The 144179-nt window shown below is 41.6% G+C and overlaps 1 protein-coding gene across 1 annotated transcript; it reads left to right on the plus strand.

Annotated features, from left to right (window-relative positions):
- Positions 1-7402: 7402 nt before the first annotated feature.
- On the plus strand, positions 7403-116646 carry LOC137344639 (copine-5-like). The gene is made up of 6 exons (XM_068007765.1): positions 7403-7662; positions 75413-75453; positions 87116-87162; positions 102072-102175; positions 112931-112970; positions 116566-116646. The coding sequence occupies exons 1-6, from the start codon at positions 7550-7552 to the stop codon at positions 116644-116646; spliced, it is 426 nt and encodes a 141-aa protein (XP_067863866.1). The 5' UTR covers positions 7403-7549.
- Positions 116647-144179: the final 27533 nt, after the last annotated feature.

Below are 144179 nucleotides of genomic sequence, written 5' to 3' on the forward strand. Positions count from 1 at the left end.
GGGTATCTCCTTAACCAATCAGATTGATGGCTTGTGAAATTAACAGCGCAAGGACTAAAAAGGATGTTTAAATTAGAGTGGGTGAATTCGATGTCAAATCAGGTACAAAAAGAGAGGGAAAGAAAGATTGGATTAAGAGAGAGAGAAAAAAAGAGACAAAGGAAAAGCAAAAAACGTTTTTAATTTTAAATGTTACATTTTTTACATCGCCAACAACAATTAAAAGCTGAAGGAATGAGACCCCACACTTGTAATAGTTAATTTTCAGTGCTAGAGAGGTTGAGTGGCAGTAGTTAACACTTATCACTTCACTAAAAGGGTATTTAGACTGAAATGGACAAACCTTAACTTTCGGTGACTAATTTAGTTCGTATCTACCGCACAAATACAGCAACTTCACGCCATTCAATGCACTTCAATGGTGAGGCAAACAGCCAGATGTTTTGTCCAGTCTCCCAAATATCTGAAAACTGGGCCATAATTGCTGTAGCAGGGCATCTAATGGCATCTGCCATTAGTTAGACTTGCCCTAATGGCTGAGTGGCACATCTTGGACAGCAACTTTTGGATATCCGCTTTTAACCGCACACCTGCCCCTCGCCTGAAGTTGCTGTACCATTAGCACATAAATAACAGCGAATTCCATTAGCCTCACCCTTACTTTGACAGCAAATTCTGGTCCATTCATTCAGTTGACATAACAGATCCAGGAACCTGAGATAAGATGGGTTCCCTCAGGTGACCAGCTCCCACGTTCTAAAAAAAATTTTTTAATCACATTTATCCATTACAATTGTCTCTACATAGTAAGTGTAAGATGGTATGTTGCCTTTGCATTAGCAGTAACTTATTGTAAGTGTTTAGAATTATAACTAACAAGAACATTTAAAAATGTCATTAATGACGTTCCCTTCAAATTCAAGAAAGTGATTTTTGAAACTCAAATTCAATGAAAACTAATATAATCCAGGTGTTCCCTGTTAGAAGTGCTGGGGATGAAATCGGATCATTGGAGTTTTCTGTCACAACTTGATATATGGGACCTCCAGAGCGCAAAGTTCTAAATGTAATTTCAACTCCAGAGTCCAAGGTTTATTTAAGGAACAAATCAGTTAACTTTCTTCTTTTTCAGTGATTTCTGCCATGTATTGACTGCTTCCTCTTTGTGAGTGACTGCGGCATTCCTTGGCAGAAGGTTGTAAGAGAAAATAGCAAAGATGAAATAAGCCACCATGCCGATATATCCCCCCAGCAGCAGGCAAAGAGGCTGGGCAACCACAAACAGACAGGCCACGTTCGCAGAGGCTCGGTTATCCAGTATTAGCTCGTTCTTTTTGCAGCTGGTGGCAACTTTGTAAAAGTAAATCAAAGCGATCATTGCATACAGCGTCTGTTCGAGCATCGTGCTCACTTGTTTCTTTGAGAAATATGTGACCAACCGTGATTTTCCTCCTTCCGCAGCACCGAGATCCCTTGTAATCGACCTCGACCGCTTTTATCCTGACAGGTAAATATTAACCCAACTGTGCCTTGTGTTTATTGATCTTGGACTTTGTTGGTTTACAATCTGTACTTTACTGATGGGAGGCACGTCAGATTCTTATACAATTCTTCTGTTTCTTTTCTCTTGTTATCATTTCCCCTCTTTTATTTCATTTTTTCTGCTTCTTTCAACTTTTCTCCCACGTTTCTCCCTTTCTCTTTTGTCCACCTCTTACCCCTTCGCTCCTTCTTTATTTTTTCTTAAATTTAACCTGTCTGTTTCCATTTGCCTCCTGTATTGCGTTGACCTTTGTTTTCTTCTCATTCTAGAATCAGCTTTTATCTTGATTCTATTTTTATCTCACCCCTTGTGTGTTCCTGTGCTTTGTCCTTTAATTTCTAGTTCTACAATATCATTCACTGAGGTGACTTTTAACCAATAATTCCATTTCTTATATTTGATAATTTCTTTAAGTTAAAAGCAAAATACTGCGGATGCTGGAAATCTGAAATAAAAACAGAAAATGCTGGAGAAGCTCAGCAGGTGAGGCAGCATCTGTGGAGAAAGAAACAGAGTTAACGTTTCAGGTCGATGGCCTTTCGTCAGAACTGGAAGATGTTAAAAGAGTTAAAGTTTTTGGGCAAGTCGAGTTTGAGAAGAAACCTGATTTTTAAAAAACTTTCAACATCTTCCAGTTCTGACGAAAGGTCTTCGACCTGAAACATTAACTCTTTCTTTCTCCACACATGCTACCTGGCTTGCTGAGCTTCTCCAACATTTCTGTTTTAATTTCTTTAAGTTTCCCATTTACTCTCTGATTTATAGCTTTAATAGCATATCTAGATATATTTTTGCAGAAACGCTTTGTAGATATATATCGTTGGGTGTCCTAAGTCCAGTTCGTGATCCTTTTGGAATGTAAACATGAACAGAAAAGCAATATCATTTAAATAATATTTATTATTAAATAATAATAATGAGGGAGGCGGATTAGATAGAATTCTCTTTAGCAACAATATTTGAATGAAGATTTGGGAAGTGAAGTTGTGATTTTTATTTGTGAAATTGAAGTGAGGCACAGATCCGTCAGAGTTGATTTGTGTAGAAAACCGCAACTTCTTCAATCTGCCTTAATGTCCGCGCACTCGCTCATCAACCTATCACAATCTACAATGTCTAGCTCCAAATATTCATTTTCGGCCAACTTAATCGGTGTTAATCTATAAATACACGCGTGCATACGGCTATTATGAACAGTTAGAAACTGTGCAGTCATTGCATTAGATAAACAATTGATATTGGTTAGAAGAATTGTACTTGTCAATATTAAAATAGAGATTATTGTATCCACATCTGCATATGTATCTACAGCTGTATGCAATATATTTACTAGTGAATGGGTGCAATATGTAGAAGTCCAAATGTTCAGAAATTAATGAATAAAACCATAGTGAACAGTCTGCAATTGCAAGAAAGTTCTATTTTGTGGAGTAAGATTTTCTCCAGGGTTATGATTTCAAAGTATCATCCGAGTGCTGATGGAAGCCCTGAGTAGTTGTAGCATCTCTTGGAGTGTAGACTTTCACTGGCAGCCAACCTGGTGGCATAGCACATGAACTATCAGAGCAAGTTTACTGGCTCTTTCCAGGGACCGAGCCTGACTGATAGTAGCCTGATAATACCCTTTAATGTTTCAGAAATATTGTGGCAACATCTGGTGGCGTTTTGTAATTCCAGCTCTATCGATGTTGCAAGAAAGAAAATTTCACATTGGGCAACTGAAATAAATAGAAAAGAGAGTTTTGATCAGATCAGTTTCTTTTCTGAACGAAAATGCTTATCTTACTGATCAAAGTGATGGAAATTGCATGGGATGTAAAACACAATATTATCAGGTGTAGGACTTGTTATCAGACTACCATTTCCTGTTAAGTGATAAACTTCTTTTCCCAAACTTGCCGTTTATTCGCCATAAATTTTGAGAGAAACATTGTATTAAGCAACTAATGTCACACAATTTCTCCCATTGGACAGGGGTACCTCCGGCTGATTTTTCGCACCTCCTAAGCCCAAATAACTGAAGCCAACAACAGTACTCTTACTGTTGACCCAGATAAGATCAACTTGTTTAGAGATCAAACCTAGGACCTACCTGTTGTGAACAGTATCACCACATAGTACATTTAATGACTGAGCCACATGACGGGCGATACAAAGCTTCATTTTGTCGTAATATTAGTGTTAAGATGTGGTTTGGTAAATTCCAGAAATATGAAATGCATCCGGTTATGCTGAATCCAACTATGTTATATGGGGGAGGGGACTCAGCTGAAATTTATAGCAAAATTCTGGTAACAAGTGAGTGTAGATTGAAATATTTTAATATTTAAATTTATGTTCACTTAACAGAAATGAATTTAATAGGTATTCTGGATCATATGGTCCATTTTCCCACTGTTGGGTTGCTTTTCGCAGTAGTAAGGTGTAAATCTTACTAAAGTTAGATATTGGGTGCTTTATTAAGGTAAGGTTATTGACTTGTTGCTGGAAGTGGTTATTTTGACATTGACCAATAGAGGGCACTCCAGCAGTGCGCTGGAGATCTTTACAGTATTAGTTGCAATATCACAAGTCCTGCAACAGGTAAAGAATACTTGCGTTCTTTAAAAACATATTCTACGAAATTATAAATCTAAGCAGCTTTTGGAAAATGAACGCTCGCTGTGGTTATTGTTGTGAAAAAACACAATGGCTCTGAGAATTCCATGTTTTGTTGAATCATATATTTCCCAGCAAGTTTTGCCAGAAATAAATAGAAAACAAGTATTAGTATATAAATTAAACTAGCTGGCCGATTCTTTATATAAATGTCATGTTGCTAATGGAATTTTGTACTTCCCCGATGTAATGATACTATGCCCACTAGCTGCTAATAATTCAGTTGAGATTATATACATGGATCCTACGAATGTGCTGCAATGGTGATTTTCTGACAGGGTTTTCATCAGGTTTACGAGCTTTCTCCCGCGACTGTTAAGAGAGCGAATAGAAAAAAAACAAACTTGTCCTCCAGCGCAATCGTAACTTTTCAAACTGATCTTTGATTATTCTGGTTAACGTCCAAATGGACCACTTATTGAATGAACGCTTGCTTAAAAACACTGTAAAACCTTTATATCTTATCCCATAAACCATTCACATCACGATTAAGGCTTAGAATCCAAATTGGATTTGTATTCATCATGACCGCGACCTGTGTATTCCATTGGAGCGGAGATTCCATCATACCTTATAATAACTTTAAAGATCTGCAGGGGAAAAAATCCCTTTTAGATCCATTTATTTGCAAAATATGGTTTTATTTTCGCAAGTATTAATTGTATTTTGTTCAGGATCTCTTGTTTTTTTTAAGATGTGACTTGGATATGCAAATAGATGCTTGTCACTTTTAAGGCAATTCATACCCAACATTCAGAAGAGGAATTATCTTATTACAGTCAGTTTTAAAAATATTTTGGTATTTGTTGAATGATTCCTGGCATTTTTGATAATTTCCCAAGCATAGTTTAACCAATGTATGTAAAAAGCTGGAGCGACTATATCCAGTATATTAATTAATTACTTACAAATTCACAGTTGTGTTCAGTAGAGGTTCAATTCTTGTCTGTGACTAGCATCAATCAACCGTGCCTATCATTGTTGGTGGGCTGTTCTGAAAGTGTTGCTTCTTTATTCATGCTTTATTATGTTAGCAAAGCTGCTTCTGTGTGGAAACCATTTAAGAATCAGAATGTTATCGTGTTATTTCAGCCTCTTTATAACTGAAGCCACAAACTCATCATCAATGTTCTTCCATGTGGATCTCTTCCATTGTAATACTTAATCTTAAAACAAGAGTTTATCACAAAAATCAGGTTTAAGCAATAGCAACAGATAACAGCCGAGAGAGTCAGATAGGACACTTGACAGCATTTTAGAGCAACATGTGCACTTAGAAGGAAACAACTCCTAAATTACAAATGATCAGTCATATTATCTTGGAGATAGAAAAGTTACTCGTTCCTGATGTGATCTGTATAAATAAAGTACTTATATTTATATAGCGCTTTTCGCGACCTCCGGGTGCCACAATGCGCTTCACAGCTAATGAAGTACAGTCACTGTTGTGATATAGGAAACCTGGCAGCCAATTTGGGCACAGCAAGGTCCCTCAATCGGCAATGAGATGGATGACCAATAATCTGTTTTAGTGATTTTGGTTGAGGGATAAATATTGGCCGGGACACTGTGAGAACTCCCCAGCTCTTCAAAATACTGCCATGGGATATTTTACTTCCATCTGAGAGGGCGGATGGGGGCTTGGTTTAACGTCTCTGGAAAGACTGCGCCTTTGATAGTGCAACACTGCCTTAGTACTGCAATGATGTGTTAGCCTAGATTTTGTGCTGGTGTCTCTGAAGTGAGACTTGAACCCACAACCTTTTGATTTAAAGGCGAGAGTGCTAACACTGAGCCACATATACGTTTTATTCATTGCAGTACGGCATGTAACACGGTTTAATGATGATGGGATGTTGCAGGAGACTAAGTCTAATTGAATAATACTCAGTTGTCTAATAAAAAAATCAGATTCATGTAAAAGCAAGATCCGAATTTTGATGTGGAAATGCCATTTCTAATGTAAACTTATTGATCTTGTTTTACTGTAATTTATAATTAAATTAAAATAGAACAAAGTTTGTTTACCAACTGCAGATATTGATGCTAATTCTTGGCGATTACTTTGCTTCAAAAGCCAACATCAAAAGCCCCGAACCCGGTAAAGCAGCTGTGAAATGGAAAAGTTGAACATGTTGCTTCATATTGCTAGCGGTGAGGTTAGCAGCAGTTTTATACATATTGCCGTAGTGACTGTGTTTAAACATATTACATCGCGTAGCTACAATCCTGATTTATTTCGCTGCAGTTGATCGTAATACATTCTGAATAAAGAGTGAAAAGATAAAATACCTTCTGATGTCTAATAGTTGTAGTGAGATTGCTTGATAAATACTTGCTTAGCGAAGTTTGCCCTTTAGGGGGCGCGGAAGAATTGTCAAATCTTGTATTTCTGTTTTTGGTGCTGCAATTATTATGTAATTTAAAAAGTTAATGCTGTCACAGTACAAAATAAATTAAAATGGCGAAATAGCTGATCAATAACAGTGCTATAGCGAGGGAGCAGCGGTTTCATTGTGAAAACAAAAGTACCTTTTTCACAAACACTTCACAGGACCTTGCTGCGAGAAAGTTAAAATAGGTAGTGTGCAATTTTAATTTTCACCAGCCTTTAATAGTTCGTGCAAGCTTGGTATCAGAGCTGGTTAAACTGCAAAATAGTCTGGTTATTTCGAGAACTTCTCAGTTTAATGTATTAAAATGGGGAACTGGAAGGGAATAATATTTTCCCCATGATCACAATGTATGTGCATTTATTAGTGATATATATCACACGGGGAAATACTGCTTGTGCTGTTAAAATTGTAGATCAGAATCACAAGGCTTTTTTGTATTGATGCACATGACTATTAAGGCGTTATTGCGATCTTAATTGGATGAAGGGATTTTCACTTTATTTACATATTATTCACTATTAATGAGCCACATACACTGCACATATTCATGATTGAGGCACTGTATTAATGTGTACCTGTATTATTGAGAGTGCACAATATTGAGAGGGCATAATGTTTGTGCCATCACATTAATAATGCCTCGGTAGTCGGTTTCTAGATATTTCCTGAAAGCTGACAGTGATAGGTAATGTAAGTTATCTTTAGAATGGAGGGCGGAGCATATCATTTCAGTCCGTGAACTGTATTTAGGGCTGTGCAATTAGACCAAGAAAAAGGTTGCGCTGAATAATTTGTGTGCAGCAGTGTTCAGTACCAAAGGCAAAGTCTAGTGCAAGCAGCCCTAACTCTGATTCTTGAATTTTCCAGTGGGGCAGGCTGCCTTTAATTGCCGATCCTTGGGCTTTGTTGTGGTGTGACGTTGGTGCTGGGAGAACCAGCCTGGAATTACTGGATGCCGATGGAAGACGCTATGGACAAATTCGATGATATGGCTTCTGTGAGCGAATTCGACCCTATCCAAGGAAGCATCCCGGCTACTAAAGTAGAGATTACCGTGTCCTGCAGGTATGTGCACTGCTGTGAAATACTGACAGAAAGACTGGCTGCTATTTCTCTTCAGTTTCTGTAAAGAATGCTGCAGGTGGTCTCAAGTTTTTTTTTAAAGAATAAAGATTAAAAATTACGATATTTGTCTACAAATACAATTGTGAAATGCAATTTAACGTACAAAAATAATAGGCATTATTACAGAATACATATGTTAGCATTGGGGTGGCAGTTATGACAATCATTGCTTGATGAATCTCTATTTGATTTTTAATAGTATATTGAGTCTTAACGGCGATTGGAAATTCATTAACTTGTTTTGCAACTGGTAGCGTTTACACGTTAAGTAAACCTGCGATATGATAGCGGGGTGTAAACAGCCATTCTATCACAGCATCACCTGCTGAAGGAAGCACCCGGGTATGTGAGTAACTTTAGCACATTTTGAATCTGATGCAAAACCTCACGTCCCTTGAACTTTAAACGTTCGCTCTCCTGATGAAATAACCCATTCGGATTGAAACCAACAGATTGCATAAATGAGTACAGAACAAATAGGAACAGCTATCACCAATCAACGAGACAACCTGGAGTCTGTTGGTCGTTTCGGGATGGTTTCGACACCAATAACAATCAAAAGATCTTATCATCGCTTTTCGGGGAAAGGCTGTGTTTCCGTCCAAACCCTTTTTTTTTAAAGCACGTTACATGTTCCCAGCTAATCTAACCAGATGACTCGTTGGTCAGCAATCGACATCGGTTAATGATTTTTTTTTGTCCTTATTTCCTGCCTATATAAAACAACCCTTCTTATTCCGTGTATTTAAGGAATAAAATGTTAATGTCGGTATTTTTAAAATGAACAGCAGTAAGTTGGTGTTATTTTCTATCTATTCTTGTTTGCGTTTAACTCCTTCCTTTACAATTATCGCGTTCCCAGACGATGCCTGCCGTATTGAAAGGGATGTGAAGATTGTGATCACTCGGTTCTCCTGATCCAATCCCCAGACAGTTTCGCGCTTCATCCAGTTACACCCACCCCTCCCCCACCCCCTTTATTGGACACCAAATGAGTCGAGGAGCACAGGAGAAAACTCGAGCTCGGGGGATCGCTTTTAATGCAACATCTTCTCTCTATTGTTGGAAGCGATCCTTTTCGATTAACGTTTGACCGAGCATTCGTGGAAGGAAATTGGGGGGAAAATTGGTGCTATTCTTTCTGATCTGTGTTTCTTTGATCTTGGCTCTCTATGGCAAACCACATTTAAGATTTGTGATTTTCTATGTTTGGGAGTTTGATTCTTGTTCCCTAAATACAGATTTCGAACAACAAAACGCAAGTGTTGATCAATTATGAATAAGACCCAGCCTGCGCTGTGAATGAGGCATTCGTGTTAATTTGCCCAACTGGTCTACGCTGGCGTTCATGCTCCACACCAGCCTCCTCCCACCCTTCATCTAATTGTATCAGCATTTTCTTCTATTCCTTTCTCCCTCATGTGCTTATCTAGCTTCCCCTTAAATGCACCTGTGCTATTTGCCTCAACAGGTAACGTGTTCCATATCCAGAAGTTTCTCCTGAATTCCCTATTGGATTTATTAGTAACTATCTTATATTTATGACCTCAAGTTTTGGAATCCCCCACAAAGGGTAGACATTGAGAAAATGTTTCCACATCAAGCCCTTTCATTATCTTATCAGGTTACCCCTCAGTCTGCCCTTTTCTAGAGGAAAGAGCCCAAACCTGTTCAGCCGTTCCTAATAAGAATATCCTCTCAGTCCTGGTATCATCCTTCTGAATCTTTTTTGCACCTTCTCCAATGTCTCTATATCCTTTTTATAATATGGAGACCAGAACTGTTCACAGTACTCCAAGTGTGGTCTAACCAAGGTTCTATACAAGTTTAACATAACTTCTCTTTTTTTCAATTCTATCCCTCTAGAACACAAGTGCTTGGTTTGCTTTTTTATGGCCTTATTAACCTGCATCACTACTTTTAGTGATTTGTGAGTGTGTATCCCCTCGATCCTTTTTGCTCCTCTACCCCATTTAGACTCTTATTATCCAAGGAATAAGTGGCCCCGATATTGTTGCTACCAAAATGCACCACCTCACACTTAGCTATATTGAAATTCATTTGCCAATTATATGCTCATTCTGCAAGTTTATTATGTCATCTTGTATTTTGTAGCATTCTTCCTTTATGTTAACTATAAATCTAAATTTGGAGTCATCCGCAAATTTTGAAATTGTACTTCTGATTCCCGAGTCCAAATGGTTAATGTAAATTGTGAACAGTGGTCCCAGCACCGATCCATGTGGAACATCACTTCCCACCTTTTGCCAGTCTGAGTAGCTACCCTTAACCCCTACTTTCTGTTTTCTGTTTTGTGTAGCCAGCTTGCTATCCATTCTGCTACCTGTCCCCTGACTCCACATGCTCTGATCTTAGTCAGGAGTCTACTATGTGGTACCTTATTGAAGGCCTTTAGAAAATCCAAATGTATTACATCTACTACATTACCCTTGTCTACTCTTTCTGTTACTTCTTCAAAGAATTCAATAAGGTTGGTCAAGCATGACCATCCCTTTTGAAATCCGTGCTGACTATTTATTATATTTTCTGTTTCTAGATATTTTCCTATTACATCTTTGAGTAAAGATTCCATTATCTTTCCTACCACCAATGCTAAGTTAGCTGGTCTATAGTTCCCTGGACTTGTTTTATCTCCCTTTTTAAATATAGGAATCACATTAAATGTCCACCAGTTCTCTGGCACAATTCCCTTTTCAAATCAATTTTTATAAATATGTAATAGTACCTCTGCTATCTCTTCCCTAAATTCTTTTAATATGCATGGATGCAATCCACCCAGACCAGGGGTTTTATCCTCCCTAAGTTTGATTAGTTTATCAATTATCTCCCCCCTTGCTATCTTAAATATCTTTATATCACTTTTGTTCTCGACTTCTAATGTCATGCCCACCTTGTTAGTTTTCCTGGTAAAAACTGAGGCAAAGGAACTATTTAACATTTCTGCCATTTCGCTATCATTACCTGTGAGTTTATCTTGTGCATCCCTTAGTCGCCCTATCCTGATTTTGTTTTGTTATTTATGTATCTGTAGAATAATCTACTATTTTTATTTCTTGATAATTTAATTTTGTAGTTCATCTTTGCTTTCCTAATTGTTTGACCTCTAGTTTTGGAATCCCCCACAAAGGGTAGACATTGAGAAAATGTTTCCACATCAAGCCCTTTCATTATCTTATCAGGTCACCCCTCAGTCTGCTCTTTTCCAGAGGAAAGAGCCCGAACCTGTTCAGCCGTTCCTGATAAGAATATCCTCTCAGTCCTGGTATCATCCTTCTGAATCTTTTTTGCACCTTAGAATCACAGAATCATAGAAGTTTACAACATGGAAACAGACCCTTCGGCCCAACATGTCCATGTCGCCCAGTTTATACCACTAAGCTAGTCCCAATTGCCTGCACTTGGCCCATATCCCTCTATACCCATCTTACCCATGTAACTGTCCAAATGCTTTTTAAAAGACAAAATTGTACCCGCCTCTACTACTGCCTCTGGCAGCTCGTTCCAGACACTCACCACCCTTTGAGTGAAAAAATTGCCCCTCTGGACCCTTTTGTATCTCTCCCCTCTCACCTTAAATCTATGCCCCCTCGTTATAGACTCCCCTACCTTTGGGAAAAGATTTTGTCTATCTACCTTATCTGTGCCCCTCATTATTTTATAGACTTCTATAAGATCACCCCTTAACCTCCTACTCTCCAGGGAAAAAAGTCTCAGTCTATCCAACCTCTCCCTATAAGTCAAACCATAAAGCCCCGGTAGCATCCTAGTAAATCTTTTCTGCACTCTTTCTAGTTTAATAATATCCTTTCTATAATAGGGTGACCAGAACTGTACACAGTATTCCAAGTGTGGCCTTACTAATGTCTTGTACAACTTCAACAAGACATCCCAACTCCTGTATTCAATGTTCTGACCAATGAAACCAAGCTTGCTGAATGCCTTCTTCACCACCCTATCCACCTGTGACTCCACTTTCAAGGAGCTATGAACCTGTACTCCTAGATCTCTTTGTTCTATAACTCTCCCCAACGCCTTACAATTAACGGAGTAGGTCCTGGCCCGATTCGATCTACCAAAATGCATCACCTCACATTTATCTAAATTAAACTCCATCTGCCATTCATCGGCCCACTGGCCCAATTTATCAAGATCCCGTTGCAATCCTAGATAACCTTCTTCACTGTCCACAATGCCACCAATCTTGGTGTCATCTGCAAACTTACTAACCATGCCTCCTAAATTCTCATCCAAATCATTAATATAAATAACAAATAACAGCGGACCCAGCACTGATCCCTGAGGCACACCGCTGGTCACAGGCCTCCAGTTTGAAAAACAACCCTCTACAACCACCCTCTGTCTTCTGTCGTCAATCCAATTTTGTATCCAATTGGCTACCTCACCTTGGATCCCGTGAGATTCTCCAATGTCTCTATATCCTTTTTACAATATGGAGACCAGAACTGTTCACAGTACTCCAAGTGTGGTCTGACTAAGGTTCTATACAAGTTTAACATAACTTCTTTTTTTCAATTCTATCCCTCTAGAACACAAGTGCTTGGTTTGCTTTTTTATGGCCTTATTAACCCGCATCACTACTTTTAGTGATTTGTGAGTGTGTATCCCCTCGATCCTTTTTGCTCCTCTACCCCATTTAGACTCTTATTATGCAAGGAATAAGTGGCCCCGATATTGTTGCTACCAAAATGCACCACCTCACACTTAGCTATATTGAAATTCATTTGCCAATCATTCTGCAAGTTTATTATGTCATCTTGTATTTTGTAGCACCGTTTTAAATATTTCCCACTGCTGTTCTATCTCTTTGTCAAAATTTTTTTCCAGTTTACCTTCCCTCATTCCATTCTCATCCCCTCAAAATTAGCTTTATTTCCAACCTACTACTTTGGTTTTTGTCTTACTTATGTGTCTTTCTCAATCTTTATTTTAAACCTTATTATGTTATGATCGCTATTACCTAGATGTTCCCCTACACTTATTTGCTCTGGTTCATTTCCCATTCAATCCCGGGGATGAGGGGGCGGACATATGAGGAGAGGTTGAGTAGATTGGGACTCTACTCATTGGAGTTCAGAAGAATGAGAGGCGATCTTATTGAAACATATAAGATTGTGAAGGGTCTTGATCGGGTGGATGCAGTAAGGATGTTCCCAAAGATGGGTGAAACTAGAACTAGGGGGCATAATCTTAGAATAAGGGGCTGCTCTTTCAAAACTGAGATGAGGAGAAACTTCTTCACTCAGAGGGTGGTAGGTCTGTGGAATTTGCTGCCCCAGGAAGCTGTGGAAGCTACATCATTAAATAAATTTAAAACAGAAATAGACAGTTTCCTAGAAGTAAAGGGAATTAGGGGTTATGGGGAGCGGGCAGGAAATTGGACATGAAGCTGAGTTCGGATCGGTCAATGCCCTGTGGGTGGCGGAGAGGGCCCAGGGGCTATGTGGCCGGGTCCTGCTCCGACTTCTTGTGTTCTTTAGATTTGTGGTTGGGATCAGATCAGCCATGATCTTATTGAATGGCGGAGCAGGCCCGAGGGGCCGATTGGCCTACTCCTGCTCCAATTTCTTATGTTCTTATGTTCTTATTACTAGATCCAGCAGTGATTCCTCTCTGGTTAGGTTTCTTATGTACTGAGTAAAAACACTGTTAAAAGCTCCATTCCCTTTCCCACCTCTTCTTGCCAGTTTATTTGGGGGTAGTTGAAATTTCCCATGATTATTATTCAATGCTTTTTATTCATTTCTTAGATTTGCAAGCATTTTTTTCCTCTACTTCCCTTCCACTATTAGATAATCTGTAGAATATCCATATTAACATGATCGATTGTTTGTTATCCTTTGTCTCTATCCTATGGATTCTGTTTCTATCTTAATTTTACTTATGTCCCTTTTTTCTACTGCCATTATGTTGTCTCTAATCAGTACAGCTACCTGCCCCCTTACTTCCCTATCCTTTCTAAATACTTTATATCCTGCAATATTTAACTGCCAGTCCTGTTCTTTATTAAGCCATGTTTCAGTTATCCCTACTACATCTGGCTCCTTGCTACAAATTATTGCCTCCAGTTCCCCTGTTTTGTTTTGGATGCTGTGCACATTGCTGTACAGGCAATTTAATTTGTTTTTATTAATTGTTCCCCTTACTTTATTTTTAACAGTCATTTTATACTTATGTTCTAAATTTGTATTCGTTTCCTGACCATTTCTTCACCCTTGTTCCTTTCTTTACTCTCATCTCCTATTTCTTTTATCTTCAGACTTGTGCTATTTTCCCCCGTCTTGCTAGTTTAAAGTACTATTACACATTGCAACCATGGTACATTGATGGTAGAGGGAGTGGATGTTTCAGCCAATGGAAGGGGTGCCGATCAAATGGACTGCTTTGTCTTGGATAGTATCGAGCTTCTTAAGTGTTGTTGGAGCTGCACCTATCCTGGCAAGTGGAGAGTAATCCATCATATTCCTGACTTGTGCCTCGTAGGTGATAGAGTGGCTTTGGGGAGTCAGGAGGTGAGCCACTCGCTACAGAATACCTTGCCTCTGACCGGCCCTAGTAGCCCAATTGTGCGTCAGTTAATAAACAAACATATTACATTTTTCAGAATTACCTCTTTTCCCCTTTTCCTTTTTGCTGTAGACATTGAATTATTTTAGGCAACATGGTATACTTTCACTGCCTATGATTAACTGATAATGTGAGTACGTTTTCATAGTTCAGCGCACAATGGTTAGTTGATGGTTACAGTTCTAGTGGAAATCTTTTCTTGTGTAGCATTTATTAATGGAATCAACATTTATTCCACATGGCTTATAATCTTGAGGAAAATGTAAGGACGAGTTTAGACTGCGGTTGCTGCTTGATAGCTATTCATATTGTTGCTATTGGAAATATGCGATTTTGTAAATTGGCTTTTCTAATATAGCACAATCACGGAAATGATTGAGTGACTACCTTGAAATACTCAGTTTTGGGCAAGCATGAAGGAATGAGAGTTTGGAATCAACTCTTCTGCTTACCCCAATACTTAAGAATGACCTATATGTTGAGAACTGCTCTGGAAACATAAGAACAGAACATATTAAAAGCATTGAAATTAGGGGATGCACTGGATTATAAATTTGGAACGTAGCATTGGAGTTGTTACCTGCAGAAGATGTAAAGTGTACCTATAGGAACTGACTGGTATTTCAGAACTAAACAGATTCTCGAGTGTTTCGGGCAAAAGACAATTTAATTGAATTTTCATTTTGGTTCTTCTGATTTCTCCAACAGTTTTTCTTTACTTATTGACATAGTTATTGCATTGGGTATTAGATAATTCTTTTCAGGGAGGTTTTTTTTCTCTTTCCCAAACATAACCTCGAGCACTTATATGCCATTTTCGTATTGAAGTGGAAGTGCTGGAATAACTTGGGAGTTAGAACCTGATCTAATTCCGAGGGTGCTGAAATCAAATGGATGTAAAATCACTTCCAAATGGTAATCTCATACCAAGTGCAGTATATCTCCAGCCTGGTACAAAGTCATGTTTTATAAGCAGTGTAATAGACCTTCAAAGGATTTTGTTAATTTACTTTTCAATATTTTTAATGTTCGGGAAAAGAGATTTCTCTCACCCACACTCGGCTATTAAAAATTAGCCATTGTGTAGCAGATTTTTGCACATGCTTCCAAATACGCCTGCCTCTTACTACTTTGTAACTGACCTCATTATCAATGCAATACATCGTTCACAGTATAAACACAGTCTGACAGCTGCATTTTGTATTTCATAGATTGAGACTGGTAACTGCAACATAACTGCAAGCTAAGTTCTAGATTTGGACTGTTAGTTACTAGAACAGTTCTTTCAAGTGATTGATCCTACCAAAGCTTCCCAGCTTAGCAGAACTTTTGAAAACAAAACATGTCCGTTTATTATGTTTTTAAACATCTTTGCACAATTTAAGTAGTAAAGAGAAGTATTTAATTTCATATATTGTAACGCCCCCACCCTTGCATTTTTGTATATTTATTGCTAATTTATGTTTGTTCCATTTCACCACATATTCTTGTGGTTTAAAACATACATATAACAAATGTGTAGATATTTACCTGTTAATTTATATGATCATTTAATTTTTGTACCTTTTTTGCTTTCTATTTTTTCTGTGCTATTGTTCTATTCCCATTTCTATACAGAATTGAAACTTCTATAGTCTTGTCTTGGTTGCGATCTTACTGTTTCTACAATGTTATGCTGTATGTAATGCTCTTTTACTCTTTGAGTCCCAGCTTCATTGACACCCTCAATAAGCAGATGACTTTACTTGTATGCATTCAAACTTTGCAATTATTTCTTCTCTTTTGCAAATGTTTTAAATGTTTGATCAGAACAATGAATTTGTGTGATGTAATGCAAATATTGAGTGAAGTAGCAGTTAGAGAGTCTATTGGTATTATTTTGAGGCATCACTGTATCCATAGAGTTTTAAATTGGAAAAGCTGTTAGGTACATGATAAATAATGTGCATGACAAATAACTTAAATATACTACTGATAGTCTGAGTAATAAAAACTAGTCCAAGGGACTTGTAGCATTATAGATTCTTGAAATATTTGAATACGCATTGTTACCCAAGTTAACCACCCCCTACTTATTGCCTAAATTGATGTTTTTAGTCATTCAGTGGTAGCCATTGACTGCAATCATAAATGTATACTAGGAAATGCAGGGTAGGATTAATATTCTACTGCTTAAACTGTAAGTAGATGGTAAAATTTCCAGCACCACAAATATTTCCCCCCTTGCTTTTTGCAGTCTATTCCAATATAGGCAGATAAGCAAAAAAACATGCAATCTCACGATAACTTTTTCAGTCAAAAAGGACCATCAACTAAAGGGTAATGTAGACAAAGTAAGATATTGAAAGTATGGATGAATTTGTAATGAAGATAGAATATCATAGCTATTATATTCATACACTGTCAGTTACTGGAACTCTGAATGCTTGTAGTTCTTTCTGTTATAACCACCAGGCACACAAATGTTGGCATACAGGTAGTACAGGATTCCATAAGAGCACTGTCCAAAACAAGAAAGAACTTGCACAATGGAAATTTCATGATTGTATCTCTCCAGATTAAATCTGCGTACGTTCCATTGATTTTGCAAATGCCTTCAGTGGAGCTGTATCAGATGATGTGTCAATGACTCAGCTATTCATTTTATAGAGTATGCCGAGAGATTTCAAAATTGATACCAATGCTCAGCATGTGATGTGCTGTCAGTTTTTCTTCCCCTTATGTGAGGTCTTCCTTGTTCGCAGATTATAGCTAATGGTATATCAGAGCAAGTCACAAAATTCTTCAAGTGTAGTAATAGCCCTGGAGCTTCATATTGCAATCCCTGAGATATGAGTGAGTGTTTCATTTTTCTGTAGAGGTTGGATGCAAAGCCATTTTACAACCTTTTCAATTCTACTGGAATTTATTTTTTCTGAAACATTTGGCTCCATTTCAATACGGCTTCACCTCAGCTTTTCAGATCATCATAGTGGCGATTAACCAGTTCAGAACTAAACATGTGAATGATCACATCACAAGGTACTCAGAAGATTGAGAAGTCTGGCTAGAATAACGTGAGATCTGAGCAACAGATAATAAGCTTTATGTAAATTTAAATTATCTTGTCACACAAAGCAACTTTGTGAGCAAAGATTGCCTCAATGCTATACTCAAGTATTTGTATAGTTTTAAGTCAACTTAAATGTTAATGCTATTAAGAATTTGGCTTAATGAAATAACAAATGGAGCTGCATCAAGCATGATATCTATCTTTACGATACACATAATCACATCTCATAGAAGAGATACATTGTCCAGTTTATAAAAGTTACTGAACAATACATGTCCACAAAAAAGCATTCTGACCACAGTTGATATCAATCCACTTTGAGTTTGCAGATTGCTTATTTTAACAGTGAGTTATCACATAAGGAATCAACAATGCAGCCAAAAAGTAGAAGATATACAGGATGATGTCTATTTCTCCATTTACCAAACCAAGACTTGTCAGTATAACACTACTGGGACTCTTAATTCATCAGGTTGCCAAGAACTCTGACAAACTTATCACACATATGACTGCACATTGAACCAGGACTCTATGGGATAGATGCATTTAAAACACAAAAGTTTGAATGATGCTAAGCAAAACCAGACATAGGCTGTGTTAAAGTAGTTGTCAGTGCTGCCTTGGTCATAAGTTAGCTAGTGGATCAGTGTGTAAGTGCACAAACCTCAAGTAAGGTTGGCATTTAAATAAAACTTTGCTGCACAAGTTGGTGAATGTATGTTACAGACTCCCAGAGAAGAGAGATTAATTTGGGATAAAGTAGTACCTTTAAAAAGGGGCTGAATTGATATCTGTTGAGAAGGGAGGTTTAGAATTGCAGAGATACTAGCACACTTTATTCTTTTTATCAGGGCAGATTGAGGAAAGAAATTAACATTCAAATCAGCAATCAACAAGTGATGTGGGAGAGAAGTTTATGATAGAATAGAATTTACTGGCCAATTTTTAAATATTTGTTCTTGGGATATGGGCGATACTAGCAAGGCTGCATTTATTGCCCATCCCTAGTTACTCTAAGGAGGTGGTGGTGAGCATTCTCCTTCATCCCCTGCAGCCCTTGTACTGATGATGCTTCTGCAATGGTGTTGGGTAGGGAATTACAGAATAATGTAATAATTACAGCAAAGATGAAGGAATGGTGGTATATGCCAAAGTCAGGATGGTGTGTAACTTGCAGGGGAACTTGAAGAGAATATTGTTGTGCTTGTCCTTCTCCATGGTAGAGGGGCTGGGAGGTGCTGTTAAAGTTACCTTGATGAGTAGCTGCAGTACATAGTGCAGACGCAGTGAGCTGGTGGTGGAAGGATTGAGTTCAGCAGCAGGCTTGCCAATCAAGTGGACTGCTCTGAATTGATGGCGTTGAGCTTCTTCAGTGCACTGCACCTATCCAGATGAGTATTACATCATACTCCTGACTTGAGCTTTCTAGGTGGTGGACAGGCTTTGTGGTTTTAGGAGGTGAGCCACTCATTGCAGACCCAGCTTCTGCCTTTCTTTTGTACCGATAATGTTGATATGGCTGGTCCAGTTAAGCTTCAGGACAGTGGCGTCCCCGGATGTTGATGTGGGAAATGCGATGGTGATGCTGTTAAAGGTCAGGATCAGGTGGTTGGGCAATTTCTTGTTGGAGATGGCTATTGCCAGACATTTGTATGGTACGAATGCTACCTACCACTTGTCAGTCCTAGATTGGATGTTGTTCAGTACTTGCAGTAGGCTGCCATGGCTTTCATTATTGAAGGGCATTATGAATGATGCTGGACACTGTAAAATTGTTATTGAACAGACACTTGACCTAATGGCCAAAGGAATGTTGTTGATGAAGCTGTGGAAGATAGTTGAGCCAAGGATGTTACCCTGGGAAACTATTGCAGCAATGTCCTGTAGCTAAGATGATTGGCCTCCAGTGGTCATGACCATCTTCTTGTGTGCCCAGTAGCATTCTAGGGTTTTCTCATTGCCCTCAGCCTAAATTGATCTAAATTTTGCCAGGGCTTGTTGGTCCCAAACTCTGTAAATTGCTGCCTTGATATTGAGGGCAGCTGCTCTCAACTCGCCTCTGGCATTTAGTTTATATGGCATGCCTCGATCAAGGCTCTGACAAATCAGGACCGAGTTATTGTGAGTAGATACTGTTTGATGGCACTACTGATCACTTCCTCCATCGCTTTGCTGATGAGTGGGAGAAGGCTGAACACATGGTAGTTGGCTATGTTAGATTTGTCCGGCTTTTTGTAGATAGGACATACTCGGGCTATTTTCCACATTGTTGGGTAGGTGCCTGTATCTTAGCTGCACTGGAAGAGCACGGCTAGGAGGCTGCCTATCTTTGGTACACAAGTCTTGACCACTACTGCCAGGATGTTATCAGGGCCCATAATCTTTGTATCCAATGTACTCAGCTGCTTCTTGATATCACATGGAGTGAACTGAATTGGCTGGACACTAGCATCTATGATGGTGGGGTCCACAGGAAGAGATCAAATAGTCTACTTGGCACTTTTGGCTGAGATACCTTTTCTCAGTCTAGACTTTCGTATGGATGTAAAAGGTGAAGAAGACGAAATTTAGGATCAAAGGGGTGCTTAATTTTACCAAGAAATTCCACTTGAGATAAAATGGAAAATTGTTTCTTTAACTTTTTTTTATACTCCCCTTTGGCCTTTAAATTACACTGGAAGATACTGGCTGATGAATGCTATGCTCATTCCTCTGTGACTTCAGCAGAGAAATGAACCCATCTGTTTTAAACAGGCTATTGCCTTCTCTATAGTAGTGGGGAGAGGAATTTCAGCTGAACACATGAATCATTAATATGTGAGTATTGCATGGTGTAATTTCAAGGTCCTTAACATTTTTGCTAATATTATAAACAAGAGGTTTTTTCATTTCCCCTCTGCTAGTTAGCTATGGAGCCAGGTTCCATTGGTGTAGAGCACCACTTGAAAAAAAACAATTGATATTTGACATTGTATAAAGATTTTAAGAGTGGCAATTTAAAATATATAGAAATTCAATACCCATCTGAAATATATTGTGGGTGACTTCATCAAGCCCACCATGGATTATATTATTGAAATTTCAAGTGTTTAACATCAATGCATAGTGGTTATGTTACTGGACAAGTAATCCAGAGGCCTGGACTAATAATGTGGAGTCATGAGTTCAAATCCTGCCAAGGCAGCTGGGGAAATTAAATTCAATTAATTAAATAAAATCTGGAATAAAAAAAAACTAGTATCAGTAATGGTGGCCATGAAACTACAGGATTGTCGTAAAAACCCTTCTGGTTCACTAATGTCCTTTAGAGAAGGAAACCTCCGTCCTGACCCGGTCTGGCCTATATGTGGCTCCAGACCCACAGCAATGTGGTTGATTCTTAATTGCTCTCTGAAATGGCTTAGCAAACCACTCAGTCATACAATCTTGCTACAAAAAGTCATAAGAATACAACTGGACGGACCATCCAGCATCGGACCACTAGGCACCGGACACGACAAAGGCAAACCAAGCCCAGTCGACCCTGCAAAGTCCTCCTCACTAACATCTGGGAACTTGTGCCAAAATTGGGATAGCTGTCCCACAGACTAGTCAAGCAACAGTCTGACATAGCGATGCTCACAGAATCATACCCTTCAGCCAACGTCCCAGACTCTTCCATTACCAACCCTGGGTATATCCTGTCCCACCAGCAGGACAGACCCACCAGAGGTGGCGGTACAGTGATACACAGTCAGGAGGGAGTGGCCCTGGGAGTCCTCAACATTGACACCGGACCCCATGAAATCTCATGCATCTGGTCAAACATGGGCAAGGAAACCTCCTACTGATTACCACCTACCGCCCTCCCCCAGCTGATGAATCAGTCCTCCTCCATGTTGAGCACCACTTGGAGGAAGCACTGAGGGTAGCATGGGCACAGAATGTACTCTGGGTGGGGGACTTCAATGTCCATCAACAAGAGTGGCTCGGTAGCACCACTACTGACCGAGCTGGCCGAGTCCTGAAGGATATAACTGCCAGACTGGGCCTGCAACAGGTGGTGAGTGAACCAACACGAGGGAAAAACCTACTTGACCTTGTCCTCACCAAATCTACCTGTTGCAGATGCAACTGTCCATGACAGTATTGGTAGGAGTGACCACCGCAGAGTCCTTGTGGAGACGAAGTCTCGTCTTCGCACTGAGGACACCACCCAACGTGTTGTGTGGCACTACCAGCGTGCTAAATGGGATAGATTCAGAACAGATCTAGCAGCTCAAAACTGGGCATCCATGAGGCACTGTGGGCCTTCAGCAGCAGCAGAATTGTATTCCAGCACAATCTGTAACCTCATAGCCCAGCATATTCCTCACTCTATCATTACCAACAAGCCAGGGGATCAACCCTGGATCAATGAGGAGTGTAGAAGAGCATGCCAGGAGCAGCACCAGGTGTACCTAAAAATGAGGTGCCATCCTGGTGAAGCTACAACACAGGACTACATGCATACTAAACAGCGGAAGCACCGTGCTATAGACAGAGCGAAGCGATTCCACAACCAATGGATCAGATCAAAGCTCTGCAGTCCTGCCACATCCAGTCGTGAATGGTGGTGGACAATTAAACAACTAACGGGAGGAGGAGGCTCTGTAAACATTCCCATCCTCATTGATGGCAGAGTCTGGCACGTGAGTGCAAAAGACAAGGCTGAATCATTTGTAACCATCTTCAGCCAGAAGTGCCGAGTGGATGATCCATCTCGGCCTCCTCCCAATATCCCCACCATCAAAGAAGCCAGTCTTCAGCCAATTTGATTCACTCCACGTGATATCAAGAAACAGCTGAATGCACTGGAAACAACAAAGGCTATCGGCCCCGACAACATCCCGGCTGTAGTGCTGAAGACTTGTGCTCCAGAACTAGCCGCGCCTCTACTCAAGCTGTTCCATTACAGCTACAACACTGGCATTTACCCGACAATGTGGAAAATTGCCCAGGTATGTCCTGTCCGCAAAAAGCAGGACAAATCCAATCCAGCCTATTACTGCCCCATCAGTCTACTCTCAATCATCAGCAAAGTGATGGAAGGTGTCGTCGACAGTGCTATCAAGCGGCACTTACGAATAACCTGCTCACCGATGCTCAGTTTGGGAACTGCCAGGACCACTCGGCCCCAGACCTCATTACAGCCTTGGTCCAAACATGGATAAAAGAGCTGAATTCCAGAGGTGAGGTGAGAATGACTGCCCTTGACATCAAGGCAGCATTTGACCGAATGTGGCATCTAGGGACCCTAGTAAAATTGAAATCAATGGGAATCAGAGGGAAAACTCTCCAGTGGCTGGAGTCATACCTAGCACAAAGGTAGTGGTTGTTGGAGACCAATCATCTCAGCCTCAGGACATTGATGCAGGATTTCCTCAGGGCCGTATCCTTGGCCCAACCATCTTCAGCTTTTTTTTATTCGTTCTTGGGATGTGGGCATCGCTGGCAAGGCCATCATTTATTGCCCATCCGTAAGTCCCCTTGAGATGGTGGTGATGAGCCGCCTTCTTGAACCGCTGCAGTCCGTGTGGTGAAGGTTCTCCCCCAGTGCTGTTAGGCAGGTAGTTTCAGGATTTTGGCCCAGCAACGATGAAAGAACGGCGATATATTTCCAAGTTGGGATGGTGTGTGACTTGGAGGGGAACGTGCAGGTGGTGTTGTTCCCATGCGCCTACTGCCCTTGTCCTTCTAGGTGGTAGAGGTTGCAGATTTGGGAGGCGCTGTCGAAGAAGCCTTGGCGAGTTGCTGCAGTGCATCTGTAGATGGTACACACTGCAGCCACGGTGTGCCGGTGGTGAAGAAAGTGAATGTTTCGGGTGGTGGATGGGGTGCCAATCAAGCGGGTTGCTTTGTCCTGGATTGTGTCGAGCTTCTTGAGTATTGTTGGAGCTGCACTCATCCAGGCAAATGGAGAGTATTCCATCACACTCCTGACTTGTGCCTTGTAGATGGTGGAAAGGCTTTGGTGAGTCACTCGCCACAGAAAACCCAGCCTCTGACCTGCTCTTGTAGTCACAGTATTTATGTGGCTGGTCCAGTTAAGTTTCTGGTCAATGGTGACCCCCAGGATGTTGATGGTGGGGGATTCGGCAATGGTAATGCCATTGATTGTCAAGGGGAGGTGGTTAGACTCTCTCTTGTTGGAGATGGTCATTGCCTGTCATTTGTCTGGCACGAATTTTGCTTGCCACTTATGAGCCCAAGCCTGGATGTTGTCCAGGTCTTGCTGCATGCGGGCATGGAATCCTTAATATCTGAGGGGTTGCAAATGGAACTGAACATTGTGCAATCATCAGCAAACATCCCCATTGCTGCTTCATCAATGACCTTCCCTCCATCATAAGGTCAGAAATGGGTCAAAATCCTGGAACTCCCTACCTGTGGGAGAACCTTCACTACACGGACTGCAGCAGTTCAAGAAGGCGGCTCACCACCACCTTCTCGAGGGCAATTAGGGATGACCAAAAAAAGATTGGCCTTGCCAGCAATGCCCACATCCCATGAACGAATAAAAAAAAAAGTGTGCCTTAGTGGAAAACGCCAGCTCATTCAAGAATATACACTCTCCTCTGTAAGTTAACCACTTTTGCGAAATATATTGTAAACATATTTGCCTGTTGATTAAAGAAATGGGCTGTTATGTTAACAAAGCTAATCATAGTTTATTAAAGTAACCTTCTATTTAAGTGGCCTATTTGAGGACCTTGATTGATTTTTTTTTGTAACTGTTGCTGTATGATGAATCACATAGTGCAGAAATGTATAACTTTTTTATTCTGGAATAGAGCTCCTCTACTTTCCCATTTGTGATGTGCCTCCTGTGACATAGAAAGGTTAAAGCACCCTGTTGCCAGGATCTTTAACTATTGCTTTTGTCTTATTTAATATCTTGTCTGGTGTGTCTGTCATACTTGAGACAAAAAATCAACAAAGCCTTGAGTTAACCTGGCTTCTTTTCAAAGAGAAATGTCAAGTCGCTGCTAATGTAGAAAACACCAAGCAGCCCAGGAGAAAAATCAAATGTACATTGAAAAAATTATGTGTTTTCCTTTATTTTCTTTGAACGCTTGTTTATCAGTTGGCAACCCTACCTGGGGTGTGCCTATTTAGATGACTTTGCCACAGGGCGTACCTTAATGGCTTTGTGAGGATAGGATTGTGTTAGCAACTAAACATTAAAACTGTGTTGCAGTCTACCTGCGAGCAATGCCATAGGAAGATCAGCTAGTTTTTAATATCTTAACAAAATCTTAACTTAAAATCTCATCAAAATTTACATGCAGCTACTCTGAGATACTCACTGAACTGGTTAGTCTTTATTGCACCATAACAGGGAATGTGTCCTATTGCAAAATCACTGAGAAGCCCTTTGTCTCTTGTGCTTGTCACAGATAACAATCACCTAAGATAATCTTTTTCAAATTCGGTTTGAGCAATTGGAACTATTATACTAATACCCCCTCACACTGGCGCAAACCCACAATTAAAAGTGCTTGTGCAATTCATCGATGCTCCTCGGTACTTCCTAACTGTATTTTGCACCATCTTTTAACTTTTCAAAGGAAAGTGGATACTCCAGCCCTATTCCAAAATTAGCCACCCAAGGAGTGGAGTTTTGCACAAAGCAGCTTTGTTTTTGACCTCCATGTGACTCTTTGCTGCATACCTGGCAGTATAACTCTGGTCTGTACTGAAGCATAACTGCAGCCTAAGTTTTTACAAGCTGTCAATATTTGTACATTACGCTGCCAGAATATAAGTTCATTTTAACAATCATCTTGAGTTTCTAGCTCACTGGTATAATTTATCATCCCCCCCCCCACCTCTCTGTACTTATATATCTTATTAGCTAAGTCATGATACAGATTGGTTTGTCTTTTATATTACAGAGGTTATACATAGAAAATTACATTTTAGAAAATGTACTGATTGTGAAGCTGACCTCTGGTAACAGAGTTCAAATCCAGCCAAGGAGTTGAATAATGAAGATTACTTCTTGCTAATAGCAATCAAGAGTTGCGTTCGATTTAGTTTTGGCAATCTTTTTAGTCTTTTTGGCAATCTTTCTTCCAATTAGATACTATCATTTCTTTGCAGACCTGATCAGTATTGCCGTCCATGCAAACGCCAGGTTTTTTTTTGTTTTAAAATAAGGTTACAGTTCCAAGGAAGTACATAGTTGGAATCAGTTGCTCTTTCAGGAATTCACTGGAAATGTCTCTTATATTTCTGTGTATTCTCATCAGATGCAAAATGAAAATATAATGTAGTGATATCAGGCTGCATTCAATGAGCACAGATAAATCTCAAGCAACAAATTTGAACATAATTCTGCAGTTTTAATTTTGGTAGCACAAGTTAAAATGATCAAGATGTAGCTAGTACAGTTTGCTAGTTAATGGAGATGACCTCTTCTGCAAATGACCAGACAATTGTTCTTTTTCTCTGAGTGCAGAGACCAAGTTATGAATGTTAACTCACACATTTACTCTGAACAGAATACTCTTATCCTCAGGTATTCATGCCAAGAAATGTACCTTTACCAACATCTAAGTTTCCTGTATATTACTAGTTGACCTCCTGTGGTATGGCTCACACGTAATAGTTTTTAAAATGTGTTACTCTCTTATCTCCAATTCGAGTTCTTCATCTCTTCTGACCTTTGTATTTCTATTTGTCTTCTCTTTCTGTCCAACTTTTTCTAACTCTGTCTCTATATAGATCTGAGACTTTTATGTGTCATCTCTCTCTGACTTCAACAGTCTTTATGAATGCCTATCGCGCACATTCTTTACTTCTCTGAATGTTTCCCTTTCTTTCTCCTCTTTCTCAGTCAATAGCTTTAAAAAAAAATCAAAAACCCTATTATGTAATTTATTGCATGCCATGTGTAGGTTGCTCAGTGTACTGACTAGCAGTGCAAGATAGATTTTAGAAAGACAAAAAGACCATAAAAAGGCAAATAAAACAATGCTGCTGATTTGTGGGATCAGATGGCTGAGTAACCGTGCCAACAAAATTTGAAAGACAATTTAAAAATAAAATAGCACATCGTGGTATTGCTCATGGATTTAAAAAAAGATAAATTACCTACAGAAATGAGTCATGTGCCCCTCGCCTACAACAGGTAAATATCGAATGAAATGTATGCCCATCAGAAATAAATTTGCATATGACACAAAACTTAACAGGAAAATGAATTATAATCGTAAATTTAGTTCACTGATCCTAATTTTTCCTGCCTGTGGAGGACGATACTGTGCAGCTGATTGGCTCGAGTAATTATACATGAAACTCAGCCATGTTTCCTACTGTCTGGTACCCCTATAAATTTTATCTTCCTGTAGCTCAGTTGATTTGATGAAAAGCCTGATCCCTGCTCAGATCGGTGGTCGTCAGCCATTGGTGAACATTTCAGCTACATCATCCAAGTAGGTCTTTCCCAGCTCGGGGACCCCACATAGGAAGGGAACATTTTATGTGACTTTTTTTCCAGTTCTTCTGGGGACACTATTTTAAATTAAAAGTACTCCTGCCCTGCGTAGTATTATTCCCCTTTAAAATAACTCTCAACCAAAAATGGAAGCTCCCAAGGATCAAGATTGCTATCTCTCTAGCTTTTGAGGAATGGGAAGCAAATAATTCAGACCCTGCAGAGTTTGTTTTTCAGAAAAGACGAGTAATGCTTGTGCCCCCAGTTTGACTGAAGGACATCAGAATAAACATGCTGCCCTGGATTAACACCTTGCAAGAATAAAGCAAAACGTATCATAAATGAGAGCTCGAGGAGAAGTTGGTGCAGTTGCATATCCATTAAGAACAGTAGGAACAACCTCCTGTGTATCTGATTCGAATTCTCAACACGAGAGCTCAAAGTATTAGACAAGAGTGTGAGAAGGCTTGATTAGTCGATCCCGTACTCTGTAACCATAGCAATGCACCAAGAACAATTTAGCTATTTGGACACGACGGCTACTGCTGGAGTCTCCAATTCCCAGCTGATTATAAAGTGGGCCAGAAGAAAAACACAAATTCAAACAAGACAGTGTTATATGAAGGATAACTCATGATATTGCCATATCACAAAGTGAGCCCTCCTGTGGGCATTCAGAGCAGAGATTTAAAAAAAAATTACATTTGCTGTGAAAGATCCTCTCAGGCCTGAAATTGAACACACTAAATCATTAACAGCCATCCCTATTAGAGGGCCAGGAAAATCAAATGTAATCCTTTTTTGAAAGAAAAGTATCGCCTTAGCAACTAAAACAAGGGCAAATGTATTTAACTCCACATCTTAAAAGGCATAAAACAGCTCAATGGGTCTTGCATGAGTGACACAAAAATTCATACCATAACATTTTCTGAGATGCATCTCAGCAATGCAAATAAATAAAGGTTTGAACAATCACTTTGACACAGAAATAGCAGGACAACATTTTTCTGTGTCACAGCAACACTGTGGAGTGCTAAGTATGCAGGACAAACAGCACAGAATATATATCCCTGTCAATCTCAACTATTGAAAGCAAAGAAATATATATTTTCCCTAACAATCCAAACACCACTGTTCTTTATTTCACAATTAGATAATAAATGTTTAGTAACATCCAACCTGCCCAAGTTGAGACATTGGGGGAAACTTTCCTCTGTATTTAAAATTAAAGATTTTTTTTTTACTCAACTATCATTGGTTTATAATGAAAGCATGGTAAAATACCTTCTTTCAGGGTGGTGATAAAATTGAAGCTGCTGTTTATATAGGCAGGTGGGTTACAATGTGCTGTATTGGGACTCATTGTCCAAGAGAATCAAAATGTTGCCAAAACTCCAATAACCGGGACCAAGTTCAATAAATTGAAGTGCGCCAATCCTGGCAAAGAGAGGCTGTATCCCTAGTATGAAGAATCACCTCCATACTCTGAGGGGAGTAAAATATGATTCTGGTGTTAAGAGTGCAGTGAGCTGATGCTGAATTCTTGTAAGTCTAGTAACGTTTCTACAAGGAAGTAATCACATTCACCTCTTGGCTCTCAGCCACACCATAAAATCTAATGTTGGCACTGCATTTGCTATCCAAGTTGCTGATTTTGGTTGAATCAATTTATTCCCCTCAACAAGGAAAACCAGCTTTTTATCAATCATGGTGAAATGTAGATCTATCTCAGAGGTGTCTTTGACTACTTTGAGAGTATCTTTCTGCGTAAGATCATATGATCCATATCACCAGAAGCCTGTTTAAAAACCTGAAACTCTGTTTGAATACTCAATAAAAATCAATGAATGCCATGCTAAGATTAATAACTCTATTGCTAAAAGTGATAGGTAAATATGAATGTAAAATTTTAAAGGACAGTCCTTTAAAAAATGATTAAGAAACCTTTCTCATTTACTTACAAATGTGCTACAATGATGTAAATTGGGGCAAAAACACTTCTCTAGTGCAAGATATCGTTATGATGAAAATGATAAATGGCTCACCTCCCTTGTCATTCAAAAAAATGGTTTAACAAAATCTCTCTTCTTCATAAAGACAGTGATATTATAACAGAAACGGTCCATAATGAGGAGGGGCTTTGCAATCAGTTATTTTGTTGCATTAAAAGTAAAGACAAATGCAGCGCAAGTTAAAACCAAACACATCACACCATGTCACATTACTACAAGATGTGCTGATGTATAATAGCAAAGAATGATTCTAGTGGATGTATTTCAAATGTTAATCAGTACCTGATCATCTTTCATGGGGCATGTTTAAATCTTATGTAAAATATATTTTATTTATACTGTGATTCTATAGCTTAGGTTATGAGAGCATCTATGAGCTAGAGTTCTTGAGGAACTACTCTCATTCCTCATGCAGATCCGAGGGTGTTCTGAAAATCTAAAGAGAAATCAGCAGTCCATTCACATACAATGGAGAATTGTGTGATAGACAAGAAATGCTTTGCTGGCAATCCTACTGCCACTAATGAATGCACTAAAAACTTAATGCAGACAATAAAAATTATCCTTGGAAGCATTACTACGTTAGCCATTTGCAATGCAGTAAAAACAACATAAATCATGCACAGCTTGTACATAGATGTAATGCAGTTGCCATTAAAACAGCCTGTCCTTATTTTGTATAATACATCTGATTTTATATGATTCAGAGATAAATAGAACAAAATGCATCACAATTTGGGAAGCAGAAACGCAGAGTTGGTTGCAGCATAGGAGTTTCTCTGCAGAACAGGCTGAGTGGTTGGGAGATGCTAAACCGAGGTACTACAGCACCATCACTGGTAGTGGAGAGGAGTATAATTACAGACAGTTTCCATTGTAGACATTGACATAGTAATTTATAATGATTAAAAATTGACTACAGGAAGTAATGTTTTAGACAGGAAGTGTGAACCTCCTGTCATATGATATACACACTGCTGAGCAATGTTCTGCTCAGAGCACAGTGAAAGCACTGACATTAAGAACTGATTACGCTGATCAGTGGGAAATCCACAGATTTAAGACAAAGTTTCTCTGGCAAGTTTGATTTCATTTTGAGGATTTCATTTCCACATCGTTCACCTGAGGAAGGAGGTAGCCTCCGAAAGCTTGTGAATTTAAAATAAAATTGCTGGACTATAACTTGGTGTTGTAAAATTGTTTACAAGTTTGATTTGAGCATAGCACAAGTGGCAATGGATAAAAAAAAATCTGTAGTTGGAACTTGATTATGATGGAATTGTTTTTTTTTGTGATTTAGTGAAATTATTCATTTTGAATACCTTCCATTTACCAGGTTACTGATTAGATCAAATTGTTGCCTGGATTGTAATGAAAATGATAGCATTAGTCTTGAATTATTTATTCTAGAAGAAAGAATGAGTTGTACCCCGTAGTTGAATTGAAAGCTCTGCATATTAGACATTTATGTCATAATGTCTGAGTCTGTATACTGATCGGTAATTACACTTTTAATAAAAGCATTCATTTCGGTCCAACAGCAGGAATCATTTATGATCGGTATATTTTTTGCAAAGCATGTAGTCCAATTCAAGTTGGGGTAATAAGTTGAAGGAAAGCTTAAATTGGATTAGAGTCAGTTAATCAGTGATGAAAATGCAACCTGTAATAGGTTTGATTTTTATTTGCTCTCTCTAATCAGGAAAGCTTGATTAACTGACTTCTGATATAATGGAAATAAAAGACAGGTTAAGTGAGTGGGCGAGGAGGTGGCAGATGGAGTGTAATGTGGGGAAAAGTGAAATTATCCACTTTGGTAGGAAGAATCGAAAAGCAGAATATTTTATAAAAGGTGAGAGACTAAGAAATGTTGGTAGTCAGAGGGATTTGGGTGTCCTTGTACACGAAACACAGAAAGTTAACATGCAGGTACAGCTAGAAATTGGGAAGGCAAATGGCATGTTTGCCTTTATTGCAAGGGGATTGGAGTATAGTTAGGACTAGGAGACCCTGTCACAGTTGTAAGAGGAGGGGGAGGGGTGAGAGCAGAAGCACGGGAAATGAGATGGACCTGGTGAAAGCCCCTATTGACCACTACTGGGGTGAATCCTCGGCTGAAGAAAAAGGAGGACATTTCAGAAGCAGCAGGTGGAGTCATCAGAGTAGATGCAACATAAACAGAGAACTTGGCTCGCCTAGTCTCCACCCTCCTCCAGCTGGTTGAATTTGTTCTCACCTTGACCAACTTCCTTTTCAACTTCACTCACTTCCTTCAGATTAAAGATGCCATGAGCCTACAGGGGTCCCAGCTATGCTTGTCTTTTTTTGGACATGATGGGGGAGAAAAATTGGAGAAGGCCTATTATTGGGCGCAGGTACCGTGATCCGCTATTTACCCGTGCCTGATGGCCCCTGCGCAGGCAGGACAAGACTTTCGTCCGGCCTGAGGACTTACATTCAAGCAGCGTTGGAAATCAGCGTTGACACGAGGATTCAATGCAATTCACACTTTCCACTAGCAGGGAGAGCCCCAACCTCTTAAAGGCAGGCTGTCTCTTAAAATCTCTTAAAGGTACCTGTTATTTGCTAAAGATAATAGTCTGCTGTCTGCACGGAGTCTGAACGGAAATCAGACATCGCACACGTAAATTGCACCCCAGATGCAGGTCACGTCCCTACGTTAACAAGCTGATGAGTTATGTTAAAACATTGAATAAAGGTTGCGCACTACTAAATCCCATATCCTCCAATCTGCATGCCAGACCTCACCTTTCTGCCGATCTGAGTTTGTACCAGGCCTGCGAGAGTGCCTGCACCAAGGTTCTCTTGATGCACTAGAGGCCTAGTTGCAAGAGGTGGACAGAAGGATAGACATTCTATATCCGCGGGGCACGGGCAAGAGGTCCTCCAGACATATGGCCAAAAGGCAGTGGGAGGCAGCGGAGGACCATGAACGTGAATGCAGTGCAGGAAGAAGTTCAATACTTTGACACGAGTGGCCAAGGTGACTGAGGTCAACTGTCATGTGGCGTTTCCTACCAACTACACCACTAGCCGCGTCCACTGCTCCACACACTACAACCCTCCATCACCCACATACCAACAAACTCTTTCCATCAGTACTCAACTCTGCCAATAAGATGCTTCCTCTCAATCTTACACATTACCACTGTTGCAAGCCGCCCACCCACAACTCATAGGACACACACACTGGCAGCTATTCAACTATGACAGGCACATCACCCAGACACATGTCCTGCTTTCTTGCAGGAGAAGGTGGCACTTGTCAGGAGGCAGCAAGTGGCAGTGGCATTTAGCCCCTCAAGCCTGTTCCACCCGTCAATGAGATCGTGGTGGACCTGTGACCTAACTCCATATACCCGCCTTAGCCCCATATCCCTTAATACCCTTGGTTCACAGAAATCTATCAATCTCAGATTTAGATTTCACAATTGAGCTAGCATCAGCTGCCGTTTGCAGAAGAGTGTTTCAAACTTCTCCCATCCTTTGCATGTAGCAGCATTTCCTAACTTCACTCCTGCACGTCCTGGCTCTAAATGTTAGGCTATGTCCCCGCTTCCTAGTATTCAAGTAATGGAGACCTCCGAAAGCAGTTACAAATGTATCGGCAGCCTGAAGCAATAATCCAGCTACTAACTTGTAAATCCTGTGTGGTCCCTTTTAAATAGTGCTGGTGGGGTCTTCCAGGCGCTCTAAGACATGTTCAGATGGTCATGGTTAAGACTATGGGCTCGATTTTAGGGTCGGGTTTCCGGCGGGTTTCCAGCGGGGGGGCCCCGAAAATCCCGATCTCCGATCACGTGACCGGATTCGGACGAAATCCCGGCCACTTCCGGGTACCGCGCTGACGTGCGGGGCTGCGCGCGCAAGCCCCGCTGGTGGGAATCCCGCAGGCAATTAAAGCCAGCGGGGTTCCACTTGAGAGCACTTAACTTGCTCGTTGTGGTCAGTTAATGAGCTGAAGCAGCTGTCAAAAGAGGAAGTGTGGGATTTTACGGTCAAAGCAGTCAGTTTCCCACACTGGGGGAAACAGGACCCTTCAAACCAGGCGTGTTGCAGCCAGCAGCCTGTGCCAGGTGCCAAGGTGCGCTCCACGGGGGAGCGCCCTCACCCACGCAGGAGGCCACCGCGTCACATAGGGCAACCCCTGCCCTCCACCAACCCCCGCCAAGCCAGAGGACAGACCGACACGAAACCGCAGCCCCAGTCCGAGGACCCACCCACCTACCCTGCACAACCCCTCACACCAACACCTGCCAGATGGGTGGTGCGTTGACATCGTCGGAGGACGAACAGGATGACCAGCCCCAGCAGCCTCACAGTCCACGCCGTCCGCCTCGGAGAGGTGGGGCCCCCCAACACGGTGCTGCGGCACACCCACCTGCACAGCAGGAGGGAGGGCAACCGCAGAGAGAGATGCGTCGCAGGAGGCACTACCCTCCGCACAGGGTGTACAGAGCGAGGCTCAGCTTCATGGACCTCTCCGAGGAGCAGTGCATACGGAGGCTCAGAGTCAATCGCCAGGTAGTCGCCGACATCTGCAGCCTCCTTAACGACGAGCTGCTCCCTGATGGACCAAGCAGCATCTTCTTACCTGTCGCCGTCAAAGTCACCACTGCCCTCAACTTCTTCGCATCTGGTTCCTTCCAGGGTGCCACCGGGGACATCACCGGGGTCTGTCAGTCCTCTGCACACAAGTGCATAAGGCAGGTCACCGATGGGTTGTTCCGCAGGGCCTCCCACTACATCAACTTCGCCATGGACGAGCGCAGCCAGATGGAGAGGGCGGTTGGATTCCATGCCATGGCCGGCTTCCCACGGGTGCAGGGTGTAATCGACTGCACCCACATCGCAATACGGGCACCTCCGCATGAGCCAGGGCTGTTCATCAACAGGAAGGGGTATCACTCCATGAACGCCCAGCTCATCTGTGACCACCGCCAGAGATTCCTACACGTGTGCGCCAGATACCCCGGCAGCTGCCACGATGCCTTCGTCCTCAGGGAGTCCGCCGTCCCGCCCATCCTGCAGGCACCCAACGCCGGCAACGGCTGGCTCCTCGGCGACAAGGGGTATCCCCTCCACACGTGGCTCATGACACCTCTGAGGAACCCCATCACCGAGCCGGAGCGTCGGTACAATGACAGCCACACTGCTACCAGGTCTACAATTGAGCAGACCATAGGGCTTCTCAAGATGCGCTTCAGGTGCCTTGATCGTTCTGGGGGAGCGCTCCAATACACACCATTCAGAGTGGGACGAATCATAGTTGTCTGCTGTGCCCTGCACAACATGGCCCAACAGAGAGGGGTGCCGCTGGAGGAGGCCCCATCCACACCCGCCACCCACATTGAGGAAGGCGAGGGCGAGGAGGAGGAGGAGGAGGAGGAGGAGGAGGCGGAGGAGGAGGACGCGCCCGAGGATGTTGGACGACCCATGCGCCGAGCCGCGACTCACCGGGATGGTCGCCGGGCCAGGGACGCACTCATACGTCAACGGTTCTCCTAGAGTCAGACACTGCGAGGCGCTCGCATCTCCTCACCTGCACATGCGAGCGGCCATACCAGCCCCCTCCACTGAAGAGTGCTGCCAGTAATCCTGCACCCACAGCAGTGTGCCCAATGGGTGGCAGCAGGTGTTCGCCGTCATGATGGCCTCCACGGAACGCAACTACTGCACAAGCCGCGGAAGAATGGACGAGAGGTGGCAGGAGTGGTGAGAATAGACTATTTAATATGTGGAATGTGACATCATTTAAGAAACAAAGTACAAAATAATAAACACCCTGGTGTATTCCCTTTGTGATTATAAGGCCTTTGGAATTCTTCTCCGGGAACCCCTACGTGGTGCTACCCCTGTGGCTCCAGCAGAGGTAGTGGCAGGTTGCTCGTCTTCTTGCCTTGACCGGGTAGATGCTTTTGGCGGACGGCCCCTGGGTTTCGGTGCCCGTGAGGGCACCTCCACAGACTGCTCCTCCTGCACCGGGGCAGGGGCAGACTCGGCCACCTGGAGAGGAGGCACCATTGCGGGTGCTGGTTGAGAGGTGGGCGACGGGTGGGACGTGGGGACGCCTTGAGAGGCGTCCCCGCTTCCATGTCCCCGGTCACCATCATCCCTCTCTTGGCCTCGGCCCACATCACCCCTTCCACCCTGCTGGACGGCAGTTTGGATGGCATGTGTGAGGCCTTGCAAGGCCACCCCTAGTGTATCCCTCAGCCTGTTGGTGGCGTCGGAATGTTGCTCACCCTGAATCCGTACAGACGTTGTGAGGGCCTGCAAGGACTCGAAGTGGAGCTGTGCGTGACGCTCGAGGGAGGCCAGCCTGTCCTCCACCGCAGACAGTCCCGCACCTACCCGCGACACTGTGTCGCCGGTACCCTCCTGTGCCTGCGCCACCAATGCCCACATGCAGGAGTTGGACTCCTCCATCGCCTGCGCTATTGTGGACAATGCGCGCGGCACCTCTGCCAGCACCTCAGCAATTAGCTGGTGGCCCTCGACGACTCTCCTTTTCTCTGGTGGCCCCCTGGGTTCAGCATCTGGGTCCGGCTGAGCAGAGCCTGGAGATGAGTGCTCCCTCCGTCGCGGACCCTCCGCGGCTGCCCCTGCCACCAGGGTCTGCTCATGCTCACTCGTGCGCAGTGACTCACCAAGTGCTACCCCAACTAGTTGGCGAGGGGGACCCACCGAGGTGCGTGTCTCTGCGCTGGTGGATGGTTGGCTCTGATGTGACGATGCACCCTCAGAGACCGCCACGTCCTCTGAGGAATCGCCCTCCATGCTCGCTTGATCCAAAGACGCACCTGCAAGAGAACAGAGGGCACTTTGAGGCATGTGGACCAACTTGACAGTGCGCCTGATGGCAGGTGATGATACGGTCACTCGCGATCATGGGTGTTGAGTGTCAGCTTTCCCTTACCGCCCATTTCGGCAGCGACACACTCGCCATCGGCCACCGACAGGCAATGTCGCGTGCGGGCGAGGTCGAGCGCCTCCACCTCTGCGTCGGTGAGCTCCACCACTTGCGGCGGCCCACCTCCGGTGCGTGCCCTTTCGCGGTTGTTCTTGCTCCTCTTCTCCTGTGAAGGCAAAACACAGATGTGTGAGTGGGTGCGTCTTGCATCGTGAGACGCATCGAGCATCGGTGTGGTTGGGTTGAGCGTGGCGCGGAACGGATGGGAGGAAGTGTGGGCCACGTGCCCATCCCATTGCATGGGGATTGGGGTGTGTGGTAGTGTTCGGGTGGGGTCAGGGACGGTGGGTACTTGCGTGCACGGCGAGGATGGTGAATGAGTGGCTGTGAGGATTGCTGATGGAGCGCAGTGGTGGCTGTGCAGGAGGGGGTTGTGATCTGCTTGGCGTGATGGTGGGGACGGGATGTGGGAGGGTGCGTTGGTGTACTCACCTTGCCAGACCTAGTCAGGTCATTGAAGCGCTTGCGGCACTGCTCCCAAGTCCTTGGGGTGTTGCCCCTGCTGCTCACCTCCGCCGCCACCTCTGCCCATGCCTTCCTGGTTGCGGCGGCAGGGAACTTGCGCCCATCCTCAGGGAAGAGTGTTTCCCTCCTCCTCCTCACGCCCTCCAGCATCAGCTGCAGTGCCAGATCTGAAAAACGGGGCGCAGCCTTTCCCCTTGGTTGAGCCATTCTCCCAGACCTCTTGCTTGCAGCAGGAGGGGCTTTGGGAGACTGCCCCTTTAACTGGAGCTCCTACATCGCGTCGACGGTACTGCGCATGCGCAGCCGGCCGGCACGCAGCTGGGGAGCGCAGAACCCGGAAGCAGGCCTTAATGGGTCCAATTATCCCGCGATCGCGTGGGGGACGCGAACAATTACCCGTCCGCGTTTTCGACGCTCCCGGAGGACCACCCGCTGGGAACCCGCAGGCCTGCTAAATTCGAGCCCTATGTGTTGAGTTGAGTGTTAGACACCATTTTGGAACTTATCACTTTAAATCAGCATTACACACTGATTGTATCCATTTTCTCCTTACTTTACATGCAGCCGGCGCTTGGTATTTGCGCATGCAATTTCTAGCCCGATGAATCTTCTTTGTTCCAGTCCTAGACTTCCCAGATCTCTTTTTCCATTACAATGACACTTCTTGCACTCAGTCTGATCTGGAGAACTTCATTAATTCTGCTTCCAATTTCCTCTGATCCCTCACCATTACTTGGTTTGTCTCTGACTCTGCCCTTCCTTTTGTGGATCTATCTATCTATCTATATATAAAAATAATAATGATGGCTTTCCACCCTCGCCTCCAGCCCACGCATTCACCAGATCATCATCCAGCATTGCTGCAACCTACATGATCCTACCACCAAACATATCTTCCCCTCCCCTTGCCTCTTGACTTTTCTGGAGAGACTAATTCATTCTTCCACCACCCCAGGTTCAAGCTGCCCTTCCTCCAACACTTTCCTATGCAAATGCAGGAGAAGCAATGCTTGTCCATTCACTTCCTCCCACACTGTTGTCCAGAGCCCCAAACATTTCTTCCACGCGATACCGCGATTTACATATACTTCCTCTAATTTAGTATATTGTATTTGCTGCTCATGGTTCAGTCTGTTCTACGTTGGGTAGACCAAATGCTGATTAGGTGACTGCTTTGCTGAACTCCTCTGATTTGTCTGCAAGTGTGACAGAGCTTCCTGTGGATTGCCACTGTAACTCCTCCTTCTATTCCCACTCTGAGTTCTCTGTCATTGGTATTGTAGACTGTTCCACTGATGTGTGACACATGCTTGAGAACAATATCTTTCTTTCTCCTGTAAACAATTTTACAACACCAAGTTATAGTCCAACAATTTTTATTTGAAATCTACAAGCTTTCGGAGGCTTCCTCCTTCGTCAGGTAAATGTTCTTTCTCCTGGGCACCTTGCAACCCTCTATTCTGGAACATTGACTTCAGTAACTTGAGACTTGAGCTATATCATCATTTTCAAGCCTGTTTAGATTTCATACCTGACCGTCCGATTTTCCCACCGCTCCCATTTTCTTGCATTTTATTTCCATAGCTATCTACATGCCCTTTTTAAAAAAAATCTTAAAATCTTCTATTTTGACTGAAATGATCTTTTACATCATTCAACTGATGCTGTCAGTGTTTTTTTTGTCTGTTTTAAATATATTCCCTGCCCCCTTTTTCTGATCATATTAATATGTCAGTCAATAATTTTTTCGTTTTGAAGAAGGGTCTGCACTTAGAATGCTGTCTGTCTCTCCTCTCCTTCGTGACATGCTGTGTATTTCCAGCCTGTTTTTGTTTTGTTCCTGATACAATGGAATGTGTTTAGGGTAAAAAGGATTTCAATGCATACTGATGTGAATAGAAGGGGCTAATCAGATGCTTTCTTTATTGGATGGTTTCTAGGTCGTCCCAGAGAATTACCTTGGGGCAAAAAATTTAAATTCCCCTTTAACATCAGTACTATGAAATCAATTTTAGAATGCCACTATTAGCTTTTAGCATTCGTTTGAATTGCCAGAAGGATTTTTTTTTAAAAGTTAAATCTTTTGATTTAAAGACAAAAAAAATAAAATTGCTTTCAGCAAAAGTCCTTTGTCAAAAGGCAACAAAATCACACAATGTTGGCTTTTTAAATTGTATTTTTCTTGCTCTGAAATTTAAATTGAAATTCTTAATCTCTTCCCTGAAAATATACTTAAATTAGGAGAAAATATATTCAATATAACTTCAAAAGCAAAATACTGTGGACGCTGGAAACCTGAAATAAAAACAGAAAATGCTGGAGAAGCTTAGCAAGTCAGGCAGCATCTGTGGAGAAAGAAACAGAGTTAACGTTTCAGGTCGAAGACCTTTCATCAGAACTGGAAGAAGTTGAGAATTAAACAGTTTTTAAGTAGGTACAGAGCCAGGGAATGGGGGGCGGGGGGGGGGGAAAGAAGGAGAGGGGAGGAAAGAACATAAAGGAAGGTCTCGGATAGGATGGTGGGCAGGAATGTTTAAATGACAAAAGGGATAATGGTGCAAGTCAAGGAGGGTGATAATGGGACAAGTAAAGAAACAAAAGGTGGGTCTAGAGGAGCTGTAAATAGCAACATCAGAACCATAACCAGCACCTGCTGTCTGAAAAAATGGGAGTAGTGGTTATGATCTGAAGTTATTGAAATCAATTTGAGTCCAGAAGGTTGTAAAGTGCCTAATCGAAAGATGAGATGTTGTTCCTCGAGCTTCCGTTGAACAGTTAGAACAGTGTAAGAGGCCGAAGTCAGAGCGGTCAGAATGGGGGTGTGATGGGGATTTAAAATGGCAAGCGACCGGTAGGTCAGGGTCACGGTTGTGGACTGAGCTGAGGTGTTCAGCAAAGCGATCATCCAATCTGCTTTTGGTCTCCCCAATGTAGAGGAGACCGCATTGTGAGTAGCGAATAAAGTATCGGTGCCGTTTCCAGCTCTCGCCCAGAACTGGAAAATTTCATCAATTTTGCTGCCAATTTCCACCCTTCCCTCGCCTTCACATGGTCCATCTCCCACTCTTCCCTTCCCTTCCTCGACTTCTCCATCTCCATTTCTGGGGATAGGCTGTCTATGGCTACTATAAGCCCACCGACTCCCACAGCTCCCTTGATTACACTTCCTCCCACCCCACTTTCTATAAGGACTCTATTCCCTTCTCCCAGTTTCTCCGTCTCCGTTGCATCTGTTCTGACGATGCCATCTTCCACACCAGTGCTTCCAATATGTCTTCTTTTTTCCTTAACCGAGGATTCCCCTCGACTGTTGTTGACAGGGCCCTCGACCGTGTCCATCCCATTTCCTGCACTTCTGCCCTCACCCCTTCCCCTCCCTCCCAGAACCATGATAGGGTCCTCCTTGTCCTCACCTTCCACCTCACCAGCCTCCACATTCAACGTATCATCTTCCGTCATTTCCTCCACCTCCAGTACGATGACACCACCAAACACATCCTCCCCTCCCCTTTCAACATTCTGAATGGACGGTTCCCTCCGCGACACCCTGGTTCACTCTTCCATCACTCCCGAAACCCGCTCTCCTTACGGCACCTTCCCGTGCGAGCACAGGAGATGCAACACCTGCCATTTCACCTCCTCCCTTCCCACCGCTCAGGGCACCAAACACTCCTTCCGGGTGAAACAGCAGGTTACTTGTACTTCTTTCAATTTAGTATACTGTATTCGCTGCTCAAAATGCGGTCTCCTCTACATCAGGGAGACCAAACGCTGATTGCTTTGCTGAACACCTTCGCTCAGTCTGCAAACGTGACCCTGACCTGCCGGTCGCTTGCCATCTTAATTCCCCATCCCATTCCCACTCTGACCTCTCTGTCCTCGGCCTCTTACACTGTTCCAATGAAGCTCAACAGATGCTCGAGGAACAGCATCTCATCTTTCGATTAAGCACCTTACAACCTTCTGGACTCAAATTGATTTCAATAACTTCAAATCATAACCACTGCTCCCATTTTTTCGGTCAGCAGATGCTGGTTATGGTTCTGATGCTGCCATTTACAGCTCCTCTTAGCCCATCTTTTGTTTCTTTACTTGTCCCATTACCACCCTCCTTGCCTTGCACCATCATCCCTTTTGTTCTTTCCTCTCCTCCCCTTCCTCTTCCCCTTTCCCTTGCTCTGTACTTGCTTAAAAACTGTTCAATCTTCAACTTCTTCCAGTTCTGATGAAAGATCATCGACCTGAAACGTTAACTCTGTTTCTTTCTCCATTGATACTGCCTGACTTGCTGAGTATTTCCAGCATTTTCTGTTTTTATTTCAATATAACTTCAGCATTAACACACACAATAATCCAGTAATATTATAACTAATTGTTTAATACACTGGACATTCAATATAAATATTCCAAATAATACCACATTGCGTAGATAAATCTACTGAGTGCTGAATTGCCTATGTATCTTTCAGAATAATGAAGCCTTCTGTCACATATTTGCCAACAGGATTCTCTGTAAAAATTTTAATACAAATATTGTAAAGTGGAATTATTCAAAGCATGACTTTGAATGTTTCACTGTTTACATTAGTTGCTGAATCTGTTTTAAAGATTGTCTCCTTGGTTTATATAAATTAATTTTTAGTGGTAAAGTCTTCCTGCTCTCCTCAAAGGTCCCAGGCAAATGTAATTTTCATAGTACAAAACCCATCAGAAGAATGAGAACATCCTCCATTAGGCCCATGTCTCAAATAATCATGCTTTCAAAGATGAGAACATTCAGTGTACAGTGACAGCTTTACTAGAGAAAATGAAATGACATACTGCTTAAAAAAATCTTTTTTTTTGTTGCAATTAATGTTATCAATGGAGTTGTCCCAAGCCTATTATATCTTGCTAGTATCCTGAGATTGCGCTTGACTGTTATCAGTCATGTTCTGCACTGTTCTAAGAGGGATTTTTTTTTTGTCAACACAATTGATTTTAATTAAATTTGAGCAAACAGCACTATATTCATATGACAATAGATCGTTGAAGCTGCAAGCTCTCCTTTGAGCCCAAATTAATTAAATGTGCTTGAGATGATACCAGCAGTGCTGCTTATTAGTTAAATTTGTTTTTCCATTTTGAAGTTCATATGGCAAAGACATTTTACTGAATAACGAATGTGAAGGAATTATGTTTTATTGTTTTGGTGAGATAATTGCAGCCAATGTTGAATCACTGAACTAACAGCAGAGAGAAGCAGTCAGATTCTGACTTTGGATTCAGATCATCCAGTCTTAAATAAAGTCTGAGGCCCTCAGATGACCAAGGGCACAAATGATGCAGACCAATATGTCAAGCAATCAGGAAAATGGATATCGATATATACACAGGTCTACCACCATGGGAGTTGGCACCAACAGAAAATGTAAAATTCAAACTCGGCAATAAATTTTTCAATCAGTTTACTTTTTGAATCTTGCAGGATGCAGCACACAGCAGCTAGGCATTCATTGGTACACTTGTAATGTTGCATTGCAAATGCCAATGGTCAGGCTGATGTGTTGCATGCACAGAACATAAATACTTCACATGATGCAGAATGTCCTGTTTAAAGAGAGGTAGTTCCCGCACTGCTTTGTATTATGGGATTGACTTAATGCCACTACACCCGATAGCCTAACTGTGCCTTCAACATGGGATTCCATAAAATTACCCCGAATGTACCAATGCTCATTCGAGCCAAATCAAATATCACATACCTGTCAATTGGTCACTTTTTGAGCTATTTGAACAAAGTCAATAGATACAAGGATGTTTAAGTGTTTTTATGATACTATCAAAGCATTATTTTATGCATGCGGAAGAGAACCAGACAAGGTGATCACCAATGCTTTAGCAGTCCCATTCTGTTAAAGTGACAACAGTGTCGATCTGAATTGTATCAATGTATCTGTCATCTTAATGCTTCCAGAATTCAGAAAATTGTTGAGAGTCTACTGTCAATTAGTATGCCAGTTTAATTTTTTAATTTCAATTTTCATCAACGTGGGTAGTACTCATTCCCACGTAAGACTTTCTAAGGGTGGATCAGGAGAACTTGAGTCACGGGACGATGTATAACTCCATGGCTACTATTGGTATTCACTCTTGATCAGCTGACAAGAGATTTGATTAAAGTACAGCTCGATTCTACCAGTTTTTCCATTCGCTGAGTTAACTGCTTTAATACCATGTTGGGCTTCATCAAGCAGCCTTAAAATCAAGGACAGTTTGAGACACAGACAATTCTAGAACTTGAATTTGTTTCTGGATAGAATTAACTTTTTTACTATTTATGTTGTGAGAACCCCTATTTGAATGGATCTTTTTTCAGTGTGTTGAGAGTTTGCAATATTGATCTGATGTTTACACAATTATATGCAACACAATGCTCACTTTAATAGTCTGATGTGCAGTTAGGTCAACTCTTATTATTGTATCCTTTAGCTCAACTGCAGAGAGAACACTCCCTTTGTCATCTTTTACACACAAATGTTCCTTGAATTACTGCAAGGATCAGTGAAGTAACATCCTCATGTACAGATCACATTGCATACATATGTTTACAAGCTCAGAAAATTAAGGCACTTTTTACTGACAGCAGTACATCTTTAATCCTCTCCTGCCCTTTACTTTGATGTTTTTTTTAATGGAACTCAGTCACTATTCATGGGGTAAGGGAGAGAAGACAGGTTACCGAAGTGCTTGCAGCTGTATACTATATTAAGCATCGAATGTAGTTTAAAATAGTCAAAGTTTTGACACCCAACTATGAAACCTCTTGAGATATTTTGCTACTTAAAAGGTGCTACATAAATCTAAGTTGTTGCAATGTTACATTGTTGTGTAACTGTTAAAGTGCATATTCGTTTGATGGCAGAACAATCAAAACTAAATGGTTTAATACCCTCTGAGTGCACGAGTTATACATTTGCATAAAATCCCGTTGTGCTATTTTATTGTAATTGTTAACCCATTTTACTTTAAAATGTCAAACTAAAGCACAAAGGAATTTTATGCAAATGTTTCAACTAGAGTACTACCAGAGGAAATTAAGCCCCAAGGGTAGGTTTAATGGGATATTTGATTTTCATTATCCAGGTATACTTGTGGTTCGACTGTATCATTAAAAATTATCTTTTGATTTTATTAGGCCATAAAATTCATTTACAGAACTTTCCAAAATAGTACTTTTAGTGGAAGAATGAAGTTCACTGGGTCATTCAGTGTTCATCAAGTTGTGGAGTAAGTTACCAGGAAAGATGATTGAAATGGATAGTATAAAGATTCAAAGGACTATGTGATGGATTTCTGGAGAGAGAAGAGATTGAGGGATTTGGTCAGAAAGTGGGTCGTTGGGGATGATCTATGTCTTGGTTGAAACACTGAATGTAACTGGATGAAGAGTCACTGCATATGAAGCAAATAGCTTTCCCTATCGTTTGTAAATTGACATCAGTGGACAATTGTCTTCAATGAGTAATGCAACAGGAGAGAGGGTTCTGCCTGTTGATATCACATGCTAAAATGATTGAGAATATTATTCAATTTAAAACTTTACTTTGCATGTATAATAGAACCAATATTACTGAAATTTTTTGTGTACATCTTATAATGGAATCTTATAACACTATTTGGATTTCCAGTGGTTTCAAATATGCAGTAATATCTGACGCTGAGTAACTCCCTCTTAATCAGTTATAGTCTATCAAAGTCTTTAAGTGAAATCAATATTTATATAATATAGAGGTTACACATTAGCATGCAATGGATTACAAAATAAACTGTGAAGCAGGGAAAACTGCACAAATTACAAACACCGCAAGCACAAGTACTCTGTTTACCATAATTCACTCTATTCTGATGTGCTTTCTGTACACACTAGATGATCAGATTTTATTATATTTGAATAAAACTGTCTTTTTATAATTCAACATCATGTTGCTGTGGTCCTTTTCATGCAAGTGTTGTTTTACAGCTTAGTCTGTTTGCAGTGTGGTCAGTTAGGGCTCTGTGGTAATCTTAAGATTCTCAACGTGTTGCTGTTTAGGGCATTTTTCCTACTGCCAAAGTCCAATTTAGGAGTGAAGTGAGAAGATGCAGATGGAAAGAACTGAAGATGGAAGGGTATAAGCTGAATGATGGCTAAAAAGAGAGTCACTAGCTGGGAAAAAGCAGGAAGAAAAATAGACATGGTAGAGATGCCAATCTCAGATAAGACAGACAGATTTAAGAAAGGGAGAACTATGAGACCCACATCAAAAGAAATTGAAGGGAACATGCTGGTGTCAACTGAAGAAATAAACATTCTGAAATAGATCCAGCAATTATGCTTCAGAATTATGTCTCATGTATATGAAATGAATGAGAGTCCAATCACATCTTCATATCCTCCAAAACCTTTCAGGACAGTTGTGTTTGTACAAGAGCTGGAAGTGAATAAAACGCGATTTAGTAGCTTATTTTTAAATTATCTTTTTACCGGTGGGATATGGGTTAAATTCAAATCTTTTTCATAGCTGTTTAAGAATTCTCCATGAAATGAACTTGGATAGTGTAATCCCAACCTTGTTTCCCACATCATGAAACTTCCCTCAAATTCAGCAGTAATTGCCACTAGTTTGCTCAAAGAATCAATTAAGAATAGAAAGAAGGGGAATTGAAATAATCTATCAGCTTCATTGGGTTATGTACACACAGTCCAAGACATCTGGATTACTTCACTATTAATTACCAGAAAGGTGAAATCCATGGATGACATTTAATACATTAGTGGAAGACAACAGATGCTATTTCAGGTTAAATTGCACTGAAAATCAACCTTTCATCCAATCTGCTAAGTGATGAACGTCAGTTTTCAAATAGTGGAGCTTGTTCCGACGCATTCATTGAACACACCGATTGTCTGACACTTGCTATTGGAAGTTAATCTAAATACTATGGCATTTAACTTTCTAACCCATCAGGAATTCTTTGTGCAGGTAGGAGGAAATCATCTAGTGAGGACGAGTGAACTGTATCTCCGAGAAAAGTACATATGCAGACTTTAGAAGTTAACATATTTAACTTACATATTTTTTAACAACAACAACTTGCATTTATGTAGCATCTTTAAGTAGTAAAACGTCCTAAGGTGACTCGGGAACATTATCAGACAAAATCTGACACAGAGCCACGTAAAGAGATATCAGGACAGGTGAAAAAAAGCTTGGTCAGAGGTAGGTTTTAAGGAGCAACTTAAAGGAGGAGAGAGGGGTAGGGAGGAGGAGAAGTTTAGAGAGGGAATTCCAGAGCTTACAGCCTAGATGGCTGAAGGCACAGCTGTCAATGGTGGAGCGAAGGAAATCGGGAATGTGCAAGAGGCCAGAATTGGAGGAGCGAAGAGATCCCAAAGGGTTCGAAGGCTGGAGGAGGTTACAGGGATCGGGAGGGGCGAGACCATGAAGGGTTTTTGAACACAAGGATGAGAATTTTTAAATTGAGGCTTTGCTGGACCGGGAGCCAATGTAGGTCAGTAAGCACAAGGGACTTAATGGGACTTAGTGTGATACGAGCAGCAGAGTTTGGATGAGCTCAAATTTAAAAAAAATCAATATTGGTAATACTGGCAGTAGTTGTCCCCTTTAAAGGCAATTAAATAAAATATCTATTAATGTTTGAAATGTAGCATTTTAATCAATTCAATCCATACTTCTAAACTTGATTTGTAGTCCAGGCATTTTCACAGGACACGACAGGGTTCTAACCAATCAATCTGTTTGGTGTTTTATTAGTGATAGTAGTGCACAGTGAACAACTGAGAAGCAGCAAACAATGGGAATACAGTTACTGCAGTTAAAATTGAAATGCTTTAACTTTTATCCTGAATGTGCACACAAAAATCAAAGTTCTAAGTACAACTCTTCGTGTATTCCATATTAAATATCGTATGTCAGTTCACCACCACCTTCTCAAGGGCAATTAGGGATGGGCAATAAATGCTGGCCTCGCCAGCGACGCCCACATCCCATGAACAAATAAAAAAAAACCTCTCGTTTACAATGCCTTCCTTCCTGCTGTAACATTTTTGTCACACTTCTATGCCAACTTTTTCCATTATAAGTTCCTGTGTCCATTCTTATAATGGAAACAGCCTTAGTAATCTTGTCATGTTATAAACTACACCCTCCTGCTGGTAGTGCTGTAGCGACTTAATTTTGCAACTTTCAGTTTCTCAGCCTGTACTGCAGGGAAACTCCTAAGCTTCAATCAACTCAAGTTTTCAGCTTCTCAAATTGCAGTAAGCTTTGCTGTTTAACCACAAATAATATAAAAGTATTATGAAAAATAAGGACAGAATGTATGACTTTAAAATGGGGACCTGCTGTTAAATGTTCATGTCCCTGTGCTCTGTGCCATCATTTACCTATCTGTAGCTACCATAGCTATCCCTTTCTCTGAACATAACTATTTGATCATTTGCTGTTCGGGGCTGTCCTGGATGTCTTTTCAAAAGAGCAATATTTAAATCGGAATGAATAGTGATTACGACTTTAGCTTTTCGTTCTTCTTTTTAAATGATTCAGAATTTATTTTGCAAAGTTGATAAGATTTTTAATTCTTTTATCATTTTCCTTCCCAGAGATTAGCAGCACCCCCCCACATCCCCGCAGCAAGAACACATTTACAGACAGGACCCGAGTCAAATAGATTGCCTTTCTTTGACCTGATCTTAGTCTTATCTACACTTGTGACCATTTTTAACCTGATTCAGATGAAGGTAATCAAAAGTCCTGAGTACTAAAGTATTGACATTTTACCTTCAGGCTTTAGTTTGACTTCAATCACAGAATTGTGCATAATTACTTTCAAAAGCCAAGCTTATTCAAATTCTATCTTCAGAGAGTGCTCTGGGATTCAGCACCGCTGAGTCCAATTGCTACCTTGTCTGATAATCGCGTCTTCATTTTCTGGTTGTTTTCACAATTGTCAGCACCGTCCTGTGCCAGCTTAGGTATCTCTTCACAATATTCATTAGGTAATCACACTTACGTTCATAGACATAATTTTAGGAGCCAGTGTGTTTTCTGGCTCATTGGTACTGATGTAGAATCACGTGAAAGTGCTTCCATTTATAGTTCTGATATAGAATGTAATATTTTTTTCATAAATTCTGTAGATTTCCCAAATTAAGATACTGATCTGTAGGCCGATTTGAGCATTACATTTGTGTTTCTATTGCTTGTCTTCGAGTTAAGGTTCTTTCTTCCATTCTTGCTGTAGTTAAAAGTGGAGAACTTGTTGGGAAATAATAGCACCCTTCTTCTTTTGACCTTCACAAAGGATGAGTAATGTAGAATGGTCATTTTTCACTTTCACAATTTTAATACACAATTAAAGAATCTCTCAGCTCAATATACAACAAACCACAATCGACCAGAGATATAAAGTAGAGGCTTACTAAAGAAGTCATCAACAAGCTTGACTAATGCCTGTTTTATAGTAACTAGTGGAAGCCAAGTCAATCCATGATTCAACTTTTCATTTCCACTTCATACAACGTGATTCCAAAAAAAAACTTTGAAAAGATTTGGTGGGTTTCCAAAAGCTGACAACATGAGAAGCAACTTTGACTTTGCTTTCCCACCATTACAAGCAGTGGTAACTGAGGCTTAAAAAAATCATCCTACTCCCTCCTGCTTGCCTCAAGCCTCCTCTGTCCTGCCCCTTTCAGAATCAAAGCAATTTGGAGGTAGGGGGCAGGGGGTGGTGGGGAGGAGCAATGCAGAGGCAGACATTCAGGTACTCTGGTTCCTCTGTACTTTAGTTTCAAAAACTGGATGAGTAAAATATGTTTTTTCTTAAGTTAAAAACAGTGGATGTATCTATGTATGATGGTTGATTGTATTAACCAGCTCAGTTTCTCGAAATAAATTCTTAAAAGTGCATACAGTTCAATTAGCTAAATCAGGTTCTGTTACTTGGAGATGCTTAACTTAACCAACTTATATCTTTATACACTGAAAAATGTTTTAAACCACTTTCTGAACAGTTATTTCTATAAGGACGGATAGATCTCCTGGTAACCTGGGACCTGAGTGCAATTTTCGATGTTTACTATGGTCCCATTGTAACTTAAATATAACATCAGTTCAATTGTCACTGTAATACAGAAAACTTACCAAAGTAATATATCACATCACTGGCACCAGATAAAAATACATATCCTATGAAACTGAAAGATCCAGGCTGCCCGTCTAAATAACGTTAAGCTTTACAAAACTTGCCTAAGGTGCAGTTAACTTTTGTTCCTTCTCTAAGTCCTCTTAATCCCAGTTATTTGCATTGTAAAATATTGGTTTTGGTGAATTTGAAATAGTTGCTTAAGATGCAAGTACTTAATTTGTTTCTTCTCTTCATTCTCCTCAAAACTCCCTTTTTTTCTCCAGTTATTTACATAATTGTAAATTATATTTTTGCTCCACTTAATTCCTACAGTGGCTTCGTAGTTTTTGCTGAAACTGTCATTGATTTAGCATTGTCAAGCGAGGTTCTCGCCATGCTGCTGAGTTTCTATTACCAGCACCTGAACAGGTGGCTATTCTCAAGGTTCAGGATAGATGGACTGACTGACTATGGCCACAATGTCCAAGGTCAGCATCAAAGTACCTCATTAAGCATTTTCCTCTGATCCCACCACAAACACCATTCCCCTCAGCAACACAAAAAAAAAGACGCTCATGCCAAATAACAGTTGTTTGCAATGTCTTTGCTTGGATCGCAGTATACTCTTGGTGATGGCCATCAAAAAGATGGAGTTAGCACTCACCGGTCCTTTTCTACCTTCTTGTTGGGGTATCTGTTGTCTTGGTGCAGTCTGTTGTAGATCTACAAGAGCAGGGTGAAAACCGCTCGCACGATGCATCTCTCACACTCACACACACACAAGATGTGTCAAGAACAGCTGGAAGTTCCAACATCCAGGCCAAGGTGAAATTTGTAACTCCAGTCCAGGCTCAGATAAAAAGACAGGTCTACCTGGAGGAAACATTTTGGAGACATTTCTAAGATGAAATAAATCAACTTTTTGGGTAAGTTTAGTGTTCTGTTTTTCAGATTTATGCAATTTTTATGTGTTCTTTATAAATGTTATTTCTAGCTTTGTACACTCTCCTGAGTGAAGAAGCAAATTGCTGCATGAAAATTGTGTGAAGAAGATCTTTGATTAATTTGGTACTTGCTAGCTAGTGACTGGTTGTTTTAATTAGAAATTAGGATTTTGATTGTTTTTTCTCTGCTGGTTACTTGTTCTTCTTTGGTCCTGTTGCCACTTTTAATTTGTTCAAAATGCATTGAATATTTGTAAATTTAACATAAATGGTTATTTTAGCCAATAACAATTTTGTGACACTTTGGAGGTCACTTTCTGACCTTCTGAAAGATATATCATAGTATCATAGTAGGTTCAGCACCGGAGGAGGCCATTTGGCCCATCAAGCCTGTGCCAGCTCTTTGAAAGAGCTATCCAATTAGTCCCATTCCCCTGCTCTTTCCCCATAGCCCTGTAAATTTTTCACTTCAAGTATTTATCTAATTCCCTTCTGAAAGTTACTATTGAATGCACCACCCTTTCAGGCAGTGCATTTCAAATCATTACAACTCGCCGCGTAAAAAAAATGTTTCCTCATGTCGCCTCTGGCTTTTTTGCCGATCACCTTAAATCTGTGTCCTCTGCTTACCGACCCTTCTGCCACTGGAAACAGTTTCTCCTTATTTACTCTTGTCAAAACCATTCATAATCTTGAACATGTCTATCAAATCTCCCCTTAACCTTCTCTGTTCGAAAGAGAACAACCCCAGCTTCTCCAGTCTCTCCACATAATTGAAGTCCCCCAAACCATTCTAGTAAATCTCATCTGCACATTCTCTAAGACCTTGATATTCTTCCTATATTGTGGTGCCCAGAATTGAACGCAATTCTCCAGCTGAGGCCTAACCAGTGTTTTATAAAGGTTTAGCATAACTTCCTTGCTTTTGTACTCCATGTCTCTATTTATTTATAAAGCCGAGGATCCCATATGCTTTTTTAATGGCCTTCTCAACTTGTCGTGCCACCTTCTTTAGTTTATATTGCCTCGCCTCATTCTTCCTACCAAAATGTATCACTTCGCACTTCTCTGTGTTAAATTTTATCTGCAATGTGTCTGCCCATTTCACCAGTCTATCTGTGTCCTCCTGAAGTCTATTACTATCCTCCACATGGTTTACTACATTTCTGTGTTTTGTGTCATCTGCAAACTTTGAAATTATTCCCTATATATCCAAGTCCAGGTCATTAATATATATCAAAAAGAGCAATGGTCCTAATACTGACCCCCGGAGAACACTACTGTATACTTCCCTCTCGTCTGAAATAACTGTTCATCACTACTGTTTGCTTTCTGTCCCCTAGCCAATTTTGTATCGACGCTGCCACTGTCCATTTAATCCTATGGGCTTTAATTTTCCTAACAAGTCTATTATGTGGTACTTTATCAAGTGCCTTTTGAAAGTCCATGTACACAACATCAACTGCACTACCCTCATCGACCCTCTCTGTTACTTCATTGAAGAACTCAACCAAGTTAGTAAACACTATTCTCCTTTAACAAATCTGAGCTGCCTTTCATTTATTAGCCCATACTTTTCCAAGTGCCAGTTAATTTTGTCCCAGATTATTGTCTCTAAAAGTTTCCCCACGTTAGGATGACTGGCCTGTAATTGCTGGATTTATCCCTCTCCCCTTTTTTGAATAGGGGTGTAACATTTGCAATCCTCCAGACCTCCAGCACCATCCTCATGTCTAAGAAGGATTGGAAGATTGTGGCCAGAGCCTCTGCAATTTCCACCCTTACTTCCCTCAGTAACCTAGGATGCATCCCATCTGGACCAGGTGGCTTTTCTACTTTGAATACTGCCAATCTTTTACGTACCTCCTCTTTATCTATTTTTATCCTATCCAATATTACTACTATCTCCTCCTTTACTGCTACAATGGTAGCATCCTCTTCTCTAGTGAAGACAGATGCAAAGTATTCATTTAGTACCTCTGCCTCCACAAGAAGATCTAATTTTTGTCCCAAATCGGTCCTTTCCTTCGATTACCCTTTTACTATTTATATTTATAAAAGACTTTTGGGTTCCCTTTTGTGTTCACCGCTAATCTATCCTCATACTCTCTTTGCCCCTCTTATTCCCTTTTTTAGATCTCCTCTGTACTTTCTGTATTCAGCCTGGTTCTCTACTGTATTGTGAACCTTACATTTGTCATAAGCCTCCCTTTTCTGTTTCATTTTAATCTCTATATCTTTAGTCATCCGGGGAGCTCTAGCTTTGGATGCCCTTCCTTTCCCCCTTGTAGGGATGTGTCCACTCTGTACCCAAACCAACTCCTCCTTGAAGCCCTCCCATTGTTCAGTTACTGTTTTGCCAAACAATTTTTGATTCCAATCCACCTGGGCAAGATCCCTTTTTACTGAAATTTGCCCTCCTCCAGTTAAGCAATTTCATATTTGATTGTTCCTTGTTTTTTTCTATAACTATTCTGAACCATATATTTATGATCACTCTTATCCAAATGCTCCCCCACTGAAACATGCTCCACCTGCCCCACTTCATTCCCCAGAACTAGATCCAGCACCGTTTCCTTCCTAATTTGGCTAGAAACACATCGTTTGAGAAAGTTCTCTTGTGTACACTGTGATGTGTACACATGTGACCTAATAGATGCATGCTTGATGGAAGACTTGTATCTATAATATATTTTAATTTAGTACTTGGGGCGTGCTTTCCTTTGAAAACCCTTATGTAAACTAGCTCTTGTGTGTCCAATTTTCTTTGCAATTAATTGTAACCCCTGTAGGTGGCACTGTGATAGGATTTTCAATATTACTGGTGTAATTCATTCCATGTCACTTCATACCCATTGTACCAGTGAGTGTCTTGTAGAGTACTTGTATCTATCTTTTCCTCACAAATCACTGAAATTTCTTTTGCTCAAAATAAAGGTTTAATCATTTAAAAAAAAAATACAATATCACTATTCAATTTATCAGATGAATTGTCTTGTGTCTTATATTGCCTTTGCTAAAGTTTTCCTTCAAAGCCTCAGCCTCTTCCAAAAATTTAGCCTTGGACATGGTATTTTTTCTAAGAGCTGTGATGTTGTTTGCTACACTCAGATTATACAGTCTGAACATATGCAGTGTATCCACTTTGCCAGGAATATTTTTCTTTAACTTCTAGCAGATTCTGTTCAGTTGTTTTACAAAATGATTTGAAAAGCTAGAAGAAATATTTCAAAAACTTGCATACCATTTTGTGGTGTATTCCAATATGTTAACCACCAGCCACATGGTCTCAAAAAATACAAGTGATCACCTGGCAGTTAATTGCATTTTCAGCTGCAACTGTACAATATACAATAACAAGCTGCAGACTTGCAGGTCCTAACAAAACTGCACAATTTACATTTCTTTGTAACAAAGACCATTTCTTTATTTAAAGGGACAAAGTTTATTTGTAGGGTGATAGGGGAGATAATGGGTTCTTAATTAGGCATTTGCTAAAAAAAGGTTGATGCATCTTTTAGCCAAGTTGAATAACTGCTGTTGACAAACATTGGTTCTCAACCTGTTCACTAATTGCAAGCTCTGTAAAAACAAACCTAATATACAAAACCAATGTATTTTTTCAATCTTCTGTACAATTTCTCTATCTGAGCCCTCACTGTATATTGCCATAGGTAATACAATATGTTTTAAAGGACAGAAACAAAAGTCGTGCTTCAGTCTTAAATGAATTAAACTACATTATTCATGAGGCCTGATAATGAGTGTCAGCAAATTGGTTGAAAACACAAGATAGTGGAATCTACCCATTTAAATACTTCAAGATAGTCCTTAAAACTGGTAGCTGGTGTTATACACACTTCTATTGTTGCGATTTGAGTGCTATTTAAAGATTTATTTTCACACTTGGTTTGGCTTTGGATCAGAGGATTGTAATTTGTTCCTGAGTTCTCAGATTCACATTGTGAGCTATACTAACTCACATTCTTGTTCAGCCCAAGACATTATCGCCCTTCTACTTTCGTGCTGTAAGACTGGTAAGGATTCTTTCATGGACACTACAAAATACCAGTATTATTTGTACTTATCTGCAAAGGCCCATTTAAGTGTACTGTATTCATTGAGTTTCTCTAGAAAACAAGAGCAAATATGCTCTTAGGCTGCATTATGCTGTGCTATCAATCTGTGGTAGGGGTTGCAATGTGCAATTTGCAACCAGCTGGACCCCTGTTAAAATATGTGCCATTGAGAGAGCCTGCTTACACACTCATGCAGAGCTCCACTTATGGGCAGTAAATTTGAAATGGGTAGGCAGGAGTGTTCACTTTCTCAAAATATTAAAAAGACTGCTTATGTTTCTAAAGTTTCTCGGAGGTTCAACAGACCATCTGAGCAATTTTTAAAGCTTGATTGACACCCCACTGGAGTTGTCACATCACTGCGTTCCAAAGTCTGATCAGGAATTGATTCCAGAGTTATACTGTCACTTCTACATTGCGACAAAGCAGCATTCACTTCTCAGTGACATAACAACGACATAATTACATCCTTACTTTTGTTGAAATTGGGATACATGTTGCTAGTCTTGTAGAATGTAAGGAATCTTACAACACCAGGTTATAGTCCAACAGTTTTATTTGAAAATCACAAGTTTTCGGAGGCTTTTTCCTTCGTCAGGTGAAGGCGAAGTAGCATTTGTTGCCTTAACAAAGCTGCTATGTGATATTAATGTTGACAGAGTCTTTTAAGTCTTCTTTCATCTGACGATAACTGTTCCAAACTTTTAAGTATACTATGGCACTTAACAGTATTCTATTCATACCATAGGAACCTGCCTTATTGGGAAAGCTGAAAATAGATGAATGGGTTACCAGTTGAGTCAAGATTTGTGTAGACCTCACTGCAATTAAATCTTAATAGCGTACTGAAAATTTATTTTGAAATGATCATGTATACATTTATCCAAATTTGCTATACATTTGTTAAAGATTGTTTGTGTGCATGTGCATGTGGGATGTACATTTATAAAGTGAAATACCAGTTACCCAATTTACTTCATAAATGAGAAAGAGCTAATAGCTCAAATGAATTCTTAGGTTTTCTTACGAGTTGTATAAACTGGATATTCTAATTCCCCCCTCTCTCCCCTCCACTCTGTGTATTCTGTCTATATAACAGGCACTGGGACAATTTTGATTGAAAATAGAATAATTTAACAGTAAATGAAAGTGTACAAGAGGAGAAGGTGTAATAATTAGATAGGATGATCATAGAAAAATGAGTATGGAAAAAGTCAGTGGAACTCAAGTGGAAAAGGCTTGCATCCTAGAGTGCTGAGGGAAGTCAAAGAGGCTCTGGCTATAATCTTTTCAAACATCTTTGAATGTGGAAGCTGTGCCAGAAGGTTGCAAATGTAACACCTCTGTTCAATAAGAAGAAAGGGATAAACCAGATAATGACAAACCAGTCGGCCTAGCATCGGCGATGGGTAAGCATCCAGAAGCCATAATACGGGATAATATTAATACTCACTTAAAAAGATAGGGGTTAGTTAGGAACAGCCAGCACAGATTTTTAAAAGACAAGTCATATTTGACAAATTTAATAGAGCTCTTCAGGGAAATAATGGAATATATTGATACCTCTAAAGTACATCTGGTTTATCAAAAGGCAGTTGACAGGGTATTGCATTGGAGGCTTGTTGATAAAATTAAGACACAAGGTATTAAAGGGAATGTGGCAGCATGGATAGGAAGTTGGCTAACAGATGGATAACAGAAAGTCATGGTTAATGGATGTTTTTAAGACTGGTGAAATGTAAATAGGGGTGTCCTCTGAGGCTCGGTGAAAATAGGGAGCTTTTGTGGGGTTTATGGATATGAGTCATAAACTATAGCAGCTGCTGAAATTTTATAACTATTAATTTTAAAGGGCGCAGCATTTGTGAAAAAACACTTGGGAAATATCTTGCTCTATTGATTTGCTCCTGATATAAAATTGTCCTTTACACCGCCCACCGATCTATGACCAATAAAACCAGGGAAAGGAGTACTGTATGCTTCTACCAATGTTGTTTTTGTAATGGCCACTGGGAAGACATAGCAAATCTCACTCATTAAGAATGACAGTCATTTAGTTTTAAAATGTTACCTATTTAGTTGCACATCATTCTTAAAAATAAACATGGTACACTTGTTTAAACCGGGTTGTAATTATCTCAGTCCTTGTTGCCAAACCTGCCATTACGAGCTGTATAATGGTAATGTGAATTGTCCTCCATTTTTTTCCCCCATTAATGTGAAGAATTGCCATTTCTGTTGGCACTTCTCTCTCTTGGCCTGACCAAGATTAGAAATTCTCAACATGGGGAATTGATTACCTGGATACTTTTTCTACCACCCTGTGGTGTGTGTAGGAGCGCATATTCTCCAGGACTCTGCTGCCATTATTGCAGTGTTAAATGAATTTTGTAAATGATAATGGGTCAGTTGCAGTGCTGCTTAAGCACCCTGCCTAGAAAGCAATAAACCTGAGTTTTAGGTGATCTGCAAACTAACATCTTTTCCATTGGAAAACTCCAAAGAAAATTCTCATTCATAATGGCATGTCGCACATTAAATGTGTCTGGTTATGTGAAATACAAATGCCAGTAATTAATCATATTGTGACATGTTGATACAGGATGATTTTTTTATGATTCAATAGCATTACTTGCATATTTAAGTCTAGTTTGCATCTCAATAAAAAACTATTTATATTAATGCAATGCAAATATTATCACAGTGAGTTGCAATGAGTTGTCTGAAAATAACCCCATCAAGCAAACAATATTTTTATGAACTTTTCACTCTCAGACTAGTTTGTAAGCATTTCCTGTTGCTAATATCAGATACTATCTATTATTCTGTCAGCTAGTTAATGTTTAATCTAGAGGCTGCTAACTTTGATTTAAGTATATATACATAGACATATGGAGGTGTCATTTCCAAATGTGTTTTTATTAAACCTTGTTCCACATTCATTCTTTTCATTGTGCCACTTATGATATATGTTTGATACGTCACTGCGTACAGGTCTCAATGGAAAGTACTCGTTCAGTTTTACCTCTTTTCAAAATTTTAACTTAAAAAAAATCCTTTGTTATCCATTTGCTATTTCTTGTAATCCCTGTAGGTAGCTAAAATGTTATTTCCTCTCAGAGAGAAAAAAATATTTGAAGATTCTGAATACATTCTAACTGTTTTGGAAAATAAAATCTCTTCCATATTGGCTGTGGATTTGTAAAAGCAAACCAGAATATGAGGATACTGTCTACAATAGTTATTTGTGTTTGGGAACCCAGCTGGGGAGGGAAAATATTGTTTCTTTAAGTTGGGAGTTCAGCAGTCACATTTGCAATCAATAATGTGTCCCCTGGCAATTTCCCCATTTAAACTGAAAATAACCCATAAAAGACACGAGTCGCCCTTTTTGTATAAGCATGTTTGAAATCCAAGTTTTTCCACTTAAGTACCCACACTTGAAACTATTTACCCCTATATACCCAAGTGAGGATTAAGTGACAATAGAGTAAAAGTAAATAATTACATGAACTATTTTACATGAATAAGCTGTTTATTCTAATCATCCTTCTTGTTTCCAAAAGCAACTGACTGTATAAACACAAATACTCAATGATATGAATAGTGGGCTAGTATTGTGCAGCTCTTCTATATAATAGTATTGGATCTACACTGGCAACACATTTCTCAGACAAAAAAATTCTGCTGTTCTGAACTGCAGGTTCCAGATCACATACTTTTTCCCACTCTTACAATAGTTATCCCCTACATGCTCAAAGTTTTTTTTGTTCCCTTTGGGTCCTCTATGCCCTATACCATTTTTGACGCAGCAGTCAAACAACATCTTAATCTCAAGTATGTGTCAATTCCATTCTGAGCTTGTCCTGTTTTTTTCCACTTCACTTAAGGAAATGACTTATCTCCCTGTAGCCCCTGCCAACTTTCTCAGTTGAGATGAGAAGCTCGCTCAATGAAGAATCAATATTTGCTGGTGCCAAAAAAATGGGTTTTTGGTAACTGATAATCTGCTCCAGAACAATATGTTCAGCATCCTTGCAAATGGTTATTCATTCTATTGTTCAGTAATCGACAACCGCTCTTTTAGGCTCTGTGGATATAAACCAGATTCCATTTTTGTTTGTAAGTGTTGCTAACCTTGAAGTTAAGTTTAAAATGTTGAAACCACATGACAGATTCATTTCCTGATAATTTAAAAATTATTATAGAAATGTGCAACATTTATGAAATGAGTTGTTAGTTGTCAGAAAATGTACTCCCCAAACTTTCTGATGTGTTAAGAACTGCTCAGCTAATGCTCACTGTTTTGTATAAAGGACTCTTGAGACTTTACTTTTGCACAACAGAGCACTCTTTCAAAATATGTTATAAAACTATATATAACCTGAGTATCGTTGACATTTGAACATGCGGAACCAAGTGGTTTGATGGATTATATAACTGCCTTTCACCTCCAAGACTTGGATTCAAACTCTGCTCACATTGTTGGAATGAAGGTCATCTCATTGTGCTGTGAGCATTCAAAGTAAAATTATTTTAGGCATCCGAGTTCAGTTTCTTGTGAGTCGTGAATCCACATCTCAAACCTGAGGAAGTCTGGTGTTTAATGGTCTACAGTTCTATGATGCTTGAAGCAAGGACACTGGACTCTATTAGGCTTGATATTCTGGAATGAGGAGATCAAAGGACCCGAAGGACTTCTTCAACCAAATTGATCTTGTCATCGTGGAATACTTGTGTCTTCACTGTCAACCAGCAGATCACCCCTTCCAGAAAGTTATAAGACAACTCACTGATATGTTGAACCATTATTTGATTTAAACTAGAAATTAGAGTTGATATCATGAAGTGTCTTGGCAAAGTAACTTTATTTCACAAATGGAGGATACTCAAGTATGTCGCCGCATCATCAATCACATCTGTTGATACTAATTTATTCTTTCTATCTTCATTATATTAAAAATGAATAAAAATGCATTGACAAATACAGAATTCTGTCAAAGTAGTTTTCTACTGGGCAGAAATCAGATGAGGAATTTACTGACCGTTGGGATAATTTCACAAGATCAGAATATACTAACAGATGAGGGAAGTCCATTAGGCTCATTTTAATTTATCGAAACAACGTGACCCTATCTTTTGCTGCATCTAATTGTTTCTTAAATGATTCCAGTGTCTCTACTGCTCTGTTTGGAAGTTCATTCCAAATGTTGGTCACCCAATGCATGAAATACCTCCTGATGTCCATCCTAAAATTACCTTTTCCTAGTTTGAACCTTTGCCCCCTTGTCCTACTTCAACAATTTACTTTACTTTAAGATAGTATACTGGATTTTTTAATACATTTTAATATATTGTATAACTCAAAGATGAACTCTCATATTTCATTTCCATACTGAAAATTCCACACCTCTCCAGCCTTTCACACAACTCAGATCCCTGACACCAAGGATCAGCCTTGTGGCTTCTCTCTGCATTGCCTCTGGCACTTGAATGTCTCCCTCATTTCTCTGTGGCCAGAACTGGACATAGAACTCAAAGTGTGGTCTAATAAGAGTGTTGTACAGCTTAATCATGACTTCCTCTAACTTGCATTCTACTGTTTTGTTATGTAGTTCAACATTCTGTTGGCTTTGTTGATAGATGGACATGTTGATGGCATTGTTTGGCTACATTGAGCATACAATGTAGATTCATCAGGGTGATGCCAGAGATGGAAAACTATAGTTATGAGGATATTTGAGGTACTATGTCCAGTTCCACTGGAATGGAAGAAGCAAAGAGGAGATTTAATGGATGCTATTTGAGTTTTTATAGAGTAAATAGGGAAAGACTATCTCCTCTCGCTGGACAGTCAGTGACAAGGAGTCATCAATTTAAAATTGTCATGTCACTGAGAGTGAGGAGACAGGTTATGGGAAATTTCTTTACACATAAGTTTGTTGGAGTTTTGCCGTAAGCGAATAAATTGAATAAATATTTGAAGCAGAGGAAGATACAAGGCAATTTTGAAATGTGGTTACAAGGTGACCAAGGTTGGGAACTAAATATTCCAGGACACTTGACTTTTTGAAAAGACAGACAAAATGGAAAAGGAGGGGGGTAGCCCTGATAATAAAGGATGAAATAAAGACAGTAGTGAGAAAGGATCTTGGCTCAAAAGTAGAATCAGTATGGGTGGAGATAAGAAATAACAAGGGGCAGAAAACACAGGTGAGAGTAGTTTTTAGGCCCCCTAACAGTAGTTATGCTGTTGGACAGAGTTTTAATCAAGAAATAAGAGGAGCATGTAACAAAGGTAATGCAGTAATCATGGGAGACTTTAACCTTCATATGGACTGGGCAAATCAAATTGACAAAGGTAGTTTGGAGGACAAGTTCATGGAATGGATTCGAGACAGTTTCCTAGAACAATACATTGTGGAACCAACCAGGGAACAGGCTATTTTAGATCTTGTCTCGTGTAATGAGACAGGGTTAATTAGTAATCTCATAGTAAGGGATCCTATAGGGAAGAGTGATCATAATATGATAGAATTTCACATTGAGTTTGAGAGTGACGTACTTAAGTCCAAAACTAGAGTCTTAAACTTAAACAAAGCCAATTAAATAGGTTGCTTGGGAAATTAGATTAAAAGATATGACGGTAGATAAGCAATGGCAAAAATTTAAAGAAATATTTCATAATTCTCAATGAATATACATTCTATTGAGAAATAAAAATTCTATGGGAAAAGTGATCCATCCATGATTAATGAAAGAAGTTAAGGATAGTATTAGGTTAAAAGAAGAGGCTTATAATGTTGCCAAGAAGAGTAGTAAACCTAAGGATTGGGGAGTTTTCGAAACCAGCAAAGGATGACCAAAAAATTTATAGAGGGAGAAAATAGAATATGAGAGTGAACTAGCAAAAAATATAAAAACAGATTTTAAGAGCTTTTACTAGTATGTAAAAAGGAAGAGATTAGTGATAGTAAACGTGGGTCCCTTAGAGGCTGAGACAGGAGAAATTATAATGGGGAAAAAGGAAATGGCAGAGACATTGAACAGATATTTTGTGTCTGTCTTCACAGTAGAAGACACAAAAAACATACCAGAAATAATGGGGAACCAAGGGCCTAATGAGAGTGTGGAACTTAAAGTAATTAAGATTAGTAAATAAAAAGTACTGGAGAAATTAAAGGGACTAAAAGGCAACAAATCCCCTGGACCTTTTGGCCTACAACCTAGGGTTCTAAAAGAGGTGACTGCAGAGATAGTGGATGCATTGATTGCGATCTTCCAAAATTCCCTAGATTCTAGAATGGTCCCAGTGGATTGGAAGGTAGCAAATGCAACACTGCTATTCAAGAAAGGAGGGAGCGAGAAAACAAGGAACTACAGGCCAGTTAACTGGACATCAGTCCTCAGGAAAATGCTAGAATCTATTATTAAGGACGTGGTAACATAACACTTAGAAAATCATAATATGATTAGCCAGAATCAATATGGTTTTATGAAAGGGAAATTGTGTATGACAAACCTATTAGAGATTTTGAGGATATAACTAGCAGGGTAGATAAAGGGGAACCAGTGGATATAGTATATTTGGATTTTCAAAAGGCATTTGTTAAGGTGCCATATGAAAGGTTGTTATACAACCGAAGGTCTTGTGGGGGTAATATATTAGCATGGATAGATGATTGGTTAACGGACAAAAAACAGAGAGTAGGAATAAACGGGTCATTTTCAGGTTGTCAGGCTGTAACTAGTGGGGTGCTGCAAGGATCGGTGCTTGGGCCTCAACTATTTACAATCTATATTAACAACTTAGATGCAAGGACTGAGTGTGATGTATCCAAGTTTGCTGCTGATACAAAGCTAGGTGGGAAAGTAAGCTGTGAGGAGGACACAAAGGGCTCGATTTTACCGGCGGGTTTCCTGTGCGTTTCCAGCGGGGGGGCCCCGAAAATCCCGATATCCAGGCACGTGACTGGATCGCGCCACGATCCCGCCCACTTCCGGGTTCCCCGATGACGTGCGGGGGTGCGTGCGTAGCCCCCGCTGGTGGGAATCCCGCAGGCAATTAAAGCCAGCGGGATGCCACTTGAGTGTATTTATTTCGCTTGTTCAGGTCATTAACTGACCTGATTAAGGGACTGTGTGTGATTTTGGAGAAACATGGGACTGTTTCACACACTGGGGGAAACAGTCCTAGTTGAACTGGACGTGTTGCAGCCGTCAGCCTGTGGCAGCTGCAAAGGTCCATTTGACAGGTGGGGGGGGGGGGGGAGACCCTCACCCATTGCAGGAGGCCGCTCTGTCACTTGGGACAAAGTGTGGCCTCCACCACCCCCCTCCTGACGGTCAAAGTCACCAACCTGCACACTCGCCCCGGGGTCCGGAGACATGTGCCTACCTTGCGGACCCCCTCAGATGTACATATTGCGGATGGGGGCCGTCGTAGCTGCAGTCATGACCCCCTCGGAGGGCGAACAGCATCACCAGCCTCGCCATCCACGCCGTCCACCTCTGACACGTGGAGCTCCACAACAGAGTGCTGTGACACATCCACCTGTACAGCAGGAGGGAGGGCTACCGCAGAGAGAGACGCGTCACAGAGGGCACTACCCTCGCCACAGGGTCCACAGACCGAGGCGCAGCTCCCCGGACCTCTCCGAGCAGCAGTGCACACTGAGGCGCAGATTCACTCGACATGTAGTTGTGGACATCTGCAGCCCCTTTCATGCCGAGCTGCTCCTGGCTGGCCCCAGCACCATCTGCTTACCTGTTGCTGCCAAAGTCACCACTGCCCTCCACAACTTCTCCTCCGCATCCTTCCAGGGTGCAGCCAGGTACACCGCCGATGTCTCTCAGTCGTCTGCGCGGAAGCGCCCTGCAAATACACCTGCACCTACTCTGCAGTGACACAATGGGTGGCATCAGTGGTGGGTCCTCATAGTGATACCCAGGAGCGGGCATTATTGCACAAAACAGACAGGATTCGCGGAGACATGGCAGTGGTGGTGCCAATATAATGTGTGATGTGAGTTGTTCTGAAATTCAATATAGGTAACACCCATGACAAACCCTCAAACACCCTTGTGCATCCCCTTCATGCTCATGACACGTTTGCCTTACGCTGCCTACTGCACATATGTGATGCATGCCCTGTGGCTGCAGCACAGGTGGTGGCAGGTTGAGTGAGGCTGGCCGTGAGGGAGATGCACGAGAGGGTGCGTATGGGATAGAGCCATGAGATTATATGAGGATTGGGTTGCGTGTTAGTGGCGGGGTGAGTACTGGCGAGGTGAGTAGGTGGAGGTAAGATGAGGATGGGGTTTGAGTGGGTATGAAGGGTGATGTGACAGAATAGTGTTGGCGGTGCCGAAGGAGATGTGGGGTGGGGGCAGTGTTGTGGCAGACGGAGTGTCTGGGAAAGACTACGTGTTCTCACTGTGGCTGACCTACTGCGGTCATTGGAGCGCCTCCTGCACTGTATGCAGGTGGGCGATATGTTGGTGGTGCAGGTGACCTCGTCTGCCACCTCGAGCCAGGCCTTCTTGGTGGCAGAGGCAGGCCGCTTCCTCCCACCCGCCGGGTGGAAGATCTCTGTCCTCCCCCTCCTCCTCACCCCATCTGGTGATACCTGGGGTGAGGCATCATTAAACTGGGAGCAGCCTTCCACCTGGGCTGCTCCATGCTGTAATGTGTTCTATTGGTTGCAGCATCTGTCAGTGGAGGACTGCCCCTTTAACTAGAGAGCCTCCAGCTGACAGATCGTACTGCGCATGCGCAGCCCGCCCGACGCGCAGACCAGCAGCGCGGAGCCCGGAGGAGCAGGTAATTGGATCCAATTAGTGGATTGCCTGCTACGATCGCGCGGGCAACCCAATAATTTCACCGAGCGTGTTGACCACGCTCCTGAAACCCAACCCGCCGGAAACCCGCAGGCCTGGTAAAATCGGGCCCAAAGTGTCTGCAAAGGGATATAGACAGGTTTAATGAGTGGGCAAGAGGGTGGCAGATGACGTATAATGTGGGGAAATGTGAGGTTATTCACTGGTGGGAAGAATAGAAAAACGGAATATTTTTTAAATGTTGAGAAACTATTAAATGTTGGTGTTCAGAGGGATTTGGGTGTCTTTGTACACAAAACACAGAAAGTTAACATGCAGGTACAGTAAGCAATTAGGAAGGCAAATAGTATGTTAGCCCTTATTGAAAGGGGGTTGGAGTATAAGAATAAGGAGGTCTTGCTGCAGTTATATGGGGCTCTGGTAAGACCACACCTGGAGTACTGTGTACAGTTTTGGTCTCCTTACCTAAGGATGGATACACTTGCCTTAGAGGCGGTACAACAAAGTTTCACTAGATTGATTCTTGGGTGAGAGGGTTGTCCTATGAGGAGAGATTGAGTAAAATGGGCCTATAATCTCTGGAATTTAGAAGAATGAGAGATGATCTCATTGAAACATATAAGATTCTTAGAGGGCTTGACAGGGTAGATGCTGAGAGGCTGTTTCCCCTGGCTGGAGAGTCTAGAACTAGGGGGCATAGTCTCAGAATAAGGGGTCAGCCATTTAGGACTGATATGAGGAGAAATTTCTTCACTCGGAGGATTGTGACTCTTTGGAATTCTCTGTACCAGAGTGCTGTGGAAGCTCAGTCATTGCGTATATTCAAGACTGAGATTGAATGACTTTTGGACTCTAAGTAAATCAAGGGTTATGGGGATCGGGCGGGAAAGTGGAGTTGAGGTGGCAGATCAGACATGATCTTATTGAATGGCGGAGCAGGCTTGAGGGGCAGTATAGCCTACTCCTGCTCCTATTTCTTATGCTCTTATGTTCTGTTAGAGAGCAGGGAAGAGGTATTATTTTGGATTGCTCTAGCAAAGTGCAATTACTGACATGGTGGGGTGAATTCCCTCCTCCTGTGCTGTAAACATCTACAGTTTTATAGCTCTAACTAGTCATATCTATAACAAATTGTTTTTCTTGCTATCGTGCCAATGGAAGTTCTCACTTCAGGATTTGATGTTTCTGCTGTTTGTTCGGATGCAACAGAAGCACTTGGAATGGATACTCAATTAAGAAATAACAATTGACCATCAAGTCTTCACGTTCAGATGCACCTGGTGAGGGGCAACTCATTGTCCAGTAAATCTTGATTCAACCCATTTTCCTTGAACTATCAAATTGTGAATGTCTCCAGTTCCAGTGGTTTGTGCCATTAGTTGTCTGTACTATATATGACCTTCGGAGTCCTGGGGCCCGATATTACCAGGGCGGCGGGTTCGCGGCAGGGAGTGGGAGGGCGATTGGGTGTGTGGGTAACGCGCCCGGTGAAATCAGTCTGCCCCGAACGCAATCGCAGGCTGATTAGATCCACGGACCTCTTGTTCCAGGTTCCCCGCTGATGCGCAGTAAGGTCTGTCAGCTGGAGGAGCTCTATTTAAAGGGGCAGTCCTCCACTGACAGATGCTGCAAGAAATAGGAACAATTTCAGCATGGAGTAGCCCAGGGGGAAGGCTGCTCCCAGGTTTAATGATGCCTCACTCCAGGTATCATTGGATGGGGTGAGGAGGAGGGGGAGGACAGAGATCTTCCCCCCCCCCCCGGCGGGGCGGGAAGAAGCGGCCTGCCTCTGCCACCAAGAAGGCCTGGTTCGAGGTGGCAGAGGAGGTCACCTGCACCACCAACATATCGCCCACCTGCATATAGTGCAGGAGGCGCTGCAATGACCTAAGTCGGTCTGCCAAAGTGAGTACACTTACTCATTCCCCTACACTCCGTCTGCCACATCACCGCCCCCACCCCACACCTCCTTCTGCACTGCCAACACGACTCTGTCACATCACCCCTCACACCCACTCAAATCTCATCCTCATCTTACCTGCACTTACTCACCTCGCCAGTACTCATCCCACCACTACCACTCAACCCAATCCTCATACTAACCCTCTCATGCATCTCTTTCACGGTCAGCCTCACTCAACCTGCCACTACCTGTGCTGCAGCCACAGGGCATGCATCACATATGTGCAGTAGGCAGCGTAAGGCAAACGTGTCGTAAGCATGAAAGGGATGCACAAGGGTGTTTGAGGGTTTGTCATGGTTTTTACTTATGTTTAATTTCTGACCAACTCACATCACATATTATATTGGCACCACTACTGCCACGTCTTTGCGAATCCTGTCTGGTTTGTGCAATAATGCCCTTTCCTGAGGATCACATTGAAGACCCACACCTGATGCCACCCATTGTGTCTCTGCAGACTGGGTGTAGGTGTATTTGCAGGGCTCTTTTGTGCAGATGACTGAGAGACGTCGGCGATGTCCCCGGTGGCACCCTGGAAGGATGCGGAGGAGAAGTTGTTGAGGGCAGTGGTGACTTTGACAGCGACAGGTAAGAAGATGGTGCTCGGGCCAGCCGGGAGCAGCTCTGCATGAAGGAGGCTGCAGATGTCCACGACTACATGTCGAGTGACTCTGAGCCTCTGTGTGCACTGCTGCTCAGAGAGGTCCAGGAAGCTGAGCCTCGGTCTGTGGACCCTGTGGCGAGGGTAGTGCCCTCTGCGACGCATCTCTCTCTGCGGTTGCCCTCCCTCCTGCTGTGCAGGTGGATGTGTCACAGCACTGTGTTGTGGAGCTCTATGTGTCAGAGGTGGACGGCGTGGCTGGCGAGGCTGGTGATGCTGTTCGCCCTCCGAGGAGGTCATGACTGCAGCTACGGCGGCCCCCATCCGGAAGATGTACATCTGAGGGGGTCCGCAAGGTAGGTAAATGTATCTGGACACCGGGGTAAGTGTGCAAGTTGGTGAATTTTGTTGTTAGGAGGAGGGTGGTGGAGGCCAAACTTTGACAGAGTGACCTCCTGCAATGAATGAGGGTCTCCCCCCCCCCCCCCCCCCACCTGTCAAATGGACCTTTGCAGCTGCCACAGGCTGATGGCTGCAACACGTCCATTTGAACTGGGAGTGCTTCCCCCAGTACGGGAAACAGTCCCAGTTGTTTGTAAAATCCCAACCCTCCTAAAATATCTTGTTAATCAGGTCTGTAAACGACCTGAAATACCAAAATAAATACCTTAAGTGGCACCCCACCGGCTTTAATTGCCGGCGGGAGTCCCACATGCGGGGGCTACGCGTGCATGTCAGCACGTCTGTGGGAAACCCGGAAGTGGGTGGGTTGGAACCGGGCTCCCGACCCGACCCGGGAATCCCCGATTTTCGGAGCCCCCCCCCACCAGGAACGCACCCGATCGCGGGTCCTAAAATCGACCCCCTGGTCTTTGACTTTCTTGCTCCCCAGTATTTCTCCCCATCCAGTTTGATCCTAACTTGATCACTGGGTTATAGCTCTTGAGCTTCTCCAATGAATATTGCAAATTAAAAAATGTTGGTGAGACTCATTAGCTTTCTTATCAGGTGCTTTACCAACTTATTGCTTGGCCATTTTGGTATCAGATTTTTGTCTAGTGTGGGAACAGTATTTGTGTTCTGTTTCCCTCTCATTTAACCATGCTGGGTTGTACCCATGGCCACAAATCGAGTTGCTGTGTAATATTAGGAAATAATCCTACTGTACGAGTTCATTTTGCAGTTTGTATGGCCCTCTCAGCCTCTCCATCAGCACAGTAGGTATAAAGTCATAATGATAGCATTGACCTTAAGCACAATCTTTGTAGGTTGACACTTCAACAGCCCAATGTCGCCAAACACATCTTTGCTAATCAACTCTGCTCTCTGTGCCAGGTAACTTTATGACCCTGATCACACATTTGAAACTGTGCTCTCCTCCCTTGTACGTAATGTGCACTATAAACTATCTCTTGCAATCCAGTTTTCCTCCTGGGTTTTGCAATATAACATTTGATGGCTCGAACTGGGGACATTGGTAGACTGGCATTTGTGCTGCGTCATAACCGCAATCTCTGCACTGGTCGGTCTTAAAATTTTAATCTTGCTGGCAGAAGAATACCCATTTCATTTAATTGTGTTGCATTTTTGGAACAAAATATTCATCAACTTTTTCATTGCTGTTTGAGTTATTATTCTGACTCAAATATGAAAGCTCTGTCAATGTTTTGCTTCTTGCCCCAAACTATAAACAAGAGCACTCACTTGTAGATTACTGTCCTCCTTGTGAAGCTTTGTCATGGTCGTGAACCATGAAAATCTTTCTTTACATGCTGACCACAATAATGGTTGTAAAAGGTTAAAACCTCTGGTAGGTTGAATTTAGGCATAATGAGGAATTCTGTTTTCTAGTTTTCTAGGCAATTGGGTGTTAGTTTGTGTGTGATGGGAGTGTGGAAATTAGTGGAGGAGAAGACATGGATTGCAGTGTTCTCAACAAGCTGTAGTTTATGGAGGCAGGGAGATCAGCAAATAAAGCATTTGAGAAGCTGAGCCTTTGAGGTAATAAATGTGTGGACTAAGGCCCTGGAAATGCTGAAGGATGGATGCGACAATTGTCAGATGTGGAAGAAAAGACTGGCTGTTCAGTTGGAAGGATTTTGACTGGCTGAAATTCAGTTCCAAAACCTATGGTTTTCTAACCAGGGTCATGCTGTACCTAACGTCAAAGTCTTTGATGCTGACAGTATGTGTAAAAAGTGGAAAAATGTTTCATTATCCTTCATCTGCTACATATAATAGGATAGAAAGAAAGAAGTCGTTTTGTACAGCGCCTTTCATCTCCTCAATACATCCCAAAGCACTTTACAGCCAATAAATTACATTTGAAGTGTAGTCACTGTTGTTTTTCAGACAAATGTGGCAGCCAATTTGCATACAACAAGATCTACAAATAGCAATGAGATAAATAACCAATTAAACTGTTTTGGTCGTGTTGTCTGAGGGATAAATGTCAGCTCAAACACAGGGAGAACTCCCCTGCTCTCGGGATCTTTTATGCCCATCTGATTCGGCAGATGGGGCTCAGTGTAACATCTCATCAAAAAGATGGAACTTTCGACAATGCCATGCTGCCTCGGTACCGCACTGAATTGTCAGCCCAGATTATATATTAAGTCTTCGAATGGAGCTTGAACCCATAACTTTCTGATTTGGAGGTGAGAGTGTTACCACTGAGCCAAAGATGACGATAAAAATGGCAAAAAATTACATTGCCCAAATTGTTACCACCATTACATTGTTCACTGCGTTCAAATAGAGATTTAGTTGCCTGGATGCTTTCAGGTTCTGGCATACTATACCAAGGTAAATGAATATTTGCATAAATCTGGACAGTTATTTGTTTCATATAATCATTTAAAATTTTAGGCAGGCCTGTTGCCAAACAATGTTGGGTTAGGTGGGTTATAGGTTGATAACTTCCAGACAAATCAGGGGTGAAACTGAACTTGGGCAGTAGCACAAAACAGGCGATAATGAAGTCAATGGCAATAAAAATCGGGCGAAGTGTAAAACAGGCGGCTGATTTACTATCATCCATATTGCTCTACTGCTCAAGACCGATTTCACCCCCATCAAGTTCATTCCAGTTGACGAGTCAATGCCAAAAGAGTCAATATGCAGGTAAATTCAGTGATGATCATATTCCCAGCAGTGGGCTGCATTTGAAGGAATTGTAGGTCAACAACATAACCCTCATTCTTTGATCCCATGAGGTCACTTAAGCATGGCTCAATGTTTGGGGCATGGGAGCATTCAATTTACCTCATGGGCTCCATTTGGAGAGGGCTAAATTGAATAAATCTTGGATAACCAAGAGCCCTCTATTTTCCTTTCAACATGAACTTTTTAAATAAATGAACTTTGTGAACTTTTTTGCTTTATTTTAAACTGGAAATTTAAAAAAAAATTCTGGCAGCCCTGACTCTTTTGGTTTCTTAACCCTGTAAAAATTCTGGCAGATAATTCAGGATATGAATAGCGAGTGTACAAATTATCGAGGTTCCACTGTATTTGGACTTCTCCTTTAAAGGGGATGCTCTCCGTATTATATTGGCCCTGAAGGAGGTACCAACGATGAATTGTAGTCTGTCCCCACTTTATGCCACATTGGCAAAAGTTTAATGTTTCTGAAGGGTAAATGATTATGGAATATTCTTTCTGCAACTCTGACATCCTTCAACTTGATGAGTGAAGAAAAAAGTTTATAAAAATACATTTCCTAGGTCTCTCGATAACTGTTCTGTCAAAGTCTAATTTTGAAGCAAGAATGAAATGTTCCCCAATCATTGCTTTCTTCATTGCTTAATGGTCCAAGATTGTTAGTACAGTACACATCACTCAGCCTTCACATGCTTAACAATTTAGAATTTTTGTGCATTAGTTATTTTTACCCCTTGACTACTGATTTTCAGCATATGCCAGTTAAAAGATAGCATCAAGTCTCCTATTGCATGGCTCATGTATGGCTCATGCATGTGGCCTGATGTTAACCAGGTAAACTTCAGCTGTCATAGAAGAAATTGTGACATAGGAGTCAGTATTCATTTTGTTAGCATCTCGCTTATGGATATCAACTATGTGAATGATAGTGTTACCACTGATATCCATACAATACATGTATTAATTTCCAAATTTACAACAGGGAATTTCCTTGGAGCTTCTTCCACTCTACCGCCTTAACTTTGCCGGAAGTACGGCGGTAGTGTAGCTGCCACGTTTCCGGTGAAGTTGTGGTGGCAGAGGGGAAGCAGCTCCAACAAAATTTCTGTGATTATTGTAATGTGAGTTGCAGTGGAATCAAGTTTGCTGGAAGTAGATGGTCCCTAACATTTAAGGTTAATTTAGATTCAGTTGTAACATGAGAGATGTAAATAGGCCAAAGTATGAACAGCACAAGTTGAACATAATTTAGAGTTACAGAAATCTTGCTTTATTCATTACATGTTTTGGTAAATAGTTATTTGTTTATCTCTACTGAACACACACTTAAATCCGGAAAATAATTTTTTTGTAAGTTGTGTTCAATTAAAATATTCTGTGGGATGAATGTAATTCACAGACTTTCAAATAACTAATTTTTATGCTGGATTAGAGACCAAGGTTTTAAATATTTTTCTCTAAAGTATGCTGACCAAGCAAAAGGAAATGGAAGTTGTCCTAATATAGCTTCTATAATAATTCAGGTGATATTCTATTGGAAGACATCTATTTATAGCTCAGCAATTCAAATGCACAGTTATAAATATGTGTGGTGTGGGTTAGTTTGAAGCATTACTACATGGTACAACTGTAGCAGAAGCTGACCTCATGGCAATTAAATTAATTTTCTGCAAATGTTTAATCTAAAATTTTGAAGTAAATTTAATGATTGGAGATTATAGCGTCTCAGTGGCATTGTGAACTGTATTATTGTTTTCATCAGCCTATATTAAATTTAATTTCAAAATTATGATTTATAGGATATGACAATATGGGATCATAATAACAGAGGGGTGAATAGAATGACTCCAATCTCTCTATTGTGCTAGTGCAATGATACATTCTGTGCCTCTATATGATGTTGCTTTAATTATGATGATTAATGTTTCTTTTTAGTATTTTAACACTGAATTTGGTTCATAATAGTGAGTGCATTTCGGAAGTAGTCTATTAATTGTGAAGCACTTTGGGATATTCTGAGGATGTGATAAGGTGTTATGCAAATGTAAATTCATTCTATAGATCCCATAATGTCAAAAGTTCTACATAGGCCTCAAGTACAGTAATACTACAGCAGAATATGATGGGATATCTACATTCCCCAGTAGACTGAATGTATATTATTACTTTGCATCTTCCCTGGTATTACAAGAAACATCTCCATTTTTTCTGAAATGAATAAACAAAATATAAGTATTGGAACATCTAAACTAGGTAAAAATTTGATATTCTCAACCAACATTATAATACACAAAAAATGGTTAAGATTGGTTCTAATGCTGTCTATAACATTGTCTTTATATAGGCAGTATTAATCCATGTTGCATAACCAAATACCAAGTAAAATTTTTATGTAAAAACACCTTTCATTTGATTGTTTCCTTGAGGGCTTTCCTTGCGTTTGGGTTTGTGTTCAACTTCTTTGTAAATTTGTGTGAGGAGATGTCTAGGTTGCTTGTATATATGAAGAACAAGTTCTTTATGTTGTAGCACATTTTGGTTACTATACTTGCAGAAATCGTAACTGTCTGCACAATTTCTGTGGTATCCAACATTATACTCTTAAAGCCAGGAAGATATTTTCTATAAGGGCAAGAATATTCACAAAGTACCATTTGAGTGGCTATTCTAACCTAACCAGTGCACTTCTGCTCTTTTAAATGAATTGAGACAATTGTGGGGAATGTTTATGTGTTTTTTTCTGTGTTAAAAGTTAATTGACTCTTTCAGATGTTCCTATTCTTAGCTTAGTTATTTTTCCACTGTTTTCAATGTCTTCAAGTTAATGTAAGAGCTTCTGTCATTTTTATTGGACAGTCATCACTGGAGGAAGCCTATAAAGATACCAATATACTAATGATGGGTAACACATAAAGAGTAGCTTTATGCACAGAACCTGTGCAGCTGGGTTGGGAGAAAGTTGTTAGAGGGCAGCAGACCAGGGTTGATTAATGGACATGCTGAATACAGATGAATTTTCTGGAGAACTGTTCTCGAGAGATTAAAACTATCCATAGAAAGTGCAGACCAGTTATTCATGAAGGTTTTCCCTTAAATCTTTCTCACCCAGAAAACAAGTTGTGAACCTTGCCCTACTTTTAAGGATCTACACAGAACATTCCAAGTATTGACATATGAAAACTGTAAACAAAGAGGGACTGGATGCTGCAACTGGTTAACACACTATTCCTTCACCTCAGGAACCCAGATATAATTCCAACCCAGAGTGATGACATAAAAATTTTCTTTCTATACCGATTGCAGGGTTCTATGCCCGAGTTTGAGCAGTCTAATACATGTTGTTCGTGGATGTGAGGCCACAACACAAAACTGTCCATGATTTAGCAAAAATTGGCAATCTCGTTTAGAGAAGCCATAGGCTGGTTTGTGTGGGAAGTGGAAAAATTCACACCACTACAGTAGAGGCGTTCTTCTGAGACTGATGACAAAGCGTTGATACCTGACAAATTTGAGCACAAAAATTTACCCCAAATATATAAACCCAGTCCAATTAGATGGGATGATCTCTTTCTGACATTTGAATATTCTTTTTTGCTAGCCAATTTTCTCTTGTGAATTTCTCCCCTTGCCTCCTCTCCTGAAGCTGTTAACGTCACAATGCAGTATAGTGCCTTAGGTGCCTCACCCATGTGCACTTTTAGCTCATACTGAGAATTGAACCTGGCACTGTTCTGATTGCATGGCTAATCAACACAATTCAAAATGTGTTGAGCCATCATGGAAGCTAATTGACCTAAATGATAGACATTTCGGCCATTTGTTTCCGGTGGATACGAATCCAGAACAAAGAACTGTCTATAAATTTATTGGCCCAACTTAGGGATTTGCCCTCTCAGAACCCATAAAGATAGGTTGTTTTGTAATGGAAATATCACCTTTATGCAATGGAAGGTGGGGGGGGGGGGGGCTGTCCTGAGCTTGGGGATGAAGGTTTTATTTGGGAGTGTCTGAATTCTAACGCATGTTGTACTTGACTTTAAAGTGCTCAATGCTATTACAGGATGAAAAATTATTTTACAAAAGTTTCTGCACAAATAGAAAAGATGGAAATGCAGTTCAATGAGGCCTTTAACACATTAATTGATGAAACTTAAAATGTAGCTTTAAAGCAGCTTAATTTTAATACTGTAGGAAGAACTTTTCAATGGACGCAAGTTTAGTTGTCAAAACATTTTGTCTTATGAAATGAACAAGGCACAAGTGTATAAGTAAAATCAAAGACACAGTTCAATAATCTAAGCCACTTAAGAGTTTCACAATAGCTGTGATGCTGTCTGTAACATTGGTGACATTTTGAAGTATTGATCTGTTAACCCTTTGGCAGTTGCACACTGATTTTAGAATCAGATCAATAAACCTTCACTCCTGTGGGAACTTAAGATCCGAGGTTAAATAAATAGTGTGTGCATATGGTGTTGTATCCTCAAGATATTAGTTGATACTGTATTAAGATTGATACTAACAAAGAGTAACATACCAATTTCATACCTGTTAGAAAAAATCTTTTTCAGTAATCCTGACACAGCCTATTTCACTTTTTAATTAGTTCAGGAGAACACACTAAAAGAAATGTAAGGAATCTTACAACACCAGGTTATAGTCCAACAGTTTTATTTGAAAATCACAAGCTTTCGGAGCTTTTCTCCTTCGTCAGGTGACGAAGGAGAAGAGCTCCGAAAACTTGTGATTTTCAAATAAAACTGTTGGACTATAACCTGGTGTTGTAAGATTCCTTACATTTGTCCACCCCAGTCCATCACCGGCATCTCCACATCATGGACACTAAAAGATGTAATAACATAATTATGTTCATATGTTTTACCAGTTTAAAAAATGATACATTTTAATTTAAAATTAAATAAAAGTGGGCTCAACGGGTTGAACTTTTCCAATTCCATATCTTTTGTTCTCAAATACAATAAAATAAAATTTCTTCATGTACTTTTCTTTGTACAAAAGGTAATTTTGCTGCTCAAATGTCTCAAAGAACAGAAATTACATTGGAAGTGTCCTAATTCTAATCCGTATTCAACTGTCTTAAATATCCCACTACAATTGAATGAGGTGAGTTACTTTTAAGCGGGTGCAAAGTACAGTGGAGCCTGAGGTCTACATTTATTCTGAGAAATATTGATATCAAAGCAGCTGTGCTTTTTTTTGTTGAGTCGGGTATTAATATATTTAAAACACTGTTGCTTAATTCATAGGTTTCACTGTCATATCACCTGTGGTGCAATTGTACTATAATTACATTGTGGTATGTGGTAAATTGGGTGATGTGATCAAAATAAAGAAATGCAGCTACCTATAATCTTAGTCACAAAATGTGTTATTGTGAACAGAGTATAAGAATTTAATTGATTAATAATACCATAAGCTTTGGAATGCTCAGTAGTACAGTGTATTATTAAATTAATATTTTCAGCTTTAGAAAGATAGGACATGTGTTCATAAAAACACCCACTTTGTATTTTACTTCCCAAGGCAAAGAAAGCAGACTAAGTGTGAAAAGATAGAAGAGAACTGATGCTGCCAATCTCTAACAAGATGCCAATTATTAATGATCGGATTAAAGTAGAAAACTAACCAGAGAAAGTACAGATAACTCATTCTTGAGGGTATTCTTCATAACTTCTGCTACCCAAGAATTCTCTTTGTAAACCAAATTATACAGTTAAGGGTGCAGCACGGTACAATAAAAGTACTGGAATAGGAAAGTTCTAGCCCCTCCCAGTAAAAGGAATCTTCATAAATGTTTACATTGAGGAATTTATCTTTTGGTGGGTAATACTATTCTCTTTTTTAAATTGTCTGCTATGTGCCAGTTCATGAACATGCAGCAATTGGTAAATGTGCATATAAAGTCTAAGGATAGGTCCATGATTCGTCCCACAGGGAGTTTCTGGTCTCTGCAGTGCCATCATTCGGGGGCTTCACAAGGATGGAAGGAAATTATGAGGATGAACTGACCTGGATCATACTTTTGCACCTCAGATCATAAATTGGTTACTTAATTAATTGGCAGAGGCGTGAGATCAAGTCAGCTGACCTCCTATTTGTTTAAGGTGTTGGGGGAGGAGAAAGCTAATGTATTGAGGGATTTTCTTTAAATTCTGAATTACCATGCATTTAAATAATTTGGTTTTATGTAAGTTGATGTACAGTAATTTCATATTCTATAACATTTAACAGTTTTGGAACTGGGAAGAGAGTTGGTCCGTGATCCAGCTTTCTAAACTTGACTCTTTTCCAGCAAATGTGATTCGATTTTTTTTTTCTCTACAGGAATCTATTGGATAAAGATACATTCTCAAAGTCTGACCCACGTGAGTACCTAACTTTTTATTGATCATAATTCTTAACAAGTCTGCGTTTGAACCAAAGTGGTAGACATTTAACTAGTCTTTTTTATGCCCTCAGCAGCAGTCAAAAAGTTTGCTTCAGCTAATAGAAGATAAATAATACTGGATAGATTTCCTCAATTAACATGTACACATTGTTGAACACATCATCAAACCAGAACAGGAGCGGGGGGGAAGGAACAATATGATGCACAACTCCAAGTTCAATCTCCATTTGAAACTGAAAAAGTACTCAATCCAAATCTTGTCAAACCCTCAAAAGCATTAAGTTTTGGGAGCTCAAACAAGTTAGTCAATCTGTCAGTCATTAAAAAAAAAATCTAATTAGGAATCATTTTAAAATCTGAAATGGGTGGAAACTGAATGTTAAGACACCTAAAACACAATGCAAGCTATAAACTACCATTGGAAGAACTTTGTATTATATATAGGAGCAAAATGGTCTGAACTGCAGATGGAGTTGGAAGTTCTATAGGGACAGAATGATGCTTTGCCCAGATAGAACATACAGGACAAATTAGATGAATATTTTAAAATGGACTTTCATCAAAACAAAAGAAACAATTACAAGGTAAAATGGAGAGTGGAATGATTTTATCTAATAATGAACAAAGATGAACCAAATATCCCATGACAAAGACAAGTCATTAACAAATGAGGACCTTTCCTATCAGGCAAGGGTTTATAGAATAGAATCTTACAGCACAACAGAGGCCATTTGGCCTGTCATGCCTGTACTGGCTCTTTGAAAAAGCTGTCCAATTTAGTCTCACTCCCCAGCTTTTTCCCCATAACCCTGCAAATTAGTCCTCTTTAAGTACATGTCCAATTGCCTTTTGAAAGTTCCTATGGAATCTGCTTCCAATACCCTGTCAGGTAGTGCGTTCCATATCTTAACAACCCTCTGTGAAACAATTTCTCCTCATTCCCCCTCTAGTTCTTTTGCCAATTATTTTAAATCCATGACCCCTGGTTACTGACCCACTTGCCAGTGGAGACAGTTTCTCCCTGTTTGCTCTATCAAAACTCCTCATTGTTTTGAATACCTCCATTAGGTCTCCCCTTAACCTTCTCTGTTCTAAGGAGAACAATCCCAGCTTCTCCAATCACTCCACATAATTGAAGTCCCTCATCCCTGGTATCATCCTGGTAAACCTCCTCTGTACCCTCTCCAAGGCCCTGACATCCTTCCTAAAATGTGATGCCCAGAATTGTTCACAATACTCCAGCTGAGGCCTAACCAGTGATTTGTAAAGGTTTAGCATGACATCCTTGTTTTTGTATTCAATGCCCCTATTTACAAAGCCAAGTATCCCATATGTTTTCTTAACCACCTTATCAACTTGTCCTGCTACCTTCAAAGATTTGTGAATATGTACCCCCAGGTCCCTTTGCTCATGCACCCCCCTCAAAATAGTACCATTTAGATTATACTGCTTCTCCATATTGTTCCTCCCAAAGTGCATCACTTCACACTTATCTGCATCAAATTGCATCTTCCCATTTCATCAGTCTGTCTTTGTCCTCCTGAAGTCCTATCCTCCTTGCTGTTTACTACGTTGCCAAGATTTGTATAATCCGCAAAGTACAAAATTGTACTTCCTATACCCAAGTCCAGGTCATTTATATAAAACAAGAAAAGCAATAGTCCTAATACTGACCCCTGGGGAAACCCACTGCATACTTCTCTCCAGTCTAAAAAAACATCTGGTCACCATTATGCTCTGCCTCCTATCCCTTAGCCAATTGCATACCCAAGTTACCACCGTCCCTTTAATCCCATGTGTTTCTATTTTCCGAATAAGTCTGTTAAGTGGTACTTTACTAAATGCCTTTTGAAGGTCCATACATACAGCATTTACTGCATTACCTTCATCAACCCTCACTGATACTTCATCAAAGAACTCAATCAGGTTAGTCAGACATGATTTGCCTTTAACAAATCGGTACTGGCTGCTCCTTATTAACCCATGCTTCTCCAAGTGAAAATTAATGTTGTCCTTGACAATGGTCTCTAGAAGTTTTCCCACCACTGACGTTAGACTGATTGACCTGTAGTTACCAGGTTTATCCCTCTCCCCTTTTTTGAACAGGGATGTAACATTTTCAATTCTCCAGTCCTCTGGCACTATTCCCATATCCAAGGAGGATTGAAAGATTGCGGTCAGAGCTTCTGCTATCTCGATTCTGCTATTGCTTCCCTCAGCAACCTACAATACTTCTCATCTGGAGTAGGTGACTTGTTAACCTTGAGTGATGCCAACCTATTTAGCACCTCCTTTCTACCTATTTTTAACCTATCCAATATCTCTACTCCCTCCTCCTCTACTGCAACATTAACTTCATCCTCTTCTTTTGTGAAGACAGATGCAAAGTATTCCTTCAGTACTTCAATCTTGCCCTTTGGCTCCACAAGAAGATTTATTTATTTGTCCCTAATCGGCCCCACCATTAACTATCATTTTATTTTTAATATATTTATAAAAGATTTTTGGGTTCCCTTTTATGTTACCTGCTTATCTTTTCTCATATTCTCTCTTTGTTCCTCATATCCTTTTTCAATTTCCCCCTTCACTCTCTATCTATGTTTTCTATTGTATTCTGTACCTGACATTTGTCATAAACCTCCTTTTTCTGTTTTATTTTAACCTCCATTTCCTTTGTCATTCAGGGAGCTCCAGCTTTGGATGCCCTATTGTTCCTCCTTATTGTTTGCACCTGAACTATACCTGCCTTGATGGCCTGCCACTGCTCATTTACTGTTTTCTTCACTCAACTTTGTTTCCAGACCACCTGTGCTAGATCCCTTCTCAAATCACTGAAATTGTCTCTTTTCCAGTTGGGTATTTTCACCGTTGATTTTTCTTTGTCCCTTTCCGTAACTACTTTAAACCTAATTATATTATGATCACTATTACCCAGATGTTCTCCCACTGAAACATACTCCACTTCCCCTTCTTCATTCCCTAGAACTAGATCCAGCACGACTTCCTTTCTTGTTGGGCTGGAAACATACTGATTAAGAAAGTTCTCCTGTACACATTTTAGGAATTCTTCACCTTCCTTGCCCTTTACATTTTTTTCCCCCAGTCTATATTAGGGTAATTGAAGTTCCCTACTACTACTGCTCTATTATTTTTACATTTCCCTGAAATTTGCCTACAGATTTGCTTCTCTACCTCCTTCTCACTATTTGGGTGTTTATAGTAAACACCCGGCAGTGTAAAGCTCCTTTTCTAATCCAAAGCTTTAACCAAGTGGATTCAGTATTTGAACCCTCTAGCATATCATCCCTCTGTAGAACTGTAATATTATCCTTGATCAATACTGTTACCCCCCTCTTTTTTTTCTTCCCTATCCCTTCTGAAAACATTGTAGCCAGAAATGTTTTGTTCCCATTCCTGCCCATGTTAAGCCAGGTCTCCGTTATAGCCACTATATCATAACCCCATGTGGTAATTTGTGCCTGCAGCTCATCAGTCTTATTTGTAACATAACTCACATTAACAGACATGCATTTCAACACCATGCCAGTCTGCTTTGCTTTTCTCCTTCATCTAATTCCTACTCTTTCTACATTATTCTTTATTCTAATGTTATTTGTCCCTGTTAGTTTTCTATGCACCTTGTCTCTCCTCTCTGCTGCTACGTCTTGGTTCCCCTCCCCCAGCCAAATTAGTTTAAACCCTCCCCCACAGCACTAGTTAACCTTACTGTGAGGACATTGGTCCCTGCCCTGTTCAAATGCAACCTTTGTGGCATATACAGGTCCGACCAGCTTGTTGAGGTCCCTTCTGCCCAGAACTAGTCCCAATACCCCAGGAACCTGAAGCCCTCCCTCCTGTACCACTTCTCCAGCAATGCATTCACCTGCACTATCTTCCTGTTTCTGGACTCACTAGCACATGGCACTGGGAGTAATCCAGAGATTACCACCTTTTGAGGTCCTGTTCTTTAATCTTCTTCCTAGCTCCTGAAACTCTGTTCAGCTATCAGATATCCAATCATGAAACGGGATGTGAACCTAAATTGGCATTTTCAGTTTTACTGAAGCTGATGGAATGCAAGGTTTTGGACCAAAACAGTGAAAGCAAGAGCATCTCAGAAATTCTGCAGAATTCTCAGTTCGCCAACAAACTCCTTTGTTCCCATAAATATTTAAATTACACCCAGTCTCCTCTCATTACAATTCTCTTACCATTTGGATGCAAATTAACACCATTGCTGAGGTAACTTCTAAAGCAGGCTTGTGAAAAGCATATAATTAAAAAAAATAAGCTGCAGCTTTCATATCCTTTCCTTGTGTACTAGTCCTATTAGAGCAGGCTTTGAATCTGCTCCTGGAGCCTGGAAAAAAAAATAGAAATTAGTTGGTAGATTGCAATCAGTGCAACCTACTCCTTGTCTAATGCAATAATATTTTACTCCCATAATGATTTCTAGAACGGTTTCTGCAAAAATAAAATATTGGGGATAAATGTCATCAACCATTCATCTTCTGATGCTGCTTTTTTTCCTGGTATGGAAGCTTTTAAAATCAAGCCAGAAATTCCCCATGCTATGTGACCAGTATTTCTGATCTGATTTTAAATGTTATATATGAAACCAATAATGAAACAGGATAAAGTATACTGGGGGAAAAGGCTACAAGATTCTTACTTCTTTAATCATGTTCTTTGTTTCTCATGTTTTCCTTCAGAAACCGCTTTTGGAGTTATTTTAAATGGCTTAGGATGATCATGTAATTAACAGTTTCCTTGCTGCTTTTATGTCCCGTTTCAAGCATATTCTCCTTGTGTATCAGTTATAAAATTGGAGCCAGCCTAAAAGAAAAGCACAAAAAAATGACTACATGCTTCTCACAGAAGAAAGTCACTGTTTCAAGGACATAAACAGAAAATCAATTCTGTTACAACATGTTATTTGGCCACCTGTGCATACCTTGCTCACCCCACTATTGCTAGCAGAAGCTATATTTGCCTGGGCTCTTCTCTCTTAAACTCCCTCCCTAAACTCTCTCCCTGCCTCGCTACTCCTTTACAAACCTTCTCAAAACCTATCTTTTCTCTCAAGCCTTTGGTCAACCCACCTAAAAGTTCTCTGGCTCGGTGTTCCATTCCTTTCACTCTCTTTATAAAGTATCTTGGGATGCTTTGTACATCAAATGCGCTATATAAATGCATATTGTTATTATCATTATCGTTGTTGTACCTCATGTAGTATATGATATAACAAAGAACTACATATAAACATGTTTCCCCCATTCGACCTCGCCACCAATATATCTTATCTCTGCTTTTGTTATTATCATGAACATAGTTCACTACATTTCAAATTATTGCCTTGAGATTTAATCAGGCCTGTTTACTGGATTTCAGTGTTGCTGCTTGATCCAGGTCCAGGCATCCATGCAAAGGCCAAAAATTGTAATATAGGCTCATCATTTAAATGGACGGGTGAAAGTTTTAGTGCAGAGGCTGTATCTAAACTGCTTGTTAGCTCCATAAACTTATACTTGCAATTATTATTATCTCTATTGTTGGCTGAAAGTTTTATTGGACAAAACCTTCTGTGAGACATTGCCTCATTGGATGGCCCACCAACATCAATCTCTCCCTGTCTGACATAATCGAACTCGGAGTTGAGAAATAATAGGAAATGAGTGGTTGGGGGAAGTTAGATCTTTAAAAGATCTTTAACTTCTTCAATGTTTAAATAATTGAAGATGAAGGGAAAATAGTAGAATTATTGAATGAGAATTTTCTAAAAGTGTTCACTGATGACATAAATACTGGATTTGACATCCAATTATTTGGTACAATAAATATCATAGAATTTTTGAAATGAGTGAAGATACTTGATAAGTTAAAAGAACTAAAAAGTAAAAATCCTGGGCTGGATGCCTTATATGCTTGATGAGGGAAGAAATTTGTACATCATTGGTTACAGTATTGAAAGATTCGTTGGTTAGTGAAGGTATTCCACAGATTTCAAATCAAGCAAATATAGTGCCCCTATTTAAAAAGAGGGACAGATTAGACTCAGGAGACTACAGGTCCATTAGCCTTACACCAATACCATAAAATAATGTCATCTAAACTAAGGAGTAGGTTACTGTATAGTCATAGCTTAATAAATAAATCTGCATGAGAAAGAAAAAGACCTGCCTGACAATTCTCCTTGACTTTTTGAGAATGTTACCTACAAGATAGATTCAATGATCTAGTTTATTTGGACTTCTAGGTGGCCTTTGACAAAGTACCAGATGAAAGATTACTAATGAAACAAAATATATGGGAATTTAGAGCAATTTCTGAGGCAGAATAAAAATAGGGAACTGCGTATACTCATGAGAGGCATAGCATCAGGCTGTTGCCTATTGGAGTACTGAAAGGCTCATTGCTTGAATCCTTGTTGTTTCTTATCTGTAAAAGTAACCTGGATGCAGAAGCCAATTGTAAGCTTGTTGAATGTGCAGATGTCACTAAAATAGGGAATGCAAGAGGGATAGAGGATGCAGTTAAGGGTTTCCAGAAAGATTTCTCTGCGATTGGGCAGACAAGTGGCAAATGGAATTTAATACTGACAAATGTAAAATATTGCATATAGGAAGAAAAAATGAGCAATATAACTAAATAGTGATGGGACTAGCATTAGCACATGGAAAATATGAAACAAAATCTGGGAGTGACAGTAAAGTTGTCACTTTCAATATTGAGCCAATGTGAAGAAGCAATTTAAAATGTAAATGGAATGTTGGGATTCATAGCTTAAGCAATGGAGTAAGAAATAAATGCAGTGAAAATAGTGCCATTTGTGTCCTCAGGATATTCCAAAATACTTCACAGCCAGTTAATTACTCTTGAAGTGTTGTTACTGTTGTTATGTAGGCAGCAAATATGTTCGCAGCAAGGTCCCACCGGCAGGATCTGAGATAAATTTGACCTAATCTGTTTTGTTGATGTTGGTTGAGGTTAAATGTTGGCCAGGACACCAGGACTACTCCGCTGTTCTTCTTTGAATAGTGCCATGGGATCTTTTACACCCACTTGAATAGGTAGACAGGGCCTCAGTTTAATGTCTCATTTAAAAGAAATTATCTTAGACATTGCAGCACTATTTCAGTAGTACAGTGATGTGTCAGCCTAAATTATGTGCTTAAGTCTTCAAATGAGATTGAACCCACAACGTTCTGAGTCAGATGAGAGTTCTACCATAGAGCCAAGCTGATATTGAGCCAAGTTTAAGTCTATAGAAGTTATGCTGAAGCTTCATAATACAGTAATCCGACTTAATGGAATATTGAGTGCAATCAGGCCACCAGACTTCAAAACCGACACATGGGTATTGGAAAAGGTGCAGAGAAGTGCAACCAGAATGATCCCAAGTGCAAACTAGATGAACTAAGAAGCTTAAGCTCTACAGTCTAGAGAGAAAAAAGGTTAAGCAGGGATTTTGTTGAGGTATATAAACTATTAAATGGCACAGGTAAAGTGAACCCAAAATATAACTTTAAGGTCAGTTGTGCCAGTAGAAAAGGATATAAATTAGTGTAATCTAAATTTTAAAAAAGTCTTAGAAAAAAATCACTTTATTCAAAAGGCAGTAAACATTCGGAATGATCTACTGGGTAAGGAAGTGGAATCAAAGACATTAGAGGGATCATTTTCAACTAAGCACTGGAGCATAAAAGTGGCATTGCGGGTCAGTCACCTGCAATAGAAACTACTCAATTTTCTTTTCCATCTCATTGCGTCCGACCCGCAATGCCCAGTTTTATGCTCGAGATAAATTAGAAATTACTCACTAGGAGTTGGTTGGTAGGCTGGTGAGTTGAAATAGTGAGAAATTAAATCAATCGACCAGATGGCCTTTTGTCATCTATGATTTTTTTTCTTATGTTAATGGTATTAGAAAGAGGAACTGAGAGTTTGATGGCATGGGAATTAAGTCTTTTGTCCAGCTACCTGTTTATACTGGCAAGTATCTGCATGTGTCCAAATTGACACAATGGTAGATGCTACCACATAGTTTTGGCTTGGCACTTCTGTCAATTCAGAAGTAGTTGTTTACACTGCCAAATGGAGATAGATTCCAGGAGAAGGCTTTTGATTCCTTCATTTGACAGCTGTTTATCCGTGTGAAGTCGTATTCATTCTTGATTGACAGCCATGATGTCCAGTTCTATTGTTACTATGCTGTATGTTATCATTTTTGCCATAAAGCTCAGTAACAACATAGCCTGATGTGTCAGGTAACCATAAATTAACATTTTTACATTGAGATGCAGATGTGAAGTGAAAAGAAGTTAATTATTAGGACTGAATCAAGCAGTAGGATTTAAATCTTTCAACAAAGTTGAAAAAGCATTCAGGCAATATAATTTCTATTGAAAGCACAACCGGGTGCTGCAAAATTAGGAGTAAAGATAAATAAATGAGCTGATTGAGAATGATTATAAATCCTACATAAATTCAGTGTAATTTAGTCCTGGAATCTTAGGGTATGATTTTGGCCCGGAGCCAGGAAGGGGGCGGGAAACCCAAAAGTACAGGTTTTCTGGACGAACTTACTATTTTGACGTAAGGATGTCTTTTATATTTTTTTTGACGGTTTCCTGACCAACAGGCCAGCCTGATTGACAGGCGGGTCTCAGTCATATGGGAGAAGAGCAAGGAAGAGGTAACTGTTCAGTTAAGTCTTAGATTGGATGGAGGGAGGGTACGGGGGGTACGGGAGGTACGGGAGGCACTGGGTAGCACGGTGCATCGATGGGCATATGGGTCACTGGGCGGGGGGGGGCGGAGTTAGTCATCAGGGGTCAGTTATCGGGTGGAGGGGAGATAATCACGGGGCTCAGTCATCGGGGGAGGGGGCTCGGGGGTCATTGGGAGGGTTGGGGGTCAGTCACTGGGAGGGGGGGTCTGCCACCAAGGGGGGTTGGGATCGGAGGTCATTGTGGGGGTCACGATCATTGGGGGGGTGGTCACGATCATTGGGGGAGGCGTTGGTGATCGTTGTGGTGGGGGGGGGTCACTGCAGGTAGGCTTGTTGGGTCTGGGGGAAGCACTTCTGCTCCTCAGAGCCCACAAGATGTGCTATAAAGGCACTTACCTTCAGTTTAGGGCCTTCTGACCTCCTCTCATGTGGCATGAAGCAGAAGGCCCGGGAATCCCAGCCACCAGAGGCTAAAATCACAAAACCTGAAAAAATGGAGGTCCGCAGTCTCCTTGAAAGGTTTTAGTGACCAACCCACCTCCTGCGAGCGGGTCGATTGCTCACCCCTTGTCCCGCCCCCGTGAAAACTGGAAATGGGCGGGTTGGGGGCGGGTTTGAAATTGTTGCAATTTTTAAGGCCCCCCCGCCTCCAACTCACAAGTTTTTTCAGGCTAAAATCATGCCCTTATTCTTTTGTTTTATCTAGCTTTTAGCACACCTGAGCTTTTTCATACACCATTTCATTTGAGAAACTGGAGCAGTTTTGTTGTGTAAGCTGATTGCTTGTGTTTTGAATTTATACACGCCCCACTATAGGGCAGATTTGGAGATTGGCAGCAAAACTGCAACAGGTCCACATACGCAGTTGGTTAAAAGTTGCAGGTGTTGCTGACTTTATAATCCTGATTCTTTCTTCATGTTTGGGCAATGTTCTGCAAGACAGCAGTATGATCAAAATGGTCCTGATAACAAATATTGCTGACACTGAAAATTTACCTCTGTCGCTTTTCTCTTGACATCACGAATTAAATCCCCACCCCATGAGGTGGTGTTACATTAGGAATAGGCCATTCAGCCTATAGAGCCTGCTCTGCCAGTCATAGCAGCTCTTTATTTTTGTAATCAGGATTCCCACCCTTTTTTCATATCCCTTAATACTTACTACTTCCCACATAAATATCTATCTTCCTTTTAAATACAATTGATTCCGCACCTGTGATCTGCTGGGGCAGTGTATTCCATGTTTTCACAATCCTTTGAGAGTAATTTTGACTTTGGGCGATACTGTAAAATGGGCCATGTCGGATTAGCTGCAAGTTATACATCCCTCCTGATTTTCATTTCCATTGACTTCAATGGAAGTGTTAAAAATTGGGAGAGATGTATAATGGTGGCTAATACGATATCGCCCGTTTTACATTATTGCCCAAAGTCAAAACTACCTCCTTTGTGTGATGATTTTTTTTTCTCGATGGATTTTTTAACTGGCTTAGTTCTAATGTTAAGATCATGTCTTTTTGTTGCCTGCTTCCTGAGGAAGTGCTGCAATAAAATAAGGGGTATTAGTACTTGACTTTGTCTCTTCTAATCCTTCATAGGCTTAATCCCATGATTATTACATACTTTCTCATTTATTATTACCCCATTTGTTGTGCTATGAGATTGATTTGTTATGGATAGGAAGAAATTTATTTGAAATGGTCTGAACTGTGGCAGCACTTTAATGCTGTATTAGGCATTAATGAACTCAAGGACATCTATATTCTGATGATGTTACCATGCCAGTGATTGTTTCAAGATAAGGCAAGACTGATCAAAAAGCTTTATATATGCATACTTTTTGAGTCTATTACCACATCTTGTTCATTGGTTTCTATTTGGACTTGCATACGTTACACACTCATCTCTCTATAGTTCTTATCAATCAGCCCTCAAATCCACCTAGTTCTACATAACTGTCTACAATGTCACTGATCCCTAGCATCTACCAAACAGAAATTTAATTTTCAGGTCATTAAACACACAAACCAAATGCTGACTATCTGGGACTGTAAACCTTTCTCACCACATCACACAATGTTAACACAAGTTGCCCTTTGATTAGTAAGCACAGAAAGACTAAACAGTTGTAGAACTTAAACCATGTTCGGATTAAAAGCGCTAAAAATCTTAATTATTAGCTAAACTGGACAGGGAGGGAAGGAAGTCATAAAATTTATTTCGGTAGACCACCTAATGAATAAAGTGCACAATAGACAGCATGATAGTACAGGTATTTTGATGCCCATTGCAGTACTATGTGAGTTTACATCTTGCCCTAGCCAGCTTAATATTATGTAAATCAATTGAACACTATAATATTTTCAGAGCCTCCCAGAGGCGAAGGATTCTGGTTCCAGGAAATCTCTCACTTGAGGGGCTAGCTTTGGATTAAGAAACCCGCCATGAATGTGGCTTTTAAATTAAAGTGTCAGATAGGTCTTAAAGTGAGCTATTCACTGCAGGAAGCCAGGGTTTCATAACTATAAAAAGATCTCAGCCATGAATAAGAGACTGTGTTTGAAGAAAACAGAGCTAAACTTGGAGCAAATAAGTCAACCAATATATACATTTTAAAAAGTCATTCTGCACTGAAGCTTTGGATATTTTTAGAACCTAGTCCATTCAATTTTAAAACCTTTGCTACCTGACCTCAATGCTCTGAGAAATACAGTGCATTGTCCAACCAGCTCTATGCAGAGAATGTCTTTTGTTGTGATGGGCACATAAGCCAAACCTGTAACTTCGATCTCTCCAACAATATTCAAAGCAAATACCTACCTGCTGAGCTTGGGGATTTTAAAAGAAAGTTCCACTGGGATGTGTTATCTTGTCTTTTGTGATTAAATACTTTTTGTTTCTTTTGCAGTGTGTGTTCTATACATACAAGGAATTGAGACTACACAGTGGAGAGAGGTAAGTAAGAGCTTGCCCCTTATGTTGAAATATATGGTGGGTAAAACTGCTATGAATTTACTTGGGTTGTATCCCAATTTTCTTTCTACCAAATAGTCATCTCTATTATGTCTGCTCTGCTTCATTATTCCTCCAGCTGTCTATATGGAACAAATGAGGCTCATATACAAGCATCTTTTTCTGCTAAATGAATGATGGACACTAGCTGTAAACAAGACCTTACTATAGACCAAAACAAATGAAAGGTTAAGATTAAAAAGATATTCCAGTTGAAACTATCATTTAAACTTGATCAAAGTTCAGAACTAATAGGGATTTGAATGTTTAATACCTTGAGTATGAATTTTACAGGATTGGGCTAGCTAAATTGAACAACTATTCCTTGTATTTATTTTCTTAAGTCGATGTTTATCCCTTCAGATGGGGTGTTTTGCTTTTTCAAGTTTTTCATTTTGTAGCCCGCTGAAGAATGCATCAATTCCTCCCATACAAACTTTGTATATAACTTATATTGCACTTTTATGGATAACTAATGCCCTATATGTAGGGCATACACATGTATTTTATAATATGGCATTTCTGTCAGACCTAATAATGACTAACATCAAGTAGTTTTATTTACTTTTGCATGATAGTGGCTTTGAAATAGAGTTTACAGAACCTGTTTGTGCAAATATCGTAATTGTATCATGCTGGAAACTTGTTGAAATTTCATGGATTCAAGCTGCAATTTTATTGAAATCTTAATGCATTACTAAAATCTCAAGGAGTTGCTCTATACAGTTCAATATTTCATAGGTCTGTCCTGCCAGTAAGTGTGGCAGTTGCAGTAATCGTCATGACTTCATGATGCACACTGCATTCTAGAGAATTGTGTGGGCTCCAGATATTACATTAGAGTCGACACATTACTCCATCACTGGATCACCAGCTTGAGTAGAGGCTTGGTGAAATCAGTGCAGATAGGGTAGATTTTGCAGGTGTAAATTAAATGTGAAAATCACAGTATATCAAGGGTGTAAGCATCTTGCTAAAGAGAGGCCAAAAGTTAGTGAGTGTCTCTTACAAAGGGGAGTACGTGTGTGGAGCTTTTGTTGTGCAATGCTAAGAGAGAGGAAAGAAACAAGATGGGAGTTGTTGAATGGAAAACAACGTGTCTTGAGTGTGAAGTGAGGAAGGAGCCATGAGAGAAGTTGCTGATTCTGCAAAGGCTACCAAGTGAGAAGAGAATGTTACTCGTGGCTGCTGTGCAGTGAGTAAGGAAGATGTGAGTGTGTGTTTGGAATGAGAAGTGGTGTAGTGTGGCCTTCTGATGGGTGGTGACAGAGGGAATGTGTTCAGAGTGCTGGATTGGGGGTGTGGTGGGAAAGGACTGATGCCAGGTGTTAGTGACAGATATGGAGAAATTAAGAGCTGTACTCACCCTTGCTACTTTTGCAAGGTCCTTGCAGCACTTCCTGCACTGCATCCAGTCGTAGGGATGATGCTTCTGGAGCTGACAATCTCTGCAATCTCTTTTTAGACTGGTGCACATCATGTTTCGGGATCCTCCTCCCACTGGTTAGAAACAGAATTTTCCTCCTCACCCTCATCTCTTCTACGAGGACCTCCAGGGAGGCATCAGAAAACCTTGGGGCTTGCCTATAGATTTTTTTTTTACAGCATTTTTTTCTTCCACCACATAAACAGCCAGATCAGCCAAAAGGGAATGCTAACCTCCCCTTTAAGAGATACATTGCCGGTTTCCCCCAGAAACTATACCCCGAAAGTTAACGGGTTTCCCATCAGCTCAGCGAATTAGGTGGAAAATCCACCAGTCAAATTAAAATGAGGCCCAACAATTAAAATAGCCCGGGTTGCTCATTTTCTGCAGCGGGTCAGGTTCCCATTCACTCCGCCACCCACCTGGAGTTAAAATTAGAGCCTTTATCTTGATTAAGCCCATATTCATCTTAGCTCTTTCTCTAATATATGAAAAAAGTATATACAGCATTTCAAGTTATTTTATGCCTGCAAGTTAAGTACTGATTTAAAAATGCACCAATAAATCAACATTTCTCTTGTAAGGTCTTAACTAGCACCAGGTAGATAAACATCATTCTGATATCCTGGGTGCCAAATGAATAGCTAGCTTGCTGGAATTTGGCACGATTGTAAGTCACCAGCAGTGTTTAACTTCGGTATATCTTATCACTTTATTGACATTTACATTATTGCTTTTGATTAAATGAATGCTACAAGAAGTGCTGAGTAACATGTTCCTAGGCTATGTGGATCCTAAGTCCTCATGTAAGCTAGAGGAACAAAAGGATTTGTAGTAATTCTCACCATCTTAAAGTAGATAGTAGATTTGTGATTAAAACACGTGGCTTTGAGTTTGAATGTGACAGTTTTGCTCACAACAGAAAGTGCTTAGAAAAACACAAGAGACATAGATTAAAAAAAAGAAAAGAAATATAAAAAGGTGGACATAAAATGTAAAAATAAATGACCCAGGAAAAGTGACACAAAATGAAAGACAAAAACACTGATGAGAATAAAAGATTTTTTATTCATCAGAGCATAAATAACAAGTGGATAGAAAATCACCATGGACAAAGAATTGATAGACAGTATATAAATGTAAATGAATAGAATAGAGGGTTAATGCAGAAAATGCAAAAAACTAAATGATCAAATAAACTTTTGAAAGCTGGTGTGGATAATTAATATGAGTTGTCCCTATTGAATACGGTATCTTAAACATCTTATTGTCTTATATTTGGACTAAAACAATTCTCACATAAATTGCGAGTTTATTGGATATTCATTTAATGAGGTTGGAGTTCAATGAGTTCCAACCCAGATTTTTTCACTGTTTAGCACAGTAAAACCTCCCTCATCCACACTCTAGTTAGCCGCCTTCCTAATTATCTGTCTGGATTTTCACAGGCTAGGACCTTGCTTTAGTTGCTGCCTCATTGCCCAGTCCTTTAACACCAAAATCAAAATATGTGAGTGTGTATATATGTTCTACATTGGACATTTAATTAGTGTATACACAAGTGGTATTGAAGTGTATGAAAAGTATATCAAATTACAGGTCACCATCAAATCGCACAAGAAATATGGGCCTGGAGTTTCCTCCTTGGGCGCAACCTGAAAGTTACACCCGAAAATAAACTTCAATGTTCTCCCATTTTGACGTTGTCCAGTTATACCCAAGTATCCTCCCAATCTTATTAGAATATGCCCGAACTTAAAATGGACATAAATCAGTGTAAATGATCAGGGCCTAAGAAACACTGAACCCACATCAGTATATTTCTTCTTTGAGTCTTAAAAATTTAAGTTTCAACTCATTTAACCATCATTCATGCACTTCAGGCACAGCATGTTTAAGAACCTACAACCGGGTAAGCTTTTCAATTTTTAATGTGACATGCACTTATGCCATAAAAATGCATTCAAAGTTATGGAGTGGGTCTCAGGATAACTTTTTAAAAATGCTCAAACAATTGAATGACCAGAAAAATGATTTTATTCCCTGCTGTGCCTGAAAATCTGGTCACAATGTTATATGAAAATAAAGTCTAGTTAGCTTCATGATTTTGTTCTTTTTGCCTAATTTGTGTACTCTCCAAGTTTCATAAAGATTAGATTCTTATGTCCTGGCTAATATTTATCCCTCAACCAAGTCACTAAAAAGACAGATAATCCGGTCATTATCATTGCTGTTTGTGGGACCTTGCTTTGCATAAATTGGCTGCCGTGTTACCTACATTGCAGCAGTGATCACATTTCAAAAGTACTTCATTGCCTGTAAAGCGCTTTGGGATGTTCTGAGTGTGCAATATGCCATATAAATGCTAGTTCTTTCTTCTTTCTTTTGTTTTGAGCTATAGGGAGAATATTTTATAATGAACTGAATTTCCATATGTAAATGAGATCATTTACATAATTGCAATGTCCTTCAGAATACAGATACATACTCTTTTTAAAAAAAATACCTGGAACCTAAGACATTTGAATTAAGATAATATTTGATTCTGATGCATTTTTACTCATTCTTTTTGTATTTTCCCCTGTTGCAGACAAAGAAAAAAAGCCCAATATATTAACACATACAAATGTAAATGGGCATTAAGTGGAAGTGGAGGTTACCAACTCTGAACAGCAATCCTATTAATATTTCAGAGCACAGCAGAAGGAAAACAAAACATGATGGATTGCACCATACAAATTGTACAGGTTCTGGCTGAAGAAAAAATCTGGCCCTTCATTTGTTTTGCTCTTCAGACTGTAACACCGTGCTGTGAGTGGGTTTAAATGGAAAATGCAACATTCTTCCAAAATTCAACATTAATTGTCACCATTCCAAAGACACAATTTGCTGAGTTCAGATAAGAGGCAAAAAACAAATTTCTTTTTTTAAAAAAAAACACAAAGGCTCTTTGGCACCTCATTGACTTATGAAATAAGAAGGACCTGACAACAATGAAGATCCTAAACCACTTCAATACAGCAGAGAACTCTTGTGACAAATGTTGGCAAACTGCAGAGTACAGCAAATTCCATGCTGTGAAATGAATAAAATCAATGTCCCTGCATAAGCTAGGCACAGATCATTTGCCAGGTTGGAATGGCAATAAAGATGCATTAGATTTGCCTCACAGCTGCACACCCTATAGGAGGTGATGACCAGTTACTCCGCTGGTTGTCACATAGACATGGTACGGCTTGAAAACATCATAAACGTGATGTTACATCGAGGAGAAACTGAGCCTGCAGCTGTTCTAGCAGTGACTCGAACTTAATTGCTTCTCAACCGAAAACACAAATGAAAGATCAGTGATTAGCACACAGATGTGATTAGATACTTGCATAATCTTTCATTTCCCTTGAAACTTGAAGTGGCATTTTCCTTTTGGAGGAGGTATGTCTGTGAAATTTCCATGGATACTGCACCAGCTGATGTTGCATTCAACAAATGTTTCACTGGTGAAGGAGTGTGTTTTAAAAAGGCAGATTCCCTCCATTGACTATAAAGTCTGTAGCTCCATTAAGGTTTCCAACAGGAACACTGGAGATGGACAAGTGTTGTCTTTACTGCTCACCTCTTTAGATGGGGGTTGGACTGACCCTTTTTGACCAGCTCTCTTGGTCTGTTGCCCCACTCTGTGAGCAGGTGTATGAACTGACCGATCAGAAGTTCCAGCACCAACTGCTCTTGCTGGTAGGAAAAGAGCAATGGACTAGTGTACTGCTGGGGAATATCAATAATCGACCATTTTCATTATCTACCAAGGGATGGAGGTCCCCTCCATTTTGATACAGGTTCCACACAAGTGTCAGCCTTGGCTAAATGGTAGCACTCTCGCCTCTGAGTCACAAGGAAATGGGTTCAAGCTCCAATTCAGAGACATGAGCACATAATCCAGGCTGCCACTTTCCCCAGTGCAGTACTGAGGGAGTGTTGTACTGTCAGAGGTGCTGTCTTCAGATGAAACGTTAAACTGAGTCTCCGTCTGCCCTCTCAGGCGGATGTAAAGACCCTGTGGTACTATTTGAAAAAGAACAGGGGAGTTCTCCTGGTGTCCTGGCCAATATTTATCTTTCAACCAACATTGCTAAAAACAAATTATCTGGTCATGTATCTCATTGCTGTTTGTGGGACCTTGCTATGCGCAAATTGGCCACCGCATTTCCCTATATTACAACAGTGACTATACTTCAAAAGTACTTAAATGACTGTAAAGCACTTTGGGATGTCCTGAGTTCATGAAAGGCTCCATATACAGGCAAGTCCATTTCCTTCCTTTTTCCTTCCCTTTTTCCTTTCCTTTCCCTTTTCCTGTGACACCATCATAAGTTATCATTTTGGTCATGGAGTGTCTTTCAAAACATTAAAATAGTTTGAGTAGATTTCCCGCTGCTTCTGTTTAAAAACATCATCACAAAAAAATCCAAATCAAGAAAAGGCTATTCTGTCCATCAAGCCCTTGAACAGAAGGAACACAACCAACAACTCTGTGATCTCAGTGACACAGCAGAAAAGAGCATCCATCAAAATAATTGACTTCCACAGCAAACTTCATTTTTATTTAGATGACATGAGATTTATCTGTCCTAATGTGATATGTCTGATATCTTTACCTACAGCAAAAATGATCAAGTGCTATACTTGTGCAGTCAGTCTAAATACATCATTTTAAAGATTTCTACATTTTTATATTGTTGATTTTAGAAGATTAAGTATGTTGCTTACTTACCACTTCTAATTACTTTAATAATTAAGTACTTATAAGTTAAATACAGACAGAACCACGGAAATGAGTTTGGACATATAGAGATCATCATTCAGTTCAAATTAATAATTAAACTTTGTAAGAAGTTATCAGATAATGTAGATCGTTTCTAATTAAATTCCCTTTTTTCGATCTTCAATTTTACTATAAATATGAATATCATTAATCTTCCATCATCCTTGTTCCTCTCAGCAGAGTGCTGCAGTCACATCTTACCGCAGCCTCTGCTTTAGGATTTAAATTCCTCAGACATGTATTTTCAGCCCTAGAAATATGGGTTGCCTAAGGCTATTTAGGCCCACTCTTGTGAAGAAAACGATCTTCAGTTTTCTTGCTAGATAACACAGTTGGTGATTGTTGAACTTGTAATCAATAAATGACCTAGTTAGATCAAATATTGTAAAAATATTTAACTACTGCTGCAATTATACTACACTTTCTGACAAAAGCAGCCAGAGGGATGCCCTCAACACTCTGCCTGCCAGGAGAGAGCTTCGTGCATGTATGCTGGCAACTTCCCTCCATGGGTGTTAATATTAGGGGAGAGTGGGCAGCAGCGTCGATTTTCTGATAGCATTAAAAAGACATGATGCTCAGTTCATGAAGTGCACAGGAGATCTAATAGACTGTCTAAGCACTGTTTAAAACTGGCTTCACACCACTCTGGAGCCCACCCCACCTGGTGTGAAGCCTAAGTGCTGTAGGCTGGCATCCTCTGGAGGGACCTTACATGCTTGCTTTATCTGACTCATGAATTATACTGCAAATTTTACATTAATGCTCACTTGAAATTGTTTTTGTATTGGTGTGAAAGTGGGAGTATAACTGCAGTCTGAAAACCTTTGCTAGATTTATAAAATACAGACTAATCTCAAATATGTTTATTCAGCAAATATTTCTAAGGAGGAATCAGGTGACACAGTGGGTTCGCACACTGTCTTTTGATCTTTAGGATCTGCATTCCTATCCAGTCCATACTTAATCATATGAAAGTCTCCCCTCTGTTGGCTGTAAGGGTCCTATGTGGAATGAAACCATTTGCAATCCAGTGAGCACAATAGAAATTAACAATCTCTCTCAGAGGCCATATAACTGGGAAATGGAAACATTATACTAGGGAATTAAAAGTTACTGTAATGAGGTAGAGATTAAGACTGGCTGATTTTCACCCCTTCCCCCAACTCCCTCCCCCATCGCACTTCCTGGTCGAGTGGAAATGAGGTGGCAGTGCGATGAAAATGGTAGTGGAACACTTACCGTCCTGTTCCCACTGACATGTGGGTCACCGCCATTTTGGTGGAGACCTTGAAATGGGCAGTCCAGGTGGGAGTCTCATTAGCTCACTCAAAACAGGATGCTTTGACAGTAATAGGACCCCGATGTAATTTTGAAGGACCAATGGACCGAGCGTGCTCCACTTAAGCTCTGCCCGTTGATACTTATAGAGCAGCCTAACCAGTCCTTTATTGGGGCAATTTTGTTTTTCAAAAGAAGCTTGATGCCACAAGTGGAAGAGCACTGACAACCCATGCCTTGATCGAAAAGAAATTGAGTAGATTAACAGTACAGGCCAAACAGAAGTCAGAAGTATCTCTGGACAAACATCATAGGCACTTAATCTCTAAGATGAACTGCAAATGGTCCAATTTAAGGAATGAATGGTTCTATATGAGATATAATCTTTTCGCAGCTATTTCATTTACTCTCCAACTATTATTTGATTTATTTAGAAAGCTGAAGTTTGCTGCTTGGCTCCTTTTAAAGAAAAATATTTCAATTTCTAAATTGATTCAAAATTAATACGTGTAGTAGCCAACATCTAATAGTTTATTTTTGGGAGCAACACAAATGTGTGTTTATAGTAAAGACTTTATTCTTAAAAAAAAGGTTTTTTTTAATAATAGATTACAAACCATAGATACTGTATATGATATCAGAGAGTGGAATAGTAGGAAGCTAGTGGAGTGATATTCATTCCAAAAAAGGTGCTTCTATGGCCCACCTACACGTAATTGGATGACGGCAGTTTTGACCCTAATCACTGACATCATCCCACACAATGTTCTGAACTGTTTCTTTATCAGAAGTCATAACGTATGACTGAATTAATAAATATATTCTTTCTCAAATACAGAACCATTAACATTTTATATCCAATCATAATTGAAGTTCAAATGATATATTTAGAACTTTTGTGACACTAATTGGTGTGATGTGAGCAGCTTCAAGTCCAGCTATTAATTCAAACACCAGAGGTAACTGATGACATATAATTAGTAACTGCATAATTGATAGGATTTAGCACTTAATCTTGTGTAATTATAAATGCACCTGATTCCAGCTTGCTCTAGTGCCTGGGATACAGACTCTAATCCTTTTTTTTTTGTTGAGGTTGCATTCTACTCAAAATCAATTAATAACAGCAAACTAAAAGCCATCGGATATGGCTTGTTGGGAATAAAAAATAAATTACAGATGGAACATTTTGCACTGTCAAAGGACTGGATCGCATCAGGTAGTCAACATTTAACTTCATAATGGGCCGGAAATTGCTCATAAAATAATGGTGAGCCTAACGGCGCTCACCATTATTAATGGGCAAATCGAAGAGCAATTTCCGGCAACTGCACATGCGCCGTCAAATGCAGAAAACCGGAACTTGCTCTTCCTGATTCCCTGCTGATCTGACATCTTCGCATTAATAAAATATCGCAGGCTGGAATCAATGGACCAGCACGAACTTGCTCTCCTGCCCAGCTGGAAACTAAATAATCTCGCCAAAAAAAAGGTACGCTGAGTTTTATCAGGTCTAAACTAACTTTTAATGGCGTGGTAAATATTAATGACTGCCAAACAACCTTTCTGGCACTGAAAATTAACTTTTTAAAATGTGGAGAATCGTTACTCCCGATTTTAATAGTTCTTGGACATTTAAAACTTTTAAAAAATTTAAATTTTATATGTTTTATTCTTTTACTTTTTCTTTCTGTCTCTTTTATCTCAGATTGTAGAGTTTGAGCTTCTTTGATCATTCCTCATACCTCATCTTCTTTACATTTTGGGATTAATCATGTTGCTCTTCTCGGCATCCTTTTGAAGCTTGCATATCTTTTTGTGATATGGTGACCAGGAGCGAACACATTACTACAGGGGTGGTTTGACCAGTGCACTGTAAACCCTTAGCATTGCAAGAACACAGGGATCAATAGCCTGACAAGAATTTTCATCAAGGACACCAGACAAATCCTATATCCCGTCACCTTAACTCCTCGTCAAGGAACTATCTGGGGTTTACCACCCAGTTTATGCCTAAATTTGGCTTGCTGAACTGTCTTACATCAACCAATTCAGATTATATTAGCATTTAAACTACTTGTTAGTCATGAACTAACTATTGTTTACTAACATTAGAACCGCAGCAGCATTTAAAGATCAAGAATGCAAATAATTAGTAAATAGGGTTAATTGCCAAAATAAATAATAGCGATTACAAATACAGTTCAGTAATTTGCTAATTGTAAATTTACAGTTGAGATCAGTAGCTGAGATTGAGATAAACTGGTGAGATTAATTTAAGATTAGACTCCAGTCCCACACCAATGTGAATGATTCTTAACTGCTCTCTGAAGTGGCCTACCAAGCCGTTCAGTTGTATCAAACTGCTATGAACTGCAGCAGTTCAAGGAGAAGGCCCACCACCACCTTGCCAAGGCAACTAGGGATGGGTAATAAATGCTCGGCCTTGTCAGAGATGCCCACATCCCAAGAATGAAGAGAAATATGTAAAATATTCTATTCTATAATATTGTCTTTTCTTACTTTAGTAAACACAAACACAGCATAAAATACACACACAATACTGAACTGACATATTTGGCTCTGACTGCTGTGAAGCAGTTAAGGAAGTTAGGTGAAGTAGAAATTGAAAATCAAAAAAATTAGATTGTTTTAATTAATTATACGTCCAGCTCAGAGTTGATCTATTTTAATTCCATTAAAGAACACCTGCAGGGACATTGCATCTAATGGGATTAGTACAAGGATTTGAACTTTAACATTAAAGAAAAAGCAAAGCTATTTAAAGCTCCAAATCTTTTACTCCGTGCAAAAATAAATATATAGCTCATAATCTGCACAAAAGCTGTTAATAAAAGAAGGTACACTCAATTCTAACTCTAATTTTACAAAGATGTTTAAATATTTTAAAATGTTTAAAGGCCATGGATACATTTTACAAAATGGAAAGTCCATTGAACTTTTCTTTATATTTACTCTATTTCCCTTCCCCCACTGTGCATATTTCCTCTTTTTAAGTTTTTTTTTTACTTTTGCTCGCTGCTGCTACACTTCCTTAGTCCTGCAAGAATGACAGACCAATCTGGGCCATAGATGCACTGATAACAATTTTCAATGTGACTCCTAAACATTTCTTGACATGGAATAGGCCCGATTTCCAGCATTCAGATGCAATTACCCAACTACAATGCAGCACTGAATCGAGAAATGGCAATCAGTTCAAATGATACTCAGGTCCGACACTTAAAATTGACAACCCTCTGATTGTTCACATTGATTATACCACACTGCTACAGAAGTCAAGCCACCAAGACCTTGCTGAATTAAAACTTTCTGATTTGTAGTTAACTGGAAGATTCACTGAAATGTGGGCAAGGTCAAACACCTGGAAAAAATTGCAAAGAAGATAACACGTTGGGCACGATTTTAATAAGGTGGCGGGATGAGAGCAGGGGGAGTCGATGGGCGTGCGGCAAGCCCAAATAATAAAATCTTACCATTCCCCACGCGACCGCGACTTAATTGGTGCCCCTTAACGTTGTTTCCGGGTTTGCCGTCCGAAAGCTGCGCAGCGGGCGGACTGCGCACCCGCATGACCTGCTGTCAGCTGGAGCATCTGGATTTAAAGGGCCATTTCACCAATGGCTTTTGCAAGGAGCAAGCACGAGAATGGAGCAGCAGAGGTTCAAGCCAGCTCCGAGATTCAGTGATGTCTCACTTGAGGTGCTGTTGGCCGGGGTGAGGAGGAGGAGGAGGAGGAGGAGGGAACTATTTTACCCGGCTGACAGGAGGAAGCACCCAGCCACACAGTGGAAACCCGTTGCCCTCTCCGTCTGGCAGAGGTTGTCCATGGGGAAGTTGACGCAGTGGGACACCCTGTGAAACAAACCATAGGTGACCTGTCTTATGCACTTGTGGGATACGGAGGAAAAGAAGTTGAGGACAGTGGTCACTTCAGCTGTGACAATGCGATGCCACCAGGCCCAGCTGGGAGCAGCTTTGCATGTAGGAGGCTGCAGATGTCTGTGACCACCTGGCGACTCACTCTCAGCCTCCGTAGGCACTGCTCCTCTGAGAGGTCCTGGAAGCTCAGCCTCGGTCTGTAGACCCTCTCACAAGGGTAGTGCCTCCTGTGACATCAGGCCCTCTGTTGTTCCCCTCTCTGCTCTTGTGCGGGTGCCTGTGGCGCACCTCTGTGTTGTGGAGCTACAATTGGTGGAAGTGCCTGCCGTGTCTGGCAAGGGTGGTGATGCACCTCCTCCTCGGATGTACTGATGAATGCAGCCATCATGCCCCTTATCCTGATGGTGTCAGTTTGAGGGGGGCCAAAAAGTGTGTAAACGGAACAATTCTGAGTGTGAACCAAGAATTTTCAGTCTAAAGACAAAGATCTCCCAGCCAAAAGCTTGTCTGAGAGAACTGAGTGCCCTGATGCAATAACTCACCTTTTATCCCCATCTGTTAAAGAGGGATTTAAATGTCCAAATGGCTGCCGGCTGCAACCCGCCGAGTTGCCCATGGCATGTTTCACACAGCACGGGAAACACGTTGAGGCAGCGTTGAAATCGCTTGCCGGCATAATTAATTACATTAATGCACATTTCAATCACTTTAAGTACTCCAGTTGTTAGTTTAAATATCGTCATGCCGGCTTTAATTGCCGACAGGATTTCCGGGTTTGGGAACGACGCGCGCACACCCAGATGGCTCTGGGTCATGCACGTTTTTCGGCAGGTTGGAGCCGGGATTCCTTCCTGCTCCAGAAATGCCTGATTTTGTTTGCCCCCCTGCCCCCAACCCACTCGGGCTTCAAAGTTAAAATCATGCCCATTGCTTTTAACCCACCATTAACCCAGCAATCAGAAAAGAACAAACATAGAAGGTATTTTAGAAGAGATATACACTAACTCCCAGGTCACATCCTGGGTTACTAGTCATTTTATAGATTCCTTTTCTGAGAGATAAGGCCATTTCTGACAACCCAGTTCCACTTTTCTTTACTGATATCCAAATAAATAATGGAAGGAATATCATAGAGAACACACAGAGTAGTCTATTTTTACCATGAAATATATAAATTCATTTTGTGCAACAGGGCCTGAAACAGGTGTTACCCCTTTTGCATATGCTAATAAGGCCTGTTTGAGGCCCCCTGTGCAAAATTCGGGCCAGCTGCATTCAGGAAAACCAGGTCTACATGCGGCCTAACTAGTGGTCCTTAAAGGGACCGCTGCAGACCACCACCAAGTCGGTAAGTTTGTAAAAAAAAAATTATCTGAATGTGGAGGTAGGAGATGCAGGAATGCTCCTTCTAAGCCCACATTTCCCCCCGCAATATAATAGTTATGTGGAAAAGACATCCATCAATAGTAAATAGTTAGCTAATTAACTCCTTTGCTAGATGAACATCCGGTGAAGAACAGAATTTAAGGCTATAAGAACAAGTATTGAGATAAAAGACCAGATACCACATGGACACTTTGTGGGGAAGAGGGATGAGTGGGGGAGTGTTAAAATTTCAAAAATTAGAAACCCGACCCAACCCGCCTCCAACATGCCCACTTCATGTTTTAACGGAGGCGGGTTGGGGGCCGGCGACCAACCTGCTCTCCAGACGCGGGTCCGTCATTTAAATATTTTAATGAGGCTGCGTTCCTCAAACTTTAGCGGGCTTTTAGATTTAACGCCTGTGGGCTGGGTTTCCCAGGGCTCGGGAAACCCGACAGCTAAGGGAGGCGAGAACAGTCGGATCCAGCAGGTAAGTGCTTCTCCAGCACTGCTTGTGGGCCAGGAGGAGCAGGAATGCTTCCCTCCCACCCCCCCGGTGCCCCAAGCTAACCTGCTTTCCCCCACCCCACCGCAATCCGATCTTCCCGCACCCCCCGACCCTCAATCTATCCCCAACCTCTGATCTCCCCAAGGCCTCTGACCTACCTCCGGCCTTTCTGATCTGTCCGCTGCCCGGCTGTGGCCTGGTGCTGCAGGCCATCTCGCATGGGAGCCAGTCAGTCTCTCAATCTGGCTGGCTGCCAGCCGGGAAATGGAGACAAAAAATTTAAATGAGGTCCTGCTGTTAAATGCGGTAGGGCCTCTGGGTTACCCGAATTTCCGGGTTTTCCAGCCACTACAACCTTCATCCCCCCCCCCCCCCGCCATCCCAGCTCCCTCTCTGTAAATATCAGGGCCTTTTGTTCCAATCCTTTAGGAGCAAGGAAATGTCATCTGTAGAATACAAGTGGTTAGGAGGGGAACAATGTGGATTATAATGTTAAAATGACATCCAGCAGTTGTCACAATAACGACTTTGGCGGTTTGGGGGATATTTCATAGTTTTATCTTCTTAGACATTTTGCCCATGTTATTTACCTCCATGAGGAGATTAAATAAATTGGAAAGGTCGTAAGATTAAAAATTGTGCATGGCCTGTCAGAAGTAGCAATCTCAATGGCCCAAAATAGCTTTTCCTTATTCAGTACTTTTGCGTTTGTACTTAAAGTGGCTCATGCGAGTTCTGCAGTTTTAAGGCAAGATGAAGCATAGATCCTTCATTCCAAATAAGCTGCTTCATTTCTAATATGTGCAGAAGATGTGATTGACAATCTGTGGGGTGAAAAACCATTTATGTTAGTTATTAAATTTTGGTCTTTAATCAGAAGTTGAGGAGATTAATTGAAACTGAAATGGTTCATTTTTAAATATTTCTGTTGCTTGTATTTGTGAATTCTGTCTGGAGTATGTTTCAATTTCTTGACACTAGTTTTCTACGGATACAACTTTTTCAGATAATTAAGGTAGTGGAATATTAGGATGCATCTGTTTATTTCTTTTAAATGTTTTGCGCTCATCAAGGTGAGGGATATTGGTGCTGGGGAATGGAACTCTTTCCATTTCAGGCATCCATTATCGACATTTAGCACTCACAGATCAAGTATAGCACAGTCAGATACGGAGTAAAGCTCTGTCTACTCTGCCCTATCATTGTGTCTGAGCCGCAGCCTCATAAAAACACGTGCTATTTCACCTATGTGACATTTCTTCATTTCCCACATCGGCAATCCTATGGTCTCGCTGTGAAACATTGCTAAATAGTCTGAAGTAGAGGTAATTTTGTGCTGTAGGCCTATGCCCCCAAGAACTGGATTGAGACTGTCCAAACCTGTTTTGTGTAGGATTGTTACAGCCAGCAGACAGTCTGGACTGAATTTGAACCTTGGTCCCAGTGCTGAACCCATTTTACCATTCAGTTCTCTTATTTGTTTCTTTCTAATACTTTTACAATCTGTCTAACATGGGCAGGGAAGCTAACACTCTCAAATTTATTTTCAGTTTGGAAGAACAGAAGTCATCGACAACACCTTAAACCCAGACTTTGTACGGAAGTACATCCTAGATTACTTCTTTGAGGAACGGCAAAATCTCCGATTTGATTTGTAAGTTTATACTTCACTGCCATTGCAAAGATATTTTTCTTGAGCTATTATGAGGGAGGTAATATGGGGGAAGTAGTGAATGGCAAATCAAAACAGGAATTATCATCCAAATACTTGTGTTTCACCCATACAACCCTTTATTTTTGGGTTCAGTAAATTAGGCCCACTGAATTCAATTCATCTCACCAAAAATATAATTCACATTTCTGTGCTATAATGTAAAACAGCACAATTCACATTTGAGATTTTTTTCAAACACTGGATAATTTTCCATTAACAAACTTGCAATTGTGATATTCATGTTACATTCAAAGCAAACTGAATATTAACTGCAGCTTTTATGTTTTTCTCCAAGGTGAAAAGGATTTAAATTGAATTCTATTTGATATGCATTGTCCCCAAAGGGGCACAATTAAAATCAAGTACATTAAGCAAGATGCAAAGAATATTCAGTTCGGCTTCTTGTTAACCAGCTACAGAGAGTGAAAGAAAAATTATGCTCGGTACTGGAGATAGGCAGATTGTGAAAATCTAAACAGAAAATAAAGAGATCAAAAGCAGGCAAAAAGAAAGAGAAAAAGGACCAAAAATAAATAAACAAGGCAGAGAAGAGACAAGAAAAAGAAATAGAGAGAAAAAAAGAAAGAAAAACAATGCAAGCAGGTGCCACTTTTTCATTGCCTACTTATATCATTGTGAGGCTGGGGAAGGCAGGGCTTCACGGGTAGTACTTATAAACATGCAACGAATGCTGTTTAGTTGATTCACCTATCAATATCACACCACCCTCGTACTTTGGCCTTTCCATGGAAAAATACCTTGCCTCTGCCCAGTGCATCTGCTAGATGACATGACTCAGATTTTATCTGGGTACATTTTCCTCCATTTGTTAAAATTAATCATAAAGCCAGTTTTCCTTGCTTTATACTCATGCTTTTTTTTTTGCTAACAATAGCGAATGGAGGAAAATATTCCTAATTGTTGTAAACTTTAAGCATAAGTTTGAATCCTACTATTTTATTGGATCAATAGTATCTCACTCCCTCTTTCCCTACCTTCCTGCTTCCAAGCTCTCTTCCTTCAGCCATGAAGAAGTCTGCCAGTTTCCAAAACAAATGTCACTGAGATTACTGAGCAAGGCAGCCCAACCTCAACAATCAATGAAATAATATCCAGATGTCAGATAGCAGAATCACTTGTATGTTCTTAAATCGGGTTTTCTATCTTGTATAGCTTAGTACAACACTGGACACGAGGCTGTTAGAGGAGCGAAAGGGTCAATCCTTAATGTGTGAAAATACATCAAGCCTGAAAGGATTGTTGCTGACAATGATTCATTCAGTGATGCTAAATCAGTTCACTTGAGTACAGAGCACAATAATTTATCTACCGCTGATAGGTTGATTAAATGCACAGAGTGCATATAAAGACAATTTTTCTGGTCCAGATGACCTCATGTACAGAATAGGATGATGGTATTAAGAGTATATTTCATTCAAGTAACACAGAATTTTTAAGCTTTAAAATTCCTGGCAGGCTGTTGCGCTGCTAGAAGTATGGTGGGGCAGGACTTCCCACTGCCGGTATGCCCTAGTGCTGATTTCATCCCAGAATCTGGGGATGGGGTCATTAGCATAAAGGGAGCAGATGTCTGCACCATTTACAGTGCTCCCTGGGAATCTGCCCCACAGGATGTAAGGAGTGGCACCTCGCTGCTTCATCGGGGAAGGGGATCAGGGGGAGATGGTCAGATGTTCTAGCTGATGATGCCAGATTATTTTTTAAGCTTCAATCATTAACATTTGCGCCTTTCCTATAAGCAATGAATCAATTGCCCATTCAGGAGCCCCACTTGAGTCAGTATATCTTCCTGGCAAACAGCCTACACCGACATCATGCAGGAAGTGGAACCAATGGATTTCTGACAAGTGATGTGATTTCCCATTTCCCGTTCCCATTTCCTCTTCTAACATGAGTGGGGGTGGGGGTGTGTGGACACAGATGTAAGAAGCACTAGTTCCCCCCCTCTCCTTTGGCATTTCTCCAATGACAATAAAGTGGGTGGAAACTTAGCAGAAGTGGCAATGCCCCTAATTCCTCCACCCACTCAGATAAGAGTGACTTTGCATCACCAGAGGCCAGGAATTTCCAGCCCTTAATCCAGACTCTTGATACATCAAATAACGTACCAAAGTTGTTCAAGGTTAGAGACGGAGCAATTTTTAAGCTGTATTAATAGACTCCACCCTCCACCAACAAAGCTTTAGTTTAGTATCTCACATTGGAGCATATGGCTTTTAATTTTGCATCTGCACTTCTGTAATATTATGACAGCAGACAGATCAATCAAAACCTCTCACAACCCCTTAAATTATTAAACACCATAAATGGAACAATGTAAATATGAAGCTGCATGCAGAGCTTTGAAAAGTAAAAACAAAAATTTGGAATCCTGTCTCAAAATAATACTTGATTTGGATAGCTTCATTTCTTTTCAGAGTTCCATTAGAGACCTAGTTTTTATTAACTTAAAGCAAAACCATTGTCTCTGATCTTCCAATTTGCGAAACTAGGCACAAAGTCTTGCACTTTTACGACGTGTACAATTCTGTCATTTCATTCTCCGCTGCCTCTCTTCCCATCAAGTTTTCTTTTAGTCCTGAAAATCACTCCATCTACTACCTGTCCAAAATGTGGTGCCAAACTGGTAAAGCTACAACACAGGACTACATGCATGGTACACAGGGAAATACATGCTGCCCTTGCCAGCGATGCTCACATCCCGAGAATGAATTTTTAAAAATGATGATTTTCATCACATACATATCATTAGGCATCAACTATTATGAAATCCAAAAATGCCAGTATTTTTTTCAGTCCTTTGAAGAGTTCATTTTGATAATTTCACACTTTCCAATCACCAGATGTATCATCTGTTCACTTCACACAGTATCTTGAAATGCCACAAATAATCACACAGGGAAAAAAATTCAACTCACGGCCTTCCATTTTGCGCCTGACAAACAGTCATGTGGGAGTCGGAATCGGTGGGGATGGGGGTCCTCAGTCACTCCACTGATGTCCAAGGCCCGCCTGATGCCATTTGAAGCAGGCCTGTAAATAGGCGAGCAGCCACTCACTTGAAACAGGCGTAAGGCTGCTTTACTATGCAAATCGGTGTCCTGCACTGTTTGTACGACCCCGATGAAAAATTGAGGTACAAATGGGCGGAGGTTGCGCCATACTAGTTGTACTACATCTTGAGCGACCTAACCAGAATTCTTAAAGGGACCACTGGAGGCTGCTCAAAAACGGCCAGAAAACTTTTCCAAAGTTATGTTTTGGTAGAGCCAGAAGGAGCAGGAGTGCTCCTGGCAGCCCAATTGCTTCTTGATCTCTTGCTTCTGTGGGCCTATTTGTACCTGACTATATGCAATCTACACGTATACATACAGTATAGTTTTTAAATGTATTGATCTGTACAGAATTTAGATTCATTTTATTTATGCTGTTATTTTAAAATTCTCATCCTTGTTTTCAAATCTCTCCATGGACTCGCCCCTCCCTATCTCAGTCACTTCCTCCAGCCTCCGAGATCTCTGTGCTCCTCCAATTCTCGCCTCTTGCGCATCCCTGATTTTAATCCTTCCATCACTGGCGGCTGTGCCTTCAGCTGCCTAGGCCCTAAGCTCTGGAATTCCCTTCCTAAACCTCTCCGCCTCTCTACCTCTCTTTCCTCCTTTAAGATCAGTATGTTTTCAGTCCAACAAGGAAGGAGGCATTGCTGGATCTGTTTCTGGGGAATGAGGTGGGTCAAGTGGAGCAGATATCAGTGGGGAAACCTTTAGGGAAAAGTGATCATAGTATCATAAGATTTAGATTAGTTATGGAAAAGGACAAGGAGCAATCTAGAGTAAAATTACTTAATTGGAGGAGGGACAATTTCATTGGGTTGAGAGCAGATCTGGTAAATTGGAATTAAAGATTGGCAGGTAAAACTGTAATCGAACAATGGCCAGCTTTTAAAGAGGAGATGTTTGGGTACAGTCTAGGTACATTCCCATGAGGGGGAAAGGTCGGGCAACCAAAGCCAGAGCTCCTTGGATGACGAAAGAGATAGAGAGTAAGATGAAGAAGAAAAGAGGGCGTATGACAGATGTCAGGTTGATAATACAAGAGAGAACCAGGCTGAATATAGGAAGTACAGAGGAGAAGTGAAAAAGGAAATAAGAGGGGCAAAGAGAGAGTATGAGAATAGACTGGCGGCTAACATAAAAGGGAACCCAAAAGACTTCTATAGGTACATATAATAGTAAAAGGATAGCAAGAGGAGGGGTGGGGCCGATTAGGGGCCAAAAAGGAGATCTACGCATGGAGGCAGAGGCCACAGCTGAGGTACTAAATGAGTACTTTGCATCTGTCTTTACCAAGGAAGAAGATGCTGCCAAAAAAATGTCACAGTAAAAGGGGAGGTAGCTGAAATGACGTATGGGATGAAAATTGATCAAGAGGAGGTACTAGAAAGGCAGGCTATGCTTAAAGTAGATAAGTCATCCGGACTGGATGGGATGCATCCTAGGTTGCTGATGGAAGTAAGGGTAGAAATTCCAGAGGTGCTGGCCAAACTCTTTCAATCCTCATTCGATACTGGGGTGGTGCCAGAGGACTGGAGAATTTCAAATGTTACACTTTTGTTCAAAAAAGGGTGTAAGGATAAATACGGCAATGACAGGCCTGTCAGTTTAATCTCGGTGGTGGGGAAGCTTTTAGAAACAATAATCTGGGACAAAATTAATAGTCATTTGAACAAGTGTGGAATAATAAAGCAAAGCCAGCACAGATTTGTTAAAGGCAAATCGTGTTTAACTAACTTGATTGAGTTTTTTGATTAGGTGACAGGAAGGGTTGATGAGGGCAATGCGGTTGATGTTGTGTATATGGACTTTCAAAAGGCATTTAATAAAGAGCCACATAATAGGCTTGACAGCAAATTTGAAGTCCGTGGGATAAAAGGGAGAGTGGCAGCATGGATACGAAATTGGCTAAGTGACAGGAAACAGAGAGCAGTGGTGAATGGTTGTTTTTTTTAGACTGGAGGAAGTATACAGTGGTGTTCACCAGGGGTCAGTACTCGGACCGCTGCTTTTTTGATTTTTATTAATGACTTGGACTTGGGTGTACAGGGCACAATTTCAAAATTTGCAGATGACACAAAACATGGGAATGTAGTAAACAGTGAGGAGGATAGTAATAGACTTCAGGAGGACATAGACAAGCTGGTGGAATGGGTGGACACATGGCAGATGAAATTTAATGCAGAGAAGTGCGAAGTGATACTTTTTGGCAGGAAGAATGAGGAGAGGCAATATAAACTAAATGATACAATTCTAATGGGGTGTGGGAACAGAGGGACCTGGGGGTATCTGTGCACTAGGGCTTCATTTTAGCACCCGCTATCGGGTGCGTTCCTGGCGGGGGGGCTCTGAAAATTGGGGAATCCTGGAGCGGATCGAGAGCCCGGCTCCAACCCGCCCACTTCCGGGTTCCCCACAGACGCGCCGACATGCGCGCGCAGCCCCCGCATGTGGGAATCCCGCAGGCAATTAAAGCCAGTGGGGTTCCACTTAACAGTATTTACCTTGATCTTTCAGGTCATTAATAGACCTGATTAAGTGAATATGTGAGGAGGGGTGGGATTTCATTGACAACTGGGACTGTTTCCCATACTGTGGGAAACGCTCCCAGTTGAAATGGACCTGTTGCAGCTGTCAGCCTGTGGCAGCTGCAAAGGTCCATTTGACAGGTGGGGGGGGGGGGAAGACCCTAACTCATTGCAGGAGGCCACTCTGTCACTTGGGACAAAGTTTGGCCTCCACCACCCTCCTCCTGACAAGAAAATTCACCAACTTGCACACTTACCCCAGGGTCCATGTACCTAACTTGCAGACCCCCTCAGATGTACATCTTCCGGATGGGGGCTGCCGTTGCTGCAGTCATGACCTCCTCAGAGGGCGAACAGCATCACCAGCCTCGCTGGCAACGCTGTCCACCTCTGACACGTGGAGCTCCACAACAGAGTGCTGTGACACATCCACCTGTACAGCAGGAGGGAGGGCTACCGCAGAAAGAGATGTGTCGCAGAGGGCACTACCCTCGCCACAGGGTCCGCAGACCGAGGCTCAGCTTCCTGGACCTCTCTGAGCAGCAGTGCACACGGATGCTCAGAGTCACTCGACATGTAGTCGTGGACATCTGCAGCCTCCTTCATGCCGAGCTGCTCCCGGTTGTCCCGAGCACCATCTTCTTACCTGTCGCTGTCAAAGTCACCACTGCCCTCAACAACTTCTCCTCCGCATCCTTCCAGGGTGCCACCGGGGACATCGCCAACGTCTCTCAGTCGTCTGCGCAGAAGAGCCCTGCAAATACACCTATACCCACTCTGCAGTGACACAATGGGTGTCATCAGTTGTGGGTCTTCATGGTGATCCTCAGGAAAGGGCATTATTGCACAGACCAGACAAGATTCGCAAAGACATGGCAGTAGTGGTGCCAATATAATATGTGATGTGAGTTGGTCAGAAATTCAATATAAGTAACAACCATGACAAACCCTCAAACACCCTTGTGCATCCCCTTCATGCTCACGACACGTTTGCCTTACGCTGCCTACTGCACATATGTGATGCATGCCCTGTGGCTGCAGCACAGGTAGTGGCAGGTTGAGTGAGGCTGACTGTGAAAGAGATGTACGAGAGGGTGAGTATGAGATAGAGCCATGAGATTGTATGAGGATTGGGTTGAGTGGTTGTGGCGGGATGAGTACTGGCGAGGTGAGTAAGTGCAGGTAAGATGAGGATGAGATTTGAGTGGGTATGAGGGGTGATGTGACAGAGTAGTGTTGGCAGTGCAGAAGGAGATGTGGGGTGGGGGCGGTGATGTGGCAGATGGAGTGTAGGGGAATGAGTCAGTGTACTCACTTTGGCTGACCTACTGAGGTCATTGGAGCACCTCCTGCACTGTATGCAGGTGGGCGATATGTTGGTGGTGCAGGTGACCTCCTCTGCCACCTCAAGCCAGGCCTTCCTGGTGACAGAGGCAGGCCGCTTCCTCCCTCCCGCCGGGGAGAAGATCTCTGTCCTCCCCCTCCTCCTCACCCCATACAATGATACCTGGAGTGAGGCATCATTAAACCTGGGAGCAGCCTTCCCCCTGGGCTGCTCCATGCTGTAATTTTTGCTATTTGTTGCAGCATCTGTCAGTGGAGGACTGCCCCTTTAAATAGAGCTCCTCCAGCTGACAGAGCTTACTGCGCATGCGCAGCCCGCCCGACGCGCAGATCAGCAGTGGGGAACCCGGAAGACCAGGTAAGTGGATCCAATTAGGCTGCGATCGCGCGGGGGGCAGACTGATTTCACCGGGCGCGTTACCCACGCGCCCAATAGCCCCCCCGCCACGAACCCACAGCCCTGCTAACATCGAGCCCCTAATCTTTGATTGTGGCAGGACAGGTTGAGAAAGCAGTTAAGAAAGCATATTGGATCCTGGGCTTTATAAAGAGAGGCGTAGAGTACAAAAGCAAGGAAGTAATGTTGAACCTTTATAAAATATTGGCTCGGCCACTACTGGAGTATTGTGTCCAATTCCGGGTACCGCACTTTAGGAAGGATGTGAAAGCCTGAGAGAGGGTGCAGTAAAGATTTACTAGAATGGTTCCAGGGATGAGGGACTTCAGTTACATGGATAAACTGGAGAAGTTGGGGTTCTCCTTAGAGCAGAGAAGGTTGAGAGGAGATTTGATAGAAGTGTTCAAAATCAGGACGGGTTTAGATAAAGTAAATAAAGAGAAAGTGTTCCCATTGGCGGAAGGGTCGAGAACCAAAGGACACAGATTTAAGGCGATTGACAAAAGAACCAAAGGCGATGTGAGGAAAAACTTTTTTATGCAGCGAGTAGTTCTGATCTGGAATGCATTGCCTGAAAGAGTGGTGGATGCAGATACAATCGTGGCTTTCAAAAAGGAATTGCATAAATATTTGAAGGGAAAAAATTTGCAGGGCTACGGGGAAATAGCAGGGGAATGGGTCTAACTGGATTGCTCTTACAAAGAGCCGGCACAGGCTCGATGGGCCAAATTGCCTCCTACCGTGCTGTAATGATTCTATGATTCTAAGATACTCCTTAAAACCTACCTCTTTGACCAAGCTTTTGGGCACCTGTCCTAATATTTCCTTATGTGGCTTGGTGTCAAATTTTGTTTGATAATGCTCCTGTGAAGCGCCTTGGGATGTTTTACGACATTAAAGGTGCTCTATAAATGCAAGTTGGTGTTGTTATAGAGATCGGTCTTGCTGTCTGTGGCCTGTTTTTCATTACAATTTTTAATTAACAGTGATTTCTGTTAGCATATACAAATGGCAGCAATAGAAAAGACACCTCAGCAAAAGAAGCAAAAGTATTTATGAGTTTATTTTAATAAGCACTTTTCATGTGGAAAATATTTATATGGAGGCGACCGATAGCTTGCCAATGAATTTAAAGCTGTTAAAAGACTGAGAGGATCTGATGATGCCAGGAATGTTGTGCAGATTATGAATACCGTCAGAACCCCAGGAGATTGTCACAGCCTTGTACTCACTGCCTGCATTTGTTAATATATATATAACTTATAATTAAAATGTAAACAATGAAAGTTGTTTTCTACTTCTTTTACCATCATTCAACATGCCTAGTCAGTAGCATGATTACCTGGTGGGGGTGGCACAAGAGGGGGTTGGGTAAGATGGGTCCAGTCATTCCAAATATGCTCCCCAGCTAGTCTGGGGTTGCAATCCCAATTAAAACAAATGGAGCTATTACAGGATGCAGGCTTCTTCTCAATAGTGAGCAGCTCAGGAGGGATGGACCTAAAATGAAGAGGGGGAGGGGTCTCCATTTGGGACAATAAACTTTGAAGCAATAATTTGAACAGAAAGTGTTCATTCTAGACATTCCTCTTTTATATGGTAATCTTTATAATTAAATTTCTTATGAGCTTGGCTCAGTGGTAGCACTCTCCACTCTGAGTCTAAAGGTTGTGGCTTAGAATTCCACTGTAGGATTTAAGCACATAATCTAGGCTGATACTTCGGTGAAGTGCTGAGAGAGTGCTGCATTGTCTGAGGAGTCATCTTTTGTATGAAACATTAAACTGTCTGCCTGTTCAGATCCTAAGGTGCTCCTTCAAAAAAAGAGCAGGGAGTTCTCCTGGCGTCTCATTTATCCCTTAATTAACACTGTCAAAATAGATTAACTGGACACTTATCTCATTGCCGTTTCTGGTGTCTTGCTAAGCACACATTGAGTTCTGTATTTGCCAAAAAAACAACAGTGACTGCAATTCAAAAATTAATTCACTGGTTGTGAATCACTTTAAGATGTTCTGAGAATGTGAAAGTCGCTATATAAATGCAAGTGTTTCATTTTTCTTTTCTTTCTTTGTATCTGTTATCTACATCATGACCATCAAGTTTGTATGTAAATTCTTCTCTTCCTCATTGGTTAAGTGGCTTCTCTCCTTTAAGTCTTTATTTTTCTCCTAATTGAATTTTTCCACATGCATCACATTACAAACGAACCTTGTTTCTCAATTTCAATTACTTCTCGATCACATTCCACAAAAAAAAAACTCTACCCAATTGGCACCAATATCTTTTTTCTGAGATACACCCACCTTGACACTTTCCACCTACACTCCGGCTGGGAGGAAATGTTTTAATAATTTTTTTTTAAAAAGCTGTGAATTCTGAGGTGATGGTTATCATATACTCTGAGGTATAAAATAATAGAGAGATTACCTGCACAAACCTGCAATTCCATTTACAGCATGATGACTTAGGGATGCATTGGGCACCACAAGCCTCAGGCACGATTTAAGGAGCTTATGGCCCACTCCATACCTGAACCCATGAGTCCGAGGCCTGCCTGTGCTCTGCTACTGAGATTAAATCTTCTTGTTTAATTTTCTTTTGTAAATCAACCAACCTTTCCAACACCCAGAAATATGAAGAAATATTGACATGGTTCATATGTTGGAGATGATCTTTTAACTGCTGAGGTTGGCCTGCCACCTGTATCAGTAGCACATTTTGGGACCAACACGAGGAAAATCATAGTTCACCACTGACACCAAAAATATACTCTAATGAGATATAAGGGAAAAAATGAGATAGGAATCTCACTATTACAAACATCTCTTTATAATAAACTTGAAAGAAATATCTATTATAGTTAATCAAGGAGCTGAAATATTAATTAGTTGAACCCCTGTTTTAAAAAAAACAATTGACTTTACTGGTTCATATGAGTTTGAAGCGAAGTTGTCCAAGTATAAATGCTCAAGAATTAAATTCTGTGGAATTATTTCAACTTTTTTTTGTTTACGCTCTGGGAGTTTTAGTTCATAACTAAAATCCCATGAAGAATGGAAAAACATGAGTAAAAAATGGGGAAAAGAAAGCCCAAGAGATAAACTTCAGCAATTGCTCAGCCAGTGATTGCATCAATTTTCCCCATTGCATTGATCTTTTAATCGTTGATTATTTTCTGTTATGGGCCTGGATCTCTATATAATATCAAGACATATGAAATCTCTCAAAACTCGGGGTGGTGGGGAGGGGGACAGCAGAATTTTTTTTCTATTTATTATTCTTTTTATTTAAGACCTAAATTGATATGTTTTCTGTAAAGATAATAGTTTTTGTTACTATTTCTTTCTAGGTATGACGTTGATTCAAAAAGCCCAGATTTATCTAAACATGTAAGTACTATTTTTGTTTCCGATTTTGGATGACTTTCTATCATTTATTTTCTATTTATATTAAGTCCAAGCTTTTTGCCCTGATCCTTACTTCCCCTTTCCCACAAAAAATCTTGCGAACTTCAGAGAATGGTTTAGAGAACTTCAGAGAATGGAACAGTCCATGTTATGGCCTTTTATGCGTAGCTGGCATAGGGATACTTTGAATGGCTTGAGAGGTGTGATCAATGATTTTTGGTTCTGTGCCTGTGAGATTATCTTCCTCATGACTTAGCGAAGAATTGATGGGATTGATTCTACCTATGATAGTCAAATTATAACGGACAACTTTCTGACTCAAACTAGAGTTATTAATCGCCTCAGGGAGCTTTAATAACAGGCAGTCGGCTTCCTTGATAGCTGTCCTACATGGTACTGATCCATACAGAATATGTGAGTACTGAATTAATTGATGTCAGCCCAGGGAGGGTGCTACAATTTGTCTCACTATCTCTAGACCAGGGAGACACGGTTCCTGCTCCAGATTGCTATCCATTGACCCATGCTGGAAAGTGTGTGTGGTATCAAGATCAATCTAGGCTATGTTATCTCCCACAGTTAAATAACCTATTGAGTCTCACTATTTGGATGAGGCATCAAAGTACTTCCAATGCACATGTGTCAGCACTTACAGGAGGGGGAGAGAAAGAGAAAATTTGAATGGAAATGACTTCAAAGATCACTGGAAGCAAACAATTGTAAACAATTTTACAACACCAAGTTATAGTCCAGCAATTTTATTTTAAATTCACAAGCTTTCGGAGGCTACCTCCTTCCTCAGGTGAACGATGTGGAAAACATATCAATTTAGGTCTTAAATAAAAAGAATAATAAATAGAAAACATTTCCACATCGTTCACCTGAGGAAGGAGGTAGCCTCCGAAAGCTTGTAAATTTAAAATAAAATTGCTGGACTATAACTTGGTGTTGTAAAATTGTTTACAATTGTCAACCCCAGTCCATCACCGGCATCTCCACATCATGGAAGCAAACAGTACAGTCTTTGGTTAAAAAGATGGTAACATATTTTATGCAATTGCCACTGAAACTGATAGATCTGTCATTTATTTACTTTAAAAAGGATAGTGACCGACTTCCATTGACACCCTGTAATCAGCTGCTAGTTAGTGTGTGTGAAAATGTGCCACTTACAAAGAGACACAGACAGATTAAGTGAGTGGAAAAAAACGGTGGCAGATGGAGTTCAATGTGGGGAAATGTGAGGTCACCGACTTTGGATCTGAGAAAGCCAAATTGGAATGTTTTCTTGATGGCAAGAGACTAGAAACTGTGGTGGAGCACAGGGATTTGGGTGTCCAGGTACACCAATCAGTAAAAGCTGCACAGGTACAAAAAGTAATCAAAAAGGCTAATGGAACGTTGGCCTTTATCTCAACGGGGCTTGAATACAAAAGGGAGCAAATTATGCTTCAGTTGTACAGAGCCTTGGTCAGACCCCATCTGGAGTACTGCGTTCAGTTTTGGGCACCGCACATCAAGAAGGATATATTGGCCTTGAAGGGGGTACAGCGCAGATTCACAAGAATGATACCAGGGCTTCAAGGGTTAAATTATGAGGACAGGTTACATAAATGTGTGTTGTATTCCCTTGAGTTTAGAAAGCTGAGGGGTGATTTAATCGAGGTGTTTAAAATGATGAATGGATTCAACAGAGTAGATAAAGAGAAATTATTTCCTCTGGTAAGGGAGTCCAGAAACAAAAGGGTACAATCTTAAAATTAGAGCTAGACCATTCAGGGGTGAAGTCAGGAATACTTTTTCACACAAAGGGTCATGGAAATGTAGAATTCTCTCAATTGAAATTTTCAAGACTGAGATAGACAGATTTTTATTAGTTAAGGGTATCAAGGGATATGGATCAAAGGCAGGTAAATGGAGTTGAGGTACAGATCAGCTATATTCTAATTGAATGGCAAAAGAGGAGCTGAATGTCCTACTCCTGTTCCTATGAAGAAGCAGAAAATTCAGCCAATATGTCTGTTTCCTCAAATCATTTTGACATTAAAAATTAGTCACGGGCCCACAACTTGCTCTTCTGCTAAACTCAATGTTTCTTGCTTGTGAAACATCACATTTTTTTTCTCTCCCTGTACACATTTCAAAAAGAAACACAAGAAACACAGTATGGATGGTTTTCTGACCATGTCATTGTTCATCAAAACCTTTCTGGTTATCAGTAGTAACAAAAATGCTGTGAGTATTAAAAAGATGAATAAACTGTGGTAAGAACATGAGCAGCTCCCTTTTACTTCTGTGTGCAACAGGTGGTGCTGTACTATATCTGAGGATTATGAGTAGTGGCTCATTTATTTTGAATTATCTTTTATTTGCTTTAAGTTTAAAAAAAAAAATCACTTTCAGGAGACGTACAATAATCGATTGTGGTGTTTCATTCCATGGAGCAAATTTATTAGTGTGATTGTTGATAAAGTGGAGTTGAAATGCATATTAATAAATTAACGAGGAATAGAATCGACTTGTAGGGACCAATATCTTCGCCATCCCCACCCCCGGTTGACCGCTTGCATTTGGAGACAGTATTCGAGCAATGGTACGATTCCAGCCATGAGAGCACTGATTGGAATCATCTGCCACTACACTTTTTTAGGTCGCAACCACAACCCGGCTTTATTTCCAGGTGTAACATCAGCGTGTAAAAGTACAGGCTTTCCACTGGGAATGCAAAGTCTGAAAATTTTGCAGTTGCGACCCAAAAAAACAACTATTTTCAACTCCCACCTGCCCCCAACCCACCCGTTCTTGGGGTTTAAAATCACCCCCTTGGTATGGGTGTAACTGTTATTCCCCCTCTCCAAGGATCTCCAGGAAATCCCTGGACAAAGCAAAGAGGTGCTGATCGAGCATAATGGGTCTTCTTTTTCCTCTGCCTTGTGCCCGTGATCTAATATTTCCTGGAAGCACAGGAGAGAAAATTGGTACCGTAATATGTAAACAAAAATAAATGATGGCAACAGTTCCTCTTGATGTAGGTGTCCAAATTCGAAGGCAAGAATTTTAAACCTTTTGCTAATTTTTACATCAAATAAAGAAAATATTTTTTCAAGTTATTTCTAAATGGTAACTTTAAAAAAAGAATTATTTTCATTCTGTGATGCAGTTTTGTAATATCCAGAATAGGACATTTACACAAAATAGCCAACGGATTTTGTAATGTGGCAAAGCATGCATTTTGAAAATTGCAAAGCATATTCACTGTACGAGTGATTTAAAAACAATTTCATTTTGTGTAGTGGCAGATGATTCCAATCAGTGCTGTAATGGCTGGAATCGTACCATTGCTCAAATACAGTCTCCAGTAGGTTGGAGGTTAGAATAAGAACAAAAATCTGGTTGAAGCATATGAGTAGAACTTCTTGATACTGCACTATATCCATTAGTGAGGTAGGTTACTATCTGGGTCGTTTAATTATCATCCTTAGAATGCTGTATCCTGTCAGGGATTATTGCTTTTGATCAGCCATTCTGACTGTGTAAAATACATAACTCAACTATAATATGATTTCTTACTTTATAGGACTTTCTGGGACAGATATTCTGCACCCTGGGGGAGATTGTGGGCTCGCCAGGAAGTCGATTGGAGAAACCATTAACGTAAGCAGAACGTGGTTTGAGATTAATTCTACCTAATCTTCAAAAATGTTGGTATAAAAACAGTTCCAATACTGTTCTAAAGTTGAGAGGGCCTGTGTCAAGTTTGGAAGAATTCAAATGCAGTAGAAATGCAAAAAAGAGACAGGAGCAAAGATAATTGAATCAAAAATTCACAAAAAATTAAAAATAAGTAATAGAGGAGAATTGGATGTTACTATGGGTTTGCCCACTGTCCTTTCATTTACTGTCTGTAATAGTGCTACATGAAATGGGTTTGGACAGTCCAATTCCAGTTCCTAGTAGATACAGGCTGACGAGACATTAATTATGACACATTTTAGAATTTAATTAAGAATCTCATTCAGAATCCGTAAGAATGGCTGCTTTGTGAAGGGGAAAACCATACTGGTGCATTAGGGACCCCATGTCCCTATTGAGTACAATTCTGGTTGCAGTACTACAGCAAGAATATCTAGGCATTGGCAGCAGTGCAGAAAAGGGCAAACAAATTGATATCCAGCTTCAGGCATCTGAGCTAGAAGAAGTTGAAAACGCTTGGATTGTTTACTCTTGAAAAGAGAAAACTCAGAGAAGTTAGTGTTCAAGATCCTTAAGCATATAGTTAAATTGAACCCTGATAATATGTTTGAGATTGTCACAAACTCTAGAACCTGGGGACACAGGCTCAAGCTTAGAAGAAGGAAAGTTCAGATGGTTTGGTGTAGTCAATTTGACTCTCTGTTCAATTGTTCGAGACTGACACCATAATGGTTAATAGCCGTATGACTTTATTTAGCACAAGCAAGGATCAATACACTACAGCATTTTTGTTTTGTTAGCCTTGGGCATCTTTATCTTTTTAATGCCAATTTCCTGCCCTTTCTCCATATGCCTTAATAGCCTTACTTCCCAAGTATCTCCCTTTTAAAGACTTCAATTAATTCTGCATCTCTGACCTTTTGGGAGATGATAGTTCATATTCTCACATCCCTTTATGTAAAGAATATTTTTCTGGATTCATTTTTAGCTGGCTTAGTTTGAATCTTAAAATTATGGTTGTTCCAGATTCCACTATTAGAGGAAAGAATTTCTTATCTTCCCTATTGATTCCCTTCATTATTTTTAACATCTCAATCAGATTACCTCAACTTACTTATCTCCAGGGACTATAACCCAGTTTACCAAGTCTCTCACCCCAGACATTATCCTAGTGAACCATTGTTGGCCTTTCTCCAAGGTTAGTGTATCCTTCCAAAGGCGGGGCACCCAAAACTGAAATAATCCAAATAAAATCTGACCAGCATTTTGTATAACTGCAGCAGTAGTTTTTTAGATTCTGTCTCTAGAAGTAAAGCCCACCATCCCATTAGCCATTCTGATTCCTTTTTGCTAGCTTTTAATAACTTATGTATTCCTAAATCCCATTGTTCATCTGCTCCCACACTTGCCCATTTAGACTTTATTCCCATCTGTCATTCTTGCATCCAAAGTGTACTCCTGCACACTTTGGGGTCAATTTTCGGACGGCCGAGCGGGTGCGTTCATGGCGGGGGGGCTCCTAAAATTGGGGATTCTCGGAGCGGGTCTGGAGCCCGGCTCCAACCTGCCCACTTCCGGGTTCCCCAATGACGCGATTCGGTGTGCGGCAGCTCCCGCATGCGGGACTCCCACCGGCAATCAAAGCCAGCGGGATCCCACTTAAGATCATTAACTGGGTATTGAGGTCGTTTACAGACCTCATTAGTTGGAGATTTTAGGAGGATTCAGATTTTGGACTACCCAGAGCGTGTTTCCCATGCTGGGGGAAACAATCCCTGTTTAAACAGACGTGTTGCAGCCAGCAGCCAGTGGCAGCTGCAAAGGTCCATTTAACAGGTGCGGGGTAAACCCTCATTCATTGCAGCAGGGCACTCTGTCACCTCAGACAAAGTTTTGCCTGCCACACCGTTGTCTCCACACTCCAAATTATTAAATCATACCCTAAACTCTGCTGTCCAAACACATTTACCTACTTTGCGGACCCCCTCACACTCACACCGTCAGGATGTGGTGGGGGGGTTCCATTGCTGCATTCATCACTCCATTGGAGGACGAGCAACATCACCAGCCTTGCCAGGCATGCCGTCCACCTCCGTCACGTGGAGCTACACAACACAGTGCTGCGCAACAGGCTGTGCAAAGTGATTGTGCAACTACACATACACCCACTGTAGGGTGACCCAATGGGTGGCATCAACGGTGTTCATGGAGAACCTCATGAAAGGGCATTATTGCACAAGCCAGTCAAGAATGGCCAAGACGTGGCAGTAGTGGTGACAATATAATATGTAATGTGAGTTGATCAGAAATCAAATATAAGTAAAGAACATGACAAACCCTCAAACACTCTTGTGCATCCCCTTCATGCTCACGACACATTTGCCTTATGCTTCCTACTACACATATGTGATGCATGCCCTGTGGCTGCAGCACAGGTAGTGGCAGGTGGTGTGAGGCTGACCGTGAAAGAGATGCATCAGAGGGTGAGTATGAGACAGAGCCATGAAATTGCATAAAGATTGGGTTGAGTGGTAGTGGTGGGATGAGTACTGGCGAGGTGAGTAAGTGCAGGTAAGATGAGGATGAGCTTTGAGTGGGTGATATGACAGAGTAGTGTTGGCAGTGCAGAAGGAGATGTGGGGTGGGGGCAGCGATATGGCAGACTGAATGTAGGGGAATGAGTAAGTGTACTCACTTCGGCTGACCTACTTAGGTGATTGAAGCGCCTCCTGCACTGTATGCAGGTGCGTGGTATGTTGGTGGTGCTGGTGACCTCCTCTGCCACCTCGAGCCAGGCCTTTGTGGTGGCAGAGGCAGGCCACTTCCTCCCGTCCGCCGGGGAGAAGATCTCTGTCCTCCCCCTCCTCCTCACCCCATCCATTAGGACTTGGAGTGAGGCATCATTAAACCTGGGAGCAGCCTTTCCCTCGGGCTGCTACATGCTGTAATTTTGCCTATTTTCTGCAGCATCAGTCACTGGAGGACTGCCCCTTTAAATAGGGCTCCTCCAGCTGATAGCCTATGATGCGGGTGCGCAGTCTGCCCGCTGCGCAACTTTCCAGCGTGAAACCCGGAAGCAAAGGTAAGTGGCTTCAATTTCCTTACGATCGCGTGGGGAACCCACTGATTTTACTGACGTGTTACACACGCGTCCAGTCGACCCCCCTCTGCTGGCAACCCGCCTCCCTCCTAATATCGGGCCCTTTGTTACTTTAAACCACAAATGCCTTTGTTCACTCAATTAATCTATATTCTTTTGCAATATTGTGCTTTTTATTCGATGGTTCACAATACCTCCTAGCTCAGTATCATCCGCAAACTTGGATATATTTCCCTCCTATCTCAATCCAGTTCACTTATTTATAGGATGAAGAGCTGAGGCCCCAATAGTGATTCCTAGAGTACACTATGGTCTGGAAATTCATTGGCATTGCGTCTATTTTACAGGCGTAAAACAGGCACCTAAGCATCCAATATGGCGGGCAGCTTGCGTACGCACATTCTGCGCCGGAAGTGTGCTGCCTGCCATATTGGTAAAGGCTCCAGTATAAGCGTCCAGGACCCGCGTCTGAAATAGGCATTAGATCATTTGCATATGCAAATAGGGGGGCCTAATGCCTGTTTTAGGATTCTTTCCCGAAATTGGGCTACCCTGAATGCAGCCAGCGCTGAGCCTGTTGGGTTTAGAATAACCAGGTTTACATTTGGCCTAACCAGCAGTCCTTAAAGGGACCGCTGGAGGCCACCACCAAAAAGGTAAATTTTGTAAAAAAAAATACTTACCTGAATGTAGAGCCAGGAGAAACACTCCTGCTCCTCCCGGCTCCATAGCAGTCCCAAAGACCATTGTGGGCCTTGCTTGGCCACCTCTCGATCGTCTTCCCCCCCCTCCCAGGACCTACCTGAGTGTTGCTGAAATTAATGTCTGCTCTGCTGGCGAGCTGCCTGGGATGCGCAGCAGGCACCTGCAGCATGTCGATCTAATTTAAATAAGGCCCGAGGTCCAGCACTATCCAATTTCTCACCCCATTTATTACTTCCCACCAGTCTAAGAACGTTCTTTTTTTAAATCCAACTCTCTGTTTCGTACTTCCTACCTCCCAAACAATGTCCCATCCATGCCACAAGGTTCCCTTTAATTCCATGTGCCTCAATTTAGCTCGTAATCTCTTGTGCCTTCTCAAAATCCAAGTAAGATAAGTATTGTTCCTCTTCCATTCACCACCTAATCTGTCAAGAAACTCTATTGGGCCAGAATTGCTTTTTAAATAAAGGTGAGCCAAACGGGCTAATCTCGCCACAAAACAGGTACGCTGATTTTTTTTAGGTCTAAACTAAGTTTTAACAGCGTGGTAAGTATTAATGACTGCCAAACAACCTCTCTAACACTAGAAATTAACTTTTTAAAATGTGGAGTCTCATTTTAATAATTTATGAACATTTATAAAAAAATTAAATTAAAAAGATTTACATTTTTTTTACATTTTCTTTCTGTCTCTTTTATCTGAGTCTTTTAATCTTATCCTCTCTTTATTTTGCTTTCTCTAACTCATTTTACTGTACATTTACTAACTTTATCTGGCACTTCCTGGTTGCTAGTTTGCATGGTTTGTGAATGAACTGCATTTCCTGGTTCTCACAGGATGGCTTGCTTCAAGCTGATTGGTTGAGGGGCCTTAGAGATTCTTTCACCTCTCACACAGCCCAGGAAAGAATGCTGAAGTTTTTTGAACTCAGATTACAAGGAAGTTGCTGCCAAGAATAACTTAGTGGGCGACTTTAAATCTAATGAGTGGCAAACACTACTGGTCTGCCGCTCGGAGCAATTTCCGGTCCATTATAATAACTACTTATGACCACCTTTTACAAACCCATACCCTAATTAGCTTATATTTTCCTAAGAGGCCAATTATTCAATGTCTGATAATAGATGAAAAGATCCATGTGTCATTTATAGTCTTGTGAGATCATACCCAGGTTTCCCTAATGATGCACGTTCATGAGATTTACAACATTGCGTTAAGGGTTTGCAAGCAGGCGGGAAAAGCCTGACCAATTATTATTTTTGGGAAAATGGTGCCGCTTTAAAACTAAACGGGAAAGCTGATTAAAAGAACTTCATGTTTCCATTGTCACGATAGTAATGAGCTGTTTGGTAGGATTTAAACCACTACTTTCAGGATTATAATCTAATCCAATCTAAGGACTGGCTCGTGACAACAAGACCACCACGGTACTGGTATTATGGTTAAAGGCAAAACAGATTTATTAAGCACATCACAATTAGTACAATAAGGTGATACTTAACAAAGAGAAATAGCCACAGTCTGTTCCTTGAAACCTCGGAAGTAACCCTCCAAGTGACTGCGGCGCGGTCTCTCTCTCTCTCTCTCTCTCTCTCGCTGTATTCAGTTGACTGAAGAGTTCTCTTCTTCCTTGCCAGAATCTTGCGCGCCTTCCTCAGCTTTTGAGGTCTCTTCTTATACCCTTTTTCAGTCTATGTGGCAGTTCACTATCACATCCACATCTCTTAGCCTTACCATTATTCATGTCTCTCAACCTTCAGAAATTACATTCCAAGCATAACTCCTGGTACCATCCGTGCCTTGTTCTTACAGACTTAACGGTACCTTATCTTAGAGTTTACATTGCCAGCCTTCACAGAACCGTTTGTATAAACAGACTTCTATTCACTAGCTTGCGGAGGCTCGAGATAGGGAGGCCTAAGCCTGCGTGACTCCTTGATTTAATTAACCTTCAGCCCCATTTATCTACATGTCTTTTAGACGTTATGCTAATACATCACATTCCTCTCTTAGCGCCTGTGATTTCCCCAAGGTCTGTTATATCCTAGTATTCTTTTAGTTTTAACTGCAAACTTGACTATAATAACCATCATGCATCCTTCTCGGCCCACCAGCACTTTCTTATTGAATACACGTTATATGGTTCATACTATATTAATATACAGTACAAGTTACATTTATAGATACATAGATTTATAGTACACTTCATTCTACTTCTACTACTGATTATAATTATACTAAGTTATATCTGTTATTGGGTTAATCCTTACAATTCCCCACCTTGAGGGTGAGGCATTTATCCCTGTTCCAATGTGTAATAATAACATTGGGAGTGGTTAATATGCTGTAATAAAGCCATCAAAGTCTCAGGTAACTCGGGAATATCATATCCAAATTTCTCAACATAATCCTCCAACCTTATATCCAAACTGTCATTCCCTCGCAGTACTTGCTGTTCGTGTATGACCATTACCAGGAGGGTTTTTCCTCCTACTCTGAGGGTCTCTGTCGGTGTCAAACAGTAAGTTCCTGGGCTGATTGGACATCTCTGTAGCCTGTGGTTGTAATGATGCTCGAGTGTGGTAAAACAGTACTTTCCTCCCCATACTTAAGCAGTGCGGGTTCTTATATCCGATGACCTTGTCACTTCCATGATGCAGTTTAAGCCTTTCTGATTCCAATGAAAACCACACGTTTCTTTAGAGTGATCGTACAGATCATAGGGGCAGACTGGGGTATCCTCACTCATACTGCATCCCTCTAGGTTTGGCTCCACCCACGTTAATTCTTTTAGATGGACCAACCATTGCAGTGCTGTTAGGAATCGACTAATGGTGTTTTTCCTTACTTCGCCTATATTGTCTATTCTGAACAGGGGATTGGGTCTGGTTTGATTCATGAGACTGGGAATTTGCAGTATTAATCCTAATAATTTTTGATTCCCTACCTCGTGGCACTCGTGTTTAACTGGATAGACTTTAATCAAGCTCCTAATTTTGTATAGTTCTGTATCATCCTGATAACGGGACAACCCCGACGAATGTTGGTTAGTTGCCCATGTTGGGAGGTGCCCTGTATCAATACTTTCTAGGTTTTTCCGTGTTTGTTCTATCAACCAATTCCCGTACATGACACAGACGTCGTTAACAGTAGCTTTATCTGAGGCGTTCCAGTCTTCCCTTATAAGTTCGTTGATTCTATGGGATGTACAATATCCCTCAGGTGTACCAACATTACTTGGTCCCCCCTCAACTCCTCTCTTTCTATGGTATTTTCCCTGCTCAAGATGCCTCACATCTCTCAGATGAATTTGTAAAGCCGCTGAATCCATAGAATTAATTACTGAGGTGGCAGTATTAAAGCCTGTGAGGCCATCATTCACCAAACCCCTTTTATGCCGGCTTTGGCTCTGACTCAACTTCGGGTTGACAGAGTCATTATCAGCTTTCTGGTACATCAGGAGAGGAGGGGCTGATGGTAGCTTTTGAAGCACCGTTGACTCAGCCCAGGCTGCAGGCTTCGGTCGTGGCCGTCCCACTTGATGCCATGCAATTACCGTGGCATAAGGGTCATGGGCCAACTGTAGCACTGACAGATCAATCGCAGTTGCTTTAGTGACCGCCCCTACCCCGAGCATGCTGGGTTTACCCAGCACCCAATCAGGGACAGTGAGGCCATCAATAGCCGACTCTTTAGCCAGTTGATCGGCAACTTTATTACCCTGGGTGTGAGGGGAGGAATCTCTCTGATGGATGGCTACCTTCCCGATATGACATGGGGCGTGTCGCTCCTGGAGCACCTGCCAAAGCTTACAGAGGAGGTCCGAATGTAATAGGAACTAACCATCTGAAAAGCAACATTCGTTCTTAATATAGAGGGGCAGAGCTATAGCGGCATTGCACACATAACTACTGTCTGACCAAATCTTAGTTGCTTCATCCGCCATATTATGAAGAGCCAGAATTATGGCGATCAGCTCGGCCTGTTGGGAGGAGTGGAGAGGGATCTTAAACCCCATTGACCAGTAGGGGGCAGTCATGTCTACCATTGCACACCCAGTGTAAGCTTTTCCGTCCATGTGATAGGATGATCCGTCCACATATACATTGCGAGCGTCAGGGATAGGTTTTGACTCAACAAGACTCGCTGCTAGATCCAATTCCGGTAATGGGTACTGGTGCGGGCTTCCCTCGTGTGCTAGCATAAGCGGTAGGAGGGTTGTTGGTTTAGGGGTTATTTCCAGATCCCGTTGGAGTAATTCAACGTCCATTTACTAATCCGCTGTGAGGACACATGAGTGTCGCTCGGTTTCAATAGTAAATTCAGGGGCGTGTGTGGCGAGTGTAATTTCCGCTTCTGAAGTCCCGTGATATACGTAAAATGATTAACCGCCCAGAAGGTGGCGCTCACACGCTGTATACTGAACTTCCACGCCTCTCAGGATCCTGGATGCGTATGCTATGGGGTGTAGTTTACCATCCACTGACTGTAGCTGACTCAGAATGGCTGTCAGACTAACGGCGGTGGATCCCACTTCCAAATGGAATGGCCGAGTATGATTTGGGGAGATAAGGGCGGCGGCCTGCATGGTAGCCTGCTTTAGGGCTCCCACTGCCTGTGTGTGTGTGTCTCATCCCATACCTGTTGAAGGTCCTCCGGGCCGTCTCCCTTCAATAGTTCATACAGTGGTTTCGCCATTGCTGCAAAATTTGGGATGAAATTTTGTTGATACCCTACCAGTCCCAAGAAGGATCGTAATGCTGTTATAGACCGAGGTAACGGTAATCGCTGAATGATAGCAACCTTCTGTTCATCTGGTCGGAGTCCCGTCGCTGAAATCTTGATGACGAGGAAAGCGACTTCACCCCGCACTAACTGCGCCTTCCTCGGGTTTATTTTTAACCCAGCCTTCTGCAACAAGGTTAACAGTTCATTCAACAGTGTTAAATGTTCTGGGACGTCCTCCATGGCCAGGAGGAGGTTGTCCACATATTGCAAAAGAGTCGCTGGTTTCGAGAACGCCTGTACCATCCGAGCCAGATACTGATGAAATATAGGCGGCGAATTATGGAAGCCCTGTGGCAGGCAAGTGAACGTATAGCTCTGTCCCTCAAAAGTGAAAGCTAATTTATATTGGTCCTCCCTAGCCACTGGAATACTCCAAAAACCATTTGCGATGTCAAGGGTCGAGAAAACTGTAGCCTTACTGGGAACCGAGGTTAACAGGGAGGGGGCTTGGCCAACTGTGGGGCTCTGTCGAGGGGTAGCCTTATTCAACATCCTGTAATCAATAGTGAGTCTCCAAGACTCATCCGGCTTCCTAACCAGCCAAATGGGGGAGTTGGTAGTAAAAGCTCCTTTCCTTATCACCTCCTGCTCTTCCAGTGAGGCAATGACTGTTCGCAAATACGGAATACTCTCCCTTGGACTCGGGTACTGCTTACAGGCTCGGTGTGGCGGACCATTAATTTGCACTACCCCAGCCATCCGTCCACAATCGTGTTTAGTTTTAGCGAATTCGTCAGCATGTGTGTTAACCAATTCCTGTACTTGAGGCAACCGGTGGGTCGGTAATTCCAGCTGCCCTGCCTTTTTGTCGGTGTGCATGTCCAAAATCTGGACTACGTCCTCTACCCCTGATCCCACCCACATGCTATCATGATTGTAGTCTAAAATAGCAGTCAGCGCTCGCAGGATGTCGCTCCCAAGAATGCCTCGTTCGTCGCTCATACGTTTATATATGGGTTCTATCACCCGCACTGGTAAATCTCCCAGCATGATGTAAATACTATTCCCCGGGTAGGCAAGGGTGTGGGTTCCCGTTATCCCTGTCACTGTGAAACTAATTTTTCCCACAGTGAGGTGGGTCTCGGGGGAGGAGGAGTGCACAATAGTTATGGAAGATCCGGTGTCAATCAACATTGTCTGCTGTACCCCTCCGGGTAAGAAGACGGAAATCACGGGTTGGCCATGGCCGTCCTGCTCGAACCTCACCTCACTCCATCGGGAGGGGGTGGGATCTTGTCATAGGGAAGGAGGGAGTTCCGGCAGCGATTCTGTAATCTGGGCTATTGGACGCTCATGCGCGCGAGTGGTTATTAAGGTCTGCAGAATACTGGTCAGTTTTTTCACCTTATTATCTATAGTGTCTGACCATGCCTTAAAATTAGGTGGCTCCTGGGCTCGATATTCGCCTGGGGCTGCCTTTCCCTTGGTCATTTGATTTGATCTTGGGGTCTGGTTTACACAAAGCCCTCCTGTTCTATCTCGCCCAGCACTGAAACGCTTATCACTCGGACAGTCTCTCACGAAGTGTCCGGCGCCTCCACAATTATAGCATACACCGTTAGGTCTAAACGGTAGCGTAGAAGGGGTTTGACGTGGATCTTCTACTGTGTTAACAGGCCTGTCTGGGGGAAAACATACTGGCGGGTAGTACTTGCATCTGGGTTTTCGCATACTCCCAAGCCGACGTGCTTGTTGGAGTATGGTGGCCCACGGTGACTCGTGGGTAATAGTATGTCCCAGAGCTGATCGAAGCGATGGACGAATGTTACTCAGGAGTATTTTTTTAAACACAATCTCATTTTTCCCATCTTGGTCATTCACGTTTGGGGTTCCCTGTGCCATGGTATATATCGCATATAGTCGGTCCGCAAAAGCACGGGGCACCTCGCTGGGATTCTGCTTAGTCTGGGACATTTTAGCTGGTAAATCCATAGAGATCACCCCTAAAGCAGCTTGAATACTGCTTATTGTATCTTCTAGGGTGTGTTCTTCCCTGAAGACAGCAAACGGTAAGGTTGCCCAAACCTGGCTGGAAAGAACAGTTATCAGGATCTGTTTCATATCCGCATTTCCCAACATAGGGTGGCAGGTTTGAAAACCAATCACCCTTTGTTTTAATTCGTTTGGGCAAGTCTGCGTTGTCACTGGTCCCAACTGTTGAACACAGGCTTTTAACTCTGTAAAGTCCAAGGGCTGAGATTGCTCGATCGTACCCGCCCAGAAAGGTACCCCTGCTGGTAGTACTGGTGCCCCGGGAGGAGGTGGTCCGTTATTATCTGCTTCGGGTGGGACTACCTGTCCCTGATTCCCAGCAGGGGGAGCAAGGTCAGGGTCCGGATCCACCCGGGACCGAGTCACTATATTAACTGGATTCCCTTGTATATCAGGAGGTGGGCCGTTCACTCCGCCTTCCTCAGCCTTACTTCCCATTTTCCCCTCGGTCTGAATGACCGACATTGGTTTTACATATGGTAGGGGAGGTTCCATCAATGGGAGCGAGGGATACAGGGACTGACCGTGCCTACTATCTCATTGGTAATTCTGCCTGGGGTCTCCCACTATAACGGCCGCTATTCTGCTTTCTAGCTGTTGGATTCTGTCCCGGCATGCTCGGTGGTCCGCCTTTTTATGGGGGCGCTGAAGGGCTTCTAGCAAAGCACCTCTTGCATCCTCTAAGATTTTAGTGAGGCGAGTATTATCTTGGATTACAGTTTCTAGCTGGCATTGTGTTACTTCTAAATTATGTAATGCTGATCCAGCATGTACAGCATTAACACTTTGATGTTGCATGATTGCAGCTGCCGATGCAATTTGGTATTTTAGACCGTCAATCTGACTATCTTTCCCGACAAGTTCTTTCTGCTGCCATTTTAACGATGTCCCAATCTCATTCCGCACAATACGAGGCTGCATAAGTGATCAAGCGGATCGCCCTATCCCGCCTCCATTTTTTATCGGTAATTTTCCGTTCAATGAACGCCATGGCGTCCTCTAACGTAACTTCCGGGCCTTTACCTAGGCATTCTAACAATAAGACCTGTGCATCGGTCCTGCTACATTTCTTCTCTATCCGGGTACTATACTCCTTCCAAAGATCTCCATTTGGCATCTTTGGTGTGCTTTAGAGAGCCACTTTCCGTTTAACCCACCACAAGGATTTGCGGGCGATCAAGCGATAACCCTCGCATCCCGTCACCTTATATCAGTAATACCAGGTTTTGGCTGTTGTCAGAAATAGTCTCTTCGTGGTTGCCAATTGTAGGATTTAAACCACTACTTTCAGGATTATAATCTAATCCAATCTAAGGACTGGTTCGTGACAACAACAAGACCACCACTATACTGGTATTATGGTTAAAGGCAAAACAGATTTATTAAGCACATCACAATTAATACAATAAGGTGATACTTAACAAAGAGAAATAATCACAGTCTGTTCCTTGAAACCTCAGAAGTAGCCCTCCAAATGATTGTGGCGTGGTCTCTCTCTCTCCCTTGCTGTGTTCTGTTGACTGAAGAGTTCTCTTCTTCCTTGCCAGAATCTTGCGCGCCTTCCTCAGCTTTTGAGGTCTTTTCTTATACCCTTTTTCAGTCTATGTGGCAGTTCACTATCACATCCACATCTCTCAGCCTTACCATTATTCACGTCTCTCAACCTTCAGGAGTTACATTCCAAGCATAACTCCTGGTACCATCCGTGCCTTGTTGTTACAGACTTAACGGTACCTTATCTTAGAGTTTACATTGCCAGCCTTCACAGAACCGACTTCTATTCACTAGTTTGCGGAGGCTCGAGATAGGGAGGCCTAAGTCTGCGTGACTCCTTGATTTAATTAACCTTCAGTCCCATTTATCTGCATGTCTTTTAGACATTATGCTAATACATCACATTCCTCCCTTAGCGCCTGTGATTTCCCCAAGGTCTGTTACTTCCTAGTATTCTTTTAGTTTTAACTGCAAACTTGACTATAATAACCATCATGCATCCTTCTCGGCCCACCTGCACTTTCTTATTGAATACACGTTACATGGTTCATACTATATTAATACACAGTACAATTTACATTTATAGATACATAGATTCATAGTACATTTCATTCTACATCTACTATTGATTATAATTATACTAAATTATATCTGTTATTTGGTTAGTCCTTACAGTTTTTTGTCAGCAATTGTTTTTGTGTCTTGTTAAATGGGCGTCTCTTTTTGTCTAATCAGTTTTGCTGTATGGTGATGTGCGGTAGCAGTTATTACTGTCACGCCCTTGGATGTTTCCCATCTCTTGTCAGCAAAGCAGATGAAACTGGATAAAAGTCATCTGAGAACATTACAGTGTTGCCAACTTTACAAAATAGATACAAGTAAAGCTTAGCAGTCAAATTGAGGGCAACGGAAGTTAAATGTCTGTCATTTGTAAGTGTCTGTGTACTATGTCTAGATTTTTACTCATTTCAAAAGCAATGTTGACAGCCTGTTCTGTGAAAGTTAATGGTGTGGCTTTGTATCATTGTGAGACAATGCTGGTAATGGATTCTAATGGTTGTTAAAAAAAAAAGGAGAGTTTGAAGTGTCAATCATACAATACATTCACATGTGCATGTATTTCCTCAATCCTTCTAGTCTCCCTGGGGCACACACATCCAGTAGCCAATAGAGAAAACAACTGACCTACTCCCAGGACTCCTCCTATTTCCTTATCCATTTTTCACACCTTCACCCTCCCAATGCCTCCCACTGTAGGGAGATACTTGATGTCCAGCCAGCACTTCCCCCTAACACCATAGCTGAGCTTGGAAACTCAGTTGAGTGGGTGTCTCTTGCACTATTATGATGCCCGGTATGCGGGGGAACAAACATGTTTAAGAGGCTTGTGGGGGGAGTGGGGAAGTGAGAATGAGGCAATTCTTGAGTCTGAAAAGAAGATTGCAAAGTGATTTTTATTTTTGAGGTGCAGGCCGTCCCCTCCCACCCACCCCTTGATTTTTGGGGCTCCAATACTCCCCTCTATGGCACTTAGCACTGGCAGTACCGACGGTGTAGTTAGTAGGATTTCCCGTGAGTGCCTGGGATCCTTCCAGGCATGCTCCCAAAAGTAACATCAGGATGGAGTGTCCCTCCATCAGAAGTTCGTGGTAAAGCAAGTAAGGAGCAGAGACCTCGCGGAAATGAGTTCTGCACTGATTTCCTGCACCGTCACTCCAAATCTTGTGGATTTCCACAGTGGAATTTGCATCCTGTTATACTATGTTTTAGCCATAATTTAAATCTAAAACTAACAGATGATCTTAGATCTTTCAGAATGGTATTTGTCATGTCATGCAGGATATGATGCAGAAACTTCACAAACTAATTTGATAAAGAAATGTTGTTTCATTTTTTTTCTCTCCCTTGTCTTACTTCATTTGTATTTTAGATTCATCCTGCAACTGCCCCCCTCCTACACTTTTTCTCCTGCATGCTGCATTTTCCGTGCAGTTTTCCCCTTCCCAGAGGTTGCAGCAATTAATATCATAAGTGGTATGTTTTACTATGCTAGCCACAGGATCACATAGTCACTATGGACCAATCACATTCCAACCCAAACCATATCTCCCCTCTTGTGAATGCAGTCCTGATCTAGGGCTGGGGGATTAAATAGAAAGAGTGAATTCAGATGGCAAATTAGAAAAAGTGGTCTCCAAGAAAATACAGAGCGAGAGTCAAAGGAGGAAACAATTAGAAAGAAAAAAGAAGAAAAGCAAATTCAAAACAATGAAAGACACAAAAAGAGAGATGAGAGAGAAGAAACTGTGTGACAGACAGGCATACAGAAAGATAGAGTCAAAGAAAAAAGACAGAGAGGTGCATTGAGACACAAATGATTTGACAGACCTACACCATGGGCCCGAATTTAGCAGGCCTGCGGGTTCCCAGCGGGTGGTCCTCCGGGAGCGTCGAAAACGCGAACGGCGAAATTAGTGGGTTGCCCACGCGATCGTAGCAGGCAACCCACTAATAGGATCCAATTACCTGCTCCTCCGGGGTCCACGGCGCTGGCCTGCGCGTCGGGCGGGCTGCGCATGCGCAGTACGATCTGTCAGCTGGAGGCTCTCTAGTTAAAGGGGCAGTCCTCCACTGACAGATGCTGCAACCAATGGGACAAATTGCAGCATGGAGCAGCCCAGGGGGAAGGCTGCTCCCAGTTTAATGATGCCTCACCCCAGGTATCATCAGATGGGGTGAGGAGGAGGGGGAGGACACAGATCTTCCCCCCGGCGGGCGGGAGGAAGCGGCCTGCCTCTGCCACCAAGAAGGCCTGGCTCGAGGTGGCAGAGGGGGTCACCTGCGCCACCAACATATCGCCCACCTGCATACAGTGCAGGAGGCGCTGCAATGACCGCAGTAGGTCAGCCACAGTGAGAACACGAAGTCTTTCCCCTACACTCCGTCTGCCACAACACTGCCCCCACCCCAAATCTCCTTCGGCACCGCCAACACTATTCTGTCACATCAGCCTTCATGCCCACTCACACCCCATCCTCATCTTACCTCCACCTACTCACCTCGCCAGTACTCATCCTGCCACTAACACGCGACCCAATCCTCATACAATCTCATGGCTCCATCCCATACTCACCCTCTCGTGCATCTCCCTCACGGCCAGCCTCACTCAACCTGCCACCACCTGTGCTGCAGCCACAGGGCATGCATCACATATGTGCAGTAGGCAGGGTAAGGCAAACGTCTCGTCAGCATGAAGGGGGTGCACAAGGGTGTCTGAGGGTTTGTCATGGGTGTTACCCATATTGAATTTCAGAGCAACAAACAGCACACATTATATTGACACCACCACTGCCATGTCTCCGCGAATCCTGTCCATTGTGTCCAATAATGCCCGCTCCTGGGTATCACTATGAGGACCCACCACTGATGCCACCCATCGTGTTACTGCAGAGTAGGTGCAGGTGTATTTGCAGGGCTCGTCCGCGCAGACGACTGAGAGACATCGGCGGTGTTGCCGGCTGCACCCTGGAAGGATGCGGAGGAGAAGGTGTGGAGGACAGTGGTGACTTTGCCAGCGACAGGTAAGCAGTTGGTGCTGGGGCCAGCCAGGAGCAGCTCGGCATGAAAGAGGCTGCAGATCTCCACGACTACATGTCGAGCGAATCTGCGCCTCCCTGTGCACTGCTGCTCGGAGAGGTCCGGGGAGCTGCGCCTCGGTCTGTGGACCCTGTGGCGAGGGTAGTGCCCTCTGCGACGCGTCTCTCTCTGCGGTAGCCCTCCCTCCTGCTGTGCAGGTGGGCGTGCAACCACACCGTGTTGGGGGGATCCACGTCTCTGCGAGGCTGCTGGTGGTGGTCATGCTCTTCGTCCTCCGAGGGTGTCCACACACCACCCAACTGGCAGGTGTTGATCTGAGGGGTTGTGCAGGGTAGGTGTGTGGGTCCTCGGACTGGGGCTGCGGTTTCGTGTCGGTCTGTCCTCTGGCTTGGCCGGCGGGTGGTGGGGGGCAGGGGTTGCCCTGTGTGACGCGGTGGCCTCCTGCGTGGGTGAGGGCGCTCCCCCGTGGAGCGCACCTTGGCACCTGCCACAGGCTGCTGGCTGCAACACGCCTGGTTTGAAGGGTCCTGTTTCCCCCAGTGTGGGAAACTGACTGCTTTGACCGTAAAATCCCACACTTCCTCTTTTGACAGCTGCTTCAGCTCATTAACTGACCACAACGAGCAAGTTAAGTGCTCTCAAGTGGAACCCCGCTGGCTTTAATTGCCTGTGGGATTCCCACCAGCGGGGCTTGCGCGCGCAGCCCTGCACGTCAGCGCGGTACCCGGAAGTGGCCGGGATTTCGTCCGAATCCGGTCACGTGATCGGAGATCGGGATTTTCGGGGCCCCCCCGCTGGAAACCCGCAGGTAACCCGACCCTAAAATCGAGCCCCATGTGAGAGATAAATAGGAGAGGAAACAGAGAACAGATTTATGGAAAGAGGAAGACAAAAAATTAGAAAGACCAACATTAACTTGAAGTATTAATACTGTTTTTAATTATCTGACCTATAAGTTTTATGTTCATGATTTAATAGTTTTTATGAATGGCTTCATTAATTATTTTCAGAATTGAAGTTGAAGAAAGAAAGAACTTGCTTAATATAATGCCTTTTATGACCTCAGAATATCCCCAAGAACTTCACAGCCAAGGAAGTACTTTTGAAGTGTAGTCACTGTTATACTATAGGGAAATGCTCCAGCCAATTTGTACATAGCAAGGTCCCATGAACAACAATAAAATAATGAACAGATAAATTGTTTTAGTGATGTTGATTGAGGGATAAATGTTGGTCAGAACATAGGATCTTTTACTCCCACCTAAAAGGGCAGTTGGGCTTCAGCTTAATATCCCATCTAAAATATGATACGTTAACAGTGCAACACTGAAGTATCAGTCTAGATCATTTGCTCAAATTTCTGGAGGGGAGCCTGAACCCATTATCTTCTGACTCAAAGATTGCTACCACTGAGCCAAGGCTGACACAATGTTATGGCGAAGAGACCACAAGGTGCCGATATAATTGAGCAATGTGACTTATATATAGAGATTTAATGGAGAACACAGAATGAAACAATGCCTCATTTGTTTTAATCAGCTAACAGGCATTGGGAAAAAATGAGTGATGCTGCCCACAACCATACTTCACGCTTGTACATAGTGCAATGTTTATTTGCTATTTTTAAAAAATCTTTTTTTATTGCAATTCCTTTCCCCAGTTCCAACACAATGCCCAGAATACATAAAGGGAAAATGTGAAGGGCACAAGCAGTTGAAGACAATGATGGTAATTTTTCTAAGGAAATGAAGCCTATTTGCTGGTTTTCTTCCCAGGACTCCAAATTAGCCCAAATCTCAGACAAACGGCGGAGGTGGCTGAAGGCTATTTTTGAGTTTGTGAAGTTTACAGAAAGGGCATCAGATTAATCACAATTTATCAATGAATCCACTATCTTTTTTTTGTAGATCGAATTAACTTCCTCCTGTCAATAATTTTACAAAAAAAATTGGTGTGAAAAAACTTTATTTTGTATGAACCAGAAAATCCCATTTTGAACTCAGATCTTTTTAGGAAAATTATTAGGAGCAATTTGAAATAGAGTCAATGTGAGGATGTAGTTGTGAAATATACAATGTGAGTTATCCAAACTTAAAATGCTCACCTTTGGACCTTTGTTTCTGTAGAGGTTTGTTATGTTGCGCAGAAATTCTGTCATTCCAATTAAACACAATGGGGTCCAAATTGGTTATGGCCTGTTTTTGGGTTCATAATCAGTGGGGAACCGACGACATGCGCCCCAACTGGGAGGTCCGAAATTGGGCCTTGGACCTCATTTCAATAATCCAGAGGAGCTGCCAGAACCTGTCGCACCTCCATAAGCATCTCACCCAGTTGAAGAAAGCTTTGCTGACAGTGGCCCAAAGCTAAGTCCCAGGAAGGCCTTGGGGGTGGCAGGGTGGAGTGGAGCAGCAACAGGTCGGAGCCCTATCACAAGTGCTGTGGAGTCAGGGGAACACTTCTGATCCTCCTGGCTCCATATTAAGGATTACTGATACGTTTAAAAAAAATTACTTACCCACAAAGTGTTGGGAACCACAAAGGCCACTGAAGAATTCCAAGCGAAGCAGGCAGCACCTCCTCCACTGATTGACAACCAATTTCGGCAAGGGGACCTAAAACAGGCCTTAGGCTCCCTCATTTACATAATTAAGGGGTCTAACGCCCATTTTAAGTGGCTACCCAGAATGCCTGCAAAGCCGCCTACACCAATATCGGGACAACGATATTTCTAGGCTAAAGAGCGGTAAAATCACCATCAAAAAACTCTTGTTTTATTATATCCAAACTGTCCCCAGTCAAAAAAATGACAGAAGAGCTACAAGCTCTAGATCATTTTTGCCCCTTCACTTTGGTTTCTCAATTGCAATAAAATCAATCCATTTGGCAGTAACTGGAATTCTTAAAAAAAAATGTCCACATTGGCGAAGTTGGTGAAATTTAAATGGCAATGAGTTCAAAGCATTTTATACCAATTCAGTAAAGCTGTGTTATCTTACTTTGATTTCCCATATAGTAAGTCCTCATTCCTTTCCCCAACCGAGGTCCTTTCTAATGAATTTTGCTTTGCAAGTTGCTCAGTATCACAGTGACAACGTTCATGCAAGAAAGGTTTAGATCTGAGTACCTGAGGCAGTTTGAATCGCTATGAAGAAAATACCAAACCAAATAGCAGCAGCAGAATTCCCCCAGGACAGAAAGGCTTGTGCTCTGCAATTCTGCCTCTAAAACTTTTAGATTCTTCTGTAATCCAATCGCTCTAAACTAGTGCATGGAGCTTGTTTGACATTTTTATTAGGCAAGCAAAGAAAATCATTTGGAAAAAGTTTAATCTATCTTGCTAAAAACTATGCAAGTGAAACCTCCCTTGATGGTTCAGTAAATAAGTGTGTTGTTGTACTGAGATATATAGACCAGGAACTTCTCATTTTCAATCCTGGTCTGTGATGAGTTGCCTGATCTTGGCTGAGGCACCAGTGCGCACCAGAATTAGCCTCCGTGTCCCTGGATTAAGGAGGCAAAATATTATCCAGGGTTCCTGCTCTGGTTTGCTATCCAGTCACCCTTGCTGGAAAGTGGGTGTGAGGATGTCAGGTAAGGACAGGATTGGGCTCAACTGTGCTGTACCCACAATCAAATAGCCCATTGTATCTAAGGTAAATCTGAAGAATGCTCACTGGTGAGCTGCCAGCAGTTCTAGAACTGTATCCAAACGGAAGTTTCTACCTTCATGAAAGGAGGGCTAGTGGGGCAGAATTGAAAGAAAATATTATCCAAACTCACTGCATTTGATGTATAGAGTTGAATGATAGCATAAACTACTACCTTCAAATAAAAGGTAGTGGAAATCTGGAATTCTCTTTCCCCCAAAAGGCTGTGAACGCTGATACGTTTGGAGCATTCAAGACTGAGATCGATAGATTTTCGATCGGTGAGGGTATCAAGGGATATGGAGCTAAGGCGGGTAAATCAGCTCCGATCTAATTCAATGGTGGAACAGGTTTGAGGGGCTGAATGGCCTACTCCTGTTCCTATGAAAGGAATTCATGTTTTGCAAACGTGGGCTGAATGAACATGCAGCATAACGCATACCAACTTCTACCCCAATGACTCCAGGTTTTGTAGAGTCGTGTTTATCGACGCTGAGATGGTATTCGTATCCTCTGTCAATTCAAAGTATGATCTTAAATAATTTCATGACCAGAATAAACATTAGAAAGTGTGCAATATATATTTTGCTTCTGTTTGTTTCAGGGAGATTCTTGTAATGAAGGCTTATTAATGAAATTCTTGATTGTGTAAGTACAGGAGTTTGCAGACCAGTTCTGGTTAATCACTAAAATGTAATTCTTCATATGCCAGTGATGTCACTGTCCCATTTTGATCAGTAGTAAAACAGGTGGACACAATGGGGTAAAATTTAATCCGGGCCTAGACTCAACGCTGCGGAGTCAGCGCACGTCCGAAGCAAGAGGCCCTTGGATAAGTTCCGGGAGGGGGGTTGGAATGGGCTACAGGGAAGGGAATGTGTGACTGCGACTCCTATGGAGCACTCCTGCTCCTCCTGGCTCCATAGGAAAATGACTTTTGAAAAAAGAAAATTTCAAAAACCTACCTTTGGTTGGCAGTGGCAGGGGCCACTGATGAGTCCTGAGCCTGCCCCTCTCATGAGGTGACAAATTTTCCAAAGGGGTCCTTTAACTGGTGCTAAACCCCTAATTAGCAGATTCAAGGGGCCTAACTCCTTTTTCAGAAGTTTTCCCCACGGATTTGGCAGTGGGACCAAGATCTGCACAGATTAGATGCAGGCCGTCCCACTGCTAAATTGGTATCCTTTGTGCCCATTGTATGCCCGAAAAACAGGCACAACGCAATACCCCAGTAGCCCCAGGTTTTGTAGAGATGTGTTTATCAATGCTGAGATGGTATTAGTTGATGAATGTGCTTTGAATCGTTCTTTGTCATTTTTTCTATTTTGATATATGGATTTTCTGTATTGCCATTTTCGAAAAAAGGAACTGGGTCCATTGTATTATAGTATGGATACAAGAATGAAGGAACGCAGTTACATCAGTGCTGCTGAGAAGGAAGGCAATGAGTGGGCGGTTGAAAGAGACTAATGCTGTTATTATTTATGAGAGTCAGAGTTGGCCCTAGGGATTGTCATTCAGGAGGCTTGCTAATGGACTAACTTTTCCAGCTAGTTTTTGTATTCCCTGAGCAATATGCACACTAATTGCAACTGGAAAAATTTCACTTTGTCACATGTACGAAGCTTTCTTCTACAGTGCCTGTATCCCAGTTTTGAGCTCCAAATGGCATGAGAGGCATATCTCATGCTGTGTACTTCCAGCTCTGTCATTGTTCTGAACTGATTCAGATAGAGGCTGGAGGCTTCATGATGATGTGACAAAACATCACATACAAGATATATTAAGATGCTGGCCTAGTATTACTAAGAGATATAGTGAAGTGTTGCATTTTTATTATTTTGGTGCTTGAGGAGATAAATAAATGAACAGTTCTGAACTCTGCTGTATCAACTTTTTGCTACTGCTTACTTTTAACTTTTAATAAACTGATTCATAGTTTTGTAACCTTAGTTTGGTAGAGTTGTTCATTTTTTGTTAGTCAAAGACCAGGAGAACACCAGAGGGTTCATATCATTTACAGTGAGCGGAGTACAGTAACAAAGGTTTCTTTTTCATCTTGGACAACCCTGCAATAGTAGATATTTTGTGAATAAACTTCCGTTCATAAGGAGTGAGAGCTTGCTTATGGAGTGGTCTTTGGAAAGCTACCTGATAAAGCCCTAAAAATGCACATATCCATGGTCCATAATGCAAATAAATATATTCCATTAAGAAGAGCTCTGAGATGGTGGATTCACATACTTTTGTCAAAAAGAAAAAGAGCTGGATATGGAATTGTAAGGTGATGGTCTGAGAGATTCTAGTGATGTACTTGAGGCAGAGAGACTGAGGGGCGGAGGGACTTTGATGGGACTTCGATTTTTGTCCACAATACTGTAAGTAAAAATATTTATATAACAATGTGCCTTTTACTTAAACTGTTCTTGTCATTAATAAAGGCCATAGGGCTGTTAGTTCCAAAGTATAATAGCTTTATTAAGAAGTTATAACAAGTAACAAAGATGTTTAAAATGCAAGAGTACAATCAAGCATGCTGGTTAGATTGATACAACCTGACTTATTGTTCACGTAACCACAGACTCCAGAGTGCACCACTTAATGGGCAGTCCAGCCGTGCCCCAAGAACGTTTTTATATTATAAGCACTTCACTTATATATGTTTTAAAGACAATTAGCTCTCTGTGAGCTTCCCATCAATCATCCTCTCTGTCTCAACTCTATCAGTCTTACTCCCTTGATTCCCAGGTGGCACCAACAACCCTCTATTGATGAGCGCTTATCTTCACACCAAGCATAATAAACCTCCAAATAACTCCCTTGTACATTCCTCCGGTGATACTACCACCTCCCGAATGAATAGTGGCCTCCAGGAGGCATCTTCAAGGAAATCACAACCAGGCTAGGGGTGACTTCCTTTCACTATTTCACAGACAAGGCGATGTGGAAAGCACCATTTGCTCATTAGCCACAGAGGCTTTCTCTGGTCGTAAAAAGTTTGTTTTGATAAAAATAGTCTTTCTCTGTTCCCAGCTATCACCGCTAAAGTAACATTAATTTTACTTTAACACAAGGTTTACAATAATGTAGAAAGCTTGTACAGTGCTTTTCTTACAAGTACAAAATCAGCAACAATAACATGAAAGTAAGCAGAAAGTCAGAGATTAAAGGGAGGCTGGCTGTTTTAACTAAAGCTGATTAAGGCTGAAAAATCTGTGAAGCAAAGATCTCAGACAGTTAAGGCAATTTTGGCATTGTGCCCACTGACATGGATAGTAAAGTTGGTAGAGAGCAGGGAAAAGAGAGTTAGCAGTGCAATTGCTGCTGCTAATGCTATTTGGAGTTCTGCACCGGTGGCAAATATGAACTGAAATCTTTAGCATTTTTTTTAAAGGCATGCAGTTTGTTATGGCCAATTAATTAGCAGGAATGAGTCGTATTGCAATAGATGACTTGTTTTGGTGCAGAGGTGGTAGGGGCTTAGGATTGAAAAGAAAATAAATTTGCACGGAATACTATCCACCCTTGCATCAGACACTCAGGGAAGTATACTTAAGGGGTCAAGAAAAATTATCTGGAACTTACCTAATACCAGAGCATGCAAATGTTTTGGCTACCCAGAGAAGATCAATGAACTATGCTATCTTGTACAAGCAGAGCCTGAGGACCATTCTTCAGTTAGCACAGCTCTACCTTTGGCACTTAAAGCAACAGCAGCTTTGAATTTTTATGCCTTGGGCTGCCACAGCTGTTTCTTTGTACAGTTTTTGTCAGACACTGCCACTTGCACATCCGATTTGGCAATGAACAGCAACAGACAGCTAGGCAGCAGGGGTTTTATAAAATTCACAATTTCTCAAGGGTGCATGGATTTTTATATATTGTACCCATGTGATAATTTGGGTTTCATCCAAGCCATGCCATACAGAAAGGAATTTACTAAATTTACATGGTATGGATGATGAAAGCAGTGTTTTCGTTTTGTGTTAAATAGGGGGGAAAATGTATTTTTTGTTCTACTATTTTGAAACAGCTAGAGATAAAATGAAAGCTGATTTCCTTTGACTAAACTTCAAAATGGAGACAAAAATCCAGCTATCTGCAAAATACAGGGAGTTTCTTTGATTGATAGATGAGCCAGGATACAGAAACGTGGCTCTAGGTGCTAATCACATTTTTGGTTATCTGATGGCTTTCAGCTCCGACTCATTAGTTTAAGATATGGTTTCAATTGCTGGCAAGTTTTAAAGGCTGTGAGTTAATGGATAAATTAATTGCCAATGAAGGTTGGGATGCATTCTTGCTAGAGCTAAAGTTCTCAGTGCTGGGACTTAAGTCCATGCCTGTATGCATGCATGTATGTGTGTGGTGTGTGTATATATATATATATGTGTAGACACATATCAATCTACCTTTTAAAAATTTATTCTGAGAATGTGGGCAACTCTGGCACAGCAGTGCCCATCCCTAGTCAACCTAGGGCACTAAGAGTAAAGCAACATGGTATGGGACTGCAGTCATGCGTAGGCCAGAACAGGTAGGGGTGGCAGGTTCCCTTCCCTGAAGGTCATTAGTGAACCTGTTGTGTTTTTATGGTAATCTGGCAGCATTCATGGTTATTTCTGTGCTAGCCCACAAATTACCAGATTTGACCTAGAGTAAAAAAAAATGAAGATTTAAAAAAAATTTGATCATGGGATGTGGGCGTCGCTGGCAAGGCCAGCATTTATTGCCCATCCCCAATTGCCCTTGAGAAGGTGGTGGTGAGCTGTCTTCTTGAACCGCTGCAGTCCATTTGGTGAAGGTTCTCCCACAGTGCTGTTAGGTAGGGAGTTCCAGGATTTTGACCCAGCGATGATGAAGGAAAGGCAATATATTTCCAAGTCGGGATGGTGAGTGACTTGGAGGGGAAAGTGCAGTTGGTGTTGTTACCATGTGCCTACTGCCCTTGTCCTTCTAGGTGGTAGAGGTCGCGGGTTTGGGAGGTGCTGTCGAAGAAGCCTTGGCGAGTTGCTGAAGTGCATCTTGTGGATTGTACACACTGCAGCCACAGTGCGCCGGTGGTGAAGAGAGTGAATGTTTAGGGTGGTGGATGGGGTGCCAATCAAGTGGGCTGCTTTGTCCTGGATGGTATCTAGCTTCTTGAGTGTTGTTGGAGCTGCACTCATCCAGGCAAGTGGAGAGTATTCCATCACACTCCTGACTTGTGCCCTGTTGATGGTGGAAAGGCTTTGGGGAGTCAGGAGGTGAATCACTTGCCGCAGAATACCCAGTCTCTGATCTGCTCTTTTAGCCACAGTATTTATGTGGCTGGTCCAGTTAAGTTTCTGGTCAATGGTGACCCCCAGGATGTTGATGGGGGTGGGTGGAGATTCAGTGATGGTAATGCCGTTGAATGTCAAGGGGAGTTGGTTAGATTCTCTCTTGTTGGAGATGGTCATTGCCTGGCACTTTTCTGGTACGAATGTTACTTGTCACTTATCAGCCCAAGCCTGGATGTTGTCCAGTTCTTGCTGCATGCGGGCACAGACTGCTTCATTATCATTATCTCCATACATCACCTTGTTTTCTCCATAATGCCAAGTAGTTTCCAAACTATTGTGTAGTCCCAAGGTAATAATGCAAGTGCTAATGCCCTTTCAAACACTGGTCCATAGCTACAGTAATAAATTTGCAACTTTAATTGATATGCCTGTTAAAGCTTCCGAGCGCAGATAAAAGAACACAGTTGTCATTTCAAAGGAGTGCATTCATACAGAAGGTATAATCTGCACCTTGTTACAAATGTCATTCACAATTTATTTTAGCATTCGTTCTCCATTTTAAAATATTCCTCTTGTAAGGTTGGTCTTTTGTGATGGAAGCTGTATTTTTTTCTTGTATTTTACTTTGACTATAGGAGTAGGATGCAAAATATTGTATTGGGCGTCTAAACAAGGGCTGAGAATACTGAGAACACGTCAATCACCTTTATGATCGGTAAATCTTCAAATTTATTCTGACAGACCTTTGGGGTCTTTTATACAGTGTTCATTCTGGAGGTCACATGCTGCCACACAGATTCCCCTGACCTTTTGTGGTGCTGAAGCCAGGGGCACCAAAGATGTCTTTGATTTTCGATGACTGCATCCATCAGTTCCAAATTTGCATGATTCATGAATCATTCTTCCCTCTGCCTTCGTTCAGCCATCATAGACAGACCTCTGCTCGGAACAGCTCAGTGTGTGCCACCTGCCACTTTATCTAATTTTTGCCTGGCTTTCGCAGCCCTTTAGAAGTGTGAAACTGTTAGGAAATAAGGAGGCTCCCCTTCGGCTCAGTCTAATAATAATCCTAGTAATAGTAGCAACATGCTGTAATTAATGGCCCAAGAGGGCCTGCAAACAATGTTTTTTTTAAACATTACAATGACAACAACAACTTGCACCTTTAACATAGTAAGATGTCCCAATGTGTCTCACAGGAGCATTAGCAAACAAAATTTGAAACCGAGCCACTTAAGGAGATATCAGGACAGGTGACTAAAAGCTTGTTCAAAGAGGTAGATTTTAAGGAGCGTCTTAAAGGAGGAGAGAGGGTTCGAAAGGTAGAGCAGCTCAGGGAGGGAATTCCTGAGCTGAGGGCCTAGCCAGTTTAAGGCACGACCACCACCAAAGGGGGAGTGATTAAAATCGGGGATGCGCTAGAGGCAAGAATTGGAGGAGCGCAAAGACCTTGGAGAGTTTTAGGGCTGGAGGAGGTTACAGAGATAGGGAGGGACGAAGCCCTGGAGGGATTTGAAAACAAGGATGAGGATTTTAAAATTGAGGCGTTGCTGGATCGGGAGCCCATGTAGGTCAGCGAGCACAGGAGTGATAGGTGAATGGGACTTGGTGAGAATTCAATACGGGCAGCAAAGTTTTGGATGAACTCGAGTTTATGGAGGGTGGAAGATGGGAGGCCGGCCAGGAGAGCAATTGAATAGTCAAGTCTAGAGGTAACAAAGGCTCGGATGAGGGTTTCAGCAGCAGATGAGCTGAGGCAGTGGCGGAGAGAGGCAATGATATGGAAGTGGAAGTCGGTGGTCTTGGATATGTGGTCAGAAGCTCATCTCAGGGTCAAATAGGATGCCAAGGTTGTGGACGATTTGGTTCAGCCTCAGACAGTGGCTGGGAAGCGGAGTTTGTGGCGGGGACCAAAGACAATGGCTTCGGTCTTCCCAATATTTAGTTGAAGGCAATTTTTGCTAATCCAGTACTGGATATCGGACAAGCAGTATGACAAATCAGAGACAGTGGAGAGGTCGAGAGAGATGTTGGTGAGGTAGAGCTGGGTGTCGTCAGCGTACATGTGGAATCTGACATTGTGTTTTGGGATGATGTTACCGAGGGGCAGCATGTAGATGAAAAATAGGAGAGGGCTAAGGTTAGATCCTTGGGGGATTTCAGAAGTGACAGTGCAGGAGCAGGAAAAGAAGCAATTGCAGGTGATTCTCTGGCCACGGCTGGATAGATGAGAATGGAACCAGGCGAGCACAGTCCCGCTCACCTGGATGATGGAGGAGAGGTATTGGAGGACATTGGTGTGGTCAACCATGTCAAAGGCTGCAGACATGTCGAGAAGGATGAGGAGGGATAATTTACCATGGTCACAGTCACATAGCATGTCATTTGTGACTTTGACAAGGGTGGAAACCTGTGGCAAGAGTGGAAACCTGATTGGAGGGATTCAAACATGGAGTTGCAGGAAAGTTGGGCACGGATTTGGAAGGCAACAACACGTTCAAGGACTTTGGAGAGGAAAGGGAGGTTGGTGATGGGGCGGTAATTTGCAAGGACAGAGGGATCAGAGGTGGTTTTTTTGAGGTGGGTGGTGATGATGGCGGATTTGAAGGGGAGGGGCACAGTACCTGAGGAGAGGGAACCGTTAACAATATCAGCTAATGGGTCCAGGAAGGGAAGTTGGGTGGTTAGCAGTTTGGTGGGAATAGGATCGAGGGAGCAGGAGGTGGGTCTCATGATCAAGATGAGCTTGGACAGGGCATGAGGGGAGATGGAGAGAAACTAGAGAACGATGCGAGTTCAGGGCTAGGGCGGGTGGGGGGGGGGGGCGATCCTTGGGGGAAGTTTGGCTTGGTGGGCTAGGGGAAGGGAAGGTCATTAACAGCACAAATAATAAAAACAGAGAAATGG

This window comes from Heptranchias perlo, chromosome 27 (assembly GCF_035084215.1).
Source record: "Heptranchias perlo isolate sHepPer1 chromosome 27, sHepPer1.hap1, whole genome shotgun sequence".
NCBI lineage: Eukaryota > Metazoa > Chordata > Chondrichthyes > Hexanchiformes > Hexanchidae > Heptranchias > Heptranchias perlo.

What these genes read in the sequence shown, in the direction of transcription:
- LOC137344639 (XM_068007765.1), top strand. Translation starts at nt 7,550, where the DNA reads ATGCCGATGGAAGACGCTATGGACAAATTCGATGATATGGCTTCTGTG. An exon ending in AGACTACACAGTGGAGAGAG is followed by an intron (nt 87,163 to 102,071) that starts GTAAGTAAGAGC and finishes ATTTATTTTCAG; the next exon opens with TTTGGAAGAACAGAAGTCAT. An exon ending in CAAAATCTCCGATTTGATTT is followed by an intron (nt 102,176 to 112,930) that starts GTAAGTTTATAC and finishes ATTTCTTTCTAG; the next exon opens with GTATGACGTTGATTCAAAAA.